The sequence below is a fragment of the Curcuma longa genome, chromosome 18 (genome assembly GCF_044706935.1).
Source record: "Curcuma longa cultivar G26 ecotype Majalengka, Jawa Barat chromosome 18, ITB_CL_G26_1.1, whole genome shotgun sequence".
In the NCBI taxonomy this organism is placed as follows: Eukaryota; Viridiplantae; Streptophyta; class Magnoliopsida; order Zingiberales; family Zingiberaceae; genus Curcuma; species Curcuma longa.
The window spans coordinates 4,862,633-4,978,747 of NC_133878.1; the positions used below are offsets into that span (position 1 = coordinate 4,862,633).

Genomic DNA, 116,115 nt, shown 5'->3' on the forward strand with positions numbered 1-116,115 from the left:
ACATACTGACATCTGGAGGGGAGGGTTGTATTGGATTGAGTAACCTTTGGGGAGCACCTCATCAGATTGATTGGTGCATCATCAGACATAGATCCTGGGAGTGCATATATGAGAGATATTGAGGAGTGAGAGACCATAGCCTTTTAGAGAGAGTGTGTATTGTGGGGTTTGTGAGGTAGGGAGAGAGCATATGTATGATTGATGTTGATGTATAGGTGAATAGATCCACATTCGAAAGATCTATCTAGTTCGCAACAAACAACTCACGGTAAAGACAATTCAAATCTATTTATGACTAGGACTTTGTAAAAAAGCCTAAGAGGTTAAATAGATTTACCAAAATGATCTATCTAGTTTGCAACAAATTAAATGGCTTACAATAAAGACACATTAAATCTGCTGATAACTGATCACTTGCTAAAAGTGAATAGGATCGGGTGTCCTAGATGTAGCTTCGAGATGACACATGCTGATAGAGGTGGGGGACCCTAGGCCATAGTTTGGGCTAGGGGAGAGGGGACACAAATATATACTTGTGCATCCTTCAACTACCATTTTGTCATGCACTAGAAGCGGACATAGAGAGATGGAGGATAGTTAGAGATGATTTTTGGTATATACAATATGGGTGCACCTGATCCGCCACCTTAGCGGCCCCACACGGTCGGCCCCACGACCATCTGTGAGGAGGTAAATCGAGAGTGCAGTGGACGCTTGACACTGATGATAGAGTCCGATTGATCCATTCGGAAGATGGGGAATTGACTGCAACACTTCTGATGATGGATATGTATAGAGATAAAGTGATGATACACACGAGAGCATTTATACATCATACCTCGGATACATACTCAGATATGATATTTCCTCAGATATAACATGAGTAGGAGCCTTGATTATTATATTGTTTATGTATTCTTTTGATGATATATATTTAATTTTTCATTAACAAAAATATATCAAATATTCCATGATCAAAATATCATATAACTAGCATGGCTAGAATAAGTTAAAAATATGGTAGTCATAGTAACATGGAACATGTGTAACATGAGCATGACATGGCAAATATCAAAAGCATACATGTCGTAGAAAAAAAAAATCATAAATATGCATGTCATGGCAAAAAGTACATGTATCCATGATATGAATCATTTTGGCTTGTAATGTTAACATGCAAAAATCAAAATCATACAAAAGCAATACAAATCATGGCATAAGCATAATCATGTATTATGATACAACATTAAATAATAAAATGATTATTCCTATCTATACGTTAGTTTTTTATAATGTGTTAGATACAAAATTTGACACATCAAATTGACTACTTCCCTAGAATGTGCCAAAACCTCAATTTTGACATAACTTATACCTATTTTGTGTGAAGGAATCACATGCTTAGGGATTTAATATCTATTAAAAACTTTTGAGTTTACAAGGTATTCACTGAGGATGACCTTCCTAAGTATTTTCCTAGTTACCCTTTTAGACTTCTTGGATGTCTTCATTAATTTGAGTAGACTTAGAGATGACATCTATATTCTCCTCTGTCGTGATCAACTGTAGTTTCTCGATTTACCTCCTCACATATGGTCATGGGGCCGACTATGTGGGACCGCTGAGGTGACAGATTTTACTTTTTGCAGAAGAATAGAAGAGATGACATCCATTGTTATCTTGATACCACTCCTAGATCGAAAAGACTTTCTTGTCTTATTTCCATAGTCAACAGAAACCTTGTGAAAAGTTAGATCACTATTTTTCGACTGATGTTTATAAAAGTTGTATTATTTTCATATGATTTTTGCCTGGACATAGGTCTTGTTTCTTAGACTAATTTGAAAGTTTTCTAGGGGACTTTTCTAAATTATCAATTATGGATCTCAAAAGTTTATTTTACTTTTCGAACTCTCTAAATTTTGAAATCTTGATTTACATCATGCAATTCTAAACTTTATTTTGGGGTATCAATTTTATCATCACATGAAGCACCAAAAGTATAAAAATTTTTTTTTTGTAATTCATCAGCTGCTTCTCATCAAAACCATAAATATGTACACTAGCATATTCTTTCTTTATCATGATCATAAAGGGCATTATTATAAATTATAGAAAAACTAAATAATACCTCTATTTTTATCTTAAGGGCTCCCTTGTTGAATTGGTGGAGATCAATAAGGAGGCGGGGGAGGCGGGAGGGGGGAGGGTGAATATCGATCATCTCATTTTCTTAATTTTGTCATTCATTATTTCTTTCTATAGATTTAGTCGTAGCAGAATATAAATACTTAAAGGAAAGAGTAAAGAGATGAGAGCACACGAGATTTATTTAGTTCTCAACCCCCAAAATTGGTACTCCAAGACTTATGTACAAGAAAGGTTTGTCCACTAATGTTCTCCTTTCCGAATGCCTTTCGGATGGAAACCTCTTTACAATATTAAGTAATACAAACACAAATGATATAAAAGGAAAAGCACTAAATCAAATACAAATACACTTTTGTCGAGCCCATCTGGAAGTCTTGAGTGTCACTCACTCCAACTGGCGCTTCTTCGGTCGTAGAGTTTCGAGCGTTGATTCGAGTACATAGATGAAGAGCAGTGGCAGTAAGATTGTTGTTTTGAGGCTCTAATCTCGAGTTTCTTTTATAGGCAATGTTTGGTCTACCGATAAATCTTATTTGGTCAATTGAACTTGGTCAAAATTGATCTCCACAACCAAGTTCTTCTCGATCTGGATTGAGCCATGCGAACTTGTCATTATTAGATTTATCGATCGATCAGAAACTTTTTGATCGACTGAACCAGGCGATGTCACTGACTTGAGTTTGGACACACATTCGATCAACTGAACCCATTTGATTGACCCAGTCGATTTTTTAGTCGACTGGATTGATTGTCTGGTCCACCGGATCAATTCGAGTCTGATTCAACTTGGGTCAAGTCTGGTTCTCCGACTACCGTTTGCCTTCATCTGCTCTTTATCTGGCTTCCAGCTCTAGATTTCTATAGGATAAGCATATAAGTACAAACAAGCACACAACAAGTCTTATCCTAAAGTACCTGATCTATTAAGCTTACCTTTTACTTGGAGTTCACTCCTCTAAAATTTATCACCATCTAGGGTTCACTCCCCCAGGATTGTCAAGCATCTGATGCCCAACTTGGACTTGCCACTTGTGGGACATCTGATCAACTTTGTCTTGCTTGGACTTTACCCTTCAAGCATCTGGTCATCTTTGACTTGCTTGGACTTATCAATTGCCAGACTTCCAATCATCCTTGACTTGCTTGAACTTTCTCTTGCCAAACATCTGGTAATCCTTAACATACTTGGACTTTTGTTAATCATCCAATCAACTTTAACTTGACTAGACTTCTCTCAGCTAGTCATCTATTTAATCTTGACCTGATTAGACTTCTCACTTAACTCACATCTAAACATCTGATCCTATTTGGATCAACTCTTGGTCAAACTTGACCAAACATAGATATATTATTAAACATTAAAACTGAGAGGGACTAAAGTATTCTAACTTAAACCTCCCTTTACCCCTTTGACATACATCAAAAAGTTAATTACCTAAGGTCTATCTTAGGCTTTGCACCAACAATTATAAATATTTTCCTTGGTCAAAATTTACCCTCTATCCTTTCTTGAAAGATCATAGTATTTTTGAACACTTTTAAAAAACCTTTCAACTCATTTTTCAACAATTTTAATTTCTAAGGTTTTTCAAGGTCTTGCATTTTCAAAATATTTTCAAAATTTTGCAAGATAATTTTTAAAGAATAATTTTGAAGAATTTTTAAAATAATTTTGACAACACTTTTTAAAGGAATTTTTCAAAAAATAATTCAAAATTATTTTTAAAATATTTTATAAAATATTTTTCAAAATCATTTTAAATAATAATTTTAAAGAATTTTGAAATATTGATCTTTCAATAAGGACCTCCCCGTAACTAAACACTCCCTTAGAACATCTTTGTTAACCACAAGGAAGATCTACCTATGTGTTTTAGAGGTCTAGGAGTCTATATATAGTTAACCTAAGAATCTTGACTCTAAATATTAGTCAACAATCAATATTTTTAAAGATATATAAAATTTTGAAATATATATATATATATATATATATATATATATATATATATATATACCCAATCAAACATAAATTTCAATTAAATGTTAATTTTTTAGAATAATTTTAGAAAAATATTTCTATAAGTTTATAAACTTTGAAATCTTTTTCATCTCATCCATTCTATGTATCTCAATATATACAATACACGATAACTTATCTTTTCTTATAAGATGAGTCTTTCAATGTTACTTGATTTAAAATTAATTTTGAATTTGAGAATAGTTGTTTGACATTGGATTGGATTCAAGTTTAGCATTCAATCAATTAGGTGAATATTTACAGACTTAGCTTCTAGGTCGTGGCAAGGCATAAGGACTTTCATAATCAGATCAAAGACCACTTCCTTAGAGAAAGTCAATACAAGAGATTGAGCACTTGATCAACTTATTATAAAATCTTAATCTAACTAGTTTAGGATGTGATGAGGTAACTTCAGTCAGTTCCTCTTAGCTAAGTGCACCAAGTATGATACTCCTTATCCAACCCGAACATACTTAGACTAAATGCCCCTAACATACTATCATATCACCACGTCCTAATACTATATTTTCAAGTATCAAATAACCATTTTTCCTATTTAGCCGTTCTAAATTTAAACAAGAAACTAAAGCTAGCACGTATCACATAACATATATATGCATAATATAATTAAATTCAAGTATGTAATGTGTTAAGCAAGTCAATTAAATAATAAATAATTTTTAATAATGTATTAAAATTTTAATTTGATACATTTCATGTTGACCCATGAATGTGTCAACCCAGTTTGACACATTTTGATTTTTATTAGGTTAATTGCTTCATTGGATATAATTTTATTAATTAGTTCCATACTTATAAGGTACTTCATGATAATTAGGTTTATGAATTTAATTTGTATTTGACTTAGACTTGTAACCTAAGTCTATGTTTTTAATGTTTGTAGTTTTATTTTTCAAAGTGTTATTTTGTTTTTCTAATTTTGAATTTTTAAAATTTGAAGATTTAATTATAAAATTTAGATTGAAATTAGTCTTTGTTCTCTAATTAAAGGGAACTTGATAATAATTAAATTTTATGAATTTTAAAATTTAATTTTAGATTTTTTAAATTAAATTTTGACTTGTTAAAATTTGAAGATTTATTTTTTTTGAATTTTGATATATAATTTCAAAATTTTAAGATTAGAACTTGTCTTATTAATATTTGAAAATTTATCTTTTGAATTTTTAAGATTTAATTTTGAATTTTTAAGATTTAATTTTAAATTTTTAAGATTTAAATCTTTAAGATTAGAATTTGTTGATTTAAAAGATTATTCTCTGAATTTTTAGATTTTAATTTAGGATTCAGATTTGAATTTATATTTTTAGTATTTGAAATTTTATTTAATTTACGAGTAAGATTTGAATTTTTTTTCTTTTAGGATTTAAGATTTGATTTTTTTTCTTTTAGGATTTAAGATTTGAATTTTTTTTCTTTTAGGATTTGTATTTGTAGATTTATCTTTTGAATTTATTTTTTTAAAATTTGATAAATTATTTTTTAAATTTAAATTTTACTATTTGAATTTGTCTTAACATTTGAATTGATAAAATTATTTTTAAAGTTATTTTGATTCATTAATTTATTATTTAATTCTAAATTATTTAATCTAATTAGATTTGAATTTTCAAATTTGAATTAACTTGATCATTAATTATATTTGGATTAATTAAATTGATTATATTTGATTTATTCAATTTAGATTTATCTTTATTATTATTTTTATTAGGTAGATAAAATTTTTTATCAAGATTAAGATTAATTTGATCTAGATCTAAGTTCACTTGGTCATTTTCTTAATTAAGTTTATTATCAATATTAATTAATTATGGATTATTTAATTTTGAATATGTATTATTAATAAATTTTTAATTAATCAATTTGCTAAATCTATCTAACTCATTGCAAGAATTTGAACAATCTAACTTATTATGCATAAAGACATTTTTATAGTTTTTAAATGTAACTTAAATCGCTTCTCCTAATTTTGTTGACTTTTTTAATGTGTTTTTCTCTTATCATGTAAGAATTTGAACAATCTAACTTATCGTGCATAAGGACATTTTCATAATTTTTAAATGTACTAACCTAAATCGTTTCTCCTAATTTTATTGACTTTTTCTTCGTGCTCTTCTCTAGAGATTGATATTTGCAGTGTTCGGATCGCCTGCACTTGAAGCACACGATGTGCCCTTTGTTCCTTCAGACTCCTAGCATTTGTTCCTCCTTTGCCGTCAGTCGTACCGTCTAAATCTTACGAGTATGACACTTACTTTTATAATGCTCTCTCTCCTTGCACTTGAAATAAATAATATGTATTTTAAATTTTAAATTGGCATCCATACCTTTGCTCCCTCTCAATATTTGGCCTCCTTGCTCTCTTAGCAGTTAGTCCAATCAAGAGCTATCCATGCTCTAATACCAATTATTGGATTAGTGGGAATCGATAAAGGGGGTAAATATCGATTGTCTCGCTTTCTTGATTTTGTCATTCGTTAGTTCTTTCTATAGAGTTTGTCGCAATGGAATATAAATACTTAAAGGAAAGAGTAAAGAGACGAGAGCACATCAGATTTACTTAGTTCCTAACCTCTTATGGTTGATACTCCATGGCCTATATACGTGAAGCGTCTGTCGATTAGTGTTCTCCTTTCCGAATGCCTTCCGGATGTGGAGAAACTTTCTTAAAAGATTAAGTAATACAAACACAAATGATATAATGAAAAACACTTAATTAAAAACAAATACACTTTTGTCGAGCCGATCTAAAAGTCTTGAGTGCCATACACTCCTCCTAGTGTTTCCCTATCACAGAGCTTCAAGCATTGATTCGAGCACAACTGATCTCGAGTTTCTTTTATAGGAAATGTTTGGTCTACTGATAAACCTTATCCGATTGACCAAACCTAGTCAAACCTAATCCCCACGATCAAGTTCTCCACGATCTGGACCGAACCATGTGAACTGGTCATTATCAGGTTTATCGATTGACCGAAAACTTTTTGGTCGACTAAACCAGGACATGTCATTGACCCAAGTTCGACACTCGATCAACTGAACCCATTCAGTTGACTAGACCAATTTTTTAGTTGACCGGACCGGTTTAGGTCTAGTTCGACCTGGGTCAATTCTAGTTCACTCCAGATTTGGTCTGACTGCATCCGTTTATCTTCATATGCTCTCTGTCTTGCTTCTCGATCCAAATTCCTACAGGACAAACATACAAGTACAAATAAACACACAACAAGTCTTATCTTATAAGTCTACCTGACCTATTAGACTTACCCTTCGCTTGGAGTTCACTCCTCTAATACTTTTCACTACCTAGGGTTCACTTCCTAGGATTGTCAAGCATCAGATCATTTTGACCTGCTTAGACTTGCCATTTGTCATACATCCGGTCAACATTAACCTACTTGGACTTTATCTTTGCCAAACATTAGATCATCATTGACCTGCTTGGACTTATCACTTGTCAGACATCCAGTCATCCTTGACCTGTCTAGATTTCTCTTGCTAAGCATTCGATCACTCTTGATCTTTTTGGACTTTTACTAGTCATTTAATCAACCTTGACCTACTTGGACTTTATCTTTGCCAAGCATCTGATCATCGTTGACCCACTTGGACTTGTCACTTTCCAGACATCGAGTCATCCTTGACCTTTCTGGATTTCCCTTGTCAAGCATTCAATCACTTTTGATTTGTTTAGACTTTTACTAGTTATCTAATCAACCTTGACGTAATTAGACTTCTCTATGTTAGTTATCTGATCATTTTTGACCTACTAGACATCTCATTTAACTCACATTCAAATATCTGGTCCTATTTGGATCAACCCTTGGTCAAACTTGACTAGACATAGGTATATTGTCAAGCATTAAAACTCCATAGGCGAATGGCACCAACACTCCTGAATCTAAGCTTCCTCTCATATCCTTCTTGAGTCGCCTTATCCTTAGACATTGGTTCTTCAATGCTCTGAGGATGTCTGGATTTCCCTTGCCAAACATTCAATCACTCTTGATTTGTTTGGATTTTTACTAGTTATCTAATCAACCTTGACCTAATTAGACTTCTCTATGTTAGTCATCCGATCATTTTTGACCTACTAGACATCTCATTTAACTCACATTCAAATATTTGGTCCTATTTGGATCAACCCTTGGTCAAACTTGACTAGATATAGGTATATTGTCAAACATCGAAACTCCATAAGCGAATGACACCAACACTCTTGAATCTAAGCTTCCTCTCATATCCTTCTTGAGTCGCCTTATCCTTACACATTGGTTCTTCAATGCTCTGAGGATGGCACACTCTTGTATGGCTTTGGAGTTTGAGGCTTCTAGTTGCTCTAGTGTCACTGACCTCTCTTCCTCCTCACTTTCGGATAATGAGGTCCTTTCTTCTTTTTCTTCCACTTCTGGTGTTGGTGTTGGCCACCCCTAAATATCTAAAATATCTTGCTTTAGAATCGATAGGTGCTTCTCCTTGAACTCTTTCTTAATGCTAGAAAAGCATACTCATAAAGACTGATCTACTTTGTGCATAGCTCATGGGCTTCCTTGTACTCACTTATTTGACATAGAATTTTATTAGACAAAAAATTGATTAAGATTCTTATTATTTTATTATGTGCTTGGAGTCTTTGAATTTGCTCCTTCGACCACTTTTTTGTCTTTTAGGGCTTCGAACACCTTCATCAAGGCAAACTAGTTTTCCAAGTCTATTTGAAAAAATATCTCCATTTTCTTTTTACAAATTTTGAATTCTCCCAATTCAAACTGTGGTGGAACTCTAGTGGCATAGTAGAATCCATTTCCAAACTCCATCGACATTGGTGAATTCCTCCCTCTAGTGTTATGCTCCCTTAGAGATTATACCTCAAGCCAACTACAATCTAATTCTTACTCAACCAACATTTGCCATGTAGACTGACTCATTTGGATCTAGACCGTGTCACCTACTGATTGCATTTTTAGTCAAGTAGAATGTTACTTTTAGTCGTTTGGCCCTGTTAGTCATCTAGAATGTCACTTTTAGTTGACTAGTCCTATTAGTAGACTAGAATGTTACATTTAGTCGATTGGTCTTGTTAGTCAACTAGAATGCTACTTTTAGTAAACTAGCTAGGTTTGCATCCAAAATTGAATAAAAACATTTTGTTCATTCTAATTTTTGTTAGTGCTGGAAGCACTACAGTGAACCTAGAGTTTTGATGTATGATTAAATATAAAATTCGTTTGTTTATGAACTAATGATTCTATGTCAAATGAAGTAGATTATGTGACAGGTGAAAGTCCTAGTTGGGAATCAGATAATTGGGTAAGTCCTAGTAAAGCTAGGCAAGTGCAAAGCCTTGATTGAGAACCAAGTAGTTGGTGAAGTCTTGGTTGGGAACCAAGCAGAAAAAACCTAGTTGGCAACTAGGCAAGACAAAGTCCAAGTGGAGGAAGCTGGGAGCTATGACTTGGCAGAGCAAGTCCAAGTGGAGGCAGTTGGGAATTATGGCTTGGCAGACAAGTCAAAGTGGAGATAACTGGGAGTTGTGGCTTGACAAAACAAGTCCAAGTGAAGATAGCAGAACAAGTCCGAGTGAAGGCAGTTGGGAATTGTAGCTTGGCAGACAAGTCCAAGTGGAGATAACTAGGAGTTGTGGCTTGACAGAACAAGTCCAAGTGAAGATAGCTAGGAAGTTGTGACTTGACAAATCACACTAGATGGGACATCTAGGAGTTGAGTCATCTAGTCAAGGTATGCACGAGTAAAGTTGAAATTCATATCATACTAATTACACATAACCAATGCAGGAAAGTGAAGTTCATCAGTTTTAGGTGACTGAGAGTGAGCCGGGGTGATTGGTTGAAGATAACCTTCGACTATTGAGTCGAGGTCTCACAGGCGACTTGAGCTAGAGGTGGGCGACTGTAGATGCTTCCAAGCAATTAGTATGGATGAGATCCAACGATTCATGAAAGTAGGTTAAAATGGAAGTTGACCTAGCTTCAGGCGACCTTGATGAGTCTAGTCGATCGAGATTCTGGATAGCATTTATTATTGGATAAATATTGCAACCATGTTAGTAAACTCCCAAGTGACCGAGGATGGTCTAAGGGATCGGGAGGTGCTACGTCAGCATCCAAAGGAGACCTATAAAGGAGTCACGAGGTAGAGCTTTCAAGTAATCTCATTCTCAACGTGCTCATGCTCATATTCAGTACTCTTCGGATGCTATGCGTCTGCAACTTCGTGCTTCATTCTACATATGGCAACATAAGCATAACATTATCATTTCTTAGTTGTCGTACATTGTTTGTATTATTATGTGCTTTATTTTTAGATTATTTTAAAGTTTCTCCACATCTAGAATCTTTCTAGAAAAGAGTTAATTGAAATAAAAATTAATTAATTTATATTATGCATCCTTACAATTGTTGCTTGCTTAGAAAATATTATTGCTTATAGAATACTTGGTTTAATTATTTATCTTTATTCTGCTGCATTACTTTGTCAATATTCTTAGAGTTATTTCTCATCATTTAAAGCTTATAAAATTTATAATACTATTCACCCCTCCTTTAGTGTCGTGTTCAATCCTAAAATTTCAACACAATATATTCAACTACACAGTTGGTTCTCCATCAGTTGACTAATCATATCTCAAATTCACTCAAACCATAACTTTATGATTTCGAGACTCATCAGTCGATCGTTATATCTCCTCCAGTCAATTGCCACTCTATACCATGTCAAGCAATTTCATATCTTTGGGACTTTATCCTTTGTCTAGTACATGAAAATCTTGACCTATCTAGACTTTACTCGTCTAGATACTCCTCGTCTCTAGGATTTCTCTCACTTGTCTAGTCTCACTACTGGGACTTTCTCTTGCCCAATCTCTTATGAGGACTTCCTCTTACCTAACCTCTTACTAGGACTTCCTCTTGCTTAGCTTCATTGCCAAGATTTCCATTTCTTTAGAGTTTACTCCTCTATGACTTCTACTGCCAAGGATTTCCACTTATCTAGGATTCATTCCTCTAGGACTTTCACACTAATCTAGAGTTCACTTCTCCAGGACTTCTACATCTACCTAGAGTTTACTCCTCTAGGACTTTCACACTTGTCTAGAGTTCATTCCTCTAGGACTTCTCCAATTATAAGTTTTAGTTTACCTGACCCACTTTGACTTCTTATTTACCAAATGTCTAGTTAACCTTGACTCATTTGAGCTTCTTCCACTAACATATTCTACCAAATATCTAATCAACTTTAACTTACTATACCTCGTCCACAATTACTTAACATATTCTACCATATTGAACAAACATCAAAATCTTAATCATGATCAACCTTGACCAAGTTAGTCAACCTTGACTAAGGATTGCTTTCTTCAAGACTTAATAAAGGGCATATAAGGGGAAAAGTCCTAGGGGCTTGATCCTAGATGATGGTTGATATTTGCCCTTCTTTTCGCTTTCTCAATAGGTCAAGCAACTATCTTTTGTTGGCTCTATTTTTGTCATTGAGCCTCTTCAAAGTTCATGTATTTCTTGACCTACTAAGGACCTCATCATATTTAGATGGGGCCTTTTCACCAGAGATTAGAAGAACTCTCTCTCCCGAAGGCCTTAGGAGAAAGCACTAGTCAGCACCTCAGGGCGATAAAGGTACCTTTAAATTTGCCCAAGTGAAGCATTGGATGGACTCTCAAAGTATCTCATGCCCCTATTACTTCAAATTGAATAAGTTAAGAAGAGTCTTCTGGTACTTCTTGCTATTGGTGAAATGGTGTAAGAACGTTAAGCTAAAGTCATCAAAGGGCTAAATTGTATTGAGCTTCAACTTGTTAAATCATGATTGAGTCAACTTGACCAGAGTTGTTAAGAAGACCAGACACTTCACTCTATCTAGGTATTGGTGCAAAATAGCGGCATTATTGAATTTGCACATGTGATCTTTTAGATCAGAGAAACTATTGTATTCTCCCACCTTGATGGCTGAAGTTGTCTTGTATCTTCTTGGCTAGAATTTATACCGAGAAGGGTAGTCCCCTGCGCAAAGAAACTCCCCTCACCGACCTATGTACCTATTAGAGGTCATTTAGAAGATCTCTCTGATCATCCGAGTGAGTACGACCACAAGTATGGAGTACCTTGGGCTGTGGATTCCCAAGAATGCTCAGTCTAGGCCATATTCCTCTGGCTTGAGCTTCTAAAGAGGAAGGTTTTGGGTGGTACTCATCTAGAGAATTTCCTCCATCATCATCATGATCAACTAGGTCAGCTACACTAAAGTGATAGGCCCAACCATTGTCTCCATGTTGTTGGGTGAGGGTTGGTTGCGTTGGCCAATGGAGGACTTAGGGTCTTCATAGTTAACTCATATTGTCGTCACTATCTCAACATATTCACTCAATTCAATTGACTTTTCACAAACAACTCTAAAAATGATGCTAAGGAAATTTATTGCCAAGGTAAATACATACCGAGGTGGAGATTGAGGGTTGACCTACATAGGAAGGTATATATGTCGATTGGTGGAATATTGAGGTGGAGATCAAATTTGATCTATGCACACAAGGATCCACATTAGAGGGCACCTAAGTTATTTTTGACGAGGCTCCTCCAAATGCTTAAGTCACTAAGGTGTAATAGAAGCAAAAACAAAAAGTGAAAAATAGTGAGAGATTTTTCAACTTGTAAATTGTGGGCATACTTGGTATTATATATATAAGGGGAGGGAGGGGGGGGGGGGGGGGGGGGGGGGGGGGAGAGAAACCTATAAGATCATGAATTAGAAAAATGTGGATTGTGGAAGGGTTATGTAGGGATCATTGGCCACATTTGATATATATAGTCTATAATGACAAGGGTGGTTGTAGATTGACCATGGACGAAATAAGGATCTTAGGAAATCGAGCTTAGCATAGAGAGCTCAGGACCTTAAGCTCGACGTAGCGAGCTCAAGGAGTCGGGCTCTGAGCTAAATTGAGTTTGTTCTTAGTATAGTTAGTGACTTTCGGCAAATCTCCATAAGTGTCGATGTACCAACCTAGTGGAAGAGATCAATCAACCTACTGATCTAATGGAAGATGTCAACATGTTAACCTCCTAGGAGAGGTCACCGGTCTACTGACCTCCCAAGAGAGACTGCCCCTTTGGTCCAAAGTCTTTATACATACGTATAAATGTTGATATGAAGTTGAGCCACGTAGTCATCGAATGCTGACTTCGATACTTGGAATAGGATTGCTATTCCATAATTGTTGCAACGGTCCTACAAGTAATGCAATACCATCATAAGTACAAATTTAATCCATCTTGATGAGTGAGCATTCTTTCCATTGCAAAGTTGTTGCATATGGATAAAACTATTATTGACAACTAATTGGCTATTGCAAAACCACCATAGAATATTACTTGAGAATTTATGTGATAGGTTTATTGGTTGACACAACTTTCGTGAAATTGTTGTCTCTCTAATTTATCATCACAAAAGACTTAGTGAACACTCCTGAAGCTTTGACTTTGTGATATATGTGGGTGTTTATAAAAGTGTGCGACAAACTTGTATGCAAAAAAAGACATTTGGATGAAAGAAAAACTTGAAGAGTGCTTGATGTAAGATCGATGTGTGCTATGTGGGTGTTTATAAAAGTGTGCGACAAACTTGTAAAAAAAGACATTTGGGGGGGGGGGGGGGGGGGGGGGGGGGGGGGGGGGGGGGGTGGGGTGAATAGCGTTCGTCATTTATTTATTCTATCAAAACTCTAGCAGTGGATATTAGAAAATAAAGCAGGGGATTTGTAGATTTTTTACTTGGTTCCTAATCTCTCAAGGTTAGTACGTCCAAGGTCTATATACGAGAAGACGTCTGTCCACTAATAGTTTCCTTTTCGAAACTTTTTTGAAGGTGGAGAAACTCGTCTTACAATCCAAAATGATAATAATGAATACAAAAGTAAAAATGAAATAATAAAAACATCCAAACTTTCGTGTAGGCCAATATGAAAGTCTTGAGTGCAGCGCACCCTTCTTGGAGCTTCCTTGGTGGCACGAGCTTAGCTCTGTTCACGTTCAGCAGTACCACAGTATAAAGATGGATGGAAATTAGGGTTCCTTCTTGTAGTGCATGTTGAGGCCTTTATAAAGATACTTCCAGGTGCCTGGATTCATTTCCAAGCACGTTTAGACCACTTTGCCTGCTCCTTACTTGAAAGCTTGACCCATTCAACACTCAGTTAGTTCGAGCAATTCAACTTTGCTCACTCGATACTCGACCAGCTTAGACATTTAGTAGCTCAACCTTCCCAAGCAGCTCAGCCATCCCAGACAGCTTAGTTCTCCCAGCTTGGCAGCCTTGAATTCAACATGTCAAGATTATCTCAATAGCTCAGATAAGACTAAATCTTTTGTATTTAGCAATTTTAAATTATGTATTTTTTTTATTATCTCCGATAAATATCTCATAACAATCTTAAAATAGATTCGTCTCGTTGAGATGACCACGGATAGTGTTGACAAGCAAGATGCTCAACACTTGCAAGCCCCCTCTGCCTAGCTATGACTATTCTAGTGAATTATGGGGAGAAGCTAGAGAAATTCACTTGGTTGAACTTCAAGCGGTGACAACATAAAATGATCTTTTGTCTGACCATGCTTAATTTGACTCAAATTTTGATGGAGAAACCTCCTAAGTCAACTGAGGATGATGTTGATGTCCAAGCCACTAGTGTTGTGGATGCATGACACTATTCTGAGTTCCCTATTAGAGCTACATCCACAATTGCCTTGCCAATTCGCTATATAATGTGTATAGCACGAAGAGAATGACTAAGAATTTATGGGAGTCGACGGAGTGCTCCAGTCAGATGTAGAATGTCTCTATCTGATTTGTTACTTGGCTTGGGGCATGGACTATTGCTAGGTATGCTGATGATCCAAGCTTGGGTGTGCTCCGTCGGATTTGGAATGACTAGCTAATCCATGGCATGGCTTAGGACATAGATCGTTGCTCACCATGCTAATGATCTAAGCTCAGACACATTTTGTGCGCTCATGGCATATTGTTGGTGTGATTTGGTCAGTCACAAATTCTCGAAATGCAAGGACCAAGGAAAAAATTGAGAGGCTAATCTGGCTTAGAAGAGATATTAGAGATGGACCTTTGAGTTGTGGTCTCTGAGGTAAACCTAATATGTTCAAACTTGAGACATTAGTGGAAATCTTTTAAGCATATTGTAAAAAATCATATTCATGATGGAATATGAGTTTGAAGCCTTTGACAAGTATGATCAAGAGACTGAATGGTTGTGCCATTTCTTAGAAGATATTTCAAATTAGTCAAAGTCCATGCTAGCATTTGTATACACTAAGATAGCTAGTTGGCTATTAGACAGACATAGAATCATATGTATAATAGTAAGTCTAGACATATACGTTATAGAGACAATATCATTAGACAACTACTTTCAATCGGTGTTATCACTGTTAATTATATAAAATCAAAGGATAATCTTGCAAATCTACTAACCAATGGATTAAACAGAGAGCTAGTTGCAAGCATATCGAGAAAAATGAGACTAAAGTGTATGGAATAAGTTGGTACAAAGGAAACCCAATCTATGATGATTAGAGACCCCAATAACTAAATTCAATGGGACAACTTAACCATACTAACTTAGATCACTGTGGGGGAATTATCCAATGTTCATTCCTATGATGCAATAGTGATACCCGTGAGGTATGAAAGATAATCACATGACTTTTAATGATCTTTATGCTTTTGAGTGAAGTAATGCAAATTACTTTTAATTAAGAGATCACCTATGTGAGAGATAAGTGAGACCACTTCGAAGAGAATTAAAAAGCATAATTTTTAGAATATCTCATAAATCAAGCAATTCAGGCCAAAATGAACACAATCATGAGAACTAAACTGTATCAATGTATCAAGGAGAGTCTTGGGGTGAAATATGACAATGTTTATACAAGCAATAGAATAGGTCAAGGACGTCGTGTCTACTAATCAACCTATAAATTAAACATATCCGTTGGTGCAATCAACTTCTAGGATTTCGATGTTTGATAATATACCTATGTCTGATCAAGTTTGACCAAAGGTTAATTCAAATAGAATCTGATGTTTGAAAGTGAGTGAAGTCTAGTTAGGTTAAGGTTGACCGAATGACTAATAAGGGAAAAGTTTAATTAGATCAAGGTTGACAAGATGATTAACACAAGTCCAAGTAGAGTAAAGGATGATTGGATACTTGGCAAGGGAGCATCCAAGCATATCAAGGTGACTAGATGTCTAGCAAGGGTGAGACGTCTACCAAATGACTAGCAAGTCCAAGCAGATTAAGGTGACGAGATGTTTGGCAAAGGAAAGTCCAGACAGGCCAAGGATAATCGATGTTTGATAAGGGCAAGTCTAAGCAGGTTAAGACGATCAGATGCTTAACAATGGGAAATCCTGGGAGAGTGAATCTTATTTGGTGAGAAATCTTAGAGGAGTAAACTTCAAGCAAGAGGTAAGCTAAGTAGGTCAAGTAGATTTACAGAATTAGATTCGGTTGTTTGTTTGTACTTGTATGCATGTCTTGTAGGAACCTAGAGTTGGAAACAGAGTTGGAACGACAAACACAAACTAGATGCGACTTGACCAAGTCTAGAGTGAATCAAACTTGACTCAAGTCAAACCGGACCCAAGCCGATTCAGTTGACCAATCCCAAGGATCAATAGACCGATCGAGTTCGATTCACCAAGTTCGGGTCTGGACCCGAATCAATGATGTGGCCTAGTTCGGTAGACCGATCTTGTAGATCAGTAAACTAATAAACTTATTTTATTCTTTATTGATATGGGCTGCCATGGCTCACTTTATCAAGAGCAATTTCTATTGGAAGTCACGCTGATCCGACCTAGTATCAAGGACAAGAGAGCTACCAAAGAAAAGGCTAGTGTTGGGTTGGATTTCTACAGAGCAAGTCTCATCAAGCTGAAAATGAACAAGCTTAGGGATCTCTATAGCAATTAAAGAGAATTAGAATGAAGGTCAAGATGGATTTTAACATGACTACTTCAATGCACAAGTCAGACACCAATAATTGAAAAATGAAGGAAACAGAAAATAAGTAATTTGATTTATGTATGCATACCTATGTTCACAGGATCAACCTCTTCTTTATACTACCTTGGAAGAGAGAAGCATAGTCCCCACGTTCTCCGATCCACGTCCCTCAATCACCAACGTTCAAGTTGAAAAGATATCACGTCACCCCACGTTCCCCACTTCTTTCCACCACCCACACTCAGACTCTTCATGACCCCACGTTCTCCGCCTCCAACTACATCTTTCACACTTAGGTGTGTGAGGTGGGAGCAATCGGGGCACTCGATCGTCGGGGAACTGAGTTGAGTGCTTTAGAAAGTAGAGGTGACCATGTCAAAGGGCTAGTGGCGACTAAGTTTCACAAAGTCAAGAGCGAAATATCGAGGAGTCAGGAGCGATTGAGTGTCAAGGAACCGAAAACGACTGAGTGTTGAAGAGTTGAAAACAATCAAGTATCAAGGAGTCGAGAACAATTGAATACTGAGAAATCCAAAATGACCGAGTGTCGAGGAGTTGATAACAACCAAGTGTTGAAGAGTTGGGAACCTGCTTCCAAGTGGGATGATTAGCACCTAGTCAAATTCAAGATGACAGAGCCTACCGTGATTAGGTCGAACTCGAGCTCATCTTGGCTTGACTCGAACCTTCATCTTGACCGGGTGTGATCTCACCTTACCTTTGTCTTACAGTTCAACTTGACTTTTGATTTGATCGTGCCATGTGGAAGTCCACTATCTACCACCTCACACACTAATGCTAAAAAACAAACAAAACAAAAGAAGAAAGTTCTGCCTGCCATGGACAATTGGTCATGTTCAATGGTCTAAACATTGCCTATTGAAATTTAAAACAACTGCCATTCCGTTCCTACTCATTAAGAAAACAAACACTGCTGTGTGACAATAATTCAACATAAAAAAACAGGAATCTCACGAAAAATGTGAAATGTGTAAGGCCCGAACAGGAAGAGAAAGAATGAATAAATTGAGAAAATGCATCGACGATAGATAGATAGATAGATGTGCCTGGAGCCTCCTCACCAGGCGTGCCAATTTCATATTTACTTTACTTGATAATAATGCACAGCTCAATCTCAATCTGAGTTGGAGTCGTAGAATTCGCTAGGGCAGGGAGTCATCACCTCAGACTCCAACATCTGAACCACTCTGTGCATTGTGGGCCTGTCCTCCGGGGAAGATGACACACATTGAATGGCCACTGCAAGTAGTGCATCGAGGCTTTCTATCTGCATTCCTTCGCATGTAGGATCGATTATTTCTCTTGGACGATTCTCTACTATCAAGAAATTCAGCTGGAAGAAATTGTACCACAAGGCAATGGCTTATGATAGATGAAGGCAATGAATCATAACTAAACTATTAACTAGGCTAGGAAATATGATGGACTCACCCATCCGACGATATTCAAACCCTTCTCTATGAAAGCTGAATCAGTTGGACGTTTTCCACTTAACACCTCAAGCACCAGGACGCCAAAGCTGTATACATCAGTTTTCTCTGTAGCTCTACCACTCTGCATGTATTCTGATAACACATGGTAATTGTTGAATGGTTAGAGATAAGTTTGGTCAAAGAGAGATCAAGCAAGCAAGCCAGTAAATTGAACTATGATTAAGTTCCTATAACATTAGTGTTGTCGGCAAGTCACAGCTAAATGGAAACCGCAATTATAATTGGAGATAGAATATAAAATCCTATTTCATGATTCAAATTCAGAAGCTGTAAGATCACAAGAATATCAGTTTAAGTTTTTCAATGTCTTCATTAAAAATAATTGTAAAAGAAGAATTTGTTTAAACAAAACAAGATATTTGCAATTTTTTTAATAAATGATTGGATAATTCTTCATTCAATAATAATTTAGTGATAATGCACGGGTCTGGATTTAGTGATAAACAAGACAATTTGTCATCCTTCCTCCAACAGCACCCAACTCAATACTAAAGCCAAACTTGAACAAAGTATTGAAAAAAGATTCTTTCCAACAATACCTTGAAGTTGCTATGCCATAATTTTTTGCAAGTGATTAAAGAACCTTGCCACTATCAGTGGGACAAGAGTACTAAGATTAGTAAATATAACTGGATCGAACAAAGTTAACTATTGCTTTTGATTAGCTATCTCAGTAAATAAACAGCTGACTTGGGTCTGATTTCTTGAAAACTCTGTCCATCATTTGACCTCTATAATAGCTCCAATCACAAGCAATATCAGCTTGTAACTCTCTTGACTGCATGCAAACAAATATTTACCTGTTGGCCAAAGTAGAGGGGAGCCAACAGCCAAAGTCCAAACAGCTATCACCTCAATTTGGCAATAGCTGATTGCTGGTGGGTAGAAATGATGGCATGCCAATTTATAACAATCGACAATCCCAAAGTGCATAGTGATTTTCGTTGAGATTTAATTAATTGGCCACCACCAATGTTGTGTAACTGGGTCTGATGAATTTCCACTAAGATATGACGAGATTATCCATTCTTCTGCATAGTATCAAGAACAAACCTGTAGTTCATTGGACTCTTAGACAAGAATCACCACAATCCGCCTGCTAGAGAGGAAGAAAGTTGTTGCTTAGAGGGAGAGAGCGTCATGTTTTTTTTTTTAAATCACACTTCAATTTGAAGTGACCTACCCACTCCCCTCGTAGCCATTATATAGATTACATCCTTTGGGGGGGCTTTAGTTCTCTTGGACTACATTAATTTATTATGAGAAACTAGATGGCTTTTGTTTGTGGACACATGGAATCTTCACCGAAACATAAGAAATCTTACTCATGCAAATCTTCTTATCTTTTGTCCGTGGACACATGGATTTTGAAAGGTGGACCCCAAGCATGCTAAACTGCTTTAGCACCTTGTGTATATATGTAAACTGTGAAAGACCAAGCAACCTTTTCGATCTATCTCTATAGATCTTATAAGTTGTTGCTCTCATATGTTTTATAAAGAACTTTTGATCAACCACAATTTGACGAACTATAGAACAAGCACATCATTTCCCATTAATAATACGCCATCAACATATAATATCAAGAATATGATTACACTCCCACTAATCTTCTTATACACAAAGGGTTCATCAGGATTTTATGAGAAATCAAACTTTTTGATTTCCTCATCGAAACAGATATTCCACTAAGTTCCAAACTTAATTTTCATGAAGTCCATTTCCGACTTTATGATTGTTAATCATTTATCTCCTTCTTAATTTTTCAAAACTTCTTCACAATCAGTAAGCTCCTCATCCTCAATGAGTAACACGTTATTCGATTCACTTATGAGAAATTCATCTGTCAGGGATATTGCGTGTCCTACTAGATTTACGAAGAAACTATTTCCATAGGTTTAGCCGATGACTCGTTACTATGAATGATCGGTTGTGATTTTTGACTAAGTGTCTCATCAATATCTATTTGAGTCTCTTAAACTTTACTAAATTCAATTCTACTCCCACTGTTTTCCTACAAGAGAAACTCTTTCTCTAGGAATACAACATGCCTTGAAACAAACACCTTTTGTTCTACGGGATGATAGAATTGGTAACTCCCTATTTCTTTAGGGTATCCAATAAATAGATATTTATCAGACTTAGCTTCCAGCTTATCTGATATGATCCTATTCACATAAACAGAACAACCTCGTATCTTTAAGTAAGATAAATGAGATTTATTACTATTTCATATCTCATATAGAGTAGTAAAGACAACCTTGGTCGGGACTCCGTTTAGCAAGTAAACAGTTGTCCCAAGTGTGTAACCCTAAAAGGATCTGGAAAGACTTGCATGATTCATCATTAACCTCACCATGCCCAATAAGGTTCGATTTCACCTCTCAAATACACCATTACGCTGAGGTGTAAACGGCGGAGTCCATTGAGACAATATCCTACTATCCCTCAGATAATCTTGAAACTCTTAACTTATGTATTCACCACCTCGATCGGATCAAAATATCTTAACACACTTGTCAAACTATTTCTCTACTTCATTTCTGAATTTTTTGAACTTTTTAAAATCCTTAGATTTATATTTTATTAAATACATATATCGAAATCATGAATGATCATCGATAAAGGTAATGAAATAACTATAACCTCTTCGTGCATGAGTTGACATTGGACAACATACATCAGTATGTACAAGACCAAGCAACTCTCCCCCTGTTTATCCTTTCTAGTAAACAATAACTTAGTCATCTTGCCCTTTAAACATGATTCACATGTATCAAATGAATTTAATTCAAATGATTCCAAACTGTCAATCCTTTGGAGTTCGGACATGTGTTTCTTGTTTATATGACTAAGACAATAATGCCACGAGTAATAGGTTAATTGACCATTCTTTCGAACAAGCTTGCTGCTCATTTCGATATTGAATATCTCATTGGAAATATCTAACACGTAGATATAATTACTTAATGTTCTGGTCCCATAAAGAACTTCATTCAAAATTATGTAATAATAATTATTACTAAAAATCAAATAGAACATTTTCTATTGAAGCAAGAAATAGAAATAATATTCTTTATCAAAGCACGAACATAGTAATAATTTTTCAATTCTAAGACAAATCTTCTACTTTTCCGTAGGTCTTGTATGTTATCACATATATGAGAGTCGCACTCAGTATTCAATACCCAAGTGACTAAGGAAATAATATAGCATTTAATCACGAAAATACCTGAAGCGGATAGGGCATATTACATGTCTTCTTTCCTTTCACGGACTTAAGATAAAACTTGCAATTTTAAATTTAAGAACAATTCTCAAATTACTATACCAATCCAAGAAATTAGGGTCAGTCAACTTACTAGTTTTTAAAATCGTGAGCAAATTTAAAGACGTCATGTGTAATCAATAAACCTAGAAATACACAATTGAGCATATATAAGAGATGATTTTGTAATGTACTTGTAAATAATTTATATACATTCATCGGTCTCAATTATTTTACAAATTCAAGATCCCTTACTTTGAATTCGAGAGATAGTATATTCTCTCCAAATGAGTTGATATCCATTAGATAAGAACAACCTTAAAAAGAATCCAACAAACCATTCTTAACTACAGTAGTAAATATTATATACCGATTATGTATCACGTATACATAACTATAACATTATGATATCAACTAATTGAATGTTCATATAAATATCGGGTTGTTAACACATTAACACGTATACATCATATGTAAATCAACCAACTTCACCTCTATCCATATTAACCTTGGAGAGAGTCCAACAAATCAATGATTCAAGTTAAAGTCAACCAGTTAATCATGAGATCATATCTCAATGGTTCGAACATATCTAATTTCAAGTTGAGCTTGAAGAGAATCCAACAACACAAGCAAGAAATTAAACTCTGATTTTAACTGCTCCATAATACTGTATTTGAAGCAGTTGTTCGAATTCCTTATGATAAGCAACTGAAAGAAGTTCTTGCTAATGGTAAAAAGGGGGGGGGGGGGGTTGAATGTAGGAGTTGTTCTCATTTTATCTGACGGATTCGAATTAGCCCCCCTGATCGTATTTCTCCCGAATTGAAAGAAAAGATTGGAAATTTATCTTTTCAGAATTATCATCCTAATAAAACAAATATTATTATGCTAGGTCCTGTTCCTGGTCAGAAATATAGTGAAAAAAATCCTCTTTTTCCATTCTTTCCCCCGACCCTGCTACAAAGAAACATGTTCACTTCTTAAAATATCCCATATATGTAGGTGGGAATAGAGGAAGGGGTTAGATTTATCCTGATGGTAGTAAGTAGAACAGCTAAGATTTTTAATGAATTAAAAAAGGGAGTGGTCTTATTCAAAATGCCTCGTGATCTTCGACCAATTTTGTGCTTCAATATAATTACCTGAACTAAGCATGCAATGAATATAATCTCTAATATAATAGAAGGTGTTAGCTTTAATAATTTTGTAAGGGATTTTTAAGTTTCATCCTTTTTTCATATAAATAATCAAATTATCTACAATGACATAACATTAAATGGTATAACATAATTAATGCAACTAATCATGATAAATGACACGGCATGACATAAATAATGCAACTAATCATGACTACATCTTGTCATAGTTGTTATAAATCTATTTGATAATAAAATATAATTAAGCATCTGATTTAATAAATCACAATCCTTTAATTAGATTAGGAAATAATTTTTAAATCCAATCACATATTTTATTTAAGGAAAAAAATTTTAATTAATAAAATCTAATTAATTAGAAAATAATTTTCCTAATTCAAAATCTCCTAACTAATTAAGGAATTTCGATAATTAGAAATTCTCAACTAATTCATACTATTTTCCTAATTATATTTATGACTAATTATGACACAAAATAATTTTAAGCATATACCTTGCACTATCAGTCTCTGATACCACTGTTAGGTATAGTCTGGTGCGTTGCGCGTGTTTACACGTTTCACAAAGGTATGCAACGAAAGAAAATTTAATAATTACATCTAATTATTGCATCACTCAACACATGCATGCATGATACAATAATACAAGACATAACTAAAAATTAAAATTTTACAGAATAACGTATACTTGACGGATGTCGTGGAATATGATTGACATCAATCGAGCGACTCTATTAAAGCTCCACCTCTACCAGTGATCCACATCAAGCGCTCGTCTGGACGACTTCTCAAAGCCATGAGCCGCGTAACCATCTTCAATACTAACCGACAATGGTTGATAGAGAGAATACCCTAATATCGCAATAACACTTGTCGCGATAAGTTTTCCGGGAATTTCAGATTATCGCCGGTAGTCATATTCCTGACATAGATTCTGATGGTCAACCTTTGACCTCCAGTATGGGGCAAACAGCCAGAACCCTTTCTGGCGAAGATGGAACAACCTCCGAGAGCTTCACAAGCTTCTAGCAACAGTAAATCCCGATAGCAAAACGCTGGCAACAAACCCCTAGCTTTCGGCAGCAACTTGTGGTGGCTAGAAATGATTTTTGACCGTAGTCCACAAATAAATACAAGCTGTCCAACAGCTCTTCACCAGCGGCACTTCTTCTTCGGGAGGAAATAGAAGGTTATGGGTTTAGAATAAGAAATTAAGAAGGAAAAATTATATTAGATTTTGCAATAACATATAAACTTACAATAACAAATACGGTTTTTAAGAAAAGAAAAGAACACCTAATTACTTTTCAAAATAGGAACAATAAATCACAAATTGATTCTCTTGTTTTCAAGAATAGGGATGAGGGATAAAAAATTTTATAAGGATTATAAGGTCATTTCTAGAAAAAACTTAACCACACAACATAGATTAATGGTATTAGATACGAGCCTCAAGCATAATATCAATAGAAGAAAAATATACATATCTCTTAGAATCAAGTGGTGAAAATTAAAAAAATAGAAAAGAAAAATTTTTTAAGAAGAGGATAAGAGCACAAGTATTAAAAAAATATATATAACGATTCAAATAGAACATGAAATAAGATGATGTCAAATTTAAAAACAAAAGCCAAGTGCATGCTTGATGAGTTAAGAGGACTAACACACCAAATAAAAAATCTTGGTGGTGGAATGAGCAAGTACAACAGAAATTAAAGGAAAAAGGATAGCTTATAACCTATAATTTACTAGACATTTGTAAGAACGAAGAAACCTTTAAAAAAGTATACAATAGTTAAGAAAGAGACCAATAAAGCCATGAGTGAAGTCAAGAATAAAACTTTCGACCATTTGTATCGATACCTTGGTATAAAAGAAAGAGAAATGGATGTCTATATAATAGCTAAATTAAGAGAGAGAAAAATAAAGGGCTTACCTATATAAGATGCATTAAAAATGAATCCAATAGGGTACTAGTGAAGGATAAGAAAATAAATAAACGATGAAAGAGGTATTTTTATTAAATTTTTAATGAAAGGTTAGGTGATCAACTTAGTTTTTTAACTTGAATTCAAATTTCAGAAGTAGAATAGACATTAAATGGGATGAAATGAAAAATCGGTTGCACCGGATGATATTCCAATAGAGATATGGAAGTACCTAAAGAAGTAGGTTATTGAACGACTTATGAAGTTATTCAGCTTGATATTAAAAATAAAAAAATTCTAATCAATAGAGATTAAGAGGTTAAGTACTTTAGTCCCCTGTATAAAACCGAAGACACAAAATTATGCGAATTATAAAGGACATTAAGCTAATGAGCATACTATGAAATTTTAGAAAAAAATTAAAAAAAATTAAAAAAAATTAAGAAGTCCAAGGTGACCAAAAATCAATTTGAATTTATGCCTAGAAGGTTGATGCTTTTATACATTTTCTTAGACAACTAATTGAAAAATATTGAGAAAAGAAGCAAAACTCGCACATGATATTCATTGACCTAGAAGTTTATGACATCCCAAGGAAAATTATATAGAGAATTCTAAAAAAAAAAGTATTAATGCACCATATATTGAGACAATTAAGGATATGCATGATGATGTAATGACAAGAATAGAGACTCCAAGCAAATTAACCAAAGTATTTCTTATAAAAATATAGTTATATCAAAGATCAACTCTAAGTCTATATCTTTTTATACTAGTCATGGATGAACTCTCTGAACTCATTCAAGATAAGTTATCATGGTATATGTTTGCAAATGACATTGTTTTGGTTGATGAGACTCATGAAGGAGTAAATGCTAAGCTCGAATCTTAGATTTTAGATTTAGTAGAGTAAGATAGAATATATGCAATTTAAATTTAGTAATAGTAGACATAATAAGACAATTGTTAACAAAGGAGATGACGAATTACCTATAATTAAAACTTTTAAGTATCTAAGATCATTTTCACAAAAGGATAAAGGAGTTGATAAAAATGTTTTACATAAGATACAAGGATGGTTGAAATAGAAGAGGGTGTCGGATATTCTTTGTAATTGTAAAGTACCTCTAAAACTTAAAAGAAAGTTGTACAAAATGGCGGCTAGACCTATTATGTTATATGGAACTGAATGTTGGGCTATAAAGCGAGCATACAAGCATAAGATGAGAGTCATAGAGATGAGAATGTTAAGGTAGATGTGCGGGATATACAAGGATAGACAGAATAAAAAATGAGAATATTAGAGAAAAAGTCAGCGTTGTACTTATTGAAGGAAAACTCTGAAAAATGTATTTAAGATAGTATGAACATATACTTAACCAATAATACCCTAATTAGACAATGTAAGACTGTGAGAAATACATACATTAATTGAGGGAGATTAAAGAAAACTTAGCAACGATAAAATAATATAAATTTTATTTAAATATAGATGATAATATAATAGAAAATGGAGTCCAATAGCGTAAAATGATCTATATAGTCAACCCCACTTAGTGGGATAAAAACTAGGTTGTTGTAATTGTACAATTTCATCATGAAGCTTTTCTTCTAACCAATTAAGTTAGACTTTAAAATAAGTAACTATTGTATTTTATGTATCAAGAAACCATTGGTGGAGTTATTTTGATAGTTGACACATTAACTCAATGGTTTGTTGTCTAACTGATGGCATGGGTGTCATCTCACTACTCATTTGCAGATGCGACACAAATTTTAAAAGTAACTTGCTTGGTTAATGGAGAGTAGGGTTTAAGAATACTGTTTTTGTTTCTTTTTTGTGGCTAATGGAGAGTAGAGTTAAAGAATTATGTTTTTGTTTCATGAAACAAACAAGGGAGGGAAGTGGCGCCCATGGTCACCAAAGGACACAAATGCACTGTCTGATCAGTATTCCAACTTATCAAATTAAATTTATACTCATGATAGAATGACCATAGGATAATTGCCACACGAGTTAAAATTTATGTTTGAATTTTTACATGTAAAAGTTCGCCTGGCATCACAAACAGACCACATGTCATCTAGTTAGTCAGCCAACTCACCAAATTATTGTTAGATCCAGAATCCATATATATCTCCATAACGGTACGATATTGTCCACTTTGGGCCCACACCCTCATGGTTTTATTTTTGGGCATTACCCAAAAGGCCTCGTACCAATGAGATATTTTCCATCTTATAACCCCAGGATCTTTTCCATATATTTCCAATGTGGGACTTTGATTGTTTTCCCAACAATCTACCCTTCAAACAAAGGACCACTGGGAGCCCCCCCCTTAATGGTCCCAACGGACCCCTTATTGGTACGGATCCCAACGAACTCGCCCCCTTAACAGTCCCAACGGACCCCTTATTGGTATGGATCCCAACGGACCCGCCCCCTTAACAGTCCCAACGGATCCCTTATTGGTACGGATCCCAACGGACCCGCCCCCTTAACAGTCCCAACGGACTCCTTATTGGTACGGATCCCAACGAATCCACCCCTTAGCGGTCCCAACGGACCCCTTATTGGTACGGATCCCAACGGATCCACCCCCTTAATAGGAACTCCCACTACATGGACCCGCTCTGATACCACTGTTAGATCCAGATGGAATCCATATATATCTCCACAACGGTACGATATTGTCCACTTTGGACCCACGCCCTCATGGTTTTATTTTTGGGCATTACCCAAAAGGCCTCGTACCAATGAGATATTTTCCATCTTATAACCCCAGGATCTTTTCCATATATTTCCAATGTGGGACTTTGATTGTTATCCCAACAATTATATCTACACTAATGGTTGTTTGATCGTAGGATATAGTGTGGCATAGTCTGATTTGCTACGTGTCAACAAGTGAACGTCCTTGATAAGATTCTTATAACCTTTGTAGTTCAGACTAATCAAGCAAATATTTCAGTTCAGGTTCAGATTTTGGGGATTTTACCAGAGTCCATTGAGCAATTATCTAACAGAAGAAAATTTCTCTCTAGGCAGATCAGTTGATGAGATGATCAAATATCTATCTTCAACATGAAATCACATTTGTTGATGATGTAATAAGTATTGTACCTGGAGCAAGATAACCAAAGGTTCCCGCAACTATAGTGGTTATATGTGATTCTTCATCCGCTAGGAGTTTTGCAAGCCCAAAGTCAGAAACACGAGCTTCCAGATTCCCATCGAGTAATATGTTGCTTGACTTGATGTCACGATGTATTATTCGAGGCGAACAATCATGATGCAAGTATGCAAGACCTTTTGCAGCCCCCATGATGATGTTGAGGCGTGCATCCCAGTCCAATTGTTCTGCTCTTTCTGCTCAAGTTACAATAATTTAACCTCAAGTCCAAATCATATAAAGAAGATTAAGAACACTTCATTGTGCAATTTGTCTTAATATTAATATAATAAACAAACAACTAAAAATTTAAAATCCAGCAGAAACATCAAAGGATCCATCAAGATCTCCATACAGTATAAGCCTATTGAGAGAACTAAAAAGTCTTGGATTCAGAGTACAACTTGAAGAAGCAATTTAATATATAAGCATCCTTACCATCACTGATTCACCAACATTTCAAGCAGACATTTAGTATAACTATTGATCATGTGTAAAAGTTTTTGTAAACAGATGTGTGGGACATTTAGTTCCACATCAATATTGTCAGACAATGCTCCAAGTCTGAATAACATAGCCAGTAATGACCCTAAACTTTTGTAGACCTAATTGGTAGAAGTCAATAAGAGCCCATCCCATGAACATTGATAGTTTGGGGTTTGGGCATGTGACGAACCCTTTCTGGTATTAAATTCTGTCAGCAGTAATATTGCTAGTAACTTAAATATGATGAGAATTCTGTAGACAGCAACATGATGAAGTATGCTATGCAGTTCAACACTTTCATAACTTTTGCATGCCCTATGAGGCATTCTATCAAACTATCTACCTAACACGAGAATCCATTCTTCTCTCTAGATTTGAACCCAGCTATAAAGATTATACAACATAGCAATTTCACAGCGAACCCATCTGACTTCAATTCCAAAAGATTATTTCCCTTAAGGAGATTGGCGCTGGCGCAGCCAGCCAGTTAACCTCCCCCTCAACTTTCAATCCTTCTCCACCCATCTCTCATCTGCAGAAAGCATGTGGAGCACTGTCACTGCACTCACATGATTTATACGCTGTCATTTCCTCTCATCTCCTCTTCATCAGATTGTTGTCTGTAATGCATCAGATTTTTGCCACCGCCTACTGCTGCTGTGGTCTCTTTCAGTTCCCTAACTTTGGCTTCTACCCAGATTTCTTCTTCACGCTTAGTGCATCTCCAGTCCTCTATCTTGTTGAATACAAACTTTGAGACACTGTAGATCTGGCAAACACGTCCACTTAAATCCATACGACAAGTTTGTGTTCTCCCTTCTTCACTTTGATCTGCTATATCTCTGATCCTTCTCTTTTACCACCTTTTCAACCATGTTTTTTTAGAAACAACCTGTTGCTTCTTTCTTTTATCTGAATCTATCATGTTTTTCTAATCCAGGTCTGCTTTGTTCTCTTTGCTATTTTAGCATTGTTCCCAGAAATGTTTCTTCCTTGGCAATTGTGCTTCTGCTTCTTCTTAGGAAGACAACCACCAATTGATGCATATCTTTCTGTTCATTACCAACGCCATAGTGAAGACCAGAACAAAGAAAATATTTGTTCTCATTTTGCTACATCCATTAAATGATCGAGCTATGCTATCCATCTTTTCTCTAGAACCCTCAAGTCTTTTCCTTTTCTTTTAGTCCATTGTGTGTTATATTAACCGAGAGATTAGTTCCTTCTCTTCATCATTCCTCTCTTTATCATCTTTTTGCTATGCTATCTGGTCTGATGTACAAGGGATCATCGTCTACATACCATCAATTTCTAGATCTAGAGGAGGGGTGAAGAAATAGTGCCCTCAATAAAAAATTCTCGCATACAATAAAGACAAATAACAACAATTAGTAGCATGCATGCTCGTATATGTTTAGTTGTGTCAAGTATGTGTATGCAATTGAAAGACAACACTAACACGAGTTAGTTTATGTGGTTTAAAAATGCGGCCCATACTTGACAGCCTATAAGGCATGCATTGCATCACCCCACAAATCCATTATAACTATCCCTTTACAAGAGACAATGGGGAATGCATCTACACACCCCGCCACTCAAAAGATAATAAAACACTAACATAAGGGGGAAGGAGATTATTGAGATCTTAGTTGAATCAATCACCGTATGTAATCTCTAGAGTCTTTTGAACACTTGAGCATAGGAGAATTAGATGTTGTTCAATAAGTGTTAAGTGCCCAAAAGCTCTCCAAAAGCTTTTATAATAGAGGCTCCATAGCTCCATTTTGGTTGCCTCAAATAGTCTAAACAAACCCTCCAGTCAACTGGACTGACAAAAAAAATTGTTGGGAGCCAACAACTCTTCAATCAATCTATCAGCTAAGCAACTGATCTAGCCTCCGATCAATTGGAATCACATTCAGTCAATTGTTGCTCAAATAAAAACATTTTTTCACTTAGCACTTGTATTCAATCGACTATATAGTCAATTGACATACTTTAGTCGGCATCCCAACCAAGTGGACTCCAGGTGTTGTCACCTTTACGTAGCTTACAACCATTATAAGAATATGCAAAGGTTAGGACTGAGCTAGTCGATATAGTACAACTTGGGACATACAAATCTTCCGATTGAAGGTTTCACAACCAAACTCCTAGGTAGCTTATCCCTATGTAGCAATTACACATCATTGCAATACGATGCTGCACAAAAGAAAAAACCAAGCTTACATTCACTCTCATAATAACTCACAGCTCTCATGCCTCCAGGTCTTCAACCTCCCTTGATTAGGCAGCCAAGCCATCAACTACACCAAGTTACATTTCTAGTTCATAAAACAAACTAGATAGATAGTGTATTATGCTCCAACTTGAGGGAAGTGCTAAGATTATTAGGTAAAAGGGTTATTGGTGTACAAGGTTTAGTTCCACATTACTATTTTATGTTTCGGGTGTGTTGTCATGAGACCTATGTATACATATGATTTATCTTTTTCTGTGTTCACAAGCATTGCAGTACAATAATTTCCCTTTTCCCAAGTTCTGCAGATGTATCAAGTAATTCAACTGAAAACGAAGTATAACAAAGAATCAACAATGAGCAGCCAGGCATGTACAAATTTTGCACGTTAACAATAAACAAAGAATACACCATTAATTAAGCACAGCGAGAAATGGTCCTGAAGATCAGTATCTCTACCTAGGTGTATTGCTTGCTTAAAGGACAGTGAGTAAACATAGTAGAATCAACTCAGGCACATAATTTATTTTGTGTCCAATGACATAGAAGATGCAAAGATATCAAAGGTTAAATATTATTAGTGAAGTAGATTGTAATACTAAAATTATCCATATGGTACTGATACCAAAATTCTAATCTTAATAAGCAAATCTCAAACTGTTTTTATAGATGACAAATGATTCAGAATGCCAGTATGAGGCAGAACTTACCATGTAAGATTTCATCCAAGCTTCCCCCAGGTAAGAAATCATAAATCAACAACTTTGATGAAGGAGAATTGCAATATCCTCGAAGATTGACTAGATAACGATGCTTAATGCTCCCTAAGATTTCGAGTTCTCTATCGAAAAACCGATCCAGCACTTCATTTGTCTTTATTATTCGTTTTAAAGCAAAAATGTTTCCATCATCCATTGCAAGCTTGTAAACAGTTCCGAAGCCCCCAGAACCAATAATGTTTTCCTCATTTAAGATTTCGAGTTTTCGAAGTATATCTTTCGATGAATAGGGCAAGTCCCCATGAAACATTACTATTGATGCACCTGAAATGAAGGATTGAGCCAGCAAGAAAGAGGCACCCTATAGTTATCACCAGTATGCACAATATGTAAATGTCAAAACATTAATTGAAACAACTTAATAGATATTGATACCTCCACTTATATCCATTGCCGGACCACTAATGTCACCTTTGCCAAATTTCTTGTAAAGGAAGCATCCCCAGAAACACATTAATGCCACTAATAATAAAGCTCCTACTGTTGCTACAGCACTTGTGAGGAGTTTAGTTGAATTCTTCGTAGGGCGCTTTAGGTCACCTGCACAGGATAATTATCTACCAAAATGTAGCAATGAACAACACATACAAAAAGGAAAAATGTTGATAAAAAACACTGTGGTTCAAATAATCTGTAGCTTAACTAATCCTGGAAGATATTACACGAACCAACTAAGAGAAGACAGAGTGCTATACGTTTATAATAGCATGACATGGTCCAAGACCAAGCACATTAATAGGTAAAACAAAATTGTGCAAAAATGAATTTACAAAAGAAGAACACCTTGCGAACATTTTCTTTACATTGGGTAATGAATGGACAAAATATAAATAGAATTTTATTTATATGGTGCAGCTTAAAAATCTATTGCAGGCTATACAGAGAAGTTTATCTTAGCTTTCAAATGGGTTTTAAAGATTGTACAGGATTCCAGTTGAACATGCTCATAGATCCCTGATTTCTAAATTAAAGAACTATTGTAAAGTAGAGATGTAAGAGGTAGATGAATTGAAATCCTCAATAACCAAACTGTGTTAGTTACAAATAGTAAGGTTCTACATGAATTTTATACCTCAATTGAATTTTTATTCAAGGTAATGTTGGACTATTTACATCAATTAAACAACTTTTTATTACACTAACTAGTTAGTGTTTTCTTTAGTCTCCTATCTCTTATACCATCAAACTCTAATTGTTCAACATATGTAATTATGAAATCTATCAGCTGATCTATCATATCTTTCCAATGTCTTAAATATCATTCGAGTGTCGAATATCACCGGCTTAACAGAACAATCCCATTGAGGTGTTGATCTTCAAACCATGGGTTAACACAAGTTGATCTTAGTCAGCACCAACCAAGAGTAGGAGGACAAGCTTACCTAGCAGGGTTCCCAGAATATGTTCCAACAGTGTTCCAAGCTGTTTATCATCTCAACAGTACTACGCGTCTCAACTCTTGGCATGAACATTGCAGTCGCCCATTTTGGTTCTCGCATGTTACATCTACAGGAGCCACGCCTAATTGCTCCTGGATAATAGCATTTTTTAACTTAACTTTCTAATGACCCTACACATCCATCTTAGCATTCTCATGTCTACCATATTAATTCTTTGTACTTGCCTAAAATTCGGATAACGAATTGAAATTTATAGTGAAGGTAATATAATACTATCTAGTAAGGTGATTGTAATCGAGTCCTAAAGAAATGATTTTAGCAAAAAGTTCAAAGAGAATATTCTCAAGTTGTGAAACCCATTATACTGCATCTGATCTTATCTTCTTAGAAGCAAGCAATGCTTCATATCCATGAGCACAGTAGCTGGATTCACATGTATAATGGACCTCCAACTTTTAAAGTGGTAGAGAAATAATTGACCAACAAAAAAGAAAAAATCTAAAAAAATTCAGAGTGAAGAGCAATTAAGGCAGTGCACATGATGTTTTATTATCTAGCATAATGGAATGTGTCTTCTGTTCCTTTTCTTTCGTCATTCATTATTTATTAAGATTGTAAGACTCAGCTAGTTCTCAACAAATTTTGTGTTTAAGAATCCTTATGGTAGTAATTCCTGAAATCAAGATGTTTCCAAGCATGAACATATTTGCATAAGCAATCACAGAAAAGATACTATTGTACAAGTTTCAATTTTGAACCCATACAAATCTTCAAGTATTTTTAACAAGTTAATTCTCAAAATTAGTGGATTAAGAGATATTTTGTGATGTTTGTATTTCAGACTTTTCTAAAAATAAATCCAACAATATAGAGATACTTTCATGTATGAACATGAAACATAGAGTCCAAATGTCGGTTTTGGTGACAACTAATATCTCTGGAAGAGCTAATAGTTATATGGGTGTTACCAGGGATATTATGCAATGGTTGCCTCTTTGTTCTCGACTCTTACAAGCACACCCCTATCTCTTAATTCTTGAGACTCTCCTGATATCTTGAATCTTGAGATATCTCCATGGAAACAGGTAAGGTGAAGGCAGACAATGCCAAAAGGATCAAAACAGAGTTTTAGTTAAGGAAGGACGAGCATGGGTGAGTAAGAAGTTGAGCAAGTCCAAGGCTGCAAGATCCCTACATGCCCAATAGGCTCCCAGCACCTTCTTCATTTTCATGGAAGAATTTAGGAACTTGCTAATTAAAAGAACTCTAGTAATAAATCGGTGATAGGAACAAGTGGAAATCCTATCTAAAGCCATGTACGTATAAGGAAAAAGAGCTAAATTCAAAGTGGAGCAGAACAAGGTCTATCTACTTAAAGAAAGAGACAGTACCAAGGAAGCCATGATGTTGCAGATGATGAATCTGATAGATCAAAGTCTGAGGTGAATGACAAATACAGGAAAGAGGAGGGAAGTAGAGAGGAAAAAGATGATTGATGTAATCGGCAAAAAAAAGTATAATTTCATTCTATTTCATCTTTCATATGGACCACTCATTTTCATTTAATTTTTAATGAAGTTGAACAACCATAGAAGAAATTTTGAGAATTTCTCATTCTACTCTTTTGCAATGGTAAAGCAATGCAAGCTATTTGATGCAGCATGACTGGTCCTTTTCTGTTTGTCTGCTGTTTTTATCACTAGATGAAGTTTTATTGATTTGATGTTTCCAACCATAACAAAAAATAATATTATCACATATCCAAAAGAAATAAGGTGATGGTAGTTGTTACATGAAAAGAAATCCTTAGGGTTTGTGTTCCCCTTTCTTCTTGTATCATTCACAAAACAATATTGCAAATAGGTTCCTAGACATTATAATATTGCATTCTACTATTTATACACCTAATGCTCCCCCTCAAATTGGTTCAAATATAACATGGAAACCATGGTTTAAAATCTCATGTCGTACCGAATGACACAAGCAAAATTTATCGTTCCGCCCCCTCCCCCGACCAACACGGCACCGATGCGACCTTGCGAGGCCTCGCGGACATCTCGCGCAAGGCCTCACACAAGACCATGACGGTTGTGTGAGGCTGTTGAGTTTTTTTTCCAATTTTAAAAATTTTCTTCACTTTTAACTGCTAATTTCTTTTTTTAATGATTATTTTTCCCCTCTTAATTTTTCTCATTCCTCCCCATATTTTAATTCCTTTTTTATTCCTTTTATCCTTAAACACATGGAAAAAAAATTCTTTCTTATACTTTTCTTCCTTAAAAACATGGAAAAAAGTTTTCCACCTTAAACCAATTAAAATAAACTAAATTCTATTTAATTTAAACCTACTGATCTTAATCATTAATTTAGACATTAGTTAATCCTAAATAGAGATTTACTCAATCCTAATTTTTAAAATATTAGTTTAACCTAATAGTTAGTAGTTATAATAATCAAATATAATAATAATATTTTTTAATTAATATATTTTATATTTAAAAAATTATTGAAACCGTATTGGCATGACACAATACCGAAATCATATTGTTCCGATCATAAACCCAAACTCTAATACGGCTCGAAATTTTAAACCATAGTGGAAACCAAACTTGTTACAAATAATCCTAAGGCCTCTCAAAGGTTTGGTGAGCCAATATGCTAACTGATCATTGAATCTAATCAATAAAGAGCCGATCTCAATGGATTGCACTTTCTCTCTTATGTGACATGATTGGACTAGTTGGTAGTTGGGGCTATGGTGAGATGATTGGACTGGCTGGTGGTGTGGGCATAGAGAAAAGAGGTCAGTAGATGCACCTCTATGAACCAATAGTGATGCAGTGGCATTGATAGGAGTTTTAACAATGGAAGCTGAGAATCTTGACATCTGAGAAGAAAATATGGAATGCTACTGCAACAACCATCACCCATTGTGTGGTTCCACTGCTGGAAGGGACTCTCAGATGTGTGAGTAGATCAAAAAGGGGACTGATCTCACGACCACCGAAGAAAGAGCAACAAGGAAAGAAGGTGCTTAGAGGGACATGTGAAACTCAATCTTTCCTTTTATGTGGTTGTGCATAGAAGTGCAGAAAGATGAGGTAGATAAAGTGGTTGGGTGAAACTACCAGGCAGCATCCAGGGCAAATCATAAGAGCAATTGCACAATCGTAGATGGTTCAATGCTAGTGGCTTGTGGCTAGGTCATGAGAAGCAACTACATGTGGTGGCACTCGACTCCCGGACAATTACAAGTAACAACAATAAACACACGAGATGTAGAGGTGGAGGTACCAAGTGGCACAATTCAACTGAGAGAGAACTTCAACAAAATCACAAGGAGAGTCCAGCATTGATATCACGTCGTGCAAAAATCTAGGTGCTGCAAGCTTTCTTGCAAAATAAAGCCAGAAGACAAGCAAACTGCATTAGAATAGACAACGCGGATGCAGTCACACGTGGCAGGAGAGAAGCATGTGGTTGAAGGCTCCAGTGAACACAGGGAACAACAAGAAGGGTCCAATGGATGGATCTCGTATAGAAGGGAGATTACGGAGCTTGCTCTAATACCATGCTACATGAAAAGAAATTTGTAGGGTCCCATTCCACCTTTCTCATTGTATTATGAATAGGTTCCTGACTTTTATAGTATTTACATCATGCTATTTAGGCATCTAACAATAGTAAGTAGAAAGAAAGACATAAGAAACACATTTTCACTTTCCTCATCACAAGTTTTTATCTTTTCAGTTTGACTAAGTTGATGCTCCACTAGATTTTGTATCACAGCTCATCATTATTTACTTGATAGAAAAATGAAATTAGTAATTGTCGCTATTTCACATCTCTCCTCTCAAAGTTGACGACATACTTGAATGCCTCCACTAACATCTCTCTAAACTCGATCTCTATTTAGAATTTCTCCTGGTTTATGTATAGATGTTGAAATCTTAATCTTACTTTTGTTTGGAACAATTCAATCAATCTACGTGTAGGTTGCAACCTGAAAAGATATGTTAGTCATTATCTCTCTTCCACTATCCTCTATCTTGCAAAGAATTTCGCTTAGTCTCCTCTTTGAATCTTCTTGTCTCTTAGAGGAATATCCACCGTTGCTTCATTCTTTCCTTATAACAGAATAGGAAAATTGATTAAGTTTCAATTACCTTAGGTAATGCCCGCTACCTATGTATATTATCATCAATGTAAAAATTATAAGTAGGTCTCTAGTATTATGTTTTTTACATATAAATTTCAAGTTCAGAACACTCCCTAACCCAATTTATTATAGGTATACTCAATTTTGAGACCATTTAAGGATTTGGTTAGCAAATATGCTAGTTAATCATTGGAGCTTACAAACGATTTGATTGGCCTTGGTAAACTAGATTTGCAATAAGTCCGGGCTCCATAATAAATTTGATGCATCCGACAGGCTGGTTCAACTGCTGCATGGGATGCATTATGAAAATTTGAGACAATTGCTCAAGATATTTTTAGTACATTATGCAAAATGGTAATATCCATAAACCAAAGTAAGTATTGAAGTATTGGCAATATGTTCAAGATTCATAATATATCTGCCGCATCGAAGAGCAACCACACTAGTCAACCTATTATGGAGCAACTAATTTTCACTTTCCTTGAAGTTGAGCAATATCCAAATAACCAAGGTTTCAAATTTCATTACATGTCAGCTAAGCACGGGTGAAAATTTTCATTTCGCCCACCACCTGACACGCAAAGAAGCCAACCCCCAAAACTCCTAAACATACCCAATACACAAGCGGATGAGCAGAATGGACGTGGGAGATAATCCACAAGCATATTCCTCAAGAAATGAAAGGTAATTCACGACTCCCAAGACCATAGAGCATCTTCCACAAGGACTGAAAGGTGGATTCACAAACTCCCAAGACCCTAAAACATCTTCCACAAGAACCAAAAGGTGATTCGCTAGCTCTCTGCACCACTATACATGACTTCCGATCCACATAGACCCGAGGCATGTCACTGACTCGTGTGAAGCTCTTCAGCACTGGTGATGCCTCCTGTTACATTTCCTCCTACTCTACTTCTTCCTCATCTTCTTATCCCCCTCATTGAAGCAATCAACATCATTTGTCAGATTGTACAATTGTTTCGATCTGACCAAGGATTGAAACCCTAGCTCAAAACGAGATGCAAATGTCAGATTATTGAATCAATGTCTTTAATAATAACCTCAAGATGTACTTCAAATTACTAACAATTTAAACACAAAAAAGAAATTCATAGATAGCTATGTCTGTCTAAGCGATCTTACCTGGATAGAAAAGTTGAGAATCTCCTGAGGACGATGGAACCTCATCCTTGCAGTTAACAGCAATTTGCTTCCCGCACAAACCACGGTTTCCAACAAAGCTACAAAATGTCATCCATATCATCAGAAAGATAAAGTATCTCATTGCATGAGTAGCCAGCATTGATTACAAGTTAACTTTCATATTCTCCTTCTCATCTATAGTTGGGGGAACCAATTGAATCTGTTCTAGATCCTTATGAAAGTGTATCGCAATATATCATTGGAAAAATAATAAATAACTTATTTAACAGTAGATAAACATTTTATTCACTCTTCTACTGAGGCATTGACAACTAATAGTTATTATTATTATGAATTATCACCATATTCTGCAAGTAATTATCCTATAAACTCACTAGAAGCACAGAGAAAAAACATTGATGAAGATGAAAGTCAAGAATCTACAAAATCCTAAGCTTTCAGCCCATATTGCAAACAAATCCTCATTGATATGAATAAATTCAAAAATATTTGTTCTCCCAAACTTAAGTGATACTGATTTCTAAACACCATCATATTCTCAAACTAGCATCTGGTGTTCAAGAATAATAGAATTATTCTTCCATATTTTTTGTGCTTTTGTCGAAGGTTTAAAATTTCGGATTGGGCCGAAATTTCGGTTTTGGACCAAAACGGCAGTAACAATATCATATTGTATAGTATTGATAAGTTTTCAATATTTTTTAAACATAAATGTATGTTAATTAAAATATATTTTTTTAATTATTAAAATATAAAATTAATTTTAAAAATTATTTAAAAGGTATAAAGGTAATTCTTGGAAAATTGATTATAAAAATTAAATAATTCTAAACATTATCTAAAACAATTTTAAAACTAAACCTAAAATTATAAATTATTTGTAAATTTCAAAGATAATTTTAAAAATTGATTATCATTTTTTAAAACTTTTTGAACATATTTAAAAGTTTTTATTTTTAAATTTTGTTTGAAGTACTTAAAATTATATTATTTTTGAAAATTTTTAATTTATCTTAAATTTACAATTAATTTTTAACATAAATTAGAAAATTTAAAAATTGTTTTAAAAATTATTTAGTAATTTTAAAAATTATATAATAATTTTAAAAAAATTCTTGATATTTTAAAATTAATTTTCTAAACTAAATAATATACTTACTGAATTTGTGTGATTATATATATAATAAAAAATAATTTGTTTTGTTAATTATTTAATTAGTCAATTATTATTTATAAAAAAATTAATTAACTAATTAATAATATATATGACAGTGCATAAATTATATAAAATAGTTATATTAAATCATTATAAAATATGTAACAAAAATTATATATAAACTGTTATAACAAATATAATAACAGTTTAATATATACAAACTGTTATAAATAAAATAAACAGTTATAGTACTATATTTTATATATAATTTAGGTTTTATTTTTTTTTCTCCTAGTACCGAGTACCGACTTTAGTTCCTCACCTAGGTTTTATTTTTTTTCTCCCAGTACCAAGTACCGACTTCAGGTCCTCACCTATCTTGCATCTGATTTCCTCTCTTGCAACGCCACTTGTAACACCATTGGCGATCACCATCCCGCAATGATTCGATTGCAATCACAAGCAATCATCGGTGATCACCTCCAACATAGGTGGCACAGGCATGCCAATGTGTTTCAATGTCAATCCCGTATCGAAATGATAAAAAACACCAATATCAAATGGTGTGGGTCGTCAACGAAAACCCTAAAACCCTAGTTTTATCACAATAGCAAAATAAAATAAAATCATGAAACTATTTTGCTGATATGAACCCACACGTTAACATTTGGATACATTTTATATTAAGAAGTGAGTTGAGCATCGTAGCAGAGTATGGTGTTATGATACACTTGAACTTAATCGTTGAACAAATTGAGACATGCTCATAAAGAAGTTTCAAAGTTGTATCGAAATAACCCAAAGCTGCTATGCACATAGCTTAATGTTCAATGAGAGAATATTGTCGCTTTATTAGGGAGAAGGTAAGCTCCAAGTAATAGTTACAACTTGTTAGTTCTAAGTTCTAATGATCAATTAGTGGACTTGCTAACTAAGTCCACAAGAGATCCTAGCATCAAGTATATATATAGCAATCTAGATTTTATAATGTCTTTTGCATCAGCCTGAGTGAGAGTGTTAGAGACCTATTGGTAAATAGTATTCATCACAAGAGCCTAAATATAATATTCCTTTCGTGAATAATATATATATATATATATATATAGGTAGAAGGGACTACTAGAGAATCGTACCTAAATTTTTCCCTTCTTAAGTGCAAAATGTTCAAATCTTTGAGTCATCCTAACGAACCAAGCTGAACTCAAAATTTACGTGTTGAATCACAACTTGATTCAAAAAGAGTAATGAAGTTGATTATTACAATTCAAGTGTAATTATGTTAAAACATGACTTTTTAATATTTATAAGGATCATATGCTTTACTTATTTGAACTCTTAGAAATTTAGATTTTATTGATAGTAGGATTAAGGGTTGCATTAGGTTGTCAGTCGGTGTCAAACACTGACAAATGTTTTATAAACAGATCCATCAAACTATTGTGCTAATGTTAAATTGTTCTCCGATAAAACACGTTGCAAGATCCAACTATAATGTCTCAACAAGAACTGCTATATCTCCATGAGAACTTGAATGTAGTATTAAATATGTAAAAGTTCACACACCATGAGTTGAATATAAACAAATATTATAAAAATACTGATTGTCCCAAATTTGGAAAGCATAGGAATGTTCACTGGAAAAGCAATGGAGGTAGTAGATATGATGACTAGAAGAATAATTAATATTTTATATTTACAAGAGACAAAATGGATAGGAGAGAAGGAAAAGATAGTAGAGAATTCAAATTTTAAATTATAGTATGCAGAAAGGAATAAATAAGAAATGAAATAAGTATTATTATAAATAGTTCATTAAAGGATAAAGTAGTAAGAGTCGTTAGGATAGGAAGGGAGATAGGATTATAACTCTAAAAAAAGTAGTAGCAAAAGAAACTATTAATATAATTAACATATAGGCACCTCAAGTAGAATTAGATGAAGACATCAAATATATGTTTTGGGAAACCCTAGATGAGGTGCTACAAAAAATTCGACCGAATGAAATGACATATAGAAGATCTAAATAGATATACAAGAGTAAGAAATAAGAAATATGATAGGGTACACAGAGGTTATGATTTTGAAACAAGAAAAGAAAGAAAAGTTATATTGGATTTTAGGATAGCATATAAACTTATAATAGGTAATATGTTTTACAAAAAAATAAAACACTTGGTTACGCTCAAAAGTAAAAACAATAAATCGCAAATTAACTTTCTTATGGTCAAAAAGAAGAATAGAAAGATTTGAAAGCTTGCAATGTCATCCCTAAAGAAAATTTAACTACCTAACATACATTAGTAGTGTTGGATATGTGTTTCAAGTAAAATATCAATAAAAAGAAAATGTGCATGACTCCTAAACTCATGATGGAAGTTAAAAGATGAGAAGTAAAACATAGTAAGGAAATTATAGCCTATTAAAGTTGAAAATAGAAGCTAAAAACGTACTCGGTGAGTCAAAATAACATGCACTACCGAATAAAGAATCTTAATAATAGAACAAGAAAATGTTATTTCCAATAGCTTTTCGGGGAGGATGCAAACTGATATGGATCGTCGAGGCTAGTGTTCAACACTATCTCCGTAAACGATATTGCTCCGCTACGGTGCTTACAGATAGCAACAATTCGTTCCCAAGATAAAACGACGAACGTTTCAGAATAGTAGCACTTCAAATTCCAGAGACCAACGAACTTTCTCGTAGGCTTTTTGGACTCCGAATACATAAGATGAGATGAATGCACAAGATGAGAATAGAATCGATGAATTCGATGAAATTTTCAGCATCTAGAGGGATCTATTTATACCAAGTGAAGAGGTTAAATACCCTTTGAGTGAGTGGATGTGACCTTTAGAACAGGATCGATCTGGGTCGTCCGATCTAGAAGGTTGTAACCCTTCACATATCCCTCTTAATCTCATCCATCAGATCTGAAGGGTTGTGACCCTCAGAAATCTCCCCTTTAGTCATCAGCCGTTGGATCTGGATCCAATGATCTATTCGATCTGACGTTTCAGATCAAGCCTCATCCCAAGCGGTCAGATCGTGACTCTTCGCGATCCAACGCTCTAGATCGCATCACATGTGATCCATCACACCTCTTTGATCAATGATTGTCATTCGTTTGCCCAGTCAACAGTCCAATCATCTCTCCTTGCCCACGTGGATGCCACATAGGCATTGTCATGTCACATATAGGCTTGACATGTCACTCGGGTGCCATGTAGGCACGGCCATGTTCGCTGGAGCATAAATTTAAGCTCCTCAATGCTCCTCGCGACGACGCGTATGTGCGAAGTGCAAAGTGTGCCGACAAAGCACCTGCGTTGCATGCGTGCGTGCGTGCGTGCACGCGTGGCGGGCTCACAGGTGCGAGCACCTGCTCGCCCGTGAAAGAGAGCACATGGACTTGTTGTGTTAACTCCATTAACACAGCAACATTAATAAGGAAGAAAAACCCATCGAAATTCTCTAATGTGGGACTATTCCCCATGGATTTCCTTATATAACATTAATTAACAATTAATGTTATTCTGGGCTAACTTTAAACAATTAATTTTTTATTCACCCTTAATCAATTTTGAACAAATTAATAGTCTAAATTTATCTACGCGAAACGTAAATTTCAATTTTGAAGTCAATTACGACTTTCATCAATTGATGGCATTCCGATTTTTTCCAAAAAAAAACGTATTGGTCCATTAAGGCCCCAATATCCAACAGAAAAAAAAGGAGAAAGTTAAAATATGAATGGTCTATAAGTTATTATAAACTTGTAAGAACGAAGAAAATTTAAAAAAGAGAACAAGAAAGCGATGATTGAAGTTAAAAATAAAACTTTTAAACACTTATATCAATAACTGGATATAAAAGGCGAGGAAAGGGGCATCTATAAAATAATTAACACAAGAGAGAGGAAGACGAGATTTTTTCCAAATAAGATGTATTAAAAATGAATGTAATAGAGTACTAAAAAAATGATTGTTGAAGAAATAAAAGATCGATAGAAGAGATATTTTATCAATTTTTTAATGAAGATTTAGACGACCAACTTAGCATAGGTAATTTAAGTAGATCAGAGGAAATTTAAATTTTTATCGTAGAATTCAAATTTCAGAAGTAGAACAAATTTTAAATGGAATGCAAAATGGAAAAGTAGTTGAACCCGATGATATTCTAATAGAAACATAAAAATGTCTACAGAAGGAAGATATTTAATGTCTTACAATGTTATATAACCTGTTATTAAAAACGAAAAAGATACTTAATCAGCAGAATAAGTACTCTAGTCCCCCATATAAAAACAAAGAAGACGTATAAAATTGTGCGAACTATAGGTGAATAAGCTAACAAGTCAAATTATGAAACTTTGAGAAAAAATAATAAAAAAATTACGGAAGGAGACTACAGTGATCGAAAATCAATTTGGATTTATACTTGGAAGGTCGACAATAGAAATTATACATCTTCTCAAGCAACTAATTAAAAAATATTCTGAACAGAAACAAGACTTACACATGGTATTTATCAACTTATAAAAATTATAGCAGAGTCCCAAAAAAAATTATGTAAAGAAATCTAAAAAAATAAAAAGGTATTAGTGTAGCATATATGAAATAATTAAGGATATATATGAAGATGTAATGATAAAAATGAAAACATCCAGTGAATTAACTGAACTGTTTCCTATAAAGATAATATTACTGCAAAATAATATGGAATTTTGTTTTATGACGTGGAGGTTCCGAAAACTTTGACTTCCGCAACGCCTATCCAAATCCGGACACCTAGAACCACTCCGGGCGCCTGGAAGTTAAGGTGTCCCAACCACTGGGACTGTCACCTCACTCTTCGCTGGCCCCGTTCTGCTGACATCTGGTTGCCTAGAACCAATCCGAGCGCCTGGACTCCGGTCGCTTGGATCCAGATAAGGGCGCCCAGAACACAAAATTCTAGCCCCTCCTTTTCTGCATTACAAATTAGCACAACACCAAAAGCAACAGGAAAAGATAACAGTTTTACAACTGTTTTTGATCTCGACTTCGAATTTTCAATGAAATCTTGGGTCAAACTGGCACCTACTGTTCCCACATTAGGAACGCGCCCTTACCCACTTCATTCGGGAGAATTTACCTGTTTTGCCAACTAAGTCCTCCAGACTTGTTGGAGTTTTTGCTTAGCCTCGATCCTCGACCCCCAGGATTTCCTGTTAGACATCTGATCCACTTGACCTGCCTAGACTTCCACTGCTAGACATCTGGTCCACCTGACCTGCCTAGACTTCCACCTGGTGCACTTGATCTGCCAAGATTTCCTGCCTAGTCCTCCAGACCAGGACTTCCGCTGCCTAACCTCCAACCATGACTTCTATTGCCTAACCTCTAGCCAAGACTTTCATTGCCTAGTTTCCACTAGGACTTGCCTGTGTCTAGCCTCAACTAGGACTTTCTTGTACTCCCTGCATATTTAGATCAGCTCATTAGTAATCACCACATACTTAACTTGAACCTCTTGCCATTATCAAAACTAAAGTTCAATTATCTGGTGCTCCCTGCACCAACAATTAATACACCTATGGCAACAACTGTAAAAATTGATAATGATCTAAAAGGAAAACCAATTAACTTAAAATATTACAGGAGTGCAATAGGTAGTCTATCATACTTAACTGCAAGTCGACTTGATATCTTATTTGCAATTGGAATGTGTGCTAGGAATCAATCATGTGCAAAAGAATCACACTTAACACTAATAAAAAGAATACTTAGATATATTAAAGGTGCAACAAATATAGAAATTTGATACCCAAGAACAGACACCTTTGACTTAGTGGGATACTCTGACTCATACTATGCTAGGTGTAAACTAGACAGAAAAAATACAAGTGGTAGTTGCCAACAATTAGGTCAATGTCTAACTTGCTGGTGTAGTAGAAAACAACACTATGTTGTCTTATCCGCTACTGAAACAGAGTACATAACAATGAGGGAATATATAGCTCAACTACTATAGATGATGCATACATTAAAGGATTTTCAATTAAATTAACAAAATATTAAAGTATTAATTGACAACATAAGTTTAATCAATTTAATAAAAAATCTTATATATCATTCTAGAACTAAACACATAAAAGTAAAACACTACTTTATTAGAAACCGTGTAGCTAGGGGTGATATTGTACTTGACTATGTTGAATCCAAATCAAATCAAACAGACATCTTTACTAAATCCTTATCTGAAACTGAATTTAGCACACTCAGAAGACAACTAGGAATGTGCTCAGTAGAGTAGGAGTTTTTTTTGTATGTTTCTAAAATCTATTTTCTTTAAAACTTATGATTTTCAGAACCTATGTTTCAAAACCCATGATTCAAAACTTATATTTTTCAAAACTTATATTTTTTTAAATCCTATATTTTTCTATATCATTTTCAAAATCTGGACTTAGCCTAGGCCTTACTATAAAAAGCATGAACCTATAGATTTAGATAGTCAACATCTCACAAGCATATTAAAATTACTTTGCTTGTGTACTGAGCCACTTAGAATGGTGTGGGATACATAGGGTAAAGTCTGGATTTCAGATGTTTATGTCAGTGCATCATTATAAATTTAGGCTAAAAATATAAATTAATATTGATCAAGTTAAGTGATCTTTCATAGTAAATAACTAGTTAAAAATCTACACTTAACAAACTTAGTGAAAACTGCTATCTTTTAGTAGTTAGCTAGTAACAAAAGTTAAACATTTTAATAATGACAAATAGATGATTTATTTTCAAATATTATATTTTTCAAAATTAATCATTTTTTTTGTCATGCATGCTTAGACTCTAGGATCTTTTTATTTTCTAATGCCTATCATTAAAAGTTCTTCATTTTACACTTAATTTCAAGATTATGTAACACTTAGTTTTTGATGTATGTCAAAGGAGAAAAAACAAAGTTAAGTACAAGCAAATATGGTGTTGACAATAAGAGGGAGGATTATATTAAGGGGGAGAGAATTATGTACTTTCAAATTAAAATTTTCCCCTTAAAACTTTCAAGTTTAAATTTGCTTTTACTTTAAAACTATGTTTACTTAATTTTGTACCAAGTTACTATAATCCAAAAAGAAAAGATTGTTGGTGCAGGGAATAATAAATAATCAAACCTTGATTTTGATAATGGCAAAGGGTCAAAATTATGTTGTGTTATGATCTAACAAGATTAACCAAGTGTGCAAGTAGCATAACCAGAAAAGTCCTAACTGGAGGTTATGCAAGGAAAAGTCCTAGTAAGTCAACTATATCATGGCTAGGCAAGGGAAAGCCCTAGTGGGTCAGCTGGACCATGGCTAGGCAAGGAAGTCTTAATAGAATCAGAGACACCAAATGGAAGAACTTGATGGGGTCTGAAGGACCAAGATCAAATCGGACTAGAGATTGAGGGTCAAGGATCAAGGCTTAGTAAAAAGTTCAAACATAGTCTAGAGGACCAAGGTTTGGCACCAGATGAACTCTCCTAAGAGGAGTGAATGAGGACGTGTTCCCTTGAGACGTCGGTCTAACTTACGATTTCACAAGAAATCCAAAAGTCAAAACCAGACAGTTGTAAGATTATCATCATTTAAAATAATATATTTGTTATGCTAACTCTGTGATAGAGGAACTTAAATTGGAAGGTGGTCGGAACAAGTTCACTCTAGGCAACGGAATGGGTTCCAGGCACCCGGAGTCCGTACAACCCCTCCTTGCAAGTTGGTAGAATATGGTTGGATAGAGCACGTTAGCATCCAAGCATCCGGAAGGGATCTAGGCCCCTAAAAATGGATAAGTCATAATCAAATTTGAATCGGATCATTTCGCCTAGCTCTCACCAAATCAGCAGTCTAGGCACCCAGAAGGATTCCAAACACCCGAAGATAGACACAATCACGATAATAGCGGATCGGATCAAATCAAGCCAGAGCACCTAGAAAGGGATCCAAGTGCCCGGAATGACTTATAAAAAAAGTTGCGACCAACACATTCAGTACAATAATTTTCACAACCTCATGCTCACGTTCTACTCCAAAATTCTGATACAATGCCGACATGTTGTTCCGCCGATAGCGCTCAAGTTCTAAATATTTGTGGGTAGCTTTTCTTTATTTTATTTTCGTCTTTTGTGCTTTCTTTTGAATAAGATCGGTAAACTTGTTACCAATCCTCATATTTTATAAAAGACGTACCTCCTTTAAGAAGGGCATTAGTGGATTGTCCATAAAATATGATCTACAATCGCAGGCCTTGGAATAGCAGACGCAAGCTATAAACCAAGTAAAAATAGAGTTTTCTTTGATTTTCTTCTTTCTATTTTCGCTGCATCTCTCGAAAGAAAAAGTAAAAAAAGTGTTATTCACCACACTCTAGTACACTCATTGATTCTCCACAATTGACATAGCACTTATCACTCCTTTGAGTAATAAAGTATCAAACTAAGTATGCAAACTAGAGCTTAGTATCCCATATGGATGTAGATCCAGCACTCCTTTTGAGTAACAAAGTATTAAACTAAGTACACAAACTTGAGCTTAAGTATTCCTAATGGATGAGGATCCAAGTGCCTCACATATTTATTTCTCAAACTCAAAAAAAGGACAATAGGGATGTGTTACCCTAAATGAGAATGTTGGAAAATGTTATGGAGGCACCCTATCAATTGTCCAAGCGCAAAGCTTTTAAAGACCTCAATTACAAAAGTGCTTAATGACAACTTCAATGTTATAAAAAACGTGATTGAGATCCAATAAAGTTTACATGGGAATTAATGTAAGTTCTTAACATGAAAACATAAAGAAAAAAATCTTAAGTTATAGCACCAATTTTCACTTCCAATTTACATAATAATTGTATTTGCATTAAAAATAATAAACAGCAAAGATGAACTAATAAGTGCAAAATTTGGTCAGAACTGGCAATAACAACAAAGCAACATATCACAACTTCGAACCTACTACTTACCAAGTTTCATTGAACTTGAGCAGTGCACCTTCAGATGGTATTCTTCCAGTCAAAAAGTTCATCGACAGATTCCTTAAGAAAATTGTAAAAGTCAGTTACCAATAATCAGTGAAACTCCACCACTCTTCTTTAAATATAATAAGTCACTTACATTGATGTTAGTTTTGTGAGATTGTCAAGTGATTGAGCAATGCTTCCACTCAAAGTATTGCTAGAAATGTCTCTAAAACATAAAGAAAAAGTAAATTCAAAATGAAAGTGATCATTCATCCATTCAAAGAAATGTTTATATCCTTAATCAAGCAAAATGTAATGGTAGAAGGGTATATACATGCTCTTATAATTAGCTCTTGTTTACAGAAATTTCACAAATTTTAGAGAATTTATCTCAACTTTATTTGATTTATACTGAATTTAATTTAGGTTAGAGTGTTGTACTTCATTCAGAAATGTTCATACTATTGTATCTCTCTTAGCATCTAATTCATTGTAAGTTTGGATTTGATTGGATTTATGGACTTATCAGAGTACCATAAACGAAGCATTTAATAGTGTGCAGTAGTTGATAATCGGAGTGCTACAAGAAACTGAAACATGAGATGCACATGAGACAACAGACACATAGGACCATATGTAGATATGCATGAGTTAAAGAAGTGGCATATGGAGCATAACATATCCTTCTCAGCCCTTCTTCTACTACATTTTTACTGCTTTATTTTTTTCTCTAACACCCATGACGACTTAAGCATTAGAAGGGCTTCACTAGAATGACTCTCAACGAACCCTCAAACACATGTTAATCCATGTAGGAAGATTTTTCAGTGAGGTCCAACGAAGCAGCAAATTTTCACCGCATCATTTTGACACCGTCTATGAGAAATATAAGCGAAAGTCAATGAGAAAGAAGAAACCTAGGCACCATCGGAGGCCGTCGATGGCAAAAGGAGGGAAAGAATCGAAGTCTCCTTCACAGATCTCCTCGGGCTCATAGCACTCTACCTCTCTGGATTAGGGTTTCTGCTTGATTGAGCATCCGAAGCCCTAGTCCTAATGGAAAAAGCCTCTTTCAAATTTTAGAAGTTCACATAGTGACAACCGAACCCTATTTCCTTAGTTTCTCATATTCAGTTCTCATTTGGGGGCAGGTGGGGATGACAAAGGTTGGACGCCGTAACTATGGCAGTAGCAAAGATGGAGGTTTCGGGGTGTTAGTCCCACCTCTTTCCCCTTTGCCTTCCCAATCTCAATGTCCATGTTGTTGAACAATTAGGGTTTTCCCGTGGAGAAACCAATTTCTCCTTCCTGGATCCTCCTTTCCCTATTCGTCGTCGTCACACGCTCCAAGTTCTCTAGAAAATGGTGAGTCGTCGTTTCGATTGGCCGAATGAAGGCTTGGAAATTCCTTCCCCTCGATCATCTCCAATCGGTGGTTCAAGACGAGAATTAGATTCCTCTTTAATAAGTTACAGGAACAGTTCAATTGGTTTCTCTTTGGCATGGGTCATCCAACACCTTCAACATTCACTCATTCTTATAAGAAGGGACTTCTCAACTGGTGTTGTATGCTCACGCTTCCGGTTCTTGAATTTAATCTCATACTGGCTGTGGAGAAATATGTTGTTCACTTGTCTATTCTATGACGCTTGTGTTCATTGGGTTGCAGAATTAAGGAGTTGGACAAAGAAGCTAGAAGGCAAATGCTCCCTTTTTCTATAGTGCTCGGGCTTTGAAAAAATACATATAAATTATTCCAGGTATTCATGGAAGAATTTCTGATGGACTGCCAAATCAAAAAACATTTTATGATGACAAATAAAATTTCTTCCACAGCAGAAAAGATTTTGGTATATGATGGAAACTGCGGGAATATGCACACGATTCAGGAGATTATTTTTGGTCATTTCCTTCTTTCTGCAAATGATGAATGGATGTTCAATAGGTTTTTCAACTCACTATCATGTGAAAATGACATTGAGGATGATGTCTCTGAACCAAGTTTGCTACATCCTTGTTCTTACTGGGTAAACGCAACATGTTCCTTATGCCATGCTTACTTGAAGCTCATCTAATTATGTGGACCTCTAAAAGCATTAGTATCAAAGGCCTAAAGATTATTGAAATCAAATGAGACTCATAAGTTACCACATTATAGCATTTGAAAATTTTGTCCATGTTTATGAGGACTACATTTCAATACTGGAGATGGTTGCTGCTACTAATTGAGTGCATGCTCAGCCAAAACTCATGAGAATCTTCAACATCAGGCGGACTATTTGATTTGTTTAAATATACTAACTTTTAGTTTGTTTACTAATCAAGCTTAATTAATCATTGTTGTTTATATGTAGGTTTTCGTAAGTCTATGTATCGTATGGGAAATTTGTTTATGTATGAAGTATTAAGAACTTTGAGTATTAAATATTGGATAACACCTAAACAAAATTATTGGATGAAATGAAAACCATTTCAAATTCCACTTAATTTTTAATTTGATTTTGTTTCTTTAACGTAACTGCAATTATCAAATTATTAGGGTGGAAGGAAAATAAAAATCTAATATATTGGTGAAATCATGTTCAGGTCGAGTCTGACTAGATTGTTTTGATGTAGTTGACAAAGGATTTAAGTTAGACTTATCTTATAGTTATGATATGTTGCATACAAGTATAAAAAGTTGACAAAGAACTGTAGGAGCAGTGATAGCCCAAGAGGTCGAGGCCGACCAGAAGTTTGTAAGGTTGCCGACTCAACGGGTATTAAGTTGAAAGATTGGACGTTCAAGGAAGTCAAAGTTAATCAGATGTTTATCAGATGGAAAAGCCCAAGGAGGCAAACATTTGTCAAATGCTTAGAAAATGATACAAAAGTTCAAGCAACCTTGGCAGGTTGTTCATAAAGGCAAGCTTGACTAAAAGTTTGGTAAGTGGTTGTGAAGCAGATCGGTAAGTGTCAAGTTGTGCTTATAAGGGCAAGTGAGATGCTAGTTCAATAGTTTTAGAACGAGATAAACTTAAAGGTAAAGTGAAGGGTGGCATAAATAGTCTTAAGAGCTTAGTGCATACGAGGGACAAAAGGTCTAGAGAGATGGATTCAAGAGTGAGAAGCATCGACAATATTGAAGACTTGAAGAAATGAGAGCTTAAGAGATTACAACAGAATATAATATTGTATTTCTTTCTAGGTATTGATCTACCAAACTGTGTATTCAACCAAGGAACTCGTAGGTGGTGTTTTGTGTCAAAATTGATGTACGAACTCCATCTTGAGTAAAGTTGAGATCCTCGATAAGATTCAGCCGACTTAAAGAATGTCTAACTATTGAGTCAACTAGGTAGTCAATTGTAAATAGTCTCCTTGCAAACAAAACTTAAGTAATGTTTCGATTTGAGTCGACTGGAAGCAACTTGCTTATATTGCTTGAGTCAACTAGGTAGTCCTCTATTGGAAACAGAATACTCTATGTTGAATTTGAGCCAACTAAAAGGTCTTAAGCCGATTAAAGGTTGTCGTGGCTATCTGAGTCAATTGGAATAAGTTGAATTGATTGATATAGATATGAGTCGACTAAAGCTACTATCTATTGGCAGATAAGTTTATGATCTTTTCAGTCAACTGATAAGGGTTCAGTCAACTAAATAGGTGTTAAGTCGCCTGGAAAGATAAACCGTTGGCAATAAGATTTCCTTGATTGGTGTTTCAATTGGCCATAGGGTATTGAGTCCACTAAATTCAAGCAGCTAGAGTTGTGTGAAACTTATTCATGCTCAATTTGAAGGTTATAAATAAACGAGAAAAGGGTATCTCAAGAACAACACAACAATATTTTAGAAATTTTATTTTATCTCTTTTTTAAGTCCCTATATGCACTTGTCGAAACATAAGAACTTAAGATCATACAGTTTTCAGCTCTCTTGTAAGGTTTCTTTTCTTTCAAGTTTTCTTATGTACTTATATTGTTTTTACTTGAAGTAAAATCCTTTGTTAGCATTATTATTAATTTATTTTCTGCGGTGACAACTTTATTTGAGTCTTCTTTTTGCATAAGTAGTCAATTTTAAGGTTTGTGATTATTCAACCCCTAGCCTCACCAGTTGATCCAACATTTGGTATTAGAGTGGGGTTCTCTATTTTTTGAAAAACTAACCACCTTAGAATATGATGTTGTCAACTTCAATATCAGGAAGATGAAAATGGAATATTATTACCGGTCAATGGCTTCAAAGTTCCAAAGGATGAGAGAGGGCAAGCACTAAAGAAGGATTAACACACAAATTGAGAGATTTAAATCAATTGAGAAGGTAAAAAAATATTAATTGAAATTTTTTTCAAATGAAATCCTGTTCATGATTTGAAAGTCTATAGATGCAAAAGATATGTGAAACAAAGTGGTCAACCACCACTAAAATCTTTCTCAAGCATATGATCTGGAAGTTATGGGAAATTATCATAAATAACAACCCAAAGAAAGTCATGAAGATCAAATATTCATCAACATCTCCATCAAAATGGTCCAAGCCCCAGAGAATGAAGCTCCAAGAATGAGGTCGAGTACTGATGAAAGATGGAGCTACTGTGTCTTGGAATCGAGGCAGGTAGTTACCGACTTGTTCTTTTTAGTGGGCATGATGCTTGTGTGTTCGGTGTTGTAGCTGTGAATTACTTAGTGCAATTGAGAAGTTTGATGTATGCTATTTTATGAGCATTGTTCACATTCATTATGATGCCCCCAAGTTAGATGTACCACAACAGCTGGATCTCAAAACAATATGGGTAGAATTCCCTTGCCTAAAGCTGGATTTGCTCGTACATTTTGTCTCACTTTCCTTCTCCCCCTCCTATCTCTGTCCAGGTTAACCCATCCCAAGTGACCAGTGAACTCTTCATGATTTTTCAAGTGGGACTATGTTAGCTTCCATTTAATGGCACCCTACTTCTGCAGGCCATTTGACTAATTTTGACCAACATGACTAAAAACAACGATGGTGCAAATCACAAGCAATAACTGGAAAATTATATATTAGGGTCAAAAAAAATATTATAAACATATCTTGATGTGATAAAATAAAAATTATGAAGAAGCAAACTTACAAGGTCTGCAACTCCAAAAGATTTCCTAACTCTGACGGAATAAATCCACTCAAATAGTTGCCCTGCAAAGATCTGCAAACAAGTTGATAATATGAAGAAACACTTCAAGTCAAAACTTTTATGAAGATTAGATGAAAATAAGAAGACACAATTCTAATACTTAGAAAAAAAGAATATAGGCATACAACAGATTGATAAATTTGGTGAAGATGAACACAAACCCAATCCTAAAATGTAGCGGAACATGCTACAAAGATTAGCAAAGGCAATTGCTTAATGGCAGAAAGATCCTACCATTGAATCTCCAAAATGTAGCTGATATAGACATCTCAACAAAGTTTAGCGGACTATAAGGCAAGGTTTAAAATTTCGAATTGTGCTATAGTTATAGTAAAACCAAAATAATCAGTTTCAATAATTTCGAAATATAGTTAAATATCATGTCGTACTAGTATGATTTCCAATACTTGTTCAATTGAATTAATAATAATATGGTTTATTTTAATTTCTATAAGTTGTATCTTTTACTTATCTTTTTATTAAATATTAATTGTTTATTTAATAATTAATTACATTGCTAATATATTTTGTTTTCTTTATATTTGTTAATTAATTTGATCATCCCCATCTTTAAAGTTAACAATGCCGGCAGGTAGTTAAATTTTTTTTTTTTAGTCACTAGTAAATTATATAGTTTTTTCGCTTTACACTTATAATCTATTCCGACCCCATCTAATAGGATAAGACTTGGTTGTTGTACACTGATAATCTACTTAATCACTTAATCACTTGTACACGCAATGAGAAAATAAGACTTTTTATGCTTGAGAAAATAAGACCTTTTATGCTCTTCTATAAATTATGACATATTTTGCTTTTGAATTTCTAACCTTATAGTAGCAAATCTGGAGGTGTTTCATTGTTAAGGATGTAATTTTATTTGAAATGAACGTATCTTTTATGGGTTTACATAATTATATTTAAAATTTGTCCATAAGTATTTGTAAGAAATTTAGACTAAATCTCTTGTTTCTTGCATTTTGTTTGATAAAACATAAATACAATTTTATTGGAATAATTCAAAATTTTATCATCAACATTTAATTTTATTTTATTTCTAACCATAATTATTAAAATAAAATAAAAATAAAAAAGATCTAAGATTTTTCAAATTTTAAGATGTAAAATATTATATTTTAGGCTTACATTAAATTTATTTAATTTTATAAATATAATTTTTTAATAAAACAAAAAATATAAAATTACTCGAATTTAACTCAATCAAATTTAAAAATCTTAGATTCGATTTTTATGAAATTAAATTTAAATTTGAGAAAAAAGGTATACTTCCAAATTGAACTTTATAGAGATTTTTCTTTTAAAATAGCAAGATATTGTAATAATCATATTTCAATAAAATAAATTAAAAATTATAAAAAGAAATAAATAAATTATTTTTATTTAATTGAATACATTTTCATTTAATTAAAATGTAATGTCAAACTCTAATTCTTTTTTGATATTCAAACCAAAGCTGAGAGAAGATACAAATAATTAAAATACTAATTTTGCTTATTTTTAAATTAATTATTTAAAAACTAATTAAGCTAAATTTGATTAATATTTTGAGTTTTAAGGGCCAAATACAAGTCAAATTAGAGTTACATAGAACCCATCAAATAAACATAGTGATTAGGATTTAGTGGGTTCAAACCGAGTTGCATTGGGATTTATTTTGGTTAGTTTAAAACTAAACCAAATTTATAGATATGAAAGTGTATTTAATTTAATTGTGTTTTGAAAAGATTAGGAATATTATATAACTCTTTTTTTCCTTTTCTCTCTCCACAAACTTTCATCCTAAGACTCCATCCCACCACCCACTCGTCACCGCCACCCACCGATCGCTATTTGCCTCCACTTGTCGGCAACCTGTGCCACTCTAGTAGCACCTGTCCACCTCAACAACTAGTTGCCCTTCCTGCAACACTCGCCCACCACCCGCTACCCAACCTAACCACTATCATTCATTGTCGAGTAGACTTCCTCCTCTCTTCTTCTTCCCTCTCTTTTATTTCTAGCTCCTGCACTAAATTCGATGTCGTGCCAGTTGGCTGACAGAAAGTCAAATTTCGTCCATGCCAACTAGACAACATGATACTTTAAACCATGCTACAGGGTGAAGATAGCTCCTTCTAGAACCTTGCTTAAAGCTTGATCACTATCTTAAGTGTCTGCTAATAGTGTTGGAATTTTTTAAGTAAAATTGATTTCCAGAAGGTTTTTAAAAACATCAACAAGGCAAAAGAAGAAAGAAAGCTCTTAAGGCAGATGAAGAAAGCTCTTGTACCTAGTGGGATTCTCACAAGGACTTTAGTCTCTAACATTATGTCTTCGCAAAAAAGGTGGACTTGATGGAGCACCACGTCCTTCGCACATGGTAAAGTCATGTGTGCTCCAGGTCGTGGCAATGCATGAGTTGTATGGTGCACCCAAACCACAACACAAGGATGTGTGTGCAACAGTGCAACATGGCATCAATGTTGCACTCATGGGCCCACATGGCAAATGAAGTTCATGTGCACACATGAGGATCCATTGCAAGTTGCAATTAGGTGTATATTTTATTTATTGAAATAGAAAGATGCCTTCTACCTCATCCACCACACAAAATGGTTAGTCTCTTAATTAGTCACGTACACCAATAGACTTAATCTCATGGTTTGAAATTGTTCCATGTCCGCCCACTAGCCAACAAACAAAATAAGCTAAATACACGAAACCTTACCTTCAAAAATCATCTGAGAGGTACAAGAGTATTCAACCACATTGGGTGAGATGTAAACCTTTCTAACGACAACGACAAAAGTCCAACTCCTTGTCTACAAAAGACACAAAGAAAGTCTCATGATGAAACTCGTGTGCGGAAGTCACTGGAGATGAAAGTCTCGCAACACGCTTTTTGTCAAAAGATCTAATGACCTCTGCGATTTGGGATCCAATGATATCTTTGTTCATCACAGAGACAAGAATAACAAAGTACTCTTGTAGAGACTAAAGTGTTGTTCATTGTGAGATCAAGCGATGTCCATATGGTTTTAGGATACAACAATGTCGTTGTTCATTGCAAAGATAAAACTAGCAAAATTTGGCTTTGGCGGACAAGAAAGTGTGGAAACATCACTATTCTCTGCTAGATTTAACAACACAACAATTCAACTCTTCCCCTTCACTTATTATGTTGATGCAATCGACTTCTGGTCAAGATTGACCAAGCTCAAATTAAATTTCGATATTTGATCAATATATTTGATAGTTAAGCGAGATGTCAATAGATCAAGATTAATCGGATACTTGGCAGTGGAGAAATTCAAGTAGGTTACGATTGACTAGACATTTGACAACTAGAAGTCCAACAAAGAGTTGGTAAGGATAAAATCTAAGTGGATCACGATTGGCTGGACACTTGACAATGATGGAAATCCTAGCAAGTCATGGAGGACTTGATGTTTAGTATATGAGTGAAGTCCTAACTGGTCATCGAGGATCGGATGTTAAGGATGATAAGGAAGTCCTAACAAGTCAAGGAGGACCGGATGTCAGACAATACGATTGAAGTCTTAACAGGTCATGGAAGATTAAATGTTAGACATGTGAATGAAAGTCCAATCAAGTTAAGGAGGACTGGATGTTTGGCAAAGTTGAAGTCCTAACAGGTCATGATTGATGTCAAACAGTGGGTTAAGTCTTAGAGACAAGAAATTTTTAAGCAAGGGAAGTCCTAGTAAATTGAGATCAACTCGATATTAGGCAAAAATTAGATCATAATAAATCGAGATTGACTTATACTAGGCATACAAGGAAGTCCCGGAGATATAAGATCTCTTGACATAAGGGAATTTGATGTGAACAGTGTTTTCAGTCAACTACAGCAGTAGACTTGAGTGAAGTGTTTTCAACATGAATAGTGTTTTCAGCTCGAAAACCAAACAAAAAGATTTTGAGTCAACTATCATAATCGACTTGAGACGATGAAAACATCACAAAATATTTTTCAATATATAACGATAGTCGACTAATAAAGACTAGTCTACTGGTAAAAAGGCAGTCGATTGGTGACAAGAATATTGAGATGGAAGGAGACGTTGAACAGATAAAGTCAAAGCAACTTCTAAATTTTAGCAGATCAGTCGACCAATGTAATGCTAGTTGACTAATGAGCAGGATTCAATCATGAACAACCACCCTATAAAAGAGGGTTTCATGGAGACTTCGACACACTGATTCTTAAGGGTGTGTTGTTGCATTCTAGAATCATTAGGAAGCAATCAAAAGCAATAAGAAAGCGAGCAAACAAAGTTTCATTGTGTAAAGTATTTATTTGCATTGTATTTATTTTTCATTTGTATCTTTGCATTCTTGTTTGTGTTGCTTGTAAGAGATCCTATAAGTTTCTCCACCTCCATAAGATGTCCGACAAGGAGAAAGATAGGTGATTGTGATTGGACTTTAACCTGTGGAGTAAGAACTTGGAGGTTCCAAACCACGTAAAATCCAAGTGTCGTGTATTTGAAAGTTGTTATTATGTTTTTATCCTTCTATTTTCCATGACACTAACAAATTGTAGATAAGCACGCAATCTAAAAAACAAATATTTGCTATTCACTCCCCTTTAGCATCACAACGATCATACACTTATTTGCATGACGCACAAGTTATCTCAGTTCCGCCATAAAACGTTTTCCTCCTCTCCCTCCCCTTCTCCTTCTCTAGTGTTTGGCATACCTTCGCACCAACACTCAACACACACAACACATCCCAAGTCAATGGGGCAAGCACAACTCAAAATTTCAAACCTTGGTTAGAACTAGAAGCTATATATACATGTAATCTTTTTTGGCCAATAATAATAACGAAATATTTTTCCCTCTTGAAATAAGATTCTCAATCTCATATTAGTCTACGCCATTAAATAGAGGTCAAAATCGCATATTTTACCATTTGTGGATAGAATTAATTGTTATTAGACCTTCCAACGATGTGGTGGTCAACCAAAATTTTAATCTTCTTGGATATTATATTACGAAGGTGCCTAAGCTACAACTCTTTTGGATGGAATTCAAGTAAAAGAAAAGAAATGATCAATACTACCTCTGTTGGTGTTGGGAGCACTACAGTGAACCCAGTGCTTTGATGTATGACTAAGTGTAAAGTTAGGTTATTGTGAACTGCTGATTTTATGTCAAGTAAAGCAAGTTACTTGATAGATGGATGTCCTGGTTGGGAATTAGGCAAATTGGCTAAATTCTAGTGAAGTTAGGCGAGTGCAAAGTCCTAGTGAATCCAGTGTTTTGAAGTATGACTAAGTGTAAAATTAGGTTATTGTGAACTAATGATTTTATGTCAAGCAAGTTATTTGATGGATGGAAGTCCTGGTTGGGAATCAAGCAAATTGGCCAAGTCCTAATGAAGTTAGGCAAGTGCAAAGTTCTGATTAAGAACCAGGTAGTTAGTGAAGTCTTAGTTGAGAATCAAGACAAACAAGACCTTATTGGGAACTAGATAGGACAAAATCCAAGTGGAGGCAATTAGGAACTGTGGCTTAGCAAACAAGTCCAAGTGGAGACAGTTGGGAGTTGTGGCTTGACAAAGCAAGTCCAAGTGGAAGTAGCTGGGAGCTATGGCTTGGCAGCCAAGTTCAAGTGGAGGCAATTGGGAGCTATGCCTTGATAAATCATACTAGATGGTCGGCTGGGAGCTGAATATTTAATCAAGGTACGCACGAGTAAAGCTGAAATTCATATCATATTAATTGCGCGTAACGTTCGACGGTTCCAAGCAACCGGGAGTGAGCCCGGCCAACTAGCTAGAGATAACCTTTGACCGTTAGAGTCGGAGTCTCGTAGGCGACTGGAGTGAGGGGCGGGCAACCGTAACATCTAGGTGACCATATATATTTTCAGACGATCAATATAAATGGAATGCTACGATACAGGAAAGTCAACTCAAAGAAGTTGACCCGTCTTCCAAGCAACTGGGGGAGTTCGGTCGATCAAGATCGCAAATTACATTTATTACTAGATAAGCGTTGCAGTCATATCAGCAAACTCAAGCGACCGGGAATGTTCCAGTCAACCGAGAGGTGCAATGTCAGCATTCGAAGCAAGCCTATAAAAGGAGTCACAAGGCACAACTTTCAAGCATATCTCATTCTCAATGTGCTCATGTTTGTGCTCACATTCAGTGCTCTTCAGATGTTACACGCTGCAACGTTACGTTTCATTATTTCATATATGGCAACATAAGCGTAGCATTATTATTTCTTAGTTGCCATCTAGAGGTACAGAAACATCTCTTGCCAAAGGCAAGGTAAGGCTGCGTACAATGGATCCTTTCCCCGGACCCCGCATATTATGGTGCTTTATTTTTTAGATTCATTTTAAATTCATTTTAAAATTTCTCCACCTCTATAATCTTTTTAGAAAATTAATCGAAATAAGAATCAATTTATTTATACTTTGCGTTCTTATAATTATTACATGATTTATGTGCTCATAGAATACTTGAATTGCTTATCTTTATTCCGTTGTATTAATCTATCTATTTTGTTTAGAATTATTCATCCTTTAAAGTTCGTATAATTCGTAACGCTATTCACCCTCCCCCCCCCCCCCCTCTAGCATCAAATTCAATCCTACTATCTCATGATGCGCTAACATGAAAATTTACCCTTCCCCCAATGTCAGTGCAATGGTGAAGCCACTTCCACTAGCACCAATTAAATCACTTCCACTAACACTAGCTATCCACAACTACATTGCATTTGTTGTTGATACTCATAGTGAACTCATGAGGCACAAAGAGCATCTAGAAATTGTTCATAATTTAGAATATCACCATAACCTTCAAATTCAACATCAACTATTTCTCAAGAAACTCATGTATCTAAACCTTCATGTTGTTATTCTTGTTTATATTTGCCATTTTTTGCATTAAGTTCCTATTTTATTGCCCGATAAATTTCATGGACTTTTTGACACTTCAAAATATTCAAGTATCTACCAACAAGATGTTGCTAAAGGCATGTAACCCCACTGTCATGTTCAATCATATTACAATGTAAACACATACAATAAAATCAAATATCTAATCAATGCACATGTCTCTAAACTAATTATAAGAAAAGTAATATTTTAGTGTCATTTGTCTACCTAAGTTTCATTAAAAAAAAAGATTATAAAAAAGCAAGCATCATTCATGCATAAATATGCTAATATAACTATCATACTATCTATGCAACAATCTCGCTCATATAACATTTATTAAATATAAAATTATTCAATTAATACCCTAAATTATTTAATTAACAACTAAATTAACTAATATTATATGTTAATATTATATAACATATAGCAAATATTATATTGCATATAAAAGGCATGTTTTATGTTATATTTATTATAAAATAAGGTCCTAATCACAAAATTGTGAGCCCTCCTCGATAAAGTCCCATGACTCGCTGGAGACGCAAACACGAGCATTACACCAATAACAACACCAATGTTATACCATTATTAACTTGCATTACACCAATAACAACACCACCAATGTTATAACATTATTAACTTGCATTACACCAATAACAACACCACCAATGTTATAACATTATTAACTTTCACATGTTATATAACATCATCACATACATTATATAGCATATAATATAAATGTATTATTTGCGAAATTGCAAAGTCTCTATCTGCGATACAGCAAAGTCACAAAGCTTCATCAAAGCTCTATGACTCACCACCCCACCTTCATCAAATCATGCCTTTGAGACCACAAAATCCCCTCCAACCACCTTACCTTAGTTCTCCTCCAATGTCACTGGATTATAATTTGTTCTTCCGCCATAAATATTTCTCTGACAATACAAGCCTTTGACAATCTGCTTGGTCTGTTTGATATCAACCCGATATGCCTCCATCTTACCTTAGTTCTCCTTGATGTCACCGAATCCATTCCTCCACTGTGAATCATCCTCCAATGATACAAGCCTCTAACAATCCACTCGGTCAAAAAATATAAACCTAATATGCCTCAATTAGGAAGTCTATTAGGTGTCTCTAAGAGTTTAACAAAAATTGATTGATTGAGAGGTAAAGAGTTCAGATGAGCTCTACTAAGAAAGGCAATACAGGAATGTGCAGTCCAACTATGAAATAATCCGCAATATAAACTTCCTAATGGGATTGGGGGAAGGTTCGCCTACTTTTGCTTCCTTGGGACTAGGCAGGGAAGATTCCTCAGAATGCCATGCTTTCGCAAAAGCTCATTCAATTGGTTCGACGTCATACAGGACTCAGTATGGGCCTCTTCCCAGTGGCACCAATGCACTTATACCTTGGCTTTTTGGTCGGTGGGGGCCTCAAGTGAAGGCAAACCCACAAGATAGATGCAGTGAAACATTTGAGGAAGTGAGTTCAAGAAAGGCCAACTTATCCAATAAGTGTGAGTGTGCTTTTATAGTACTAAATCTCAAAAGAAATTAGCAATGAAGGGACTTACCGTGTTAAAAAGAAAGTAGGGACCGACCTAGGGACTGAAAGAGAGCAAGAGAGAGACAAGAATTCAAGGAGCAGAGGGTTACCCTTATAAAGAACCCTTTTATAGATAGTTAGCCTATGGAAGAAGGCTAGAGTAGGCGAGCAGGTGTGCAACCTCTAGGTCACATAGACGTCAAGAGATGACTACCACTGAACCTAGAGGTATGCAACCTCTAGGTCACATAGAGTAGGCACCTACCATCACAAATTTGCCTAGATCTTTTTTGCACTGAACCCCCCCCCCCCCCCCCCCCCCACCCCCACCCCTATCGGTCTTGATGCAAGGGAAAATACCTGACTACCACTCAACCTAACTACCAATTGGAGGAGATGTGCACCTCTCTTCTTCAATAGCGTGCATCCCATCAAGCATTGGGTTTAGGTCAAACAACCCTTGCTTGCATCACCCAAACCTATATAGAGCAGTGTGTGTGTTAGATCCTGAACCATTGCTCCTTGTTCGGAGTTAGTGTTAGCCTTGGGACAAGGAATACTCCCACTCATGTCATCCACTTAGGACGAGGCAGTCGTCACTCGTGAACATAGTTTCAAAATTCCATAAATAAGGCATTAGGAAACAAGAGGGGTCATGTCTTTTGAACTCCTTACAAACTATCACCAACTGCATAATTGATCTAGAAGTGCGCAACCTTGAACTTGCACAGCTACATCAAATGCGATCCCCTTCGACACCCATCCAGTCCAGCAAACTATAAGAAGTTTGATTCATTCCACCTATTGAAAGATCCCACATTTGTGAGATGACATACCTTAACAACCATGAATATAGGCCTACGACAATTATAAAAGCAATTGATTAAAAATTTAGAACTTCCTAAAATATAATAAGCATCTTAACAAATAGTTAACCCTTTCTAATACCAAATTAAGTGACATTGATTGACTGGGAGCACTAGAGCTCGTAAAATTTTGATGAGGTTAATCTTATACTTTTTTATGATCCACAAGAAATAATAAACCTATAACAACATTTGGTATTGGAATTGATTTATCCACATGTACATAAAGTTAACAGCTAGAAGTTGAACTTGGATTGGCACAATTAAAACATTAATAGGCACGAGAAATAGATACATCTTAATTTCTCTGATTTTAGAGTCACTCGCTTTACTATTGTTGGTGGTATACCTCCTCTTGAGCTGCCCTCTCTTTTCAATGTTTTATCCCCTCTTTATAATCAGCAGATAGAATCAAAATCAAAGGATGAGTCATGGAAACAAAATTTCTTGGTCTCAATACCATCTGTTGGTGATTCTCCTCTTCCTTTTCCACTCCCCCTCTCTTTTTAGTGTTAATCTCCTCTTTGTGACCAAGGGATGGTATCAAAGGATGTCATTGAACAAGAATCTTCCCACAGCTAGTTCTCAATTATAAGGTTAAAACAAGACAGGATTTTTCATAGTTATACCAACAAAATTGTGTCAATACGATGGTAGAGTGACATTTACGGATATCACTATAGTAACAGTATCCGAGAAAAATGCGAACGATAATGGTCCAACCAACTGATACTGAGCAGCATTTGGAACAATGCTATAAATATGATTAAGCAGAAGATAGCACAAAATGAATGACTTAAAAGTAACATTATCTTATCTCCATAATTTGCTCAACATGCCTATAAGGACAATTTCATGATCGAACAAAGAAGACACATACTTGTTAAAGACAGAAAGAAACTAAGGAAAATCAATTGACTGAATAAAATTTTCCCCCTAAATTATTTGCTTCATTGAAAGACCATTTCTATTACTTTAAGAGTTGGTGACACGAGTGTCAAAGAATTTTAGCAATTTCAAGTTTTGAGAACTTACTAGTAACACAAAAGGGATACTAAACTTATTCAACATTTAAATTTAATTGGTTGTGCAAAACATTTAATTCTGATATTTAGGCTACAAAATTGGAAGGAAGCCTTTCCTTGCATAACTACACAAATTATTTACCACACATTTACTTGGCTCAACTAGGATTGTAGTTTAGTACCAATTTGAAGTGTCAAGACCATAATATTGGTGCAGAGAGCACCAGATGATCAAACCTGAATTTTGATAATGGCAAAGGGTTGAAGTTAAGTCTATGAAGTTGACTAATGAGCTAATCTAAATGTACAGATAGCACAGGGAAGTCCTAGTTGCGGCTAAGCAAAGGAAGTCCTGATCAGGAGAACTAAGCAAGAAAGTCTTGGTCAGGAGTCCTGGTCAAGGGGACTAGGTAAGGAAGTCCTAGTTAGGAGGACTGGACAGAAAGACCACCAGATGATCGAACCTGGATTTTGATAATGACAAAGGATTGAAGTTAAGTCTGTGAAGTGGACTAATAAGCTAAACTAAGTGTACAGGTAACATAGGGAAGTCCTAGTTGCGACTAGACAAAGCAAGTCCTGGTCAGGAAAACTGAGCAAGAAAGTCCTGGTCAGGAATCCTGATCAAGGGGACTGGATAAGGAAGTCCTGATCAGGAGGACTGGACAGGAAAACTTGACAGATCAGAGCACCGCACGGGAAAGTCTAGGCGGATTTGAATGACCAAATGTCTAGCAGTGGAAATCCTGGAGGTCGAAGATCAAGGCTAAGCAAAAGTCCAACACGTCTAGAGGACTAGGTTGGCAAAAGATAAATTCTCCCGAGTGGAGTGGATGAAGACACATTCCCGAAAAGGGGAACAATAAGCATCAGTCTGACCTAGGATTTCACTAGAAACCTAAAGGTCAATACCAAACAATTTGCCAAAACGGTCAATTTCCTATTTATGTTTTATTCTGGACTAATTTGTGATACAGGAAAGGAGGGGCTGGAACTTTAGATTCCGAGCGCCCTTATCTGAATCCAGTCGACCGGACAATCCAGGCGCTTGGAAGGGATCTAGACGTCCGGACGTCAGCCGATCGGGCCAGCAAGACGGATGAGGTGGTAGAGTCCCAGTGGTCGGAATACCTCAGCCTCTAGGCGCCCGAAAAGGCTCTAGGCGCCTAGATAAGGATAAGGCGTTGCGGAGTCAAAGTTGATCCGGCAACCTCCACGTCAGCATCCAAGCGCCTGAAAGGGATACAGGCGCCCGGAAGATGCCGAATCAGCATCGGAAGCGGATCGACGGGATGACGTGGAGGCGCCCGGAAGAACTTCCAAGCGCCCGGATTGGCCTTTATATGCAGCTATGAGGGAAAACCCTAGAACACAATTCATACGCTACTACGACGACTTCTTGCGCTCGAACAGCCCATCCAGTATGCCATCGTAACGCCAAGGAATTGCACTGACTTCTACGCCTCACTACTATTTTCCTAGTTGGTAACATTGTTATTTCGCTTTTGTACTTAAATCATCAAGACGGTAAATGTTTACCGTTCCTAGCTTATTTTGTAAAGCGAAAACTCGTTCTCGTAAGGGGGGAGTTTAATAGTGAATTATCCTTCGGAAACGATCAAAAATCATGGACCTTGAAGTAGCAGTATGTGGTTGTGAACCAAGTAAATAAAAGTGTTACATTTGTTTATTTCCCTTGCTTTCCATACTCTGAGTTTACTTAAGTTTTTCGAATGAGCGAAAAAACGATGAAGTACTATTCACCCCCCTCTAGTGCTTTAACTCGATCCTATAATCGGTAACAGAGCGAGAGATGCTCGAATTTAATGCAACCACTAATCGAGCTAATTCATTTTTTTGTTCTATTTTTTCATTTTTATTTTTTCCCGCACTGCTAATCTAAGACCAAATCTTAGTACATATTTTCTTGTCTATTTTTGTGCAAGTTAAAAGGACCATCAAGAAGGTTACAGTACCGTGATACCACCTCTATTTTCCGAAAAAGATTTTATCGACTGGAATAGGAAGATGGAATACCACCTCAAGACACAGGTGGAGATGTGGATTGTAATCCAGACCGAGTTCACACTCCCAATAGACGTCGACGGCATCCCACAGTCTTGTGAGAAGTGAGACTCCACTATAAAACGTAAAATCAATGTTAATGCTAAGGCAACCCAAATACTTCAATGTGGCCTCACAAAAGTAGAGCTCAACTAGGTTGGTCCCTTTATAAGTGTTAAGAACTTATGAGACAAACTCATTGAGCTGCACGAGGGAATGTCTGATACCAAAATAAGCAAACGCGACCTCTTGTTAAATAAATTATATAATATAAAAATGCAGGAAGGTGAATCTACGAGTAGACTGCACGTACAGATTCAAGATTTACTCAATGAACTCCACGCTATAGGACAACCTGTGGAGAATCAAGACATCATCAGGTACGCTTTGAAATCATTCCTTAGGAATACCATATGGGCATAAATAGTTGATGTATAAAGTCTCCAAAGACCTTTCTAAGATTAAATTGGACTATTTTCCGAGTTTGAACTACATGAACAGACTAACATTAATCCAGTCGAGAAAGGAATTGCACTTTTTGCAGGACAAACCAAGGATCGAAAGACACGACGTCGAATTGAGACCGAATCCGAAGACTCATCGAGTTCCGAAAGCAACGATGAGGTTGCTATCAAACTAGATAATCTAGTTCAGAAGATGTTCAAAAAGAGAAGGGAATTTTAAAAAATTTGAGATGAAGAAGGTGATCCAGAAAGTTGGGTTAAACAAAATCCCAACTAATAAGGCCGAAGTCATTTGTTACAGCTGCAATGAGAAAGGGCACTTCAAAGCCGAGTACCCTAATCAAAAGAAAAAGCGCAAAATCAAGAAGAAGACTCTAAAGGTTACCTGGGATGAGCCCTCCTCAGAAGACTCAGAGGAGGAAGCAAACACGAGCTTCTTATCTCTCTCAGCAAGAGAGAAAATAGCTGAAACCGAGACTGAACCAGACACAGAATCAGAAGCCGAGTTGGAATCAATCCACGGATCCATATCCGGTTCAGAAGGTCCAAATAACAATGTAAATAATATTTTAACAGAAAAATTATATTCTATCATATATTGTTTGTCTAAGAAACTGGCAAATTCCAGTATCCAGGTTAATTCTCTCCTAAAAGAGGTAACACTCCTCAAGAAGAAAATTACTCTCAACTTGTCAACTAAAAAGGTTCAGGCTGGAATTTCAACTAAGTCCAACTTGAGAAAGAAAATTCCAAACTGAAAATTCAGATTTACGATCTGAAAAGGTCGTTGGAAAAGTTTACTTTAGACTCCAAGTATCTTGATATGATCCTTGAAACTCAAGACTTGGACACAAAACCAGATATAGATCTTACTTGTCGCTAATAAATCGAACCAAGAAACCTCGAGTCCAAGCATTGGTTTCTAAGTCCTACCTGATTAATCAAGTTGGATTGAACCAATACTAAGTCCCCAAAGATCAGATACACTATCTGATCAGACCCAACAAAGGTCATGATCCAAGGGATCCAAAACCATTCTAGTTAGATAGGACCTATTTGATCTTATTTTTGTTTGATTTTATTTTTTCTTTTGAACTTAGATTGAATCTAGGTTAGTTAAGGTTATAGGCTTGATTAATACTTGTCCAACTTAGTATTAGGGTGGGACAAGATGATAGTACGCTAGGAGCACTCAGTTTAGGTAGTCAAGTGGGATAAGGAGTACCCTATTTGGTTTACTTAGCTGAGTGAAACTAACCGATGTTACCTCATCAGTCATCAAACCCTACACTAGTTAAACCAAAGTTCTTTCCTTAGATTAACTAAGTGTATAATTTCTCGAATTAGCTTTGTCTTATAAGGTGGTCGTTGTTCCAATTCCCAAGGATGCCCCTATGCCTTGCCACTGTCTGTAATTTAATTCTTGAAATGTATACTTAATTAGTCGACGATTAAACTTAAATCTAACTCAAGCTTAATTAAGTCTTAGAAAATCATATTTTAATTAAATAAGATAAAATTGAAAAATCATCTCACACAATCCATATGATTAACTATTTGATAATCTAGAAATGAGTGAGATGGAAATTAATTAAGATAAATCTATTTTTTAACTCCACTTTGAATCTAAACCGAATATCTTAGGTGTAGGAACATAAAGATTTGAATCAATGGATGTGATAGTAGATGCTCCAGGCACATGACTAGAGACAAATCAAAATTCACAAAGCTAAAAATCAAGAACCTAGGATCCGTTACGTTCTGGAACAACGAAAAACTTGAAGTAATTAGAACAGGTAATATCGAACTAATAGAAAATGAAAAGGATTTAAAAAGTAAAATAATGAGTGACTATGGTGGAGAGTTTGAAAATACTAGGTTTAATGAATTTTGTCGAGTTAATGGATACCACCATGAGTTTTCATGTCCTACAACTCTACAACAGAATATAGTAGAAAAGAAAAATAGAACTCTACAAAAAGCAGCTACGACAATATTAAATGAATACAAACTAACCAACCAATTCTGAGCTAAAGCAATAAGCACAGTCTGCTATATACAAAATAGAATATTAATTAATAAACATCATAATAAAATCACCTATGAAATATATTATAATAAAATACTCAATTTAAATTACCTAAAAGTATTTGAATGTAAAGTACACATACTTAACACAAAAGATTACTTAGGAAAATTTACATCCAAAACCACTAAAGGAATATTCTTAGGTTATTCTACAACCAGTAGGGCATATAGAGTCTATAACAAGGACACCCTAAAAGTTAAAAAAACTACAAATATAATATTTGATAAAGAAAGTAATATTAATCAACCTAATGAACAACTTAATCCACAAAACCAAGAAGAGGAAGAAATTCAACCTAACTCAAACATAACCAAACTAAAAGATAGGACTGACCCAAACCTAACTAAATCTAATACCACACCAACACCTAAATTAAGAGTCAATCACCCACCTGACCAAATATTAGGTGATCCTAACCTAGGAGTTCGAATTAGATCATCCTATAGAAACCTGAGCCAAATAGCACTAATATCTAACATTGAACCAAAGACTATAGAAGAAATCCTACCTGACCCTAACTAGATAATAACGATGCAAGAAAAACTAGCGCAATTTAAACGAAACTAAGTGTGGGACATAGTTCCCATGCTAGACAACAAATCTATCATAGCACAATTTAAACGAAACCAAGTGTGGGATATAGTTCCTATGCCAGACAACAAATCTATCATAGAAACTAAATAGATGTTTAGAAACAAAACAATGAAAAAAGAAAAGTTGTAAGAAGCCCGTCGCTAGACTTGAATCCATTAAAATATTGTTAGCCTACGCGACTCGTAAAGGATTCAAGCTCTACCAAATTGACATAAAGTTCGCATTCTTGAACGAGTTCATTAAAGAAGTCTATGTTGGTCAACCACTTGGGTTTGAAGATAAAGACCATCCAAATTATATCTTCAAATTCAAGAAAATCTTATATGGGTTAAAATAAGCACCTAAAGCATGGTACGAAAGACTATCAACATACCTAGTATCTATGGATTTTAACCAAGGACAAACTGACCCTTCATTGTTTGTTAAAACCATAAAAAATGATTTCTTCATAGCCCAAATCTATGTAAACAACATCATTTTCGATTCAACCAATACAAAATTCTTAAATGAATTTGTTGAACTAAAGAATCTCATCTAATATTAGTGAAAAGAATACTTAGGTATGTCAAAGGAACACTAAATGTAGGAATGTGGTATCTTAGAAGTAACAATTTTGACCTAGTAGGGTACTCTGATTCAAACTATATTGGTTGTAAACTAAACAGAAAAAGTATAAATGGAGGATGTCAGTTCTTGGATCAATATCTAGTCAGTTGGTGTAGCAGAAAACAATAATGTGTTGCACTATCTACTACTGAAGCAGAGTACATAACAATGGGGGAATGTATTGCACAATTACTTTGGATGATACACATATTAACGGACTTTAATTTAAAATACCACAACACTAAAGTCATAATTAACAATATTAGTTCAATCAACTTGACTAAGAACCCAATCTATCCCTCTAGAACCAAATATATAGAACTCAAATATCATTTTGTTAGGGACCATGTCGCTAAGGGAGAGCTTGTAGTCGACTATGTTGAGTTCAAATCACATCTAGCCGACATTTTCACAAAACCCATCCCTGAATCTGAGTTTAGCACACTCAGAAGGCAATTAGGAATGTGCTTGGTAGAAAAAGAATCAAATTTTTAAAATTATTTTTCTATCACAATTTTTTCAAAACCACATGATTTTTAAATCTACTATTACTTATATTTGCAAAAAATTTTAAAATTGCTTACTTATCTTTTTTTTTTAAAACTTCATTTCAAAAAGATATTTTCAAATTTTTTGATTTCAAAATTGAAGACAAAATTTAAACTTAGCCTAGGCACTCCCAGTAAAGATCATGTACTTATAGATTTAGGCTAACTGCATCTCGCAAAATACACTAGATATAACTTGCTTACGTATTGTGAAACCTAGAATAGTGTGAGATGCATAGAGTAAAAGTCTGAGTTTTCGATGTTTATGTCCTTGCATGAAAACAAATCTAGGCTAAAAATAAGCACAAACATGGATCAGGTTAAGCGTTCCTACATAATAAAAAACTAGTTAGATTGATACATTTAACTTGACTAACTTAGTCAAAACTGTTATTTTCTGATAGTCAGCTAATACCAATAAGTTAGACATGTGACTAAAGGATAAATTTTTTTCTAAGTATTTTTATATATATTATATAAATGACATGCTTAGACTCAAACCCAACTTGATTGAAATTATCTTTATTGTTTGTCAAATCTTTTTCAAAAACCCCTCAAGAAATTTTCAAAAATTCATCAAGTTTTTAAAATTTTTTTTATTATATCAAAGTGGGAGAGTAAATTCAAGTTAAAGTACAAGTTTAAAAAAATTGAATTGCAAAAAGTTTTCAAAATATTTTTTAAAGTGACTTTTTCAAAATGGACTTGGAAAATGTTCAAAACTTAACAATCTTAGTCTTTTCCAAGAAAAGCAAAATTTTTACAAAATATTTTTTGAAAATATTTTCAAAAATCAAAGTATGACTTGGATGGTTCTTAGAGCACTTGACAAAGTAAAAAGAATCATGTCAAGTTCAGGGGGAGAGAGAAACTTATTTTTCAAAATTCTCTAAATATACCTTAATTTCAGGAGGAGAATCTTGAATTATGGGGGAGTGGTATTTTTGACTTGAAATTTATTGTGAACTTATTTTTGTTAAAAGAAATTTATACTTAACTTGGAACCTAAGTTGTCATAATCAAAAATGGAAGAGATTGTTGATGCAAGGAGCATCAGATGATCAATCTTGAGTTTTGATAATGACAAAAAGTTCAAATTAAGTCTGTGAAGTGGACTAATAAGCAAAACTAAGTGTGCAGGTAGCACAGGAAAGTCCTAATTGCAGCTAGGCAAAGGAAGTCCTGATCAAGAGGACTGAGCAAGAAAGCCCTAATCTAGAGGACTGGGCAAAGAAATCTTGGTCGGGGGGCTAGGCAAGGAAGTCCTAGTCAGGAGGACTAGACAGGAAGACTTGACAGATCAGAATACCATGCGGGAAAGTCTAGGCAAATTTGGAGGATCGGACGTTTAGCAGTGGAAGTCTTGGGGGTCGAGAATCAAGGCTGAGCAAAAATCCAACAGGTCTGAAGGAACGGGTTGACATAGATAAATTCTCCCGAGTAGAGTGGATGAGGATGCGTTCCCGGAAAGAGGAACAGTAGGCGTCGATCTGACCAAGGAATTCACTGGAAACATAAAAGTCAATACCAAACAGTTTGCCAAAACTGTCAATTTCCTATTTATATTTTGTTCTGGACTAATTTGTGACGCAGAAAGGAGGGACTGGAACTTTAATTCCGGGTGTCCTTATCTGGATCCAAGCGACCGAACGTTCCAAGCGCCCGAAAGGGATCCAAGCGCCCGGACGTTAACCGATCGGGCCTGCGAGGAATAAGGTGGCAGAATCCCAGTAATCGAGACACCTCAGCCTCCAAGAGGTCGGAAAGGCTCCAGGCGCTCGGTAAGGGTAAGGTGTTGCGGAGTCAAAATTGATTTGGCAACCTCCACGTCAACATCCAGACGTCCAAAAGGAAAGCAAGCGCCTGGAAGATGCCCAATCAGCGTCGAAAGCAGATCGACGGGATGACGTGGAGGCGCCCAGAATAACTTTCAGGCGTCCGAATTGGCCTTTATATCCAGCTACGAGGGGAAACCCTAGAACATAATTCATATGCTACTACGATGACTTTCTGCGCTCGAACAACCCATCCAGTACGTCGTCGTAACGCCGAGGAGTTGCACCGACTTCTACGTCTCACTACTATTTTCCTAGTCGGTAACATTGTTATTTCGTTTTTGTACTTAAATCATTAGGACGGTAAAAGTTTACCGTTCCTAACTTATTTTATAAAACAAAAACTCCTTTTCGTAAGAGGAGAATTTAATAGTGGATTGTCCGTCGGAAACGATCAAGGATCGTGGGCCTTGAAGTAGCAGCATGTGGCTGTAAACCAAGTAAATAAAAGTGTTCCATTTGTTTATTTCTACTGCTTTCCGTACTCTGAGTTTACTTTCCAAACGAGTGAAAATCCGACGAAATACTATTCACCCCTCCCCCTTCTAGCGCTCTAACTCGATCCTACACATAACTATTCTACTTGTAGGCAAGTATCCATATTCATCCTAGTCTTGATGAACTCAGATTTAGTAACCACAATGAGCTTCGACTGATCGCTGAAATTATAAACTATACAACTCAAAGAAAGCCAACTACTTTATTTCATCTTATTCATTCAAGATCAATTACATCTCTGCCTCTGCTGTGACTTGCTCTCTAGGCGTGTAGTCCTACAGAACACACATTCTATACAGTATAACATTATAAAAGCAAATTGAACTTCTGAAGCAAAGAACACTGAGAGTAAGAATAACCACGATAAACTGAGACACAGCAGAGTAAAAATGGTTTATGCATGTAAGGCGATAAATGATTACAGATATTGTAACTCTGTGCAATTTCCTAGCTCTGGAGGGATGACACCATACAAGCTGTTGCCATGCAGAGCTCTACAAGAAAAGCATTAGTAAATGCTAGGTACTTAAAGGAACACGATTAAAATAATCATGACTCTTTGCAGAACACGTACAGGAGCTTTAATTGATTAAGCTTCCCAATTTCTGGTGATATTGAACCTATCAACTTGTGATAGGCAAGCCTCCTAAACAAATACCAGAATGTTATAGTAAGTACAAGAGAAAAAGAACAAGCTGGTGAAGATTGATAACTCAATAGATGAAATGCCACTCTAGATGAGAGGCAACGAGAAGGCAATCATTCCCCTCAATAGGTATTATATTATATATCAGATTCAGGATGTTATTCACTCATTTAAGATGGAAAACAATAATAACACTTCCACAAACAAGTAAATAGTCGAGACCAAAATAAAACAAGTAAATATTCAAATAAGAACAATTTCAGAAATCAAAGATAGTTGAGCACAGCTAAGCCTGAAAATAATAACATCTGCAGCACTACTCTAGATGATTTTGCATTTACTCAACAAGGAGAGATTGGTGAAGTTTTTCATTGAGAGAAATTGGATAGTAAAAATGGACGCCAAGCTATTGTATGATTTTCATGTGACCATTGAACTATATGAAAAATATTACAAGACAAAGATACTAAAATTATCTTTTATAGGTAAGAATGTTTACCATTAAAACAATGCATACAAAAAGCAAGGTTTAAAAAACTCCTTTCAGCCATCGAGTTTCAATTTAGTATCGACTCTATCTGATTAGTGGGATCAGAATCAGTAAAAAAATTCAAAAAATATAGAGAGAAAAAAATAGCAATATTTACTTAATAAGATAATAAGAGATATATAAAAATATAAATAGCATCCAACTATATTTGATTAATACGAACATTATAAGTATAAATGTCTACTTTGTTTTGGAGTCATAAAGTTTACTTTATCAATTTAATTCTAATTTAATAAATTTCAATTCTACTTAAAAGTTTTAATTAATTTAATTAGTTTGGGTGGACTAAATTAATTCTAACTTTAAGTTCTTGTTAATCTAATTAAATTTAATTACCTAATTAATTTTAATTATATTAAATCAAAATAACTTTAAATTTTAACTAAAATATTTTTAAATAATTTTACCATATTCATTGTTTAAATCAGATTTAAAATATAATTGTAATTAGATTAATTAATTGTAATTAAAATTTGATTAATCATTTTTGGCCAAAATGGTATAGTTTGAGTGTCGTGTCGTTAAGGATGTGCATTATTTGGTTCAATCTCAAAAGTGGAACCAAATTAAAATTTTCAATTTGATTTTCTATTAATTTTTCGAGTTGATTTATTAATTTATCTTCCTAGTTTGATTTGGTCAGTTTCAAAACAAAAAACCATAATGTTAATAAAGTTGGATATAAATTTAGAGAATTACTCATCATGCTAGGAAATGATGCTTCTAACTTGAAGCACTAGATAGTTTTTTTGCATGTAACTTTAAAGTATGAAACAATATTGAATGTTTCTAAAGATTATGCATGTGAAGCTTTAGTTACAACTTACATAAATTTTATAGTGTTAATGCTTGATACTCCGTAATACTTTATGAATATTCAAGTTGGGTCGACTGATTTAAGCTCATAGGGAAAGAGATTGGGCCTCATATTTGGGCTCATGGGCAAGAACCCCAAGAGTCGGAATTGAAGTCGGAAAGTGCTCGGAAGCCAAATGCAGAGTCGGGAATTGGGTTTGGAGTCACACAGTACTCAAAAATCGGAGTCGAAGCCCAAGGTGCTCGGAGAATGGGTTCGGAGGCATGTAGTGTTCGAGAATCGAAGTCGGAGCCCGAGAATGCTCAAGGAACCAGTTCGAAGTCGCATGGTGCTCAAGAATCAAAGTCAAAGCCCGACAATGCTCGGGGAATGGGTTTGGAGTCATGTACTGCCCAAGAGCCAAGTTTGAAATCCTATAGTATTCAGTTACTGTATCTCAAAGGCGAAGCTCGAGGAGAACGTTAGACGTAGTAATAACGATTCATAATGACAAGGATTAATGCTAGATGAAATGTTATCAGGAGATGAGATCATAAAGTTGTTACGGAATGAAAACGGAACCATAATGAGGAGTAAAAACAAGCATTGCCATCGAAGAATTTAATGACATAAAGGTAGCCGTTATGTGATTAAAGTTATAAAAGAACAATAAGCCAAAGGGAAGAGCATGCAAACATTTCACATACTGTCTATTATACTTTCTACATTATTCTTCTGCTACATTTCTACTATCCTCTATTCAACATCTGACTTAAGCATCAAAGATCCCTCGACGGGACTAGACCAACACCCTCTGACTTTGTGTTAATTTTAGATAGGAGAATTCTCTTATTGTGATACATCGAACGGAAGGGAGCATCCCGACCTCCAAGGAGTACTCGGCTGGGAGCTTTCAAATTTTTGTCATATCATAATTGGTGTCGTCTGCAGAAGCATAGAGCTACGACGTTGGCGATATGGCACACACACGTCGTACTACGAACCAAATGGAGGCTTCACCCTCGCTACTGCTCCCAAAGGAGGAGAGGCTCATGAGCTAATACAACTAATCAGAGCAACAGTGGAAGTGGTACTTCAGCAACAAGTGATCCTATAGACCGCCCTATGGCCGCTGAAGCTCGAATACCATCCCCATGGTGATGAATGAAGGGAGGCTTGATCCTCTAATCAGTAACTTCCTTCCTCAACCAAATCTGAATAGGCTTGATGAAGACAGGGCTTCTTGGAATAGATCGAGGAGAAAACCAACTCCGTTCACAGAAGACATCTTGACTGAAGAATTACCTCTCCACTTTCGCTCTCCGCAAGTTAGAGAATATAATGGATCTACAGATCCTGAAGAGCATCTATATCGATTTAAAAATGCAACACTACTGCATCAATATTCTACCATCAAATGTCGGATTTTTGTAACCACCCTCGTCGGCCCGGCACAACAATGGTTTAATACTCTTCCCCGCATTTGCTAGGATCTTTTGAAGAGTTATGTACCACTTTCTCTCATCATTTCACTAGTTACAAGAAGTATCAACAAACTTCCTTCAATTTAGTTTGTTTAATATGAAACAGCATCCGACTGAATCTCTGGAGGCATACATCTAGAGGTTCACCAAATTAGCTCTGGAAGTACACTCGGCCACACTAGAGATATTGATTAATGCCTTCTCGCAAGGCCTAAAGAAGGGGAAATTTTTCATATTTTTAGTGAAGAAACCTCCCGTAGCTTATGATGAATTGTTGGGACGAGTTGAACGGTATATTCATGTGGAGGAAGCCCAACAGGTGAGGCAAGAACAGAAGATGTCAAGCGGAGGATCTATTATAGGGGGAAGGGTCGTCTCGGGTAGCTCATCCATAAGTCGCTAAGATCCAACCAGCCTGATTCAAGCCCCCTCGAATAAGATATCCAAAAATGATAAATGTGGAAGCGCCAAGAAATATGATGGCCAAAGAAAGGGTGTTGCAGATCTGTGAAGATCAACAGGTGTTAAAGCATCCTTACAGATACGGAGGGAGCTCAAAAATCCGTGCATCATATGGAGTATGTCATACACCCGGGCATGCAAGAGTCACGATCGAGAGATAGACAGGATCACATAAGCCTATCCTCGGCATCAGGCATTGCTAGAGGCAGAAGAGATGGAGATTCGAGTCGACCCTTATCGCCCGGGCCCCTATCATGCCAGAGGATGGGGCTCGAGAAATAGATATGGGACTCGACCAGCAGTTATGCCCCGACCCGCTGAAAGAAACGAGGAAGACCAACAGCAGATTGATCCTCCTATCCGAGGTATCATCAAAGCGATTGTTGGAGGGGTTATTGATGGAGATTCCAACAGGCAAGACAAGCCCATTGTCGAAGGGAAACCATGGCCATCGGGGGCAAATTTGTATCTCAATTTGCACCCCTATATCGTTCGAGTCAGATGATTTGGAGGGAGTATTATTCCCTCATAATGATGCTTTGGTGATTCAAGTGGAAATCACCAATTATGAGGTGGCCCAAGTTCTAGTGGATTTGAGCAGTTCAATAAATGTACTCTTCCGACAAGCTTATGAGCAAATGCATTTAGAAGAAGCCAACTTGGATGCGGTTTCCACTGTTTTATTTGGATTTATAGGGCATGTTGACCGGCCATTATGACAGATCACTCTACCCTTATCCCTCGGCAAAGATCCTACTCGGAAAGTGCATTTGCCCTCGTTCGTAGTGGTGGATGCTCCCTCTTTGTGTAATGTCACCTTGGGGTGCCCCTTTTTGGTGGCTTTCATAGCTATCCCCCCCCCCCCCCCCCCCCCCCCCCCTCCAAGTATCATCAGAAAATCAAATTTCCAATCAGGAGCCAAATCGGGGAGGTGCAAGGGGATCAACAAATTGCTCAGAGGTGCTATGTGGAAATTATTCAGACCAATCAAAAAGGAGCTAGGGTGATGGAAACAAGTTGGACTCAACCAGAGAAGGGGCCACCAAGTGAGAAAACTAATGTTCACTTTCTATAGAAGGTGGTAGCCTATAGAAGAAACCAAGTCGGTACAACTTTTCGAAAGGGAAGGTCACGCAGATTGCACAGGAGCAAGATCAAAATCTGAAAATTGACTTGGTGATATGTCTTAGGGCTCACTAGATGTATTTGCAGGGAAGATAAAGGAATTAGAAGCGATGACACCAATGTTGATAGAATACCATCTTAACATTGCCCCAAGTGTTAAGTCGATCAAACAAAAAAAGCGACACTTCAAAATACTTAAGGATCAAATTATAGCCTAGGAAGTGAAAAAACTGATAAAGGCAGGGCATATTCGGGATCCAATCCAATCTACCTGGTTGTCCAATATGATATTGGTGCCCAATCCTTCGAGAAATGATGTGCATAAACTTCCGAAATCTCAACAAAGAAAGATTGTTATCCTCTACCGCGGATTGATGTAGATCAACTACTCCATGATACCAAAGATATAACCAGATCTCACAGGCTTGGGAAGATCAAAACAAGGTCAATTTCATCATATTTGAAAGAAGATATAAAATCATGTCATTTAGACTCCAAATGCAAGGACCACATATCAACAGCTCATATATATCAAGTATTCAACCATTAGATAGGGAGAAATGTAAAAGTCTATGTAGATGACATCCTAGTTAAATTTATACGCACCTAGGATTTAATAAAGGATCTGTAAGAAACTTTTAATACCCTGCGAAAGTAAGATGTAAAGTTGGGGGTATATGGTGATTGAGAGGGGATTAAGGAAAATCAAGCTTCAAGCTTTATGCCATATACAATCACCTAAAACTTTGAAGTTATCTCCATCCAAGCCCCTTCCGGGAGAGCAACTATTGATATACACGCTATATGATGTGCGAGAGGGAATCAGCAACAAAGCTTGCTCGTCTAAATAGGAAAGATTGACATACAATATCAACCGCGTACGGCTATCAAATCTCAAGCCTTTGCGGATTCCAGACAGAATCACCCACTCTAGAAGAGAATCAACCTAGAAAGTATTTATGGACGTCGAGGTTGTGGGACACTCTCCAGATACCAAAGATATCACCAGATCACTCACAGGCTTGGGAAGATCAAAACAAGGTCAGTTTCATCTTATTTGAAGGAACTTAGGGATGAAGTCGATCGAATAAGAGAAGTCGGATGCAATCAATTCAAAATAAGAAGATATTATACCTGTAAGCGTTCAAAAGCTTGGGCTATTTTGACGTCCTTCCCAGTCCTTGACTCGGATTGCTTCGGTATGTCTCTTGAGCCCTTGACTTGATTGCGCACCTATAAGCTTGAAATAAGTTGAGGGTCTAAGCTCAAGCAACTCTGACGATCTTCTAAAGGGTAATTAAAAAAGGACTCTGTCGTTGTTCGGACTTTACAATCAGACTCAAGTGCACCACACTCCGTCTGACTCGGGTGAGGGTGACTAATGATACTCCGTAATAATTTGTGAATATTCATGTTGGGTCAACTAATCGGAGGTCATAGAGAAAGAGATTGGGCCTCATGGCCAAGAACCCGAGAGTCAGAATCGAAGTCGAAAAGTGCTCAAAAGTCAGGTGTGGAGTCGAGAATCAGGTTTGGAGTCATGTAGCGCTCGAGAATCAGAGTCGGAGCCCAAGTGTGCTTGGAGAATAGGTTTGGAGGCACGTGGTATTTGAGAATCAGAGTCGGAGCCCGAGAATACTCGAGAACAAGTTCAGAGTCGCATGATGCTCAGTAATCAGAGTCGAAGCCCGAGGGTGCTCGGTGAATGAGTTTGGAGCTATGTAGTGCTCAAGAGCCAGTTTAAAATCCTACAATATTCAGTATTTACTGTATCTTGAAGGCAACGTTCAGAGAGAACGTTAGACGTAGTAATAACAATTCATAATACAAGAATTAATGCCCGATGAAACGTTATTAGGAGATGAGATCGTAAAGCTGTTACGAAATGAAAACAAGACCATAACGAGGAGTAATCAGATAATTCAATGACATAAAACCAAAGGGAAGGGCATGCGAACATTTCACATACTTTCTATTATACTTTCTACATCATTCTTCTGCTACATTTCTACTATTCTCGACTTGTCATTTGACTTAAGCATCGGAGGGCCCTCGCCGGGACTATACCAACACCCTCTAACTTTATGTTGATTTTGGACACGGGAATCTCTTATTGTGATATGTCGAACGGAAGGGAGCATTCCGGCCATTTGCATCTAAGAAGTACTCAGCTAGGAGTTTTCGGATTTTTATCGTAGCAATGCTAAATAAGATGTTCCATTAAAACACTATCTTAATTTGGTTTAACCTAAATCAAACCAAACCAGAACTAAGTCAACAATTTTTTATTTGATTTTAATTTTGTTTAGGATTGGTTTAATTTAAAAAGATTTAAGATAAGAAAATAGTTTATACTAATTAGGTTCATTTTAAATTGAATAAACATGAAAGTACTGTGCCTAGATCAATTCAAGTCACTTTTACTCTTCCATTTAGCATGCTTGCATTCAATCTAAGACTACAGCAACTGAAGTTAAATTAAAATTCTAGAGCAACTCGTTAAAAAATATATACCAATGCCAATATAAGTTACTAATACAGTAATTCCAAAATGAGTACCGTGCATAGAATGAGAGAATTAACTCTTATAGCATTTTAATAAATAAATTCACAAATTTTCATGTCCCCAGTTAAATAATGCTTTCAGGACATCTGATGTTGGAACTAATTTCTTTGTATGTCCATATATGAATATCGGTGGATATATGAATATTGGTTAACCAGTAAAAATTTGACTTAGATTGGCAGAACTAGAACTAAAACACGCATAAATCCATCCAAAACATGAATACATCTGATTTCATTGAATCTGGCCTGACTCATAAAGTTATATCAGAAGAATGTTTCAATAATTTAGTATACAGTTCATTAATAATAATTGATGTTCATATGTTGACTAGTGGCGATGGCTAACACCATGATATAAAACAATTCATCTCATGTGTATGTTCTTGGATTACAACTAGGCATGACAAAAAAAAGCTAGATTAAGCGAGATTTTCTAATAAACTTGATTTAACATATCACAACTAAAGTCCTTCACTACCAACTAAATCTAACTAATTTCCAGTTTAATTCTCTATCAATCTTCCTTAGATGCTTGATTTCAACGAACAATCAAACCAGCCTTTGCTGATCCAATCTAACTCAATTGGTCCATATCAGTATTAGTTGATTTCAACAATCATGATACATGAGCATGTTGAAATAGTTGTGCCTGTCATTAGGATATACAAAACTGAAGATAGTATTATTAGGGAGCTTTTATGTATAGCTTCAATAGGTAAAACATGGGTGCAAATAAGTTTAAGGCATTAATTACAAGAAGTTGAATCCATTAGAAATAAAGATGTGTGAACTAGGAGATAAAACAAAAGTTTACTTAACTAAAAGGTATTACAGTAACTTGGTTATTACTGATGAAATGACGTTACAAAGAGCTTGGTTGGGGATAACAACCATTTAGTTTATCCAAAATTAGTCAAGGCACATGGCTTTAATGGTCATGCCTACTCAAACATGTAAAATTTCAATTGTTAGCATTTTACCTTTTTCACCGATTGCCCCTTCAGTAAAGATTTAAGCACTCCATATCAGATCAGAAATTGTATGGTAATGTGAATAGTTTGTAAGGTTTAGATGATTGAACTGCCATTAACTTGGAATCATTAGACTAGTGATTGAACATATCAAATCAATGAGTTCGTTACTACTCTCATGTGGTTATAAAAAGTCGCACACACCGAGGCTTGATGAAATGTTTCAATTGGTTGAGTCTAGGTATCAAACATATTGGACTAGAGAAGTAGGGCTTTGACCAGGATTTCAAATCATCTTAAATGAAGAATTGTGAAACCCCAGTTTAATCCAGATTAAACAGGGGAAGCTGTCGGCTAATGAAGGGATCCATAAAGCTTAGATGAGGCAACAACTCTTAACTTAAATTTAGGTCTCTTATGTAGTTGGTCTATCACGTTAATGAATCTATTCTCATCTGGATAGTATCTTATATCATTGAACAATCATCTTCTCAAAAAGCATGTTTATTGGTACAGGATTGTCAAACCCTAGATGTGTTGATTTGCAATAAGTTGGACTTGGAATCAGACATGTATGGGCCAACCAACTTACAAAGTACATTTATGTTAAGTTACTTGAAATTGGATACAAATATCTGGCACAGGTATGGATCTAGGAACCTGACACAACTGTTACCAAATATTTTACTCGTGATCAAAATCAGTCTTCAATAGTCAGTGTCAAATTGTCAACTGTCTAACACATGTCCGGAGTGGGGTAGAAGAATAGTTAAACATAAGCAATTATGAAACTAATGGCTTTTCTATAATTGACAGAAACACATCATTATCATCCTGATCAATCAGAATAACTTTTGCCAGCAGAATTTGACTTGAGTACTTACTACAGGAATTTACCAAACACTGCCAGGATCCATAGAATAGGAATTGGTTTTAAAACGGAATCAATGCCAAAAAAATATTTCTGGTCCATCAGAAGATGGGAAGGAAGGTTATGAGATTTTGGCCAGCCAGATCAAACCATCTAAAGGTGAAACAAATGTAAAACTGACAAAACATAAATGAGGGACAAACACAAACTGCACAAACTTAACACAGAAAATACATCACAAAGTAAAGAGAAGTACAGAGTTGAAAAAATTCTTAAACCTTCATGTTTTTCTGATATTTACTTACACATGAGTAACTCTCTTAGTATTAGAATCACATGTTACTCCTTTCCAATTACAAGGATCAGAATCTTCTGGTCTCCAATTGAGAAAAACACCATCTGAACCAACAATAGCTGTCTTGATGCTAAGCAACACCTCACCTGTAGAAAATTTCAGATTAAATATTTAAGCTAAGTTAGAAGCATGGTGTGGCAGTATAAAGAATGACCTCATACCATCTGGAGTTATTGCATCGCTCAAACTCATGCCGACTACAGTTGTCATAACAAAGAGAAGCCATTGATATTTCATTGGAAATTGGCCCATTGATGTGCTCATCAAGCACAATGAGCCTACAATAAACAACTAAGAAGTCGTCATCTGCTCCATTAAGAACACAACTGCATTTTATAAAAGATTTAATCAACAAGACTACAGAGAGAACTGCAGAGAAAAATAAGAAAATACATTCATGAACAGCATTATCAAGAATCTTGATGCATGGGCAAGCAAATAAACATTGACTCATGAATTTGCTACTGAATAGAAGGAACATAATGATTATTTCGCCTTTTTTTCTAAATAATGAAAGGAAGATACCCCACAATGTTAATTACTTGCTACTACAGATGGAAGGCTAACATCGCAAGCAAACCAATAATCCCAGGCCCAGTTGGTTATCTTTCCTAATTTCTGATGCTATTGTGAATCGCAACAGTTTGAGCAAACTGGAAAACAAACCAACTAGTTGAAGCTTATTCGATGTCATTTCAAAGACTATAAATAAAGGGGCAAGGGGAGCTGATCCAAAAATAAGAAAAGAGATTATTAATTTCTTTTTTTAGTCTTTTATTTCATTTGATCTTAAGGTCTTTAGCAAAAGCTTTATTCTTTTTAATACAAGCTTTACAAAGCTTGCGTTTTATTATTTATATATATAAAAGCTTTTATATGAGGTTTTTCCACCTCCTATAAGGAGACAATATAGTGGTTTCTCGAAGAATGACAACCTTACGAGTACATAGTCGTGGGATGGGAACCTAAGGTTCCAAACCACAATCAAAGAATCGAGAGTTAGCATTGCTAAATTGCCTAGCTTACTTCCACTTCACTTTTTCATTGCACAACTACCTAAATTATTTGTTAATCTTCGATTTTGACTATTCACACCCCCCCCCCCTTACAACCCTACACCTTAGTATAGCCCTTGGCTATGAGACAAGCACATGTTACATGGTGAATATTTAACTGAGAAGACTTATCTGCAATCCACAATGGACAGCCCTTGGCTACAAGACAAATTTTGAAGTGATTGGCATTGTCATTTGATGAACATTTAACTAAGAAGACGCATTTGCAACCCATAATGTACTTCCAAGGAGAAAGGAGAGGTTCTCTTTCAAGTGTCGTTAGAGTGTAAAGCGTCTATAGTGATCAGCCACCATCCACCACCCTGGATCCAAAAGTGTCTCTTAAGCATTTATGAAGACACTAAGATAAAGTATCAGGTAATAGAGATACATAGGATATAAAATGCGAAAATGGATCCAAAGAGAAATACCCCGGATCCAAAAGTGTCTCTTAAGCATTTATGAAGACACTAAGATAAAGTATCAGGTAATAGAGATACATAGGATATAAAATGCGAAAATGGATCCAAAGAGAAATACCCCGGATCCAAAAGTGTCTCTTAAGCATTTATGAAGACACTAAGATAAAGTATCAGGTAATAGAGATACATAGGATATAAAATGGGAAAATGGATACAAAGAGAAATACTTATAAGTACCTTTTATGAAAGGTAATGGGAATGTCCAAATCAGAGGGTGATTCAGGATAGCTATTGGTGCCGAGAGAGCAGAGTCTCAAAGAGGTTCTAGGACATGGTCATGGATTGGACACCTCCAAAGAGGTGCTATAGATGGTGGGTCCACTGGTGAGGTTAGAAAAGATAATAGATTAGAAATAAGTTCTGCACATATTCAATTAGAGATAGCACAAGGGAAAAAAGAGATTGGATCGTAGAAAGATTTTATTGGGAGAGATAAATTCATATCTTGGTAACCTTTGTGAAGACCATAATAACCAAGGAAATGCACTTTATACACTTATTACGACCATAGAACACTAGGTGAACAAAGAAGGTGCATCCAGGCCCATGGTGGAAGGGCATATATAGCAATTTGTGAAAAGAGAATAGTGAAGGAAATTTGACCAAGGAAATTTGACCATACAAAATTGAGGATGGCATATAAAAAATTGAGGATGACATATGGTTGATGAGATGATAGCATCACCCATAAATGAAAGAAACATGTATAGATAAAAGTCAATTTGAAATAGTCTTAACAAGATGTTGATCCTTTTATTCTATTACGTCATTTTGCAAGGGTTACTAGGGTGTATGAGGACATGAGTATTGATGAAGACCCTTATGACTCAATGAGAATATAGAATTAATTGAAAAGAATTCTACCATTATCCCTGTCTAAACAAGATAGGGATGTGAAATTACATTGTAGTTTTAGCATAAAAGAAGAAAAAAATAGCGAAAATTAGATAACAATCTTTTATTAGAAAATACCACATCATTCAAAAATATTCATAATACAACAACAACAATCAAAGCTTATCGGTTATATAGATCTTTCTACATCATTGGGCTCTATCCTCTACTATATCATCTATATTTAAATAAATTTTATCTTATTTTATTGTTATTAATCATTTTTTTGTCATCCTCTTTCTCGTTTGATGTGCATATTTGTCATAATTTCACATCATCTAACTGGAACATTTATTGATAGTTCAAGTACATGTTCGTACTATCTTAAACATATCTCTCAGAATTTTCTCTCAATAGGTGCAACCCCAACTTTCTCTCTAATGTTATCATTTCTTATTATGTCCATTCTCGTATGTTCACACATCTACCTTAACATCTTAATCTCTACAACTCTCAACTTCTGCTCATGTAGTCAAGTCATAATTCAACATTCAGTTCCATATAATATAGCAGATCTAATTGCCATTTTATAGAACTCCCCTTTAAATTTTAAAAGATTTTACGATCACATAGAACGCCTAGCACTCCTCCATTTCAACCATCTTGTTTATAATCTATGTAAGACATCTCTCAATCCTTCCACTCTTTTGCAAAAATTATATTAAATACTTAAAGCTCCCAATTACAGACAGCTCATTATCTCTTATCTTAACGATTGTCTCATTACGTCTAATATTTCCAAACTAAGACTCCATATATTCTATCTTTACTCTACTAAGTTTAAAACTTTTCACTTTTAGCATTTCCCATCAAGATTTGAGTTTAGCATTTACTTCTTCACGTGTCATATCTAACAAAACAATATCATTTGCAAACAGCATACACTACGGTACCATGCTTTGGACGTGTCCAGTGAATGTGTGTCCATGATTAATGTAAAAAGATAGAGACTTAGAATTGATCCTTGATGTAATCTTATCTTTATGAGAAATGCTTTGGTTAATCTGCCTGAAATCTTTACTCTTGTCATTATATTCTCATACATATCCTTAATCAGTTCAATATATGCTACGCTAACACCTCTCTTTTCTAGAATTCTTCATATAATTTTCCTTAGGATTCTATTATAAGTTTTTTTAAAATCAACGATTACCATGTGTAAATCTTGCTTCTGTTCTCAATACTTTTTCATTTAGTTGCCTAAGAAGATATGTAATTTCTATTGTTAACCTTCTAGACATGAATCCAAATTAATTTTTGATCACCATGGTCTCCTTCCTTAGTCTTTTCTCTATTACTCTTCCCTAAAATTTTATAATATGGTTCATTAGTTTAATACCCCTATAGTTTGTACAATTTTGTACATCTCCTTTATTCTTATATAAAGGAATTAGAGAACTAGAGTACTTACCCTCTACTGATTTGGTTTTTTTTTTCATTTTCAATATTAGATTAAAGGACTTTGTAAGTCATTTAATATATTATTTCCCTAGGCACTTTCATAACTCTATCGGAATATCATTTGATTCAACTACTTTTCCATTTTGCATCACATTTAAAACTTATTCTACTTCTGAAGTTTAAATTCTACAATAAAAATTTAAATTTATATACTCCAAATAAAAATAAAAATATTCATAATAAAGGTGATGAAATATTTGAAAGAACTAAACAAAAATATATGATAATTACTTAACTTAGATCCTATACATCCAAATAAACTAACACAAATAATGCAAAAACACGCTTATGGACACTAGTACAAGAAGAGGTCCCAATATATTTACCTAATTGACATAATTCATATTCGAGATATTAAAGCTTTGGATAGATTGGGAACCATTTGCCTTGAGTTTTGAAAAGAGTACATCCAAATAAACTAAAACAAATAATGTAAAAACACGCTTATGGACTCTACTACAAAAAGAGGTCCCAATATATTTACCTAATTGATATAATTCATATTCGAGATATTAAAGCTTTGGATAGATTGGGAACTATTTGCCTTGAGTTTTGAAAAGAGGAATAACCAAGAGAGTTGTAAATTTGGAGGGTGGGATAAAGGTGTAGCTAAGAAAGCCAAGAATACTAGAGGCATATTCAAATGGTACATTCCAAGAAATTCATTCCTAATGTCAATTAGCTACTCCATCCTTAAATTTTGAATAGAAACTAAAGTAATATAAAAAGTGATAGAATAATTCAATGATGTAGAAGAATATAAAACCCAAAGACAAATGCAATATAAGAGATAACACAACGCCCTCAATGCCTTAACCTAATAAGTGAAACCCATTGACTATTATAACATTGATGGAATATGCTAGTTGTGAGAAAGCAGGAAAAAAAGAGATATTACAAGAGATACATTCAGATGCACCTTAGTCTAGGAACCAAGGGATAGACTAAGAGGTATGCAAAAGACATGCGTGGTAATAGCTCCATGGGCACATGAAGTGACTAGTGAAATCTTGGCAGAGAAGTCTTGAGTACTCCTTCACATGAACAATAATGGTAGAATGAGTCTTAGCAATTATGGAGTGACCCTTTTAACCTCTTTGTCGATGTCTGCAATAGTCTATACAAAAAATAAAAGTGATCACAATGGACCAGCACTGATCACCAAATTGGGCCAGCTACCAAAGCAAAATAGCCTAATGCTGGAAAGATGGAGGCCGAAAGTGGCCTGAGCTAATAGATTGCTCATATGAGAAGGTTATTCTTAAAGAAATTGTTGGATGGGCATAGCTGCTCAAGGAAGTTATGCCAGGGAAAATTGCTAACCCAAATTTATGGGTTAAGCTCAAGAAAGAAGCATAGGTCGGGCTCAAGCACAAAGCAAAAAAAGCTAGGGTGACAATCAAAAGAGCCATTTGATCTCTATCCAAATTAAGGACCACATAAAAGCTCAATGATAACTGTTGTGAGAAGCAGGGGTAGACATGTCTTTTCTCTTATGATCTTAGGATTATGCTGGCTATATAAACCATGTACATGTTTTCTTTGATGATAAGATAATTTTAACATGGTATCAGAGTCAAGTTTTTTAAAACCCTAATTTTTTTCATTCCTCTCCTTTGTCACACGACGCTATTTTTTTCCCCTCGATCGGCCAATTCCCCACGACCCCTCTTCTCTTCTCTACTTGGCGCCGCTTCACCTCGCGATTGGATTGGATCGATGTCTGCTTCTCTAATCCTTCCGCCGCCAACGTCCGACGCCACCGGCCGCGTGGAGAAGGCTCGAAGCCTTAGCCACCCTCTGGAGCTCGCTGTTTGCAGGCTTCTTCCCGAGCCGACACCCGGATCTCTCTCTCTCGTGCGCAACAACGATCGCCGCCGCCGCTTCTTCCCTTGAATTCGCAATTCTCCGGTGCTTCGGTGAAATCGCGAGCGGGATAACACCAGAAACGGCAGAAGATTAGGTTTTCTAAATTTCCTTCACCTCTTCACGCTGAGACGTCAAGAAAATGTTCACATCACCACGAGGTAAAATTCAAAGTTCAAGTTATAACCCTAACGTTACGTGCTATGAATGCAATAAAAAGGGACACATCAAGCCAAACTGTCCGGAGATGAAGAAGAGAGAGGAGAAGGAAAGAAAGAAGAAGGAAAAGAAGAAGAAGGAGGTGATGGTAGCCCAGGCCATGTGGGACTCATCAAGTAGCGACTCCTCAGATGATGAAGAGGAGTTGTGCCACATCACCCGACACATGGCGCTCATGGCACGTGAGAGTGACCACGACACCACAAGCGAAGAAGAAGGGTCAAGTGGAGATGAATCTTCCTCGAGCGAAGATGAGGTAATGGATTTTGCTAAAGAAAATTTTCTTTATAAAACCATTGTTTATCTTAAAAATGCTTTGGATAAATCTAAATGTAAGGTTAAGGCATTAAAGAAGGAACTTAGGACTATTAGGAACAATGCATGTGAATCTAGTGACTCTAGTGAAATTAATGAGGAAAATGCTAAGTTAAAGGATGAAGTTGTTGATTTAAGAAAATATTTTAGAAAAATTTATAATTGGATCTAGGAACCTTGACATGGTACTAAATAGTCAAAGAACCGTTTATAACAAGGCCAGAATAGGATATAGACCTACGGAGGTTTCTTATATTTTCCTAGTAGGAAGATAAGGGGCATTAAACAAACCAATCACTAAAGGTAAAATAAGACAAGCATGGGTCCCTAAAGGTAAGGGAGAAGAACGATACTAACATGTGGATCATGGATAGTGGGTGTTCAAGTCACATGACCGGAGATGTGAGCAAGTTTACAAAAATAAATTACATGAAGAAAGGAAAGGTGTCATTTGAAAATAGTGAAAAACTCAAAATCATAGGTAGAGGTTTTGGTTTTGGTGTTAAGATATATATTCAATCATAATCCCAAATCTACATTTTAGATACTTTTCATAACCCTATAGGAATGCTATAGTGATGCCTACCTATAGTCTACCTTTCAAATCAAGAATATTGATACAAAGTCTTTGTGCCATTAATAGTTTCAAAGTTTTTGAAACTTTGTATCAAAATTCGGTTTTAATAGGTAAAATATTTATAAAATATTTTTCTTATATTATATATGTTATAAGTAATTGCCATATGAAATTTCATGATTTTTCAACGAAAATTGAATTACTTATGCATTTTCGAAATTTAAGTCTGAAAATCAATTTATCAGATATCAATCGACTGATTCAGAGACCAGTCGACTGATATGGCTAAAAACCACTGTTTTGATCCTTTCTTGGCTATTTGCGTCTCCTTTGACCTACTATTCTTTGATGCATACTCTAGGAGCATTGTTATGGTCTATAGGATTGATCAAACCTATACTTTAAGTGCCACAAACCATTGTTGATGCATGTTATAGAGGGAGTAGAGTTTTAGGGGGAGTGTGTGCCTAAACGAATAAATTTATTATTATTAAAGCATGAGTCTCCTTATTGAACATTTGCCCTACCTCCTATGTATTTTTGCCTTTTTTGATCTTATGATCTTTTTGTTGTCTGTCAAAAAGGGGGAGAATGAGTTTGGTTTAAGTTAGAATTAACATGTTCTTATTCATGCTTATACATGCTCATTATTTTATGATTCATGCTTTATGAATATGATTATTTTGCTGATATTATATTATGTTGTATTAAAGACCTAACTTAAATAAATTTTTATCAAACATAAAAAAGGGAGAGATTGTTGGTGCAGTTTTGCCTCAAGTGGAATTGGATTTTAATGTTTGGCTAAAATAAGTTTAAGTTAGGCAATGTTGATGATCTAATTTGTGTGAATTGAGTTCACAGGAAAGTCCAGATTGGAAGACTTGGCAAATGGTGAAGTCTCGGAGGCACGACCTCTTGGCAAAGGTGAAGTCCCGGAGGCACGGCCTCTTGGCAAAGGGAGAATTAGCACGATGAAGCTGAGGAAAACGTCTCAAGCAAGTGCAAGGAAGAACACGAGGCTTGTGGAAGACGTTTGAAGGCTTGCGTCAAAGCTAAGGGATGAAGAAGGAAGCTGAAAGGGGATTTTCAACTTGACCAGTCGACTGACACTGCCATCAATCGACTAGTGACTTGATCCAAAAGCACACAGCAAGATTAGTTTAGTGGTTTGCTTAGACCAGTTGACTGGTGGAGGATCAGTCGACTGATGGACGACCGTTGGACTAATAACTGAAGAATTAAATACAAATTAATTAGTCGTTGAAGCCCATCAGTCGACTGCTCCCTGAGCGAGTCGACTGATGTCGAGAATCTTATAAAAACACAGTTTGACGATTGGAGAAGCAACTGTTCATTCTCTTTTATTCTTTCACGAGCTCCAATCATTGTAACTCTTTTCCTCTTCCTCTAAACTTTACTACACATCTTGTGAAAGGAAGATATCGATTTGTAAAGGTTTCTCCGCCTGCAAAAAGTTCTTTGAGAAGGAGAAGTTTCATAGTGGAAGGTCGTGTGCTGTGTGTGGATCCTTAGATTAGTCACCTCGCAAGAGGTGGATACCAAGTAAATCGAACGGGTTAGCTTTGATCTTTTTCTTTTGTCTTGTTTTGTGCTTCCGCTGACGATTTTGCAGGCAAAGACAAAAAATGCTATTCACCCCCTCTAGCGAACGCACCGATCCTAACACACACCTCCTTAGAGATGTTTACTTAAGATGTTAAAGTATAAGCCTCCGTAACCAAGGTGACTTGAATACCGTAAGTTAAAAGAAACTCGCACTTAAGTTGTACTGAGATCTTCATTGACATATATATCAAACCATATGAAGTCTCAAGGCAGGTTACTCCAATGAACTGGTTACCTTTAACTAGCATCCACATTTAATTCTCAACATCCAATGTCTCCAGCAATGAGATCGGCTGCTTGGTTAACCAAGGAGTTTAAATGTGCTAGTCTCGATAGAATCGATGATGTCCTTGCTCATCAATTCCTCGACTAGGGATAATTTCAATATATTCATAATTGCACATGTAGAGATGCTCACGAGTTGTGATCCAATCACAAATTCTCTCATGCTATGAATCATATTGCAGACATTCAGTATTTGAGTTTAAGGTCCAATCAAACACATATGGAATGTGCACTCAAACAATGAATTACTACTTATCCAATAAATAATATAACCGTAAGGCGATTGCCTTAGGACACCTCTCAAATCTAACACAAGTCCTCCAGACTTGTTGGACTTCCGCTTAGCCTCGACCCTCGGCCCTCAGGATTTGCTGCTAGATATCTGGTCCACCTGACCTGCCTAGACTTTCACCGGACATCTAGTCCACCTGACCTGCCTGAATTTTTCGCCATGCATCTGGTCCACCTGACCTGCCTGGACTTTCACCTGGTGCACTTGATCCTGCTAAGACTTCTGCCTAGTCCTCTAGAGCAGGACTTTCCTTTGCCTAGTCTCCACATTAGGACTTTCATTGCCTATTCCTTGCCCCGTCTTACCCTCCTCTACCCGAACAAGTAGTCATGGACAACACGGTCATGGAAAGGCAACTTAGGTGTCTGAGAGAGGAGAAAGAATAAGCTAAATTTGAGGCAGGAAGATGGGCACTACGGGCAGCCTTTTACTGCGGCCAGTCACTGAGGCTCACTCGGGAGTTGTTTGAGGCAGGCGAGCACATTAGTGGGCTCGAACAAGGATGAGTTGAGGTTGCTTGCCAAACCCGGAGGCTTGAGAGGGAGGTCGCGGAGGTTGGCGAATGAAACAGGAAACTTGAGCAGGAACTGGCCAGGGCCACTGAACAAGCACTGAGGATTGACAAGGAATAGGGAGAAGCCCTGGAACGGATTTGGATGTTAGAGCGAGAGTTGGCTAGGGTGAAGCTTGATTCGGAGTTGACGCCGACTCCACCGCAGAGCCCGTGGCAGTCTTGGGGCAACTATGATGGACTGGACAATGGCTAGGGGTCCATTTATGTTGTTTCTCTTTCATGTTTCCCCTGTATTGTCTTTTTATTTTTACGAATGGAGAAAGGGCTGCAGTTATAAGTGAACGGAACTAACCCTGAACTAAACTCTCCCTATTTAGGAGAACTCGGGTCGTCTGGGTGAGAACAAACAGCAATAACTCACCACTAAGTCAGGCAAGGAGGGTCTCCTGAGGGATCGCTAACTTATCCCTATCATAGGCAGACGAGATCGAGCGGACTCGATAGAAGGTTGTCAGGTTACTCTAACCATTGATGAGAGCCAAGCCGAGAAGGCCTCTAGGCCATCGACGACTGAGGCCAAGAGAGCTCATTGTATGAAAACGAGTGGAACTGAGTCGTTGGTGAGCCAGGCCGAGAGGGCTCTTTGTATGAAAACGAGTGGAACTGAGCCGTCGATGAGTAAGACCGAGAGGGCTCTTTGTATGAAGGACTAAAACCAATAAGTTTGTACTTGTCTTAAAGCGGGACCACCAGTGATAGAGCTGTGAAGTTCTAATCAATAAGAAATCCAAGGTTGCTATAAGCTGGAATCGTGAACTTTCCGTCAATAAGAAATCCAAGGGGGGTTAAACCGGAATCATCGGCGCAGGGTTGAGAGTGTTGTGAAGGCACCCAACCATAGGAAATCCATCATGCCATGAGGCGGAGGCATAAGCGGCTGGGCTGAGATAGCCGGGAAGGCTTGAATAATGAGAAACCCCATGCCAATTGTGAGGTTGAGACATCAGCGACTGGGCTGAGATGACCGAGAAGGTCTAAATAATGAGAAATCCATGCATGTCATAAGGCTGAGCCATCAGCGACTGTGCTGAGAGGGCTGAAAAGATCTAAGCCACAAGTAATCCATGCTTGTCGTAAGGTTGAGTCATCAGCGACTAGGTTGAGAGGGTCGTGAAGGTCTGAGCAATGAGAAATCCTTGCCTGTCGTAAGGCTGAGCTATCAACGACTGGGCTGAGAGGGCCTTGAAGGTCTGAGCAATGAAAAATCCCTGCCTATCGTAAAATTGAGCCATCAGCGACTGGACTGAGAGGGTCATGAAGGTCTGAGTAATGAGAAATCCTTGCCTGTCATAAGGCTGAGCCATCAGCGACTGGGCTGAGAGGGTCGTGAGGGTCTGAGCCATAAGAAATTCTTACCTATCGTAAGGCTGAGCCATTAGCGGTTGGGCTGAGAGGGTCATGAAGGTCTGAGCCATAAGAAATCCTTGTCTGTCGTAAGGTTGAGCCATCAGCGACTGGGATGAGAGGGTTGTGTCGGGACCACGACTTCACCTCCGTATACGAGATGAAAGGTGTTAGGCTTAGTGCTATCCCGCGGTGTAGTCCGATAGGCCCAGAGGATGTCAGGGAGGCTCGTCGAACCAAGAGCCTCCCTTCATGGTCTAGTTTAGTCTTCAGTCCTTAGACAAGCTCTCTATTCACCACTTCGAGTTTGCCCATTGCTTTGTGGATAATAGACAGAGGTGAAAGCTTGCTTGAATTCCTAGATTCTGACACCATTCTTGAAGTTTATGCCCTTGAAACTGCCAACCGTTGTCAGACACCAGCTTGCGGGGAATACCGAACCGACACACGATGTTCCGCCATAGGAACTTGAGAATACTTTTCTCAGTAATGTGTACCAGTGGCTCGACCTCCACCCACTTGGAGAAGTAATCAACTGCGACTAGTAAGAACTTCTTTTGGTCAGGCCCGATAGGGAAGGGGCCCACTATATCCATTCCCCACTGATCAAAGGGGCAAGAGACATTGGAAGTCTTCATGGGTTCTGCCGGCTGGTGAGACAGAGCTTGATGTTGTTGACAGCTGAGGCAAGTGCGAACTAGTCGGGTCGAATCAGCTTGCATAGTGGGCCAAAAGTACCCGGCTAACAGTATCTTGTGGACCAGAGTTCTTCCTCCAGCGTGGTTGCCGCAACACCCTTGATGTATTTCCCGCATAACGTAGTCAGCTTCGTCAGGTCCGAGACATTTGAGCAGAGGTCGGGAGAAAGCTTGCTTGTATAGGATGTCTCCGATTAAGGTGAATCGAGCGGCCCTCCTTTTGAGGACCCAAGCTTGCTCTTGGTCTTCAGGCAAACTCCTTGCTTCAGGAAGGCGATGAGGGGTGCCTGCCAATCTGCGGGCTTACTGGTCGAGCTGCTTGATCTACTTGGGCGATCAGTTGCTCTTGCATGGCGAGGCTCTTCCACTTCCCAAGTGGTCAGTGCACTGGCCAACTTGGCCAGCTCGTCAGCCTTACAATTGTCCGCCCGAGGTATCCTTTATAGTGTGACTTCTTGAAATTCAGCTTTCAGCTTGTCCACATACTCGGCATAGCGCTTTAAACGAATGTTGCGGATTTCAAAGGTGCCTTTTATCTGTTGATCCACCAACTGTGAGTCAGAATGGATGATAATCCGTGAGGCACCAATATGTCGAGTGGCTTGGAGCCCAGCGAGAAGGGCTTCATACTCGGCTTCATTGTTGGTGGCTCGGAACTGTAGCTTCACGACTAGCTGCAATGTATCTCCTTGAGGGGAGCACAATAATACCCCAACTCCACTGTCATTCTTGGTGGCCGAACCATCTACAAAGATTTTCCACGTCTCCAATGACTCCCCGCCCGTAACTTCAGTCAAGAAGTCCGTCAGGGCTTGAGCTTTGATGGTCGTCCTAGGCTGATATTGTATGTCATATTCGCTTAGCTCCGTCGTCCATTTGACGAGGCGTTGGATGCGTCGGGGTTGAGTAAGATCCGACCAAGGTTGCTATTGGTGAGCACTGTGATTGGGTGCGACAGGAAATAAGGGCGTAACTTTCGAGCCATCAGGGTGAGGGCCAATGCTAATTTTTCCAAAGAAGAGTAACGAACTTCTGCATCTTTTAATAAATGGCTTGCAAAATACACGGGCATTGTACTTGGCCTTCTTGCTTAACCAATACAGAGCCCAAAGCCTCCACTGAGGCAGATAAATAAAGGTTCATGTGGGTCGGCTTGGCTAGAATAGGCACGTCAGTTAGGTACTGCTTCAGCTCGGTGAAGGCCTGCTTGCACTTCTCATCCCATGAGAACCGAGTGGCTCGGCGTAGGATTTTGAAGAAGGGTAAACTTTTCTCCGCTGAGTGAGAGATGAAGCGGGACAGGGTTGTGATTCGCCCAACCAGCCTCTGCACTTCCTTAGTGTTTCGCGAGGATGGCCATATCTTGGACGGCTCAGACTTTCTCTGGGTTGACTTCGATCCCTCGCTCAGTAACGATGTAACCCAGGAAACAGCCACCTTTGACGCCGAATAGACACTTGTTGGAATTTAACTTAAGGCCATATTCTGTAGTGTGTTGAAGGTTTCTTCAATGTCGTCTATGAGATGCTCGGCCTGTTCTGACTTGATCAAGATGTCATCCACATATACTTCCACGTTGCGGCCGAGTTGATGCTTGAAGACGCGATCCATCAGGCGTTGATAAGTGGCTCCAGCATTCTTTAGCCCAAATGACATGACAGTGTAACAGAAGGTTCCATCAGCAGTGACAAAGTTGACCTTCTCTTCATCTTCTCGGGCAAGAGGGATCTGATGATAACCCTGATAGGCGTCCATCATGCATATAAGCTCGTACCCGAAGTGGAGTCCACCAGCTGGTCGATCCGAGGAAGAAGGTAGCAATCTTTGGGGCAAGCTTTATTAAGATCCCGAAAGTCAACGCAGACTCGCCACTTACCCCAGGCTTGGGCACCAGGACTACATTTGCTAGCCAGGTTGGAAATTGCACTTCTCTTATTTGTCTGGCCTTCAACAATTTATTGATCTCGTCCTTAATGATTTTGTCTTGGTCAGGTGAGAAGTGTCGCCACTTTTGCCGAACAGGTCGGGCGCCGGGGATGAGGTTGAGTCGATGTTCCATCACGGTTGGGTCTACACCACTGATCTCTGCGGGCGTCCAGGCGAAGATGTCACGGTTCCGAGTCAAGCAGTCTGTCAATTACTTCTTCAGCTCTGGGGGCAGGTCGACTGCTATCTGCGTGACTCGGTCAGGTTGCTCGAGCACAATTTACACCTCGATCTTCTCTTGGATAGGACACTGGAGGGATGTTTCTTGCACTGAGTTGACCTCAGCTGTTTGCTTCCTCCTACACCGCGCGCATATCAGCCTGGACCATGTCGATGTAGCATTTGCGAGCGACACTCTAATCCCCACTGACAGAACCGACCTGATCGTAGATCGGGGAATTTTATTTTTTGGTGGAAGGTGGACACCACAGCACCGAAGGAGCTGAGGGCTGGCCTCCCGAGAATGACATTATAGGCAGACGGAGCATCCACCACGGTAAAGAGCATGCTGCGCGTCCTTCTTAAGGGTTCTTCTCCCAAAGACAGAGGGAGTTGAATCTATCCCAGGGGTCAGACCTCATGTCCTGAGAACCCGAATAGGGAGGTAGCCATAGGCTGTAGCTCCTCTCGATCGATCTGCATCTGGTCAAAGGCGTCTTTATACAAAACATTGACCAAACTTCTGGTGTCGACGAATACCCGAGCCACATCATAATTCCTGATGGTGGCCCAGATGACTAGGGCGTCGTCGTGAGACACGGCGATGCCTTCTAAGTCCTGAGGCCCGAAATGAATCGAAGGGCCCCAGCCCTGTCCTCGACTGGTATCGAGGGCGTACATCTCCAACCATCCCCCGTGAGCCTTTAGGCTCGATTAGAATCCCCATCAGTGGGGCCGCCGCAATCATACTGATCTCCCCCGGTGAGGGATATTGTCTTGGTTGCCCCTTGGGTCTCGACGAGCCTCGGGACATGGTTCTAGTGGAGGCGTGTGCTCACATCGTTGGTTGGCACATGCCGGGAATCGATCCCGGCCCGGAGGAGATCGCCGTAACATTTTCGGTTGACGCCGAGGTAAAGGGTCCACCCGCCTGGGTACCCCTCAACGCTCTTGATCATTTCTCCAGCCATAGCCCTCCTGTCATGTGCCGACCCACCTGAGGTGGGTTTCTCGCTCCCTGCTGACGATCTCTGATGACCCGGTTAATTTCTTGGGCCAATTGTCGAGCATTCTTGTGTGCTATGTGCGGTCGACTGATGATACAACACAGAAGCGAGTCGGCTGTCCGACCCCAGCCGGATTACCCTGCTCGACTGGGATGGGCAAAGTGTTAACAGCTTGCACGACGCGCTCCTCACGGAGCATGCTGGGATATTCTGGAGTGGTCGAATGGGGACCTCCCTCCATGGCGGGGGCGGAGCCGGTCTTCTATCTGGAGGCGGAGCCGTTCCAGAGTCATTCGACGAGCGAGCTGAGTTTCTTCCAAGTGTATGTACTTGTGGCTCGTTCCAGTAACCTCTGGTAGCTAGACAGTGGCTTCTTTATCAAAGATCAAAAAAATTCTCTGTCGAGCAACCCTTGAGTAAAGGCACTTGTAAGTATGTCAGAGGGGGTCGAGGGCACATCCCATACGACCTGGTTGAAGCGATGAAGGTATTCCCGCAAAGTTTCTTAGGGTTTTTGCTTCATCGTGAATAAGTTGAGGGGGGTTTTTTGGTATTTTTGGCTACTAGCGAATTGGTGCAGGAAGACCTCCTTGAAGTCCTTAAAAGAATGGATAGAAGAGGGTGGGAGTCGGTTAAACCAGCGTTGTGCCGAGCCAGTGAGGGTGTTGAGGAAGACTTGGCATTTGATCACCATCTGTGTACTGGTGTAGCAGGGAAGACATTCTCGAAACGACATAGATGGTCTTCTGGGTCGACCGTTCATCATACTCTCCTAGACTGTGGCAGTCAGAAATGTGAGGCAGCTCTTGCTCCAATATTTCGCGAGCAAATGGGGTCTTCTGGCATGTCCATTGAGCGGTGTGCCGGAGCTTTCCCTTTACGCGCATCTCGCAAGCCCCTCCTCCGTTGAGACCCCGTGAATCTTCTTCATAGGTCCTCCACCTCGGATAGTGGACTATAGGCAGCAACACTTCCTCCAAAGGCGAGGGCCTCTGGCCTCCGGGAGGAGCTTTGTCTGCGGGTATCGGAGGCGGCGGTGGGAGTGGAATGCGCTGAAGAGCTGCTTGTATGACTTCACAAATGACCTGACTAAGGCCGTCATGCGTTAATGTGATGGTATCTTCACGGTTCCTTTCAACGACGGGCTCAGGGTTGTTAGTGGTGCGTCTAGTGTTAACCATTTGGCATCTAGCTCAGTATTCCCACAGACGGTGTCAATTTTGTTCCGGCTAGATGTCGTAGATGGTCAAGCCACCAGTCAAAAATGTGCCACCTTAACCGTGGGGGTCCCACCGACGAAAAGAACCTGGGGGAGAAGGAAACTGAACAAACGGATTAGCAGGGCACCGGAGATTCCCGGCGGGCCACTCCGACGCTCAAGTCAGTTCTCGAGAACCTTAGAAAAATGATGAAGAAGAAGTAGATGCTTAAAAAATATAGAAGATTTCAGAGAGCTTTCTCGTACTTATCCTGGAGTTTATATACTCACTGAGGGAAATATCTATACGGAAGTGCGAGGCAGCTAAGGAGACAAATCCTGTACATTCCTGACAAGTGAGCAGACATGATAGCATCTAGGAGACAAGGTCTGCAAGCCTAACAACCGCCCTATGACTCGGGCATGCGAATTACTCTTGTCCTTTAGCTGAGAATAGAAACCTAAGAGGATAGAAACTTGGCAACCTAGTAACCGTCCCTTTCTTGTGGTAGAGTCCACACGCTTGAGCGTCCTGTTGCTAGGTGTTGCGGGGCTACCTTTGGGTAGGAGGGTACTAGGGAGGGATGGCGTCAAAGTGGCATAGAGCGATCAGGATTGTTGAGGCAAAGTTGATCAAGGCCGAGAAACAGGTTGAGCAGCTGAACCTCTTAAGGCCGAGAGCAATGGCTGGTGGCCAAAGTCGAGATTGAGTGTATGAATGAATGAATAAAGTAGCCGGGCCTGTATTCGAATGGCCGAGATAGACGGGCACGGAGTGGCTTGATGGTCGATACAACCGAGTAGTTTGGTGGGCAAGACAACCGAGTGGCTTGGTGGCGAGAGACAGCCGAGTGGGTGACTTGGTGGCCGAGTGGTTTGGAGGGCGAGACAGCCGAGTGGTTTTGGTGGCGAAGATAGCCGAGTGTCTTGGTGGGTGACATCGTCGAGTGGCTAGGTGGCTGGATGAGACCGCAGTTGGATCGGTCATGTGGGCTTTGACCGTTAACCTATTGACTTGCTAGATTGGACTGATTATTGATTATCGGCTTACCACGTCGGACCTCTAAAGACTCGTCATATCAATTTCTTTTAATTTATTAAATAATAAATGTACAAATATAAAAAAATAAATTTGAAATATTAAAATTTTAAAAATAAAAAATAGCAATTTGAAAAAGTTCAATATTTTTCATTTTTAAAAAAAATAAGATACAGTAGAAAAAGACTTCATATTCACCGGCGAGGACAAGACCAGATTGGGTCAACGCTGTTTATTAGTAAACCGCTCACCTCGGCCGCCGGAGTCCGCCTCGTCGTCGCCCTGCCATGTCCAAACTATGTCTTTTAGCCCTGATCGGATATTCAGCTCGCAGAAATTGGCGTACTCCAAGCTGTCTCCGTCGGAATTGGTGAACTCTACTACTGCCACCCCTGCCGCCGCCTCGAACACCTCAGCCTCCACTTCCAACCGCCTCTTCCTTCCCTCCGTCGTTCCTTCCATTCTCACCCTGAATGGCTTGGTTCGCATCACTGCTAGCCCAAGATCCCTACCTATTTTTTCCAGCCTCTCAAGGATCGTCGCCGCCGGCGCCCGCGATGTGAACACCGTTCCCGTCGTCCGTTGGCTCTCAAACAGTCCCGACAGGTCGAACCCAAAGGACATGCTGGAGATTAGCTCGAAGGCGTTGTAGAACCTCGGCTTCGCTGGCTTGGCCTCCTCTTCCTCCGCCGGTGGAACCGGTGGTTGCGGCGGGTTAGAGATTTGTGTCGGTGGAGGGCGAAAAGATCTCTTTTTAAACCAAGGGTCCTGCAGTATGGCAGGGATTGAGATACGCTTATCGGGATTGACGACCAGGAGGCGGGATACTAGGCGGCGAGCGTCGCCGGAGAACCATGGCGGAATTTGGTAATTCGCCTTGAGCACCTTCTGGTACATCTTCGTCAAGCTCTCGTCTTGGAAGGGGAGGAATCCAGCGAGGAGGACGAAGAGGATGACGCCGCATGACCAGAGATCAGCCTTGGCTCCATCGTAGCCACGACGGCGGAGGACCTCGGGCGCAACGTAGGACGGGGTTCCACACTGAGTGTGGAGAAGGCCATCGTGTCGGAGCTGCTCAGGCAACGCCGAGAGGCCGAAGTCCGAGATTTTGAGGTCGCCGCGCCTGTCGAGAAGGAGATTCTCCGGCTTGAGGTCCCGGTGGAAAACGCCGTGGCTGTGGCAAAAGTCGACGGCAGAGATCAACTGGTGGAAGTAACGGAGGGCTTGGTCCTCTGGAAGCCGGCCGCGGGCGACGCGGGCGAACAGCTCGCCACCGCGGACGTACTCCATCACGAAGAAGATGCGCGTCTTTGTGGCCATCACCTCTAGTAGCTCCACAACGTTGGGGTGGCGGACGAGGCGCATCACCACGATCTCCCGCTTGATCTGCTCCATCATTCCGGCCTGCCGCCGGACCTGCTCCTTGTCGATCACTTTGATAGCGACGCTCTCGCCCGAACTGAGCTCGCGGCCGTAGTACACCTTGGCGAACGTTCCCTTCCCCAGGACCCTCCCCATCTCGTACTTCCCGAACACCAGCTTCCTCGCCTGCTCTACCTCCTTCCCCATTTCCTTCTCCCTTATCTCCACCGCAAAGAAATTGCCCTACCCATCGATCAAAACTTAGCTTCGACTGGTCTTTATACTACTCTCTAGTTTATCTTCTCAAAGATTGGCAGGCTGGTTTTAAAAGCAACAGAACTACCGCCAGCAAGCGAATGGATCAGAGGGGCATTTGCAAGTGGCGATGATCATCGACTTGAAGCAGACTAGCAGAAGGAGGGTGGGCCAATGAGAGCGAGGCGACTCATGCTGTTACGGCGCACTGACGAGGTCGAAGATCGCGCGGCCAATGAAAAGGGGGCGCGTTCACTGATTCGGTAATGGCGAAGTCGAGTAGTCGTCTGAACTCTGCTCCTGCTGTGCAATTGAATTGGCCTTGTCTTTTCATTGGAAATGAAAGATAAAGTGTTCCTACTCATTCTTCCAAGACATGTGGAAGTGTAAGGAGATAAGGAACAGGAGAAAAAGGCAAATATTGGAAAAAGAAAACGTGCATCCATTGAATGGATGTAGGTAGGGGTGAATCGACTTCTTAAAAAGGCAAAAATGTGACGTAGGAGTTTTGAGTTTTGACTAATTTCCAACCCTTTTCTAAAATGGGGAAAAAATATATAACAGTGGTTTATCCTATCATTTATCTTGAAATATAACTTAGATTTCTAATACACAGTGATGCTGATGATATTGATCTTTATAAAATACTATCATGATCCTTCGAAATCAATATTCATAACTTTATATAAGTGGTTTAGAATCATAATTGTACATCATCTATATCTTTTTTACACTCCTTTCTTTTCCCTCCATATTGGTTTTTAAATTTTAAATCTTTTAGATTTATCAATGAATTTTGATCAAAATCTATTGATGATTTTAGACAATTCTTATGAGACCCAATCAATCCTAAAGATTTCTATAGATTTAAAGGTCTTCTTAACCGTGCATAGTCTATTTTCAAAATTTTAATCGACGTATCAATTGGCACAGACCTCATAGCTTCGTGTAAAAGACTCAGAACCAGGGATGTATATTATATCTACCTTCTCTATACTCTCATCTTACACTCCATATCTAAGTTTTAAAATTTTAAATTCTTTAGGTTCATCATTGGTGACCTTAGCTAGCTCTGATGGAACTCAATCCAGTCCTATAGTTTATACAATGCTTCCTAGTCTCACCGTACCCTAAAATCTCAAATTCAAAGTCTTCCTAATTGTGCAGTCTATTTATAAAAATTTAATTGAAGTGCCAATTGACACAAAACTATAATTTCATATAGGAGGCTGAAATTGAACATAAGGTTGCACACCAAGATAAACTAGCTCCTCTAAGGTACTGGACCAAAGAAATTTCTTTTTCAAACTCCACACTAGCTCTATACCCTCCTCTTCCACTCTCTATGCTCCCAATACCATAATGTGCCTCCTTATTAGGAACATTAATTAGCATACATAACCCCACTAAGAATTAACCACTAAACACTCATAGAATGAACACCTTGGATGCCTTTAACATACATTCAATAAGGCAAAAACATATAGGTCCATCAATAAATTTTGACCAAAATCTATTGATGAGCTCCTATAAGTGAAAAAAAAAAGAATTAAAGTTTATTGTATGTGAGCTCTTTGTAATAAGATTATCACATTTGTTATTATGCCTAACCAACATGATCATGATCATTTGATAATGACAATAAACTTCCTTTAGAAAATAAATGGATTGATCACAGAACATGCAAAATTTCTTCCTTGAACATGTTAAAATGTTACACATGCACATGCTTATTTAAAAAAAAAAAGATAAAATGCTCATGATAAAGTGGCTTTAACTTAACTAAAACTCCATCATCATGACAATAAGAATAAACAACCAAGATGTGGCAGTTGGAGGTCTTCAAGCTTTGTTTGCAAAAAAATTAGCTTACAGTCCTATAGGTGGTGATGCTTTAGCGAAATCAACATTAAAGCGGTGATGCGATTTAGGGTTTTGAAGAAATCAACATCAAGATGCTCCGCTTGATCCTTCTTCTGGCGATAGAAATTCTTCAGGCCTCTCGGTGTTGAATTAGCACCAATAGTGGAAAAATAATTTATTTTAATTTTTTAACAGTATTTAATTATGAGTGCTCTTAATAATATTTTTTAATCATTTTAAATAATAACAGCACACAATATGCGCTGTTAAAAATAATTTTAACGGCGCACATTTTATTGTTGCACGCTGCGGTTGATAAAAATATGAGATTATCCGCAAATCAACACTAGTCATTTTTGTTGTAGTGGATTAAAGTGGTGATGAAGAAATCAACATCAAGATGGTGATATTTTTAAGAAATTAGCATCAAATTGATGATATTTTAACGAAACAAAATGCTTTGACAAAATAATAAGGTAGTAATGCTTTAATCAAAATAACACCAAGGTGGTGATGCTTAAACCAAAATAACACCCAAGTAATTTTTTTTTATTTTTGGTTATTTAGTTTTTAAAATTTTCTTTTTTAATTTGTTTCATTTTTTCTCTTATAGTTAACTATTAAAAAAGATAGAAATAATAAAAAAATAAACATAATTTTTATTATTTACTTTTATTAACGCTCCTTTAATTTTATAATTTTTATCTATTTTAAAAAATAATTTTTTATTAAAACTCTAAAATTTTAAAAAATAGATAAATTAAGGAGATAATATGAGTTTAATGACGTAAATTCAAAAAAAAAAAGGATCATCAATGACTTTTGTATGAAATTCCATGATGAAATAATTAAATTTTTATTTTTTTCTTGATTTAGTTTGGTTCAGTTCAATTTAGTTCAATTTAAATAAAGAAAATGAAATTTTAATTTTAATTTAGGACCAAAAGACAAGAAAGGTATTTTTGGAATCAAATACACCCTTTTGGAAAATTGAAACTATGATGCGCATTTTGAAAATTCTAGTACTCTAAGTGAATGCTTTGGTAAAACATTGTAAATTCTTTATGCAAACATCACAACTTAAAGTCTAACCCCCTACCACTTGAGGAATGATTGCGCCAACACTTGAATGAAACTATTTCCAAAATGTGTCAATTTTCTATGATAAGCCCCCTCCTTATCCTCAAACACATTGAACTCTAGGGCCTTTCTAATAACCCATGCATTCTTTCCTTGGGATCGAAAGACCATGGGTCCCAATTTGGCTCTGGGAGCTCTCTCTAGAGCTTCACCTCTAACCATCTTCTTAGGTCTAAATGCTCTCTTGTCATTCCTCAATCTATATGACTCCCATGTACCATAATCATATGCTAACCTAGCATATGATGGCACCTCACCCCTTTGATGATGATGATTTATTGTAGATTAGTCCATTAGTAGTAGATTGATGTACAATAGTCATTGAGTCCTTCAATCATTACATCACAACTTGATCCAATCAATGTTTTTTCTTGCTTTCCATCTATTGCATCACTTGACTAGATCATGATTAGTCAATTCAACTCAATTAGTTATGGGATCAATCGATTGCCCAATCAACTTAAAAAATATTTTGTTCGATGATTGATCACCTATCTCAACTCCCTAATTGACTCATTTCTTCAATCAATTAGACTCAATTCTAGTCAACTAGAAGTTGACTACATTCATTCTAATAATTGAGGCTTGCACCTAAATTGAACTACCGTTGACCTATATGTATAAGCTACTTAACTCTCACAATCACCATAGAGTTATCATCTTAACTTAACTTTACCTATAAGTCGTCTCCCATCAAGTTACTCATCCCAACCTTCATGCACTCAAGCCCTTGGTTTCTCCTCATCCCAACCATCATGCTTCATCCATGTAGCATGCCTCCATTAGTTATTGTCAATGGTACCCTTGATGTTTATTCACTACAAGAAAAAAGCTAATAGACAACGCTTTTAATGTGTTGTCAATCTGGTTAAACAAGTGTTGTAAAAAAGGTCACTATTTAAAGACAACGCTTTTTAAGCGTTACCTTTGTAAACATCGACAACACTTTTACAACGAATAAAAAGCGTTGTTTGTGGTAGCAATGACAACACTTAACAAATATTATTTTTTGTGGGTACGACAACACTTTTTGTAATGTTTAAAAAGTATTATAATTTTGTTCCAAACTGCTTGAATTTTACAACGTTTAAAAAGCTTTTTCTTATTTTTTTATCTCACAATTAAAAAAGTGTTGTCTTTTGAAATGAAATAAATATTTTTAGCAATAAATAAAAATCATTATATTTTCCATGTACAAAATCATTGTCTATTATATTTACCAAATGACTTCTAATAATTAAACCCTTATAATATAAATAACACTAATTAAAATACCATGAAAGTACAATGATTCTTACAATTAAAATATAAATGTGTCATGTATACATTTAAGTAATTGTAGCAATAATCCATAAACTTTAGATCCATGTTAAGTCTACAAAAGCAAAAACCCTTCGTGTCCCAAAAAACACAACCCCACGTTCGATTTCTCTCCACATTAATTTGTATGATCAATACATTAAACTCAATTAACAAATTTGACAAAGACAATAAACTAAATAACAACAGATGCATCACCAAGATAATAAACAAGCTCATATATATAATAAAATAACTCATGATTATCTAATATCTTAGTTAAAATTTCAAAAAATGAAAATTCTATCTATTCCTATACAAGAGGAGTTTACAGTATTTAGAAAGTTATTTAGATAGAAAACTTAATGCAGTAGAATTTTGAAGAAAACTTAGCCATGACATAAGAAGCAAATCTAGACGCCATGATAGTAAGCATAGATCTATGTAATGTATTATAAGTAGTTCGCATGTCAAGTTGAGAATTGATATTGATAGTGATATTACGTCGGCACAAATAAATATCTTTATTGCCTTACAGAGTTTTGATGGTACCAATTGAGATCACCTAATTTAAGCTTAAAAAAACATAAACTTTGGTTTTGTTCGCTGCCTTGTGTAAATAATATGATGATGATCACAAAATTAAGTATGTAATTTGCTATACCATCACTTCTGCCTTAATTAATACATTCTTAATATACCACTTAGTGTTAGCCTAATATCAAGCAGGAAAACAAAGGCAAAGACATCAGTTATAAGTTTTCTGGTCAAACCAATTCAAAGTCTGGCTCGGAAAAAGACTTCCACTGATAGAACCAGAGTATAACACTGTCGTGGAAGGAAAACTAGAGGTTTTCAAAATGTTTTTCAGTAACTCCTATAAGTTTAAACATTAATTCAACTAAAGGACTCTATTAAGAAGATAAATCAATTTTTCTACCTCGGGCAGTAATCTGAATATTATTTGAGTGACAGAAGCTGAGCAGTCCATCAGTTCAACCTATTAGATTCAAGAATAGAAGGTTAATTTAATCTGGTGGAAATAATAAAGATATTTTGAATAAAATTTACAGTGTGATAAATCCCAATTCTAATTTTTTTAATTCATAAATCATGCTAGAAGCTGATTTCTACTGCAGCATTACTTGCAATAAATTCAAATCCAATTTGGCCATAATAACACATGCAATCAATAATTCTATTCCCAATTTTCTAAAAAGAAAGTATTAATGTCCGATATATCCAATTTCACTGCACTCCATGGCCCTAAACCTAAAGTCTGAATCAACAACTCTACATTTTGGAGATGTAATTAAATTATTGCATCTCCATAGATATGACCTTGTAGCAGACTCCCATTTAATGCTTCTTTATTAACTGATAAGGACTTAGAAATATCTATTTGGATGTAATTAGTGTTTGCAAGAGAAAGATATAAATTTGTGAAGGCAACAAAAGGAGGACCACAATATTCACTGTAACACAGAGCCAATGAATATATCTCGTGTGGAATTGGAGATATATCTCCATTGGATTAAATGGTACTGCTGCTGTGACATTATCAATGAAACCCAATTATCTAATTGAAACTGAGATATAGGTACAAGATATCATCAATTGGTACCATCAAAACTCTGTAAGGTAATAAAGATATTTATTTGTGCCGACGTAATATCACTATCAATATCAATCCTCCACCTGGACATCCCGCACGTAGGGCAATTGGTAAAATTCTTATACTCTTTCTGGTATAAGATACAATCATTAGGGCAAGCATGAATTTTCACGTAATCCATCTCTAATGCACGTAAGCTTTTCTTTGCATTATAAAAAGATAAAGGCAATTCATTGTCATCTAGAAGCATTTTTCCTAACAAACTTAATAGGTCGGTGAAACTTTTATCACTCCAACTATATTTGGCATTCAAGTTGAATAATTTCACAATTACGGATAACATTGTAAATTTAGTGCATCCATGATATAAAGGTTTCTCGGCATCTTCAAGTAGCTTAGTGAATGATGTTGAATTCTCAGCATAACCATCATATGCAGCATGTACCATATATCTATCGGTTCCTCAGCAACATATTTTTGTTCATCTAGCCCTACTTGATCACTATCATTATTTGACTTCCCTATCGTAGATCTTTCACCATGTCAGATTCAATGTATGATATGTCAGATCTATACCATTACAATACACATGTGCCCTTATAGTTTCTATATTTTTCTTCTTTAGATTACCACAATTTGCACATGGGCAAGGTATTGCGTCTAGATCATTAGCATTTTTCATTGCAAATTGTAAGAAATATTCAACTCCAAACTCATATTCATGTGATAGCCTATCCTTTAACATCCATTTTTTGTCCATTCTTGTTACAACTAATCAACTGATAATGAGCAAACACTTTCAAAATAGTTGAAATGATATAATTGATGTTGGTTTTCTGCAAACAAAAATTGAGAAATTTCACATCATTTTTACTATTTTATTTTCACTCGAGTCCATATTGACTTCCAACACATGCATATTTTTACTTAATCTATACATTTCAATATTATTGTAATAGTTTGTATAATTTTTTTTACAAGATATAGGAAAGGATTATAGTCAATTACAACAAAATTTAAAATTAGTCATATTTAATTAGGAAAAACAATCACACTGTATATGGGGGAATGATATATAGCTAGATTAGTATTACAAGAACACAATTGGGACAAGAGTTGTTAGTGCCACAGAAATGTCGTGTGGGTTGAAGAAATGATATATGGGGAAGGTAGGAGATAAAACAAAAGGAATCATTACTTATGCAACCAACATTCAGGTTATAATACCTAGTGGATGGATCATTCTCACAAATACCATTAATGATTCGTTTGTTGATATTCTGTTAAGATAAATAGTTCAAGGATGTTAAGACTGTATGCAAGTGATATATTATGGTATAGAACAAGTAATATATTATAGTATCGAACTCAATGCGTATAACTTCATCCCTACTTCAGACACAAAGAAGTGAACGGTAACTTACATTCAATATGGTTCGTTTGTTATGGTAAACCTCCAAACACAACACGACCTCAGGAAAATCCATTGGCTTATTATCACAAGTATCTAATGATCTAACCTACCAAAATTTTAGAATCATTATTCTAACCCTAATCGAAGAGAAAAGATCAAAGGCGTACCTGAAATTCAGAGGAATGGTACAAGCTCATAAACGAGCGGAGGGCACCGGCCTGGAGGAGCACAGGCTGCGGCTTCCCATCGTCGTCCTCTTCGCCTGTTCCTAGCGGCGCGAAGAGCTCATGCATGCCGCTGCAGAGGGGAATAGTCTCGAAAAACCCTCCGTCGAAACTAGACGATGCCACGAAAGGCGAAGTGGCGGCCTGCGCCCGGAGAAGGCGACAAAGACCGCGTCGTCGCTCCCGTCGAGGACGAAGCTAGCGCCGCCTATGTGTTATACTGCGTCGGGATCGGGATTTAGAGAGGAGAAGCTGGGCGGAGCGGCGAGAGAGGAAGAGAGATGCAATGGCAGGCAAGGAGAGGTGCGAGAGGGGGCAGGAGAAGAGGAGAGGCACGAGGTCACCGTCCAGAGCAGACAGCTGGCGAAATCCCCGAAGCATACCGCGGACCGCATGATATGAAGATCCTCAATATAAGATATCTTCAAAGACAACACTTTTAAAAAAGCATTGTCTTTGACCAAAAAAACGCTAATAGACAACACTTTCTGAAAAAATATTATCTTTGATTTTTAAAAGACAACATTTTTGACTAAAAATGTTGTTAAACGAAAAAAGACAACAGTTTTAACAAAAAACATTATCTTTCCAGCATTGTTTATTTAGTATTTTCTTGTAGTGATTATTTTGCGTTAGATGCTCCATGTCATCCTTCTCCGATCTCTACGAACCTTGAGCCACTTAAGTTAGCAATTTGGCCATGCCAAATCATGCTCTAGAGCTACTCCAACACAACCTTAGTGCTTTCATCCTACAATCCCTTAATCGCCTCATATAAATTTCTCCGATCTCTTCAGACCTCCAAGTCATTCAGTATGTTACATTGGCTGCACTAAACCATCATCCATATCATCACATGATCTCATCAAGCACAAGTTCTCCAAGGTACATGTGTGTTCCTACAGGTCATTGTATAGTTAAACACACATATCAAATCACATGTAAGGCCTAACTAAAACCTTTTGCCCAAACATGAAACCTCAAAGGTTGAACTCAACCACTTAGGGCAAGAATGAACCAACACAATTGACTAATGGGTGGTTCTAGTTGATTGATCAATGATAGATCAACTTACATCAAGTGAAGAATGAAGAGGTGATGAAGGCTACAAATGGAGAGCTTGGTGGAGGCTTGAAGGTTAGTGAAATAGAGTTGGTCAAATTCTATTAGAAGCCCCTCCCTTATATTTATTGTAAAACCTTGCATGTTGTAACAGGTTTCTCCACCTCTAAAAGAAGTCCACCATGGAAAAAGCTAGCAACTTTCCAAGAGTGACTCATTAAAAAATGATAAGTCATAGAGTAGGAATAAGGGTTCTAAACCATGTAAATGTCTTGTTAGTGATTGTGGTATATTTGCTTGTGTTATGTTTTTTATTCCACTGTGCTAATTGTGTTAGTGACATTGCTAATTATTAGTAAGATCATTAAATTTTGCATTTATTGATACAAATTATATTCACTCCTCTCTAGTGTATCTAGCCATCTAACCCAATCAATTTCCAATAGAAGCATTAAGTTGCAAGGAGGGATCATCATCAAGCGATGATAAGGTAATCTCTCCTCAGTTTGATAAGTTATATGAAACAATTACTTGTTTGGCTAACTCCTTATCTTGGCCTAAGGTTAGGGTTAAGTCACTACAAAATGAGCTTAGAGCTCTTAAGGAGGAAACTACTTTATCCTCCACTTGCAAGGGTCAAGAGAAAATCTCTTCCCAAGTTGAGAAACTTAAGAAATAGAATGCCTCATTGAAGTTACAAATGGACAAGTAGAAGAAATGATTGGAGTGGTTCTCATCAGGCTCCAAGTATAAACATGATACTTGGGGATCAATGGTTCATATATAGCAAGGTGGGTTTTAACTATAAGCCAAAGCAAAAGGAGATGTGATATATTTCTCTAATCTGTAGAAACACCTCTTTCATGCCTAAGACTGCCACTAGGAGAGTCCCTAAGATTAGGATAGTAAAAGATTGGATACACAAACAATATTTGGTTAACTCTTCTGAGTATAATGCATTCTATGTACCAAAAGATTTAGTTCTCCCTATTTGATAGGTATAAGTAAAGGAAGAGCAATCCAATTAATGGATATTAGATAATGAGTGCTCTAGGCATGACTAAAGACATGGGAAAGTTCACCACCTTCGAGAACTAGGACAAGGGGGTATTTTCCTTTAGGAATAATTGGGAGCTCAAGGTAATTGATATAGGTAACATTGAGCTCACTTCCAATTTTATCATCAAGAAAGTTCTTTTAGTTAAAGATATAAAATTTAATCTTCTAAGAATTAGCCAATTTTATGATATCAAATACAAGATTGAGTTTCAGTTAATCAAGTACTTAATAGAACACAATGAGCTAGATACAATCATACTAGTAGGATGATGTTTTGAGATCCAAAGAAAACAAAAAAATTGAAAGGTATAACAAAACCTAAATTAAGTGTTACTTGCTTTGAATTTAATAGGAAAGGACATTGGAAGCTAGATTGCCTAGAGTTGCATATGCAAAAAGAGAAGCACAAAAAGAAGAAGACACTCAAGGCAATTTGGAATGAATCTTCATCATCTAAGTCTTCATTCGAAGAGGAGTTGTGCAAGGTCACAAGCACATTACTTTCATGGAAATTGATGATGGAGTGGATAGAAAAAGACACTCAAGGCAATTTGAAATGAATCTTCATCATCTGAGTCTTCATTAGAAGAGGAGTTGTGCAAGGTCACAAGCACATTACTTTCATGGAAATTGATGATGGAGTGGAGAGTTCAAGTGATGAAAGAGGAAGTATCAAGCTGCAGGGAGGAATCATTGTTGAGCAATGATGAGATAATTTCTCCTAAATTGGATAAATTATGTAAAAATCATAGCATGTTTGACCAATTATTAGTATAGGTCTAAGGATAGAGTTAAGTCTCTCCAAAAAGAGTTTAAGCCTTTAAAGGAAGAGACAACATCATCATCCACTTATAAGGTTCAAGAGCAAAGCTCCTTACAAGTTGAAAGACTTGAAAAAAAAAGAATGCTTTTTTTTTTTATAATCAAAGTGTCCAAGCTTTGTCTGACTAATCTTATAGGTAGACTACCTTTTCTTTGGTTCTCCTACTGGGTAAATTTAGACACAACTTATGTACACTCAGAAGTCGACCTTCATTCATCTCATTTGGGATTGAAATCCATATTATCTTATTATTCCTCTGATTGCTTTATCACTGCACCACACCTGTGAGTGAGGGCAAAGAGAATGCTTCATTTAAATTACATGTGGAGGCATTGAAGAAATACTTAAAGTGGTTTATGTTGGACTCCATGTATTTAGGCATAATACTTAAAAACTAATGAGTCATTTATAGTAAGGCGAGTATTGGCTGCAAGCTAAAACAAAAAGAGGTGTCTTATGTTCCATTTGTAGAAACACATCTCTCGTGCTTAAAATTGCCATTAGAGGATTGTTCAAATATAGAATAGTAAAATCTTGAATACCCAAGTAATATTTGTTTAACTTTGTAGGAGCCAATGTATTTTGAGTATTAAAAGATTTAGTTTATGGTCAATTGTAATATTTTATTATTTAAAAAATTTATAATGATAATCAATGATGAAGATGTTGTAGATAAGCAACTTGTGATAAATAAAATCATAAAATTTATCAATATTAGCCCAAACTATGATAGATCTTTGATAGTATCATCAATATTATTTGCGATAATTACTGCAATAGTGATTTTTCTTTGTAGAAAGCCTATTGTGATAGTTTTATATGTATTTGTGATTTTTATTACCATAAATACTCTATTTGTTTGTGTTTTAGAAATTTTTTTCTCCTATACACCAACAAGCATACAGAAATTTTTTCAACTAGAATGATGTTTCTCTATGATTCATATAAATTAATATTTCTCTAGTGAGCCATATTAACTTCATATAAAAGTTTCCACCATCCATATAAAATTTCAAAATTATGAAAATGGTGACTAAAACCTCTAGAGTTAGACTTTCAATCTAGTGTAAACTTTAAGATTCCTATTCCACTAGTGATGAGGCTAAACTTTGCTTCAATGTTGGAATGATGACTCAGTCGATGATTTGTCCATATGAAGAGATATGTGTAGGACAGTGCGTATGCTAGAGGGGGTGAATACCGCTCACTCATTCATTTTGTCAAATACACCTGTAGTGGAATTAAATAAACCAAATAAGACTCATGGATTTTACTTGGTTCCTAACCTCCTAGGGTTAGTACATCCAAGACCTATGTACGGGAGATGTCATCCACTAATGGTCTCCTTTTTAGAACATTTTGGGAGGCAAAGAAATCCATCTTATAGTCAAATAATACTAACAATGAAAGTAAAATTAATAAAACTTAAAATAAAGCAAATACTCTCGTGTAGGTCATTCTAGAAATCTTGAGCACAGTATACCCTTCCTGGAGCTTCCTCGGTCACATGAGCAAGATATCGTTTGCCTTCAGTAGCACCATAGGAGGAAGAGTTGTGAAAAATTTGAGTCCCTTTGATGTTGCACATTGAGGCCCTTATAAAGACATTTTCGGGCACTAGAATCTCTTTCGGGAGTCCCAGACCGATCCGATCTGATTTTATCGATCTTTATCGAGGCTAAGTCACCTTGATCCGGGCGCCTGGACCAACCCCAGGTGCCTGGATCAACCCTAGGCGCCTAGATCATTAAGAGCCAGTTCAACCAAGTTTGACCTGATTGACTCCGAGGTTAGTTCGATTGCTTCTGTTTGCTTTTCTTATACTTCTTCAGTTTTGCTTCCAGCTCCTAGTTCCTGCAAAATTAGCATACATATAAACAAGAAAAATAAGACTAACTATAGTCTGTCTGATCTACTAGACTTACCTAAGTCTTACCCTATGGTCTAACCTACTAGGTTTATTTGTGCCTAACTTGCAGTTAGGACTAGTTACTCGGTAGACTTCCCACCTGTCAAACATTCGTCATCCTTGACCTACTTAAACTTTTCCTTGCCTAATCTCGATCTAGTTAGAACTAGTCACTTAGTAGACCGTTGGAAATAATCATTGATCATGACCCTTGGAGTAGCAGTCTGTGGCTGTGAACCAAGTAAAAATAAACGTGTTCATTCTTATTCTTTTCTGCTACACGTTCTGATATTGTGTTTTATGCAAGTTTTTCATAAAAGAATGAAAACGTGAAACATCGCTATTCATCCTTCCTCTAGCGCTCTTATTCGATCCTACAAGTTCTACATGTGCAGCGTAATTGACTTGACTTTCAAGTATCAACTAGTCATTTCATCAAGTCATTGTGTTTCCAAAGTCGTCCGACGAAAGGTACTTATCTTCCATGTACAAGGATCACCCCTTAAAAATATTTTGTATTCTCTACATAAAGTCTCAAAGGAGCACTCGACATCCAAAGAAATTGACTAGTATTTCTCCAATAATTTGAACACCTAACTCCATTTTCCTCAAATTACTGTGTCTCAAAGGGGTACCATGTCATTTCCACTCATAAACACAAATTTTTTATCAATCATTTTTTTCATCACAGTCTAAGAATTACAAATATCTCTCTCTCTCTTTTATGAGATTTACGACCCGAGTATTTCTCCAGTAATCAAAATGTAGCGGGGGTTACCTACAAAATAAGGTACTACTACTCTAATGCATGATTCATAACTATTTTCAGAAATATCAACTATCAAGATCAAGTATAAGTGAAATAAAGATACTAGCAAGTAGGCCAATACCAAAATAATCTGACTCAACAGTTCTCATGTTATGCTACCACAAATAGGAAAAATAAATCGTTAAAGATATGAACATGCTTTCTGCAAAATATAGAGTTCATCATACTAATGACATGCTATAAGAAACAAACAAATAATACATGATGACGGAGTGGACATGATAACAATGATATGAAAACTAGATATATGATGAATTAAGCAAAAACTAAGTCTAAAAACTAATCAAAATTAGGAAACCTAACTAAACTAACTAAACCCCCTAGTAACAATAAAAACTACTGCAGGGGAGGTGGAAAAGGAGGAAAGTGAGAGAGGTTACCAAGTGAAATGGGCCACGTGCACTTATCATCGATTTGTTGCTGGGAAAGCTCCATCTAGCAAAAGTGCTCCTCCTCATCTTAGTGATGCTCCCACTCACTGTGCTGATGTGATATGGTGACACAGAAATATTCACATGCATGGCTATATAAATCATCCACCCTTTGAAAATGGCGCTCTATGGTTTGTTACAACTCCTTTGAAATACACCTCTACTAGGCTCGTTCATGATTGAGATGCATCTCTGATCAGCTTGCTCTTGTTGAATGCTATTAGGGGATGTGTAGAAGCTAGAAAAATCATATCCAGAATGCCCTGTAAAAGAATCAATAAAAGCAAAAGAATGTTGAGCAAAATCAAGTCTAGCGGAGGGTCAAGTGGGGTGGTCTATATCAATCAGCTCAGGAGGAGGGATGTCGATAGTCATGAGACAGTTGGCTTAGTTCTTGATAGTGGTGCAGTTGGGATCAGGTAGAGGATGGGGCATTTGGTTCCTAAGGGGTAGACAATAACATTCTCCATCCTTAACAATCATCTTTATGGCTAGATAAGCCTCAAGATTGACATTGGACAGAATAGTGATTATTCTGGATGTGAAAGATTGGAGAAAAGTTATGAAGAGACAAGTTCGAGAAATTAGAAAAACGGGTAGAAAATCGTGATGATGCTGCTTCTAGGATTTTTGCTATTTTTTTTTATTTAATCAACCAAACTGGCCATAAATGGCTAAACAAATAGGTCATAAATTAAAACCTTAACTTGAAAAAGTCAAAAATATCAAAAAAACTAAAAATAAAAAATTACTATAAATAATAAAAAATAAGTTCGAAGGCACGGATGGAGCACTAAACGATGTCGGATGGGTCCGAAAGTGGACCGATATAGATTTTACTCAGTACTAAATAAAGATCTCTAAAAGAGATTCGATTAACAACTGACCGTGCCTTGTTCTGATATCCAAGATAAAAGTTTTGACCTATTGAAGTTCAACTCCCCATGTGTCACCCCTGCATCAAAGATCAATCCTTAAACTACCTTCCTCCAGTCCACAAAAATTACACTCTAGGGCCATGGTAATGTGCAT

At 36.7% G+C, this 116,115-nt stretch overlaps 2 protein-coding genes across 2 annotated transcripts; both read right to left on the minus strand.

The window, feature by feature from the left end:
• Nucleotides 1-18,106: 18,106 nt before the first annotated feature.
• LOC141812171 (LRR receptor-like serine/threonine-protein kinase FEI 1) lies at nt 18,107-83,038 on the minus strand. Its single transcript, XM_074700206.1, has 13 exons — nt 82,880-83,038; nt 82,669-82,804; nt 73,465-73,536; nt 73,313-73,384; nt 53,765-53,836; nt 48,825-48,896; nt 48,674-48,745; nt 38,504-38,601; nt 32,174-32,338; nt 31,730-32,062; nt 28,246-28,491; nt 18,705-18,838; nt 18,107-18,606 (listed from the first exon to the last, which is right to left on the minus strand). The coding sequence occupies exons 1-13, from the start codon at nt 82,980-82,982 to the stop codon at nt 18,388-18,390; spliced, it is 1,794 nt and encodes a 597-aa protein (XP_074556307.1). The 5' UTR covers nt 82,983-83,038; the 3' UTR covers nt 18,107-18,387.
• Nucleotides 83,039-100,020: 16,982 nt separating this feature from the next.
• On the minus strand, nt 100,021-101,437 carry LOC141812131 (CBL-interacting serine/threonine-protein kinase 5-like). Its single transcript, XM_074700172.1, has one exon. It carries the CDS (start codon nt 101,365-101,367, stop codon nt 100,021-100,023), a length of 1,347 nt encoding a protein of 448 aa, XP_074556273.1. The 5' UTR covers nt 101,368-101,437.
• Nucleotides 101,438-116,115: the final 14,678 nt, after the last annotated feature.

What these genes read in the sequence shown, in the direction of transcription:
- LOC141812171 (XM_074700206.1), bottom strand. Translation starts at nt 82,982, where the DNA reads ATGAGCACATCAATGGGCCAATTTCCAATGAAATATCAATGGCTTCTC. An exon ending in TGCACAGAGTTACAATATCT is followed by an intron (nt 53,837 to 73,312) that starts GTAATCATTTAT and finishes ACTTGTTTGCAG; the next exon opens with ATCTTTGCAGGGCAACTATT. An exon ending in CTTTTGGAGTTGCAGACCTT is followed by an intron (nt 48,897 to 53,764) that starts GTAAGTTTGCTT and finishes TTTATGTTTTAG; the next exon opens with AGACATTTCTAGCAATACTT.
- LOC141812131 (XM_074700172.1), bottom strand. Translation starts at nt 101,367, where the DNA reads ATGGGGAAGGAGGTAGAGCAGGCGAGGAAGCTGGTGTTCGGGAAGTAC.